At 43.7% G+C, this 119,115-nt stretch overlaps 2 protein-coding genes across 5 annotated transcripts; one reads left to right on the forward strand and one right to left on the reverse strand.

Moving 5' to 3' along the window:
- The first annotated feature begins 14,277 nt into the window (after positions 1-14,277).
- Positions 14,278-62,327, forward strand: RIC1 (RIC1 homolog, RAB6A GEF complex partner 1). Of its 2 annotated transcripts, none has more exons than XM_080987710.1 (26): positions 14,278-14,819; positions 23,003-23,110; positions 28,852-28,928; positions 34,596-34,703; positions 35,749-35,891; positions 36,093-36,226; positions 37,977-38,065; positions 40,507-40,595; positions 45,396-45,540; positions 46,371-46,419; positions 47,227-47,370; positions 47,660-47,863; positions 48,377-48,415; positions 48,624-48,734; positions 50,177-50,266; positions 50,769-50,929; positions 52,211-52,349; positions 53,669-53,785; positions 54,548-55,276; positions 56,252-56,410; positions 57,175-57,311; positions 57,566-57,852; positions 58,554-58,748; positions 59,313-59,490; positions 59,655-59,843; positions 60,345-62,327. In XM_080987710.1, exons 1-26 carry the CDS (start codon positions 14,679-14,681, stop codon positions 60,631-60,633), a joined length of 4,251 nt encoding a protein of 1,416 aa, XP_080843836.1. In that variant the 5' UTR covers positions 14,278-14,678; the 3' UTR covers positions 60,634-62,327. The 2 variants fall into 2 exon arrangements, with proteins under 2 accessions (XP_080843836.1, XP_080843835.1); XM_080987709.1 differs by having other exon boundaries at positions 14,279-14,819; positions 37,974-38,065.
- Positions 62,328-62,773: 446 nt separating this feature from the next.
- Positions 62,774-108,284, reverse strand: ERMP1 (endoplasmic reticulum metallopeptidase 1). Of its 3 annotated transcripts, none has more exons than XM_080987777.1 (16): positions 107,909-108,284; positions 98,354-98,655; positions 97,247-97,374; positions 93,242-93,347; positions 90,708-90,854; positions 89,337-89,429; positions 88,514-88,726; positions 85,925-86,142; positions 83,693-83,867; positions 80,694-80,884; positions 79,227-79,379; positions 77,570-77,772; positions 71,385-71,500; positions 69,384-69,550; positions 66,440-66,622; positions 62,774-63,273 (listed from the first exon to the last, which is right to left on the reverse strand). In XM_080987777.1, the coding sequence occupies exons 1-15, from the start codon at positions 108,244-108,246 to the stop codon at positions 66,458-66,460; spliced, it is 2,715 nt and encodes a 904-aa protein (XP_080843903.1). In that variant the 5' UTR covers positions 108,247-108,284; the 3' UTR covers positions 62,774-63,273; positions 66,440-66,457. The 3 variants fall into 3 exon arrangements, with proteins under 3 accessions (XP_080843903.1, XP_080843904.1, XP_080843902.1); XM_080987778.1 differs by having other exon boundaries at positions 62,774-62,925; positions 107,909-108,283; XM_080987776.1 differs by having other exon boundaries at positions 62,774-66,622; positions 107,909-108,283.
- Between the last annotated feature and the right edge of the window lie 10,831 nt (positions 108,285-119,115).

The following is a 119,115-nucleotide window of genomic DNA, read 5'->3' on the forward strand; positions in this document are numbered from 1 at the left end:
TGCGCATGCACAGAAGTGCTGAATCGCAACCCGTGCGTGCGCCGACGCAGGTTGCGAGGGCTGCGGGTTGCGAATGTGCATCCCGCACGGGTCACGTTTGCAACCTGAGCATCCATTGTACATGTTTACTCAGAAGTAAGAGCCACTGGGTTGTATTCAACGTAGCACTAGGTTCTGATAGTACAAGGATTTCTGCTTATGCAGAACTACCCCACCCCACTAGACCTCCTCAAATTGGTTTCACGGGTTTCCAATCCCCCCAAGCAGATTTGGGGAGGTCACACAGAGTATGCATGGGGAAGAGAGGAAGTCCCATTGTGCTGGAGGGAATCATTGTGCCAACAGTTGGCAGAATATTGCCTATTGTGTACAGGACTGGAGCCTAGGGCTGTGCGATATCTGGTTTTCAACATTGTTATATATCACCAGCTAAGCACTGTGATATACCAACATATCAGGTGTCTGAAATAAGGTTTCCCCCCGTATCGTGATTTTTGCCGGTGCCTGCTCTTGTGATTCGCTGCCCCCCTGCATGAGGCAGGAAAGAGCTGAGCCAGGAAAGTCAACAGGGTCTGCAGGAATCGAGAGAAGCATTGGCTGGCTTCACGGTTTTCCCCACATTGTGATTTTTGCACAGCAGATATACACACACCACGATTCGTGATATATCGTCCAAGATTATGAAACCGGTATCATGACTTCAAACCGGTTTTGGATGATATATCACCCAGCTCTAACACACATCATGATTCGCCATATATTGGCGAGGACAAAAATTATGAAACAGGTATCAAACCGGTTTGGATGATATATCACCCATCCTAATACCATCATGGCTAAGCCCTTATCCTTCACGAATTGTCTAACCCTCTTTTAAAGCCATCCAAGTTGGTAGCTATCATGACATCTCGTGGGAACAAATTCTAAGAGCCAAATCACATGTCTCAAGTCCTGGTGAACCCAATGAACCATGGGGGCTCATGACCCTCCCTGGCACTTTGTACAAGAGGCCAAATTCTTTGCCTCCTTGGATTAATATACAAGGGAGGAAAATAATTCCTCGCTTTCCCTTCCTCCCCTTCTCGTCAGTTTCTGGCCTGCAGCAATGATGATGAACAGCAACAGAAGCAGTTGGGGAGGTGAGGAAGGAGAGCTGAAGTTCTTCTCCACCAGCTCCCTCTCTGTTCCAGCTGTTCCTCCTTTGTAGGAGGGGGACACAGCTCTTGGGTCTCAGCAGCTGGAAGTATTTGCATGCCAACTCTCTAGGCTTCTGTTTCATCGGAGGCGTTTCTGAGTCTGTCATTTCTGCCTGAGCATGTGGATACAACCGTTCAACACAAGTTTCTTATGCACTTTCTGCTTCACCTAATCTCGCACAAGCGGACACTTCGAAGCACCCGTGGGAAGCATTTTCTGGCTTGGGACAGCACAGATGAAAGACAACAATAGCAGGAGAGGATTTTGAAAGCACACCAGGTTAAGGAATCCTAGTTTTCACCAGGCTGCACAACTTAAGGGTTGGGGTTCAGGGGACGGGGTTTGTAAAAATGTTACATGGAAGAAGAAAAAATACGAGAGAGAGAGAGAGACATTGCACACACTTTTGTAAATCAAGAAAATCTTTAAAATAAATAAATAAATAAATAAATAAATAAATAAATAATCTTACCAATTAATAATAATAATAATAATATTTATACCCCAGCCACTCTGGGCAGCTCCCAACAGAACACTAAAAACAGAATAAAACTTCAGACATTAAAAACTTCCCTAAACAGGGCTGCCTTCAGATGTCTTCTAAAAGTCAGATAGTTGCTTATTTCCTTGACATCTGATGGGAGGGTGCCACTACCGAGAAGGCCCTCTGCCTGGTTCCCTGTAACCTCGCTTCTCTCAGGGAGGGAACCACCAGAAGGCCCTCAGCGCTGGACCTCAGTGTCTGGGCTGAATGATGGGGGTGGAGACATGCCTTCAGGTATACTATGCCTAGGACGTTTGGAAACTTCAAAGGTCAGCTTTTATGAGCAGCTGCACAATGATCTGATGGCATCTTTTTCCAGCTATGAGAAGCATATTGTTGACAAGCAATGACTTCCCTGTCCTCTGTCCTCTGTACCTTTATTCAAAAGCCCAGGGGTTTTCCAAAAGGAACACCATGAACAACAAACTTAGTGACTCTAGCAATAATGCGCAACACAAAAATTAACCAAGGGTCTTTTTCAAAGGAACCACAGCCATCTGCTTAGCTTACACAATTATAAGGGCAATGAGGAACAGTAAACATTATTTATAGGGATTGGTTCCAGGCAGTTACACTTCCCTAATGTCAGGCTGTGTCTAACACGGATGTGCAATTACTCCTAAGGAGAGCCTTTCAATTGTCATATATCCACGTATATGTTTGAAGATACACTCAAGGGTCAATCCAAACACCTGGCCAGCAGCAAGAGGACTTGTTAGTCTCCACCACTTCTAGGCTGGTGAGGCAGAGAGGGCCTGGATCAGGCCCTGTGCCATCATGTGGCGGTAGCAAGGACAGCATGGCAGGTAGCAGATGCTGCGTCAGTCCAGCCCAGCCCAGCCCCCTCCTCTCCCCTGAAACCCCTCATTTTGGGGTTGTTCTGTTGGTGCTACCAGTAAGAATGGCACTGGCAGTAGCTTCTACCTGCCTTATGGACAGGCAAATTGGGAGGCCAGCAAGATGGTCATTTCCCCCTCATCCAAACTCCTCCAGCATGGCTCTGCCAGCTTTAAAAGCATATTTATGAATGATTTAGTGTAGATAAGTGGCAAGACGACCCTAAGCATTTGAAACATGTAAGAACCATTCCCCTACACCGGAGTGCTTTCGTAACACATCCCTTTGCAGTTGTCCCAACCTGCAAACTATATTGATTGTTGAATTGGCGGCTACATTGCTGCTATCTTCTTCTTCTTTGACGATCACACATAGCCGAGTAGGATTGTCTTCTATGAACATGGTCTTAACAGTGAGTCCGTAAGTGATTGTGGAGGCCAATTCTGGATCCGCACGTCCTTCCACAGTGGGGACATAGGTTTCCGGGCGGGAGTCGATCACGGTGAGGGTTTGCCAAACATGCCTTCCTCTTAGCACGCTTCTCCCTTTTGTCCTGAGTTTGAGCATCTTCACAGTCCATGAGACTGACTGCTATCTATACAAGCAGGTGGGTATCTCTTTCACAGGTATTGTGCATCAATGTTCTCAACTCCCTCCCCTCAGTTTGTGTTTCCCAGTGCAATTTCACTAGAAAAAGAGGTCCTGGAACTCACCATGAACACCTCCCTCATTCTCTTAGAATGGCAATGGCGTCCACTTGATAGATGCCAGAACTGAGTTCCATATAGTTAAAGGTATGGTTTTCCCAGTAGTGATGTATGGAAGTGAGAGCTGGACCATAAAGAAGGCTGATCACTGAAGAATTGATGCTTTTGAATTATGGCGTTGGAGGAGACTCTTGAGAATCCCATGGACTGCAAGAAGATCAAACCTATCAATTCTTAAGGAAATCAGCCCTGAGTGCTCACTGGAAGGACAGATCCTGAAGCTGAGGCTCCAATACTTTGGCCACCTCATGAGAACAGAAGACTCCCTGGAAAAGACCCTGATGTTAGGAAAGATGGAGGGCACAAGGAGAAGGAGACGACAGAGGATGAGATGGTTGGACAGTGTTCTCGAAGCTACCAGCATGAGTTTGACCAAACTTCGGGAGGCAGTGGAAGACAGGAATGCCTGGTGTGCTCTGGTTCATGGGTCACGAAGAGTCGGACACGACTAAACAACAACAACAAGAATTGAGTTCCGGTGAGTTCCAGCTGAAAAAAAATCCCTGGTGTTTCCACACCCCATTGCAGGCATGTGTGCATGTATTTATTTATTTACTTGTATGTACAAAATTGTATATATTTTTTTTAATGAGATATACGTTTTCCAGTCCACCAGACTCGTGTGTATGTCCTGCCTGACCTCTCCAGTAGGTCCACTGTCCCTGAGTTCTGGAAGCCTGAGGTTCATAGACTCACGGAAACCAATGGACCTCAGTTAGCCATGCCAATTAATTTTGCCGAGTCTACTCTGAGTAGGAGTAGCTACAACCATTTATCCCCTTTTCTCAATGAAAAGTCCCTTTTTGCTTTAAAAGGGAACTATATCAAAAGCCTAGTTCTTGGAGAAAGTGAACAATCTTTTTTGGAAGAAAAACCCAAACCCTAGACCAGCATATTGGGTTAAGGAACTAGATCCACCAGCGGAAGGATTTCTCATGCAACAGAACTTCACCCCCTCCCCTCCGCTTGCCTCCTAAATCTGTTCGAGGGGTTCCAAAGTCCCAGACCAGATTGCGGCGGCTCAGCAGGGGAGGAGAGCTGGGAAGCCCCTTTGTAAGCCTTGCTCCCACAGGAAGTTTTAGTTAAATATTGCTGCTATAAATATTGCTCCAATCTGGACTTGCGTCACCCTTCATTACTTCATCAAAACCCTGGATTCCTTTTAAGAAGCACCAGACATCTTACTAGGAAAACTCTTAGCATCAGAGAAGCTTGCAGCATTTGGGACTTTTCAATTTGGAGAAAATGTGAGTGATGGCATGATAGAAGTTTATAAATGTTGCCTTTTTGCATGGCATAATCAGATAGGAAAAGTCCTGTCCCATCCCCCCCTCCCCGGCAGGAGGGGCTGCCGGGGCAACGGCCCTGAGCACATATTTTAAGGGGACACTGCGCATTTGGCTCCACACGCCATCCTGCCAGCCCTTCGCTGCTTTGCAAGGCTGAGATCTGACCGGAATGATTCACCGAGCGAAATCACCAGATCCCAGCCTCACAAAGTGGCACAGGGCCAGCAGGGCAGCGTAAGAAGGACGCAACAACCACGCACCTTTCAATCCCAGCCTCACCCTTGCTTTGTGCGGCTGGGATCGAAGGCTGCGTGGCTGTTGTGTCCTCCGCACCCTGCCCGTGGGCGTCAGGGGGATTTGCCCGCCAAGGGCTGCCTTGGCTGGCCGGGGCCCCCCTGCGCAGTTGGGCAAGCGGCGCAGCGTGGCCCCACTTGGCTCCAGGGGGGTGCCCCGGTGGTGTCGGTGGCAAGGGCTGGTCTGGTGCGGTGGGCTTCATTCACCCTCCATGCCTGTCCCGGTGCTTACACGCACCTGTCCCGGGTGCCAGCAAACCACACTACACCACTGCTTCTCTCATAACACTGTAACTGAAGCTGAATGTTGGAAGATTCAGGCTAGATAAAAGGAAGTAGGTCTTCATGCAACACACCATTAGAACCAACTGGGGTGGCTTTAAAGGGGAATTGGACAAATTAATGGAGGGCCAGTGGCTACTAGTGTCATTGGTTCTGCTCTGCCACCACGTAATGCTTCTGAATGAGGCTGTAATGCTTCTGAATGCCAGCAGGTGGAAACCACAGGAGAAGAGTGCTCTTAATAATAATAATTTTTTTATTTTATTTATACCCTGCCCTTCCCAATTCAAAAACCAGGCTCAGGGCTGCTAACAATAAATTTAAAACACTTAATTATAAAAGCAGCATAAAATACAGTATAAAAACATGAATAACAATAAAAATCAAAAATCAATTTAGGAGAAATAAGCATTAGATAATCCCCAGGGCTAGCTGGCTGAATTGGTCCTACTTGGGCCGGCGAGGAGGCCAGGGGAGAATTAGCTGTGGGGTCTCAGAGCGGGTAATCTTCATAAAAGGGGAGGGGGAGGGAAGAGAAGGGAAGGGAAATAAAAGATCAGGCTGAATTCAAATTGAAGGCCAGGCGGAATAGCTCTGTCTTACAGGCCCAACGGAAGGAGGTTAAATCCTGAAGGGCCCTAGTCTCATGGGGCAGAGCATTCCACCAGGTCGGAGCCATCGCTAAGAAGGCCCTGGCCCTGGTAGAGGATAGTCTGACTTCCTTAGGGCCCGGGACCTCTAAACTATGGCTATTCATGGACCTTAAGGTCCTCTGCGGGGCATACCAGGAGAGGTGGTCCCGTAGATATGAGGGCTTGAATCCTGCTTGCTGGTTTCCCACAGGCCCTGTGAGGAGGAGGCTGGACTAGATGGGCCATTGACCTGACCCAGCAGGCTCTTCTTATATCCTTGCTTAAGGAGCATGGCATCAATCCAGCAAATAGATTTCCATCAAGTGGATTGTGGGAGACACCCTTCTCTCGCACATCTTTTCTCACGCCAATCGCTCTTGCCTTCCTCCCCATGCACCACGTGCTGCAAGATCACAAAGAAGCGTCCTTGTTAGCCGGACTGCGGTTCTCTTGAATTCTTTCCCATGGGAGAATGATCAAAGACAAGACGACGGAGACTGAATGATTCCAAGAATGGTATTTACATTTCCCAAGACTAAACCAAACAAAAACAGCATCGCTCAGAATGCCCCGGGTTTTAAAACTGTACAATATCTGATGGCTAGATTTGTAGGTGCCAGTGCTTGCAACCTAATCTTATGCCTTGTCCTTGAAGGACTCCCTCCCCCCACTCCCCAATTTTAATAAATTAAATATGTCCCTCTTTATCGATTTTCCAAATGCAGATAAACACTTGAGATGAGAAGATCTCAGAAGCAGGTAATTTTTATTCAACCAGATTTGTATGATGCACAGCTTCTAGATCAGGGGTCAGCAACCTTTTTCAGCCCTGGGCCAGTCCACCGTCCCTCAGACCATGTGGTGGGCCGGGACTATATGGGGGGGGGGGGATGAACAAATTCCTATGCCCCACAAATAACCCAGAGATGCATTTTAAATAAAAGGACACATTCTACTCATGTAAAAACACCAGGCAGGCCCCACAAATAACCCAGAGGTACGTTTTAAATAAAAGGACACATTCTACTCATGTAAAAATATGCTGATTCCCGGACCGTCCACGGGCTGGATTGAGAAGGCGATTGGGCCGGATCTGGCCCCCAGGCCTTAGGTTGCCTACCCCTGTTCTAGATACATACATGTCTGTGCTGATAGTCTGAAACAACGTCACAATGTAATACTGTCCAAAGGAAGAACTGTATGGGAGCGGCTGCTTCCCTAGTCCAGACGGCTGGGAGGTGGTCAGCTTTTGATGGGGTTACACTCCCTCTGAAAGAGCAGTCACCTAGCTTGGGTATACCTCTACAGCAATCACTGTTACTTGAGGTTCAAGTGGCCTTAGTGGCATGGAGTGCCTTCCATCAGCTTCGGCTGGTGGCCCAGCTGTGCCCCGCTCTGGACAGGGATAGCCTAATTCAGTAATCTATGATCTGGTAACCTCTAGGTTAGATTACTGCAACACGCAGGGCTGCCTCTGAAGACGGTTCAGAAACTTTAACTGGTGCAGAATTCAGCAGCCAGGTTGGTTACTGGGGTAAGACAGCTTGAACATATGACATCAATCCTGGTCTAACTGCACGGGCTTCCAGTTAGATTCCAGGCCCAATTCAGAGTGCTGTTTTTCACCTATAAAGCCTTAAATAGCTGATGATCACAATACTTTAAGGACTGCCTCTGCTCAAACGAACTGACCCAGACTCTGCAATCATCACCTGAGGCCCTTCTTTGTGTGCCTCCTCCATGAGAGGGCCAGAGGCTGACAACACGAGAACGGGGCCTTTTCTGTGGTGGCTCCCCATTTGTGGAATGCTCTCCCCAAGGAGGCTCATTTGGCATCTTCATTATGTATCTTTAGGTGCCAGGCAAAAACGTTTCTGTTCTCCCAGGCCTTCGGCTGATTAGCGTTCTATGTCCTTTTAAATGTTTTGGTTGTAGTTTTAGGTTGTGAACTTCACCGTGATCTTCAGAAGATTGGTGGTATACAAAATAAAATAACAATAACAACAACAATAATAAATATCCCTGGTAGCACAAGGATGGAAGACTGAAGAAATCCCAACTAAAGAATCATGGCAAGAAAAAATGATGGACTATGCAGAACTGGCAAAACTGACATATAAGCTACGGGACAAGGATAACTGTGACTTTAAGGATGAATTGGAACCCTTTACAAAGTATTTGAAGACCCAACAAAGCAAACTGGACTCCTTGGCAGGTTTTGAATAAACATTCACAATTTTTTTACTGATAATAATTAGCTAAACAGTTTGAAGATCTACACAACTCTGTAACATGCAGAAAATAGCGTTATTGGAGAAACCAAAGACTGGAACTGAGGGAAGTCAGGGGGTGGGGTAGGAGGATGGGTTCTGTGGGGGGGGGAGGAAAAATGGGGGGGGAATAAGGATATGTTTTTGGAAAATATGTTTTGTTATAACTTTTAATAAATAAATTTAATAATAATAATAATAATAATAATAATAATAATAATATCCCTTCCCCCTCTTCCCTACCATCCCTTTACCCTCATGTGTCATGTCTATAATCCCAAGGGCAAGGATTGTCCTTGCTACTGACTTCTGTAAATTTCTCTGGGAGTAATTTTGGCTAAGAATGAGTAGGGTTTACACTTTAAAATGCTTTAAATAAAGGATGGTGCCTGGGTGTCAAAACAAGGCTAAACTTTAAAAATGTGGCATTTGGGAGCCTCTCATTTCCCCCGTTTCACATGTGAACATTTCCCTGAAAGCCAGAATCTGGTATGGAAATTACATTTTTAGAAACAGCAAGAGCATTTTCCAATGCATCCCCCCCATCACTTTTCAAACTGCAAACACCCACTTTTTAATTTTTTTAAGTGGGTTTGTTGTGCTAGGGTGACAAAGCACTTTAATATACTTTCAATGTGCAAACCTAATGTTCTGGCATGGGCTTGAACTCCTTCTGCAGGGAGCCCTGGGATGTAAAAGCAAATATCCAACTGCTTTTTGAGTTAGCTGCAATGTCTGCTTTGAACCACATTTTATTCTCAAAAGTACATCAAGCTCTGTAGCTCCCACTTGTGTTTGTTTTTTAATTTACATTGAAGCACCACACATGTTTTAAAATACTGTGGTACCTTGGTTTACGAACTTAATCCGTTCCTGAAGTCTGTTCTTAAACCAAATCCATTCTTAAACCGAGGTGTGCTTTCCCTAATGAGGCCTCCCGCCGCTGGTGCCCTTCCACCATTTGGCTTCTGTTTGTAGACCGAGGTAAAGTTCGCAAACCAGAACATTACTTCCGGTTTTGCGGAGTTCGTAAACCAAATACAGTGGTACCTCGGGTTAGAGACGCTTCAGGTTACAGACGCTTCAGGTTACAAACTCCGCTAACCCAGAAATAGTACCTCAGGTTAAGAACTTTGCTTCAGGATGAGAACAGAAATTGTGCAGCAGCGGTGCAGCGGCAGCAGGAGGCCCCATTAGCTAAAGTGGTACCTCAGGTTAAGAACAGTTTCAGGTTAAGAACGGACTTCCAGAATGAATTAAGTTCTTAATCCAAGGTACCACTGTAGTTTGCAAACAGGACTGTTTTTAAACCGAGGTACCACTGTATACCTATAAATTTATTTATAGCAACTGATTCAGTCCACATAATTTCCCCTTGTTGCAAACTATTGCAGAAACTTTGAAATAAGGGTGTTTTGTGGGGTGGGGAATACTTGCAGTTTTTGATTGACAAATGCGGTCTCATTTTATAGATCCAGACTGACTAAAAATGACTGAGCAAATAAAATAAAATACTGTAGAACATTAAGATTCACTACAAGTGTTTATATCCAAAGTAAGGTCTGGGGTGCATGTTCAGGTGAAACTCAATTTGCTGTTTCCACAGCAGCAGCTTCTCTGAGCAAAGGGATTCTGCACCAGAAATATAAAAATTTACATCAGAATATGTAATGATCCTAATTTTATATACCTGTACGGCTCTCTAGGACATACTGACAATGGCTCTAGATAGATTTATCCATCAGTCTAATATTCTGCATGCCTCTTTACCTGGAGAAAAATACAGACTGTGTAACAGAAAAGTTTTGCAATGATGTTGTGGTTTTTACTCTTAGTAATAAAGATGCATTTGCCTGTGAAAAAATTAAGTGGCAAAACATCAGGGCAGATGCAGAAGAGAAAAAGTCTGCTATGACAAGTTTTCTGTTTCTGAGGATGCAAATAATTTTGTTGAATGAATTTGCCAAATAGATACAGTCCCACTAACTGCAATGGTTGGGCGCTCATTTACTTTTGTGCATTCTTCAGCCATGCGTGCAAATTTGTGGAATGTCACAAAATCTCATTTTCTCAACTCCCAAGTATTTCTGTTTTGCATGTTTCTAAACAGGCAGTCAGGTTTTCTGCTCATGGTGAGCATTTGCCAGTGTTCTTCAGAAAACGCAACCAACATCGGGGTTCAGAAGTGACAACCATTGGCTTCCAGTCTTCAGTGTGTGATATCTCCTGTTTAAAATAGAAAGTATGATGTGAAAGCCATGTTTGTTTCCATAAATTGTGTTTTTCTGAACTTGGCTTTGACAACGACAAGGCTTTCCGAATGCTAATACAATGGAGGCTTAGTGTTTTGCAACCTGTTCATGTGTAATTGGCCAATACTCACTTTAGTGACTGGTTTGGCAATCCAAGCTCTTTCAGTTTTACCATATGTAGCAATGGGAAGATTTCCTTCTTCGTAAGCTTTTTTGCAAGAGGCAGATTAGTGGCCACATTTTATAACTTCAATAAATAGGAAATTTGTATTGACAAGCATTGGAAACTACCTTTAGGGACTTGATAATGCTGTTTCTTTAGTAAATATTTATGCCTTGGGCTGTTTTGATGTAAATGCACCAGTTGAACCTGGTTAGTAAATACAGACTTTGCTCTTGCTCTACTCATCTTTGTTGGTTATTTTAAAGAAAGGTATGGATTGCTTTTTCTTTTCATTTCTGTTTGAATTGATGTGAACACATGAATTGTGTTTATCAAACACAAGGTTTACATAAGCATAATACAAAACACAGGGACGCGGGTGGCACTGTGGGTTAAACCACTGAGCCTCTTGGGCTTGCTGATCAGAAGGTCGGCGGTTCGAATCCCTGTGATGGGGTGAGCTCCCGTTGCTCAGTCCCTGCTCCTGTCATCTTAGCAGTTCGAAAGCACAAAGTGCAAGTAGATAAATAGGTACCACTCCAGCGGGAAGGTAAACAGCGTTTCCGTGCGCTGCTCTGGTTCGCCAGAAGCGGCTTAGTTATGCTGGCCACATGACCCAGAAGCTGTACGCAGGCTCCCTCGGCCAATAAAGCGAGATGAGCGCCACAACCCCAGAGTCATCCGCAACTGGACCTAATGGTCAGGGGTCCCTTTACCCTTTACTACAAAACACATGAACTCACAAAAGTTTAATTTCTAACATGAAAAAATGTCTTTAGATGCAGATATTGTCAAAGCTATTATGCTTCTGCGGGTACCTGTATTTGACTAGTTGTTAAGAATTTTCTTTATAGAACCAATTAACTAATAAATGAGCAATCATATTTCCATTAAAGGAGATCAAAGGTCGTGTGAGATGGACTTCGGACTGCAAGGGAGTTTTAAAAAATGTTCCTTAAGCTAAAAGCAAACAACAGGGCTACAGCTGCTCTTAAGCACGTATTAGTGTTTCAATTTCATTTCTAGTTCTCAATCAAGAATGAAACTGATTTCCCTCAAGAAAATGACCGTCAATGGTTTGTTTGGGAGAGAGAAGTGTTTACAGAGTCCTGAGTGTACATGTTGGGAATCCACTGGTCTCTAGTTCAGTATTACCTTAGCTTTCCCGCCCCGACCTGGCCACAGTGATCCATGCGACGGTCACCTTCAGGCTTGACTACTGTAATTTGCTCTACACGGGGCTGCCCTTGAAGCTGTCCCAGAAACTCCAGCAGGTGCAGAATGCAGCAGTGAGGCTCCTCACGAGGTCTCTGCCATGGGAGCATATTCACCCAGTGCTTTTCCAGCTGCACTGGCTCCCGGTGGAGTACAGGATCAGATTTAAGGTGCTGGTTTTGACCTTTAAAGCCCTTCACGGCCTAGAACCCTCATACCTACGGGACTGCCTCTCCCGGTATGCCCCACGGAGAGCCTCAAGGTCCATAAATAGCAACACCCTAGTGGTCCTGGGCCCTAAGGAAGTTAGATTAGCTTCAACCAGAGCCAGGGCCTTTTCAACACTGGCTCCGGCCTGGTGGAACGCTCTGCCTCATAAGACCAGGGCCCTGCAGGATCTGATTTCTTTCCGCAGGGCCTGTAAGACAGAGTTGTTCTGCCTGGCCTTTGGCTTGGAGCTAATTTGATTCCCTCCCCCTCTTTCTTTTTTCTTTTTCCTTTCTCCTCCTGTGATGAGGCTGCATTTTAATATTTTAATGTTTCAGTATTTTAATTGTTGTATTTTGATCTTGTTTTTAAGTTGTATTCATTCAACTTGTTTTTATTATTGCTTGTTAGCCGTCCTGAGCCTGGCCTTGGCTGGGGATGGCGGGGTATAAATAAAAATTATTATTATTATTATTATTATTATTATTATCACTTACATTTATGTTTTGAATTATGAAGATTTATATTTGCGATAAAAGAAGATACATACAGAGAGAAGATGGACAGAAGGGAAAGGGACATGTGTGGGAGACAGCTTAGAGTGGCACCGTATTTTTCGCTCTATAAGACGCACCGGACCACAAGACACACCTAGTTTTTAGATGGGGAGATCAAGAAAAAATATATTATATGCCGCGTCAGTCCCTTCTCCCTCCTTGTAGAAAAGTCCGCAAGAGCCGCGCGGAGCTTGTGTGTGGCTCTTAGGGGCTTTTCCTGCCTGCCTCCCCCCCTGCATTCGCTCCATAGAACGCACAGACTTTCCCCCTTAGTTTTTAAGAGGGAAAAAGTGCATCCTATGTAGCGAAAAATACGGTATTTCTCAAGGCGAGAGGCTGAGTAAGGTGGAAGCTATCCCAGGTGGGAGCTGCAAGGACTCTCTCTGTATGTGAATTGAAGATTAAGACGGAATGGTGATAGAAGGGGATAATACACACGCGCGCGCAATTTCCTTTCTTCTTCTTTCTTTTTCCTTTTATTGCCTCTGTTTTCTCTTTGTATTGTTTGTTCATATTAGATCTGTGTGGCTTGGTTTTTTAAATTTGAAAACCTTTCATTAAACTGATTGGAAAAAACGAAACTGCAGGTGCCCAATTCAATGCTACAGAAACTTCTGCGATATCAAGACTTAGCGAGGAGTTTCAAAATTGCATGTATTCAGCTTTTTCACATGAACCTGCACAGGTTCTAACCATCTGAGATCGGTGCAACAACGGAGATGAGAGCTCAGAAAAGGAAGAACCTATTTGTTTACAGAAAGTGGTTTTGTTGGACGTTATACTGGAGTGGATGAAATGAATAGATGGTGGACAATATATAGCGGACGGACGAAGAATCGGAAGTCCCTTATTTTCTGAATTTCATTTCTCTCTTTCTTTTAACCTCTTCCCTATTTCTTTTTCTTTACTTTTCTCTTTATTTATTCCTTTCTCTTTGTGTTTCTATTGCGTTTAGATCAAAGTCTTAATTTGGGCAAAAAATAAGGAAAAGATATTAATTTTTGTCTTCCTAATAAAACAGACCCTCCAAGTGTCCCTATTTTCCAGGTACAGTCCCGGATTTACAGAAGCCATCCCGGTTTCTGATATGATACCCGGAATGTCTTGCTTTTCCTATTTTCATCAAAGAAATGTTGGAGGGTATGGAGTTATGCAACCCCCGAGACAAGGAAAGAAGTAACTATATAACATTTAGAAGATATCTGAAGGCAGCTCTGTATAGGTAAGTTATTTAATGTTTAATGGGTGGCATATAAATAAATTTATTATTATTATTATTATTATTATTATTATTAAATAGGACGTCCCTATTTTCATGGGGAAAATGTTGAAGGCCATGATAAAAATTTATTAAAAAAAAGAAAAGAAATTATATGAACCGAATCCAGCTATCGACCTTCCTTTATGAATCCACCACCAGCGACCCTCCGCCTGCCCGCTCAGCCGCTCCGGGCAGAGACACGTCGCGTTTCCTCCACCGCTCAGAACAGGAAGCCAGGGGGCGCGCGCGTTCCAGCCCCAGCCATCCAGCGGCGCTCTCTCTCTCTATGGCCGCCTCGCGACTCCCCCGTAGACGCCACTTCCGGCTCCTCCCCTTCCCCGGCGCCTGAACCAATAGCGACGCCTTTAGTGTGTCTCCGCTTTCCCCTCCCCTCCCCCCCCCCCGCGCCCGCCCGCCCTCTCCTATGCCCAGCGGGGTTGCCGAGTCGTTCCGACGGAGGGCTGCCGACGCTTGTGCGCGTGCGCGTTCGCCTCTTCTCCCTCCCTCCCACCCGCCGGCATATTCCGGCGACCAGACGCCTTGACGCGGCTGAGGAGAAGAGATGGCGGCGCCGGCGGAGGGAGCCTTGGCGGGGAGAGCGAGCGAGGGCTCCCGAGGGGAGGCTGAGGCGACGCCGCGAGGGCTCCGTCCTGAGCTGTAACGGCCCTTTCCCCGCGACCCGGCCCAGCGGAGAGGAGGGAGCCCCTTCTTCCGAGCCGCCCCCCTCAGTCTCTTCCCAGCGCCCCTCAGGCGGGGATTATGCGCGGCTCCTCCTCCGCGGCTCCTCCGCAGGCCGCGCGGGGCAGAGTCTCCCTCGCCCGAGGAGGCCCATGAGGGGAAAGCTCCTGGCTCCGGCCTGCTAGTGCCTCGCCGAGACAGGCGGCTTCCTGCCTGCCTGCCTGCTCGCCAGCCATGTATTTCCTGAGCGGGTGGCCGAAGAGGCTGCTGTGCCCCGCCGAGGCCAGGGAGCCCCCGCTCCGCATCCAGGCCGACCCGCAGCGGACTCTGTTCGCCGTCTTGTCCCGCTCCCAGCTCGGCATCTGGTACAACAGGGTGAGTAGGACGAGACCCTCGCTGGGCCGTCGCCCGCTTCAATTATTATTATTATTATTATTATTATTATTATTATTATTACCTGGGCGGCTTCCAGCAGAATATAAAAACATAATAAAATGCAGCGGCGTAGCAACCCCCGCCGGCGCCTGGGGTTGGAGGTTTAAATAAGACAAACAACTGTCTGACTTTTAGAAGACATCTGAAGGCAGCCCTGTTTAGGGAAGTTTTTTGATGTTTGATGTTTGATGTGTTTTTAATATTCTGTTGGGAGCCGCCCAGAGTGTCTGGGGAAACCCAGCCAGATGGGTGGGGTATAACTAATATTTATTAATTATTATCATTATTATTTTAGATGCTTCAAAGTGGTCAAGCTCTTTTTAGGAGATGCCTAGGACTGCCTACCACAGGCTTCCTCAAACTCAGCCCTCCAGATGTTTTTGGCCTTCAACTCCCATGATCCTTAGCTAGCAGGAGCAGTGGTCAGGGATGATGGGAATTGTAGTCTCAAAACATCTGGAGGGCCGAGTTTGAGGAAGCCTGACCTACCAATTCCCATGCAGCTCCAATGCTCCCCACCCCCGGTGACACTCGGATGCCCTGCAGGCCCCCCCTCGTGGCAACCAGCATTCCCCCGTGGCGCCCAGTCCACCCCACCCCCCCATTGTAAAACGTCTAACATTGGAAACTTCCCGATCCAGGGCTGCCTTCAGGTGTCTTTTAAAAGTTGTGTAGTTCTTTATCTCCTTGACATGGGATGGGAGGGCGTTCCACATGGAGGGTGCATATGAAATATAACTGATAGACTTCTACAGGATGGGGTATTAGTGTGTGGAAACAGTCCAGATCCAAGAATCCCCAAGCATGCACCTCCAGATGGTGATGTCAGGCATAAGTGGTCAATAGCTAGGTGCAAAATGTGCCTGGCAAATTTTGAACACTGGTTTGACTGAGCTGAATGAGATCAGAGGGCTGTTGTTTTAATGGGTTTGACCCTAAGCTTAAAAGCCTGACTTCAAAAACCCTACACAGTCGGGTTTTTAATGTGTGACTTCGGTTAGAGCCTCTGTTCTTTGACATCAAATTTGGAAATGATTGGCCTACTTCACAGTTGTTTCATGTTAACTTGCCTTAGTAAAGGGAATGCCAGCAAGACTTATGGCGAATACATAGTATCATTGTGTTGTGCGGTCTTTTGAACGATCAGGGCAGGGTCCTCTAAATTCAGGGATGCCTCCCAATCGTTCTCCTCGCCTTCTTGCCTGCAGCCTTCAGATTGATTGATTTCCAGGGGCTCGTTACTTACATAAATAACTCTGAAAATATGAGAAAGTTGGGTTTGAATGATGCTCATTTATAGGGGCAGTGCCCCACAGTTTTGATTGTCTGGTTCTCTTGTAGGTTAATTAGTTGCTGAAGCTAAAGTCCCTATATTTTCAAATACTCATTTCAGTTTATCTATTTTTCAGTTCTATCTTCTGCTGTACTATAGCAATGATTCAGGTACATATAAATTAATATTTCCAATAATAATAATATGTTCACTAAACTTTTAAAAGAAACAGTGGATAACATTAAGTGCAGCCTATACCTACATTCTGACCCCAAATGATCATTGCTCTTTCATGATTTCTACACATATACAGTGTGAAAATCCACAAAGACCAATTTTGGTCATACACCTTAAGTCTGAATGTTCGGTTTTTACACAGGTTTCTATTCAGGAAGAGTCAAGTACCATTCATTAGATCTGGAAAAACATACTTTCTTTCAATTTTACACAGTGAGTCTGTACCTTTCAAGCACAGCTTGGCAATGACAGTTCTGCTGACAGTAGTTACCTACCAGCTTCTCCATATGGCAGGGAACTGGAACTGGAACTAACTGCTAATCTGATCAGCTCTGATCAGATTTAAGGTGGTTCAGTGATCATGGATGATGGAAGTTTTAACTGAACAATTTGGAGGGTCACAGGTTTTCTGTCTCTGCCATATGGTGTTCATGCTTTAGCAAAATGCTCTAGAGTTGAAATTTCAAAGGCTGCAGGGAAATGTGTTTCCCCCCTCTAGTCTAGACGTTGATAGGATACTAAAATCAAACTCCAATCTGTTGCTTTAAGTTGGTCAAAGCATCTTTTATCAATTTTAAAAATGGCAATAAAGGAAAGCAAGTTTCAGATGCTAGTGAATTGCTTAGCTTCTAGTTCAGCTGGTGCCTAATACCTATGACGCAATGTTTTACAGTGTCCCTTTGTCACCTGTGATGACTTCAAGTAGGTCGGCTTCAGTCTTTCTCTCTGTGTGATGTTGTCATATTTCAAAACCTTTAACACGTTTATGACCAAAGTCCTAATGCCAATAATTTGTGATAGTATTATTTACTTGGAACATAACTGCAAAGCTTTATTGTTCTCACTGCTCCATTAAAAAAAAGGATATTGTAGATCTGGAAAAGTGGCAGAAAGGAGCAATAAAAATGAAGATGATTAGATAACCTTTGTGACTTTTTAGTTTAATTAAAGATAGCTCTGGGGCCTCATGAGAGTTTATTAAAATTACAGCAAGGGGAGAGAGTTTCTCTTCCTGGCACAAATAATAGAACTTGGGGTAACCCAGTGAAGTTAGTTAACGGTAGGTTATGGATGGGCAAAAAGAAGTGCTCCTTCATTCCTGTTGTAAGTGCCGTATTTTTCGCTCTATAAGACGCACCAGACCACAAGACGCACCTAGTTTTTGGAGGAGGAAAACAAAAAAAAAAATATTCTGAATCTCAGAAGCCAGAACAGCAAGAGGGATCGCTACGCATTGAAAGCAGCAATCCCTCTTGCTGTTCTGGCTTCTGGGTTAGCTGCGCAGCCTGCATTCGCTCCATAAGACGCACACACATTTCCCCTTACTTTTTAGGAGGGGAAAAGTGAATCTTATAGAGCAAAAAATACGGTAATTGGAATTCACTGCCACAGCATGTAGTGATGGCCAGCAGCTTAGACGACTTTAAGTAGGTTAGGGTACAGTACTGTACACAATTAACCTGAGAATAAGTCCTGTTGAACGCAGTAGGATTTACTAATGGGTAAACAAGCTTACTATTATGTTGCAAAATGTTTCAGTGGTCTGTCAATATCTGTTAGTTATGACAGTTGAATGTGACTTCCATTCACATGCAGTGTATACACTTAATCCCCAAGTTTTGGGGGACAAACAGGCTTATAACTTCCAAAGTACAGTGGTACCTCAGGTTACATACGCTTCAGGTTACAGACTCCGCTAACCCAGAAATATTACCTTGGGTTAAGAACTTCGCTTCAGGATGAGAACAGAAATCGTGCGATGGCGGCGGCATGGCGGCAGCAGGAGGCCCCATTAGCTAAAGTGGTGCTTCAGGTTAAGAACAGTTTCAGGTTAAGAACAGACTCCCAGAACGAATTAAGTTCTACAGGTACCACTGTAGACAATTATTATGATGCTCTGTTGTGAGAGTCCGTATGTGCACAGGGATTGAGGGATACTGAGAGGGGAGAGTGCCTGTTTTAAACAATGGCAGATGTTTCAGTAGGGCAAAGTGACACAGAGAGAGAAATGACAGTTTGAGTGCAGCAAGAAAGGAATTTGGAAAGGTTATCTTGTGCTGGGTTTTTGGTGTTGTCTTTTGTGTTGTACCCATCTCTGCTATTTTTCCTTGTTAAAACTGGCTTGTTTGTTTGCAGTTGTTTAAAGACACCACTTTCCTCTCAGTTTCCCTCCCACTTTAACTTCTGTCGTTCTTTAAAATAGCAATTTCTCCCCTTTCTGCTTGTCTCCCTCCTCACTGTACTCAAACTTATTCTATTTCTGTTTCCTCATGTGAGAGAGATAAAGGATGTAGAGGCCTCAATTGTTCCTAAGTACCGTCACACAATGTATTTCACTCCTGGTACCATGTGTGCTGTCTTCAACATGAAGTTCCAAGTTCAGTGTAGTAATTTAGTACAGGTATTTCATCAACAGGCAAACACCTGTAGATATACAACATCCATCAACCAAAATAACCTCCTTTAACTGAACAAGCTACATTATGGGCTTGTTTTTAAGATTCTGTTCTCCTTAAAGGTACTGTGACATACATACATCATTACTGGATATGTATACAAAGGGGGTTACAGAATAGAGAGAAGCTATGGAAGTGGGGGCAATCTGTGGGCAGAGTTGAGAAGAGTAAGGAAGGGCTAGGAAAAAGGGGATGAATGTGAAAATGGAGGTGCAAAAGAGGTTGCTAAAAGGAGAGAGTAGGGGGCATGGAAATAGGGTTGAACGTGAAACCAGGGGCATTGAAAAGTCTGCAGAATAGGAGGCCATGGTGGCTTCATAATGGGATGGAGGGGTAAAGGGTGCTTTGTAGTTGCAACATGAGAGAGGAGGAAATTGCAGGAAGTTACCACAGGGTGCTTTATGTGCAAGGGAGGGGGATGCACAAAAAGAGGGAAAGGAAAAGTGGCTTCAAAAATGGGGTTGGGAGAGTGAAAAGTGATCTTAGTGGCATAGGAAAAAGTCTGGGTGGTTAATGTGGGGAAATGGCTGAGGGGGGTGGCAATGGAGCGAGCAGGGATGCAGTCCCTAGTAAAATGCATATACAGTGGTACCTCAGGTTACATATGCTTCAGGTTACATATGCTTCAGGTTACAGACTCCGCTAACCCAGAAATAGTGCTTCAGGTTAAGAACTTTGCTTCAGGATGAGAACAGAAATTGTGCTCCAACGGCGCGGCGGCAGCAGGAGGCCCCATTAGCTAAAGTGGTGCTTCAGGTTAAGAACAGTTTCAGGTTAAGTACGGACTTCCAGAACGAATTAAGTACTTAACATGAGGTACCACTGTACTCATAAAAATGTATGATTCTTCCCTGCATCCTATCATTTTACTTCACTAGTGGAAGAGTTCAAACTGGTCTTTAACTTCCAGTAAAGGAAAGAATAGACCAGGGACGTCCAACTCTCAAGAGACTGCAATCTACTCCAGGAATTAAAAACTGGTAGTGATCTACCCATTTGGGGGAGTAGGGGTTGGAACCAAATTTGTGGAGCTTTTTTAGGGGGGCAAGCCAAAGTTGTTGGGCTTTTTTTTTAGGGGGGGGGTCCTTAGTTCTGCTGCATTTTCGGAGGGCACAGCATAAATCGCTAACAAAACAATAAACAATAAAACGAAACTGCTGCTCTTGTCTCGCATCCAATATGGCGTTTAGGTGGGCCTTTGTCTACGGCGACGCTCCTGCTCTGTGCTCCCCTCCGGTCGGGCTGTTGTAGGAAAGCAGAGAACGGGTGCAATTAGCACTCTACCACCGCCCGATCGCATGGGTAGACCGGCATGGCCGGGGATTCGTGAAGCCTCCTGCCAGACTGAACCTGACACAGCCTGCTGGCAGGGGCTTCCAGGACACCAGCATATCAGGGCACCAGTGCTGGCAGCCGAGCAGCAACCGACTCTAGCCAGGTCACAGCAGCACGTGGGTGGGTGCTCCCCCCCCCCACAATCGACCAAGATCTACTGCTATCACCTGGTGAGCGACCTGTTGATCACGGTCGACGGGTTGGACATCCCTGGAATAGACAAACAGGACTGCAGTGGTCTCAAATCAGGAAGTTAATATTGCAAATTTCCTGTCTCCGTTTCATGGTTGTGGCAGCCCTGTTTTCTCAGTCCTTTCCCTCTCCTATCATCACAGCAGGTTGCGGTGAGCTTCTGCTAGATGATATTTTGATACCTGAATTTATTCTTCTAAACTCCACAGTAATACAGTGTGCTAGTGGCGCCTTTTTATTTTCTCTGACTTTTAGAACAGCTTTTTAGAGATGTTTTTTAGAGATGACTTTTTATAGCATTGAGGGTTCCACAGGGTCTCTTATTTGGAATTCTGACATTTAAAAATCTTTGCTGTTTGAAGATTTCTGCTGTATTTGATTTATTCTCAGTTGCCCAATATATGTTTATTATTTTTATGTAAGTATTTAAAGTGAAATTTTTATTTATTGTATGCAACCTCAAGAAATTGCTTATGGGCAGCATATAAGTATAATAAATCCACTATATATTTTGAAAAGTTGTTCATATGTTTGCTATGCATTTGGACAGCTTTAAAGATACTGTAACCAAATTCTGCATGATGGCTTCTGGGATAAAGGAGCAGGCTTTCATCTGTTTGGGTACAGTTGGACACCATATTGAATTATGATGCCAGACTGCACAGATTACTTTAATGGCTTTCAAAACTGCACTGATTTTTTGGTTTCCCAGAATTCCAGAGGAGGACTGGTTATGAGGCTGGTAGAAAATAATAAACAAGATTGAAACTGCAATAACATGTGCAAGTAATAGTTATCCTGATAATCAGGGCATTCAAATACTCTTAATTTCAGCTTTGAAGTGAATGTAAATTATGACTCCCTTCTCCTTGATTCATACTGTTACTTTAAATATGTTTGAAGCATAGCTGTGAGTTTTCTTTTACTTTTTATTTTTCTGTTGTGAATTGCGCTATGCACAGCTATGTGAGGATCAAAAGCTACAATGCTCCAGACTTGGATGAATCTCAGATATTGCAACATAAGTGTACATTTGAAGGAATCTTTATCATGCAAGTGTTACCTTGTGGTGATTTTGTCATTCTTACATGCAAATGAGCACCAGGTTTTAGAGCAGAATTAATGTTTGCCAGCAGTAGCTTCTCTTTTCATTTTAGCTCCTCTTAGGGGGCATGTCTGTGCTTGCGGGATATTAAAATTTGCTAGGTTTTAGTTTAGAGGACTGTAATGGGGAAAGTAGAAATTTGTTCAGTTGGGTTTGAAAAGAGTATTACTTTAGCAATTTGAAAACGACACTAATCCATATATTTCTTGAATGCTTTGGTATCAAGTTCTTGTCATGATACTCTTCATCTTGATTCAAACATCAATAGAGAAAGAAAAGCATGACCTTGGAATATGTATTATTTATTCACAAGGCTGCCTAACAATATGAGCCTGGTACATAACCTACAACACCCTCAAACTATTTTGGAAGGGCAGTTGAAAACCTATAGTGGGTATTCTTATGAGTACTTTATAGAGTTGGAGTTTAGTGGGCATGAGCTCAAACTGTTACCCGTCTACATTAAGAGTAAAATTCAAATATTGGGCACGCAGACTTTCCCTTTATCTTCCCACTCTCTCTCTCTCACACACACCCAGCAGATTTGGGATGCTTGTAAGGGGCTAAGAGGAGAAGAGAGGATGGGGAAGTCTGCTCGCAAGCACACATACACAATTATGATTTATTTATTACATGCCCTTCACCCTAAGATCACAGGGGAGGTAACAGCATTAAAACACAACACTTAAGATGGAACAGAGAGACAAACCTGAGTGTCATCTGCGTATTGACGATGCTTCACTCCAAATGTCTTGGTGACTGATCCTAGGAGCTTCATATCGATGTTAAATAGCAAGGGGAGCAAGATGGAAACCTGTGGGACACGACAGGAAAACTCCCATGGTGCTGAACAGTAGCTTCCCATGACTGCTTTCTGGAAATGATCCTGGAAGTAGAACAGTGCCCCAACCCCTACCTCCCTGAGATGCCTCAGAAGCATATTGTTGTCGACAGTATCAAAAGCCACTGTGAGATCAAAGAGAACAAGAAGGGTTGCCCTCCCCCTATCTCTCTTCTGATAAACGTCATCAACCAGAGAAACCAAGGCAATTTCAGTGCCATAACCAGATCTGAAGCCACACTAGAATCTGTCCAAGTAACCAGCTTCTGTCAAGCATCCCTGAAGCTGGACCACCACCACCTTCTCAAGCACCTTGTCCAGAAAGGAGATATTTGCCACTGGACAATAGTTATTTAACAGCTCTGGGTCCATCTCCTTCAAGGCAAATGGTATCTTCCCCCCTCCAAAGAAGCATTAATCATTTGGATTTAATCCTAAATTTTGAAGTTTTTGAAAAGTTGAAATCTTTTCCTGGCCTCAGTCCTTAATACTTTGCTGAAAAGTGGCTCGCTAAACATTTTTTTTTAAAAAGTGAATCAGTTAAATAATGTTTCTGTCTCCCAGAGACTTCCTATAGCTATTTTAGAGAATTGCATCTGTAAAAATATTCAATAAGCTTGGTTTTGTTTTAAAAGTTAGCTTTGAAATGTATGAGAATTTAACTGGATCTCCTTTTCCCCACAGCCCAGTGTGTTAATCGTAAGCTACAAAGAATCGTCAAAAGCAGCATTGCAATTTGGACCCTATGACCAAGCAGAGTGGAGGCCTGACAGCACCATGATAGCTGTTTCGGTGAGTACAGGAGCAGTTGTGGAGGTTTTTATGATATGGTGATTATGGTTTAATGTCCAAAGGAGTCCAGTATGCTTTAAAAAGAGAAATTATATTTACATGAATGCTAGTATTATCCTTTATTCGTAGTGAATACTATATGCTTTTGCATTACAGTAACGTACAATTTATATGTGCTGACTTAATGTTGCTAAGTGGAAACAGCTCTAGGGGATTTATTCACATTACCTTTTTCCTATTCATGTATTAAAAATGAATGTCGGAAACTAGGAAAACCCAGAGAATGATTGAGAAGACATTTAATGTATGACCAGGTGGACATGGCCCTACAGTTTCTGGTTATTTGCACCAGCAAGTATGGCAGTTGAAACCTACAAGAGTAAAATGAGCTGTTGTGTTTACAATGGCATATATCTCGTATTACCAGCTGCTTCTTACCAATGTGAGAAGGGAATGGTGATACAGAGAGCTTGGCTTAAATGTAAAACTGGTCTCTGCCCAAGAAATCTTTTGAGGAAGGTATGCATGTTGTAAAATGAGCATGTTTTGCTTGATAAGAATTTAAGTCCACCACATTCTAATCTTGAGCAGTTAGCAAATTGCTGTGCAAATTGGGCAGGAGAGCTAAATCTTGTAGTAAGTGGTGGGGGGGTGGGAAGTGCTGCATAAGCAGAACATGTGGTCTTTATTAACCAGTAGGGTAGAAATGAAAGGTAAGTGAGAGGTGGGAAGCTTTGATCTCATCGTTTAGGGAGTTTACTGCCCAAAACTGTCTTTTAAGACAGTCAAAGGCCAACAACATAGAGTAAGGACTGAGCCGTGACGTGGCGAAGTTTGCTGATGATACTCAGTTGTTCAGGGTTGTTAAAACAAAATGAGATTATGGAGTGCTCCAAAAGTACCTCTCCAAACTGACTGAATGAGTGGTAGAATAGCAAATTCAGTTCAGTGTAAACGCATGTGAAGTGATATATGTTGGGCAAAAAAATCTTAATTTCTTATATAAACTCATGGGATCTGAATTGACAGTGACTGACCCAGGAACAAGACCTTGGGGGTTGTAGTGGATAGCTCAGTGAAGCTGTTGACTCAGGATGCAGCAGCTCTGAAAAAGGGAGATTCCATGCTACATATTATTAGGAAAGAAATTGGAAATAAAGCTGTTGACAATTCAGTGCTGTTATACAAGTCTATATACATGGCATGGAGAAAGTGGCTAGAGAGAAGTTTTTCTTACATTCTTCTAGTTAGACTATGGAGTTCACTCCAACAAGAGGCAGTGATAGCTGCCAACGTGACTGGCTTTAAAAGAGGATTAGACAGATTCATGGAGTGAATCTTGTGGAGCCACAATGGTTGTGTTCTACCTCCATTGTCAGAGGCAGTATCCCTCTGAATACCAGTTGCCAGGAATCACAGGTGGGTTTGGTGCTGCTGTTCTCATGTTCTGCTTGCAAGTTTCCTCACAGACATATGGTTGGCCACTGTGAGAATAGTATGCTGGAGAAGAATCATAGAATTGTAGAATTGTAGAGCTGGAAGGGACCACGAGGGTCATCTAGTCCAGCCTACGGTGTCTTTTGCCCAACATGGGGATCAAACCACACCCTGAGATTAGACATCTTGAGATGGGCCATTGGCCTGATTCAGCAGGCTTTATTGTGTTTTTAAGGGTTGTTTGAGTTTTTAAATTACTATAATTATCTACTATAATTATGTGTCATTTTACTATTACCAGGAAACAATGCTGGTAATATGTGTGACAGTTCATGCTACCTTCAGCTGAGCTTTCCGTCAGCTAGGGTGAACCTGGTGTTGCTAACTCTGATTGAATCTTCCCTTCAGTGCCCTGATATTGGTAAAATAAACTGTCATAGTTATACTTAGATTTGCCCCATTGATTTCATTGTGATTTAAATTATTTATGATAAGTCTGATTGATTTCAGTTGGTCTTCCATAAGTAGGACTGAGTATGGAGCTGAGCGATATCTGGTTTTCAACATCATGATATATCACTAGCTAAATATCACGATATCACAATATATTTTTGCGTCAGTGGGGGGCCTTGCTGGGCCTCACCGCGGTTGCAGAGGGTCCTGCCATACCTCCCTGCAGCGGCAGAGGGTGCACCACACTTCCCCCAGTAGGAGAGGGCCTTGCTGGGCTTCCCCGTGGTGACAGAGAGTCCTACCATACCTCCCCATGACAGTGGAGGGTCCCACCGTACCTCCCCAAGGCAGCAGAGAGTGTGCCATGTTTTCCTGCAGCAGCCGAGGGCCTTGACAAGGCTTCCTGCGGCGGTGGAGGTCCTTAAAATGTAAGGAAGTAGTAGATTTAGTAAAAATATTAAATAAACTTCCCTATAATATATTTAATACTTTTTCAATTAATTTAAGAGTAGTTTAAGTGATTTACTAGCCAAGTTACATCTGCTTCCCCACACAGAGGTCTTAAGTGGAATCTGTGCATGCAGAAGACTGAGTTCAACTAAACTTACTTCTACTTCCCTGGGAGTATGCCTCATTGAATTCAGTAGGGCTTGCTTGTGAGTATACATGCCGGATTTATCGTACAGCCCTACACCACACCTACTTATTTACCGTATTTTTCGCTCTATAACACGCACCTGACCATAACACGCACGTAATTTTTAGAGGAGGAAAATCCGTAGGCATGCCACCCATAGGCATTCCCTCCATAACACGCACAGACATTTCCCCTTACTTTCTAGGAGGAAAAAAGTGAGTGTTATGGTGCAAAAAATACGGTATATGAAAAATTCAAATTCACAACCACTCCCTTCCGAACAATGTTGGTTAAAGATTTTCATGGTTTCTGTCTAGAACTTGGGAGTTGCAGAGCAATGTTTTAGGAAATCCATGTTTACCCATTTCTGAATTGCTAAATGCATAGCTTTCTTTTGTAGCTTGTGTTTGTAATGCACTGCATCTAGCTGCTGCCACCAGAAACTGCTCAGTTCCTGTGCTCAGTTCTGAAACACCAAGGGGGTTAGGTTTCCCTTCTAACAGATTCATTTTTACAGCAAAGTTAGCCTTATGACGGCCTAAACAAAACAACCCGTACTATCATTTGGAAGATTTGACTGAAGATGGATGTTTTAAATATGCAAAAGCTTCATACATACCATTGATGTTTTCAATTTGTTCAAGTATGTACTGGCCCTAAACAAGAATGTTCAAGGATTTCCTGCCCCAACCAGTTTATAAATAACTATTTTCACATAGGCCTTGTGCTTGCAGTACTGACATCTAAAGCGAATTTCTAAAAAAGGTAGACATGCTTACATTGTTCACTTTTTTACTTTGTGTAATTGTCCCTCTGTTCTTTGGTGACAAGACAGTGAACTTCTGCATGTTCACATAGTTCTGTTTTTAGCTTTGTGACTGTAAATTTCTTTTGGGAAGTTTTTCTCCTAAGCATTGTAAGTAACATTAAGCACTAACATCTCATGCTTATTAGAAAGGATAAAAATAAAAATCTAAGCCTGCAACTGTCAGGTTCTTCACAGGCTTTATTTAGAACCAAAGTTGGCCTTTAGTAAATTCCAAAGTACTGTTCCAATAATGGTTTTGAATAAATTGCTGGCAATAAGTGGTAATGAATATCCTTCAGAAACCACTTACAATTTGAAATCCTTGTGATAACTAAATAGACACTGAAACATAGTAAACAATGATATCTTTAAACATCCACTCTGCATGTACCATAAAGGGATGATATTAGCAGCACCAAAGCAAACTGCAAGCTTGAACATGTTGGTATCAATATTGTCTGATAACATGATCAGTTATAGTACCTTTGGGCCAGATTTTTTAAACCTTTTGATTGTCAAAACTGAGGTGTAACACTTGAGTAAACATTTTTGTCTATTGCTATTTGGCCTGTGGTTACTGTTCTTATAAAAGCACGGACTAGCTGCACTTAGATGTTATGCTGTTCATTTACCATGGCTAGGCAAATTAGTTAATGCATGCAACCCAAGCTCTATTCAGAGAGTACAGAGTTGTGATCTTATACATAAGGCATGAGCTGTGTAGTGGAACATGATAATGGGTTGTTAAACTATGCAGTGGTCAGCCTATTTGTCTTAAATACATTAAAACTAGCTCTTTTCCATCGTGCTTGAAAGACAAGACAGAGCCAGGTCACATGCTGAATAAATAATACGTGATCAGTGATCTACCTCTACCAAGAATGGAAGCTTTTGAACAATTTTTAGTGCTGTGCCACATAACAGCATATTGCAGTTTTCTAATCTTGAGGTTACAAAAGCATAAATGGCAGCTGATAATAGAAGCTTATTTGCCAGTTGGACTAACAAAAGTTTTTGGGGGGTCTTGTTTGAACTAGCTGGATTTTTTCCCTTGAAGCTCCAAGCTATTGCTAAAAGTTGCTTGGATCTGGCTCTGAAAGGGGGTTGAAATTGGGGAAACTTGAGGTGACAGACTCTGTTGTCTGAAGGACCTGTGACAGAACGCAAGCATGGCCTCCACTCTCAGTTTTAAGCTCTTCTCCTTGTTTCATACAGATGAATGAAGTGAGTATATTCAGTTTACTTGGATGGAACACGTTTAGATGAAATCTTTGTGAATTTTGCCAGTTGTGAAAGTTAGCTATTTGACTCAAATTCCACAGTGACTGGTGGCAACTCTAAAACTACCCAGTATCATTGAGTTGTGGAGCATTATTGAATTGTGATTGTGTAGCAAAATATAGCTATATTTTGTTTTTGAAGGCTGTGTGAACAGAAATGAACCTTGTAACGTTATCGACTAAGATTGAGGATGGAATTCAAGAAAGTTAATGTTAGAGTGAGAGTTCTACATAGTGTTTTTTCTGCTCTTTCTCCTGGCATAAGATACTGTCGCTGGTGTGTGCAAATTGTTTAAAGATGACCGAGCAGTAAAGGCAAGTTAGGAATAGATAGTGTTAACTTTCATTTTGTACGTACTTTGCACTTCAAGAAATATATTTCTCTTGGATTTTTACTAGTTTTGCTTCTAAAACCGAAGAAATGTGACTAGGTGGGACAGCTAAAGAAATAGGCTAGCAAGTGTATGGCCTCCTTCTGCTTCTGTATCCTTAATTGAAAAACAGGAAACCATGCCTGGAAAGAAATTTGAAACCTTCAATTTTTCTCCTTCAGCCTTGCCGCTTTGAGAAACATCCTCAGCCAGTATTAAAAGACTGAAATTGCAACAGTAGCTAAGATGAACTTTTTCCCTTGCATCCTGATCGCTAGCTAAGAAGCTTCTCTGGACCTAGGGTTGATTTCAGATCCTTAGCAAATATGTCTCAGTCATAAATGAACATATTTTCATTTCTTATTAATGTCACTTCATGAGATTTATCAAAGTACTTATATGGGCATTGTCACTTTGGAGAGCTCCCCTGCACCACAGGCATCTCCATTCAGAAGGGTCCTCAATCTCTGGAAGAGGCATTTTTGGGACTGCTGTGGGGTGGAAGGGAATCTGAAATCAGAGCTTCTGTCAGTCTCATCCTTGGGCTTCTCTTTAAATCACCATTATTATTTATAAGATTTTTATCCCATCCTTCCTCCCAGGGTGGCAAACAAAAATAAAATAGAAGGCAAAGATGTTAAAAACATGAAAAACCATAAAACATATCGAACACACAGTGTATTGAAATAGCTTGAAGTTCCTGTGAGAACTTTTATGTGTGTGCTTCTTTGATTTTTATATCTTACCTCTTTCAGACAGAAAATGGATACATCATGTTTTTTCATCTTCCGTTGGCAAGAGACAAGTATCTTTATGAGCCAGTTTATCCCAAGTAAGTCTTCCAATAAATGCTTCACTTCTTTACATTGTATATTGCTAAGAATCGCTTCAGACTTTCTCGTTGTAACATTTTTGTTTAAGAATTACATAAAGTAACCTATTCAGTGTTTTGGTTGATTGTTTAGAAAGGTCCTATGTAGAAACTGGTTTCCTAGAGTGTTCTTGCTGGCAATTACAGAATTGACATTAAGTGGAGGGGGGGTGTTGTTGACTTCTTCAGCTATAGTATTCTGCATTAGAGTAAAACCGAAAAATGAATAGTAGTTGATATTTGAAAGAAGCCAAGTGGCTCTGCTCCAGCTGCATAGTCTTCCTTCCATTTCAGAGTGGAACTTGGAAGATTGTCAGTGTTGGCCTTAAGCCCATGTTCAGTGTGAGCATAAAGAGCACTGTTCAGTTTTAATGTGGTGATGGAAAGCTGATTAAAATGTAAAAGAAGCCAAATAAAAATAGCACTAGAAATTAATGTTAGGCAAAAATGTTTTGAGTATGCCATGTGGAAATTCATAATTTTATTCAGGAAAATTCAGTAGGGACACATTTATACTGGTTATACTTCAGTTAAGTTGTTGTTAATAACTTAGAACCTAACTGTTATGAAATAAAACTGTGAAATAAATAATGAAATAAAACTGTGAACATACTGAGATGTTGCATGGTATGGGTCTCTTATTCGCTATAAGCAGGACTTTCCTCATGACTTCCTTTCCCCTTGACCTTCCTGATGCCCTTTTAGATGTCTAATTTGGACAGAAGTGCCGCAATTGCTGATGTGGCAACACAGATGAAACATTCCTTCCACTTTCTGTCACAGCATACATTCATAGATTAAAGGTCAAAGCAATCAATATATTGAAACAGGCTCACAAGGCTGTATGGCACATTTAAGCGCTTCACATGTTTGTGAGCACCTTGCTTGCATATGCCACATGCTTCTCTCACACTTGTAGCTGCCAAAGGAGGGAGAATGGAAATTGAGAGGTCCTGCTTCCTGGCCTGAATATTCAAGAACTGCCACTGCCTGGGGCTGAATTCTGGTCCACTTCCCTCCTAGTAAGATTATACAGGAAATAAAGCAGTTTTCAGGCAACTGCTAGAGAGCAATGCCATGGTATGGCTGGTGATTTCAGGCATTTAAGACTTTAAGTGTAATGTGTGGTTTTCTTTTGAGGAAGAATGAATTTTATCTGGGAAGGCAGATTAATGAATTGGATTTGTGGGGAGAAGAAGAACAGAGTGGAATGGGTTCTGAGGCTGGAGTGGGGGAAGAACAGGGCAGGAAAGAATTTTGGATCTCTGCTTTTCCTTGGTTGCATTCTGATTCCTCTTGGTTCAAGCCTAGTGATTCCAGAAGCACCTGAGGTTTCCACTCCTCCTGTCCTCCTAGGAGCTCTTGTCCCCTAGTAAGATTGTAATGATTGGACACCAGAGATTAAGAGTTCCACGGGGGGGGGGGGAAGCACTGGGACATCTGATCTCGGTGATCATGGGCAGGAGGCGGAGTTACTCTAAGACCAGACCATGTCATTACCAAGGAGGCAGGTTTAGTCGTTGTTTGAAGACTATCCCTGCTTCCGGGTCTGGCCTTGACCGGATGGATACTGGAATCAACAAGGGAAACCCACATGACCTGAAGGTGTTGCTGTGTAATGCCAGGTCAATGATGAATAAAACCACTGCCATCCACGACCTGATTGTGGATGGAGGATTTGATCTGGCATGCGTGACAGAGACCTGGTTGGAGGAAGCAGATGGGCCTTTCCATGCCGCTGCTTGCCCACCAGGTTTCTCTTACACACAGCAACCCAGGTCATGTGGGCGGGGAGGGGGGATTGCAGTGATTTTTAGGAAGTCATTAGTTTGCACCAGGCGTCCTACTGGGAAGATCCAGTTTTCTGAGTGCATGTTCTGGAAGTTGGGCAATAGGGGCAGTACAGGATTCCTTTTGGAGTACCGACCTCCCCGCTGCACCAAGGATTCCCTGTCCGAGCTGCTTCAGGTCGTGGTGGATTTTCTCCTGGAGACACCTAGTTTGGTTGTCCTAGGGAATTTTAACATCCATGCCGACACGACCTTACAAGGGGCTGCTTGGGACTTCGTGGAAAGCATGGCCTCCATGGGGCTGTCCCTGAATAAGTTTGGCCCAACTCATAGTCATGGACATGCCTTAGACCTGGTGTTCACCTCTAGTGACGTGGGTGATCTGACACTAAGTAAAAGTGAAACAAAAGAAGTGCCATGGTCAGATCACTTCCTGGTGCAACTGGACTTCTCCGCGACCCTTCCCCTCTGCAGGGAGGTGGGACCGATTTGGATGGTCCGCCCCCGCCACGTAATGGATCCAAATGGTTTCCAGAGAGTAGTAGGGGATGCTTTATCCCATGTTGATGGCCTTTCAGCTGATTCCCTGGTGGCCCGCTGGAATGCGGAGTTAACCAGGGCTATCGACTGTCTGACATTCAGAAGACATCTTAAGGCAGCCCTGTTCAGGGAAGTTTTTAATCTGTGATATTTTAGTGTATTTTTGGTTTCTATGGAAGCCGCCCAGAGTGGCTGGGGAAACCCAGCCAGATGGGTGGGCGGGGTACAAAATAATAATAATAATAATAATAATAATAATAATAATAATAATTATTAGAGGGGTTTAGGCATGGCCATGGGATTGAGTCTGCCTTGGTTGACCTTTAAAGAATGGGACAAGAGGCTTTTCTAGTGCTCCTCAGTTTCTCTGTGGCTTGTGATACCATTGCCCATAGTAATCTCCTGAGCTAGTTCCATAGATTAGGAATTGGGGGCACTGTGTTACAGTGTTTCTGGTTGTACCTATGGGACCAAATCCGAAGAGTAGCACTGGGAGAGTCCTTTCCATCCCCCTTGTGGTTGTGCAAGGCACTATTCTGTCCCCAGGGCTATTTAATACCTATATGGACATTAAGAGCTTTGAGGCAACATGCATAGGTATATTGCTGACACAGGTCAATTTCTCCATAATAAGTGAATCAGAAGAGGCTGTGTGGGCCCTGGAACCAATGCCTGGATTTGGTGGTGGGATGGATGAGGGAAAATAAGCTGCTCTTGAATCTTGACAGGGTGGAGGCACTGTGGATGAGTGGTTCCCATGTCCGAAAAATCAATTGCCTGCCCTTGATGGGGTTGCACTTCCCCCTGAAGGAGCAGCTATGCAGTTTGGAAGCTCTTTGACAGGTTTATATACTGCCTTTCCATCATCTAGATCTTCAAGACATCCTAAAAACATCTTCCAGTGATCATTCCTTTCCTACCTGCAGATATCTAAGTATTTTGCAGTGTTGGTTCTGTCTTACATTGTCACTGTTAAAATGAAACTGTATGATAAGTTCATATTGGGCAAGAATGTGTGATGATGCTGTGAGCTGAAAAGCGTATGACTACCTTAACTGACATGGACTGCATATTTTTTATTACTCTTCTGCTGTGCACCAAACTTGTTAAACCAAGCTTATCTAGTTCTTCTTTGAGATGAGGTCACACAGGCAAATTTGTTGAGGAGACCTTAGTGTACACGCCACAACAGGCTTTCTTGACTTCGGTCCTGATTTTGTTTAGGTTTTTTTGCCTTTGACTAGAATGCATTTTGCATGTTGCAGCATGTATGATGATTCTTTTTCTAATTTGGGGGCTGGGTGGAAGCAATGTGCTAAGATGGTACCGTTCTGACCCCTCTGAGTCTAGTATTATATATTTCTGGCTACACTGATACAAGAAGAGTGGTGAAACTGTGATCTTTCAGATGTTGCTAGAAAAAAAATTCCATTTATTTATAAAAATATTTACTGCTAAATCATACAAATATATCATTGCAGTTTACAGCATTAAAAAGATAAAAACCATACAATAAAAGTGTAAATGTCCCTGTCCTTTGGCCATGCTGCCTCGGGCTGATGGGAGACGTAGTCCAACAATATCGGTTGCAGGGGGCACTGGTTCTCCATTCCAGAAATATCCTCCTTAGCTTTATTATACAGTTATACCTTGGGTTACATACGCTTCAGGTTACATACGCTTCGGCAGCACAGCAGCAGCAGGAGGCCCCATTAGCTAAAGTGGTGCTTCAGGTTAAGAACAGTTTCAGGTTAAGAACAGACCTCCAGAACGAATTAAGTACTTAACCTAAGGTACCACTGTATTCCAGAGAACTCTGGGACCGGGGTAGCCTCCAGATGTTGTGGACCACACCTATTTTTATTCCCGTTGTTTAAAATTAACTGGTCGCTCATCACTTTTTGCAACTCAGGAGCACCCCCTTGCAACCCAGTGGAGATTTCCTGTTGCAAGGTTTGCTAGGGAGAGGCAGGGCAAGGTCCCTGACTTGAGGGAGCACAAAAGTTGAAAAGCAGTTATCATCTATTGAGCCTCTGGCCCTCCCCATGAGACCTTTTGATGTACTAAAGAGTGAATCTGACTCCATTGTGGTACTATTTGCATAAGCTGCAGAGCAGCCTTGGTCCTTCTGCCCCAAGCAGCTGATTTTTCAGCCCACTCTTCCCCTCCAAAGCAGCTTGTGTTTAAGCCAGCAGTGCTTTGCTCCTCTGTTAAAGAGGCACATTTTCAGAGAGGGGTGGATTAGGCCTTATTTCAGAAGAGAAGAGCTGAAAGAAGAGAAGGGGTGTGTATGGGAGTGTTTTTTAAGCAAACTGAGCTTTGCTTTGGGAGTTGGGGGTGAGAGAGGGAGGCTGGCAAATTTCAAGTTTACTTTGTTGTGGGCCTTCCTTCCTTATTTACATAATGAGACTCTGGAAGGCTGCTTTGGAGAGGTTTGAGAGTTCCTCTCTTCCACCAAACCCCCATTATTTAGGAGGGACCGCTCCTAGAACTACCGTATTTTGCGCCCCATAGGACGCACCGGCCCATAGGACGCACCTAGTTTTTTGGGGGGGAAATAAAGGGGAAAAAATTTAGTTCCCCCCCCAGGTGCGGGGCTGGAAGAACCAGGTCGGGGAACAGCAGGAAGGCGCGCTCCGCCTCCCCGCTGTCCCCCCGAGCTTGTGGGGCTGGCGATGGGGAGAAGTGCGCTGGTGCAGGCACCTCTGCGCAGCCATCGGGAGCCGGGCGGGACTTCGCGCCCCGCTCCCGATGGCTGCGCAGAGCTGCGCTGAGCCCGGGACTGCAGGCAGCTCTGCGCAACCATCGGGAGCTGGGCGGGACTTCGGAGCTGCGCGGCCATCGGAGCCCATCTCCCGAGGGTTGCGCAGAGCTTCCTGAAGCCTGGAGAGCGAGAGGGGTCAGTGCACCGACCCCTCTCGCTTTCCAGGCTTCAGCGAAAGCCTGCATTCGCCCCATAGGACACACACACATTTCCCCTTCATTTTTGGAGGGGAAAAAGTGCGTCCTATAGGGCGAAAAATACGGTATATTTCTACATTCCTGATCATTGTACCCACAGGATCACAGAGCCTTCAGTTCTTGTACACAACAGAACTTAGTTTAGATTGCTGTGGCAACTATCATTTTTGCTGTTTTTCTTCTTTTGATTGATTTAGTGCAAATAGTCCCTATTTCAAAATCCCTAGGTCCTACCACCATGTTTTTCTCCTAAAATATGAAATTTACAGTATTCTAATGTGCCACACTTTGATATATTTTTTGATTTCCGTGTTCTGGGTTTGTTTTTGTTTTAAAGAGGAAGCCCCCATATGAAAGGAACACCACACTATAAGGAAGAACAATGTGCCCCATCATTAAATCTAGAGAAGAAGCAAGTGTTGGATTTGCAAGCATCTATAACCAGGTATGGCAAATCATCATTTATGCAACACTTGAGGCCTTGAGAATATGGGACTGTGTGATGCTCTCAAAGAAAAATGGCCTAGGAGAATCTTGCGGTGATATACACAAGATACGTTATGAAATTGCACCAAACCATGCATGCACTCTCTTCCCCTCCTACTTTCAATTTTGGTTAACTACAGTCTGATCCAAGAACTCTTGTCAGCATTAAGTGTTTAGAATAATAAGCTCTAATTGAAGCTGGCTTGTTTTAAATTCAACATAAGTAGTATTAACCACAGTTTTCCAATCAGAATAGCATAACAAACCGTCCTAAAACCATACTCTTCATAGCCATGTGGGGTGGGATGGAGAGCACATAAGTCAGAGGCTCACGGCCACTCATTCTTGCTCATGCACATCATACTAAACCATGGTTTTGCATGACAAGTGAGGACAGCTGTGGAATATTTTGTTCTGCCATTAGATGAAGTTAGCTGTTGGATTATTACTGTACATTTTCTATGATTTAGCAAGCCCTCTGTTTTCTGATATTTATGCAAAAAGCCCATTCCCATGCTTTGGAAAAGTTGAGGGTACACCCTGCTCCTCTAGAAAGGAAAATTAGAATGAATTAAGAAATGATATTCAGGTTTTGTATGGCAATTGAAGGAGACTGATAGCATTGTTCAAAGACTTGCTCTTAGATACATTCAATATTAAATCAGTACCGAAAGGATCTTTGTTGTGGGGTCTTTTAAATAACACTTTAATAACTGTGTGCTCGTGAGGGTAAATGTGCAGGGGAGAAGGTTTGCCTCCTTTCCCCAAAGGTTCCCCATATTAGAGGAATGCTTGCTTTTCTTTTCAGATTTATCTGTGTAAAAAACAAACAATTTATCTGTCACTGTGGGTGAAGTTACTGTATTGGTAGAAATATTCTCATTAGGAAACTGGAAAAATCAATGAAAAAAATGTAATAAGCCTTGAAAAGTACTTCTCTGTTGAGTGAATGGACCTATTTCTTTCAGCCTCAGTGTCTGGGGAATGATGTGTCTTTCTTGTAGCTTACAGTCCATGCTGGAGGATCTCCTTGTTGCTACTATTGATGGTTTCCTGCATCTTATTCACTGGGATGGCATGATGAATGGAAGGAAAGCCATAAACCTCTGCACAGTCCCATTTTCAGTGGATCTGCATTCTTCTAGAGGTATTACTTCTCTGCCTGGGCGTAAACGGGAGGGAAACGCTTCACTAAAATGAAATCTACTTTTCTCGGTCCTTACAGCTGACATGAACATTTTCCCTATTCTGTAGCTGTGGATAGTACCACTTCTTGTGCTGATGAAAGAAAGAAATAGTTTGCGGTATGAAAATGGCCTTTTTGATCATTGATCTTGTTCACTACCAGGTTCATATTTGGGATTTGAAGATGTGCACATCAAAGACATGGAATACTGTGCTACTCTTGATGGGTTTGCTGTTGTCTTTAATGATGGCAGAGTTGGTTTCATTACACCAATGTCAAGTGGATTCACAGCAGAGGTATAATTTTCTAACATTTGATTAGTTACTTGTCTGCATTTTCCAGATTTAGCTAAATGTTTGCTGCCCTGCATTAGACTTTGTATTAATCAGCCACAGCTGAGAAATTATGAAACTTCATATGGTCGAAATGGTTTAGGAAATGCTGTATGAGGGTGTGTCCCGTCCCCCCCGAACATGCCATTGATGAAAATAAATGAGAGGAATCTTTGGGCAGAAAAAAATATTTCATGTATGACATTAAAATAAGTTTTTCCGGATGTACAGTTAAGACTATAATCTTACTACACGTAATTTCTAAAACTAATTCTGCATTATCTTCCTAAATTTGATTTATAGTTTTCCTCTCACATTTTGCATTATGTGAACTGATTATTTTCAAATCCTTTGTACATACTGTCCTTTTAAAGTAAAGCAGCATGCCTGTTAGCACCATACGGATTCAGTCCTGTATTGAACTAAACTGCCCTTTTACCGGTTACTTTAACTTGTTATTTGTTATGTTCCTTTTTTGTAAATCTTGCAGAATGGCTATGGGGTTCCTATTATCAGTGATGCCTGGCTGCATTTTGAAATGCAAATATGGAAACTATTTCAGCTGCTGACTTTTTATGCTAAATAATTCAGTCTATATATCTTTTGAAAGAGCTACACCGTCCAGTGGCATCTGGAAGGCCATAGGTTTCCCATGTCCATTAGATGCTGAACCCCCAGTGATCTGAATGCTCTTTGTCACTTACCGTATTTTTCGCTCTATAGGACGCACTTTTTCCCCTCCAAAAATTAAGGGGAAATGTGTGTGCGTCCTATAGAGCGAATGCAGGCTGTGCGGCTAAGCCCAAAGCCAGAACGGAGACAAAGCCTGAAGCCTTTGGAGCGCGGCAGGAACTTGCGCTGCGCTCCAAAGGCTTCATGGATCTTTGAGGCTGGCGGTGGGGGAAAGCAGCGCTTCCCCCCACTGCCAGCCCCACAACCTGGGGGGGGGTCCCCGACCTGGTCTTTGAGGCTGGCGGTGGGCTTCGGGTTGCCTTCACTGAAGCCTGGAGAGCGAGAGGGGTCAGTGCGCACCGACCCTTCTTGCTCTCCAGGCTTCCAAGGTAGCCCTCCAGAGCGCAGCAGGAACTCCCACTGCGCTCCGGAGGCTTTGGCTGAATGCACCTTGAACGCACCTTGTTTTAGAGGGGGAGAACAAGAAAAAAATTTTTTCCCCCTGTTCTCCCTCTCCTATGGACCGGTGCATCCTATAGAGCAAAAAATACAGTAATTTTCAAGTGTACAATATGCATAGCTTCAAAATGTAGCACATTGTGAGTGCATTCACATGACTGACCTGTTAAGCCAATGCATTTGCAACCTTCAGGCATCAGCCCACAACTGCTTTGCTCTTCCCTCCGTGCAGTTGGTGAAACTAGCCTGGAAACCACAGTTTCCCATTAAGTCTTAAGACAGGAAACTAAGGTTAATGGCCTCCAAGCCATGATCTGAAAGCTGTTGTTTAAAGTTGGCTTCCTGGTCGTGGTTTATGTAGAAGATGTTAACCATAGTTTCAAGTTCAGACAAAGCAGGATGCTATGGTTAAGTGTACCTTTCTAGCTGGTTTGCTTGCTCACACAAATAAAGGAGCAAAGCAGTAGGGATTGGGGCTGCATATAGGTACAGTTTATTGCAGATATGATTGCACAAACATGGCCTGTGGTCAAAACTGAACAGGTTTATGGGATAAAATCCTTTGTAATGTTTCTTGCAGCAGCTCCATGGCGTTTGGGCACAAGATGTTTTGGATGGAACCTGTGTGGCTGTAAATAACAAATACAGGTTGATGGCATTTGGATGCACAAAGTAAGTTGCATGTCTTCGTGTAGAATCTGAAAGGAATGAACTTGGTATCTCCTGTAGCCTATCTACTCTTAAATAAAGCTGTACTTACAGTTTCTGGATCCCTGGTTAAGAGGTGTCCTACAAAATGTTGTACTCTTCTTTAAAGAAAAGTACAAAATATGTTATATCTTGGGGAAACTATATCTTGAGACACATTCATGAAATGAAGCACTTAGGAAATTGCATGGCATACTGGAGAAATACTGAGCTTTCTGTTGTTTGCTATAGATAATCTTGCCGCCATAAGTAAATGCTTAACATTCTTTGCATAGTTCAGAATGTCTAAATATGCAAAAATATCAGATCTGGAAAATATTTCCCTTTTTAGTGCTGGCAATAGCTTCCTGTTTTTACCTGTTCACTTAGTAGAGTACTCTGCTTTGTCCAGATATATATATATATATATTTTAGGACTTTTCAAGTAAATGATTGTTTTGTCAGGAATATGCCTGTGCAATGCACATATATGTGGCTGTTCATGACATATGTCTGGTCTTCTTCCCACCAATATTCATTCTCTCTCCACGTTATCCTCCCTCACCCCTAATGTTGCTTCAGAATTAATTGATGCTGTACATTTCTGGGGCAGGCAGACACTTTTATTTCCCCAATTTTGATTATTGGAACATTTAACAGAGGGATATCATAAGCTACTTTCCACTAACTTTGAAAACTAAGGAACAAGTGGTTGCTGGAAATTCTTAGCCCTAATTATTAATAGTACTGTATGGTTTGACATCCTAAAACTTGAGTGGTAGAATGTTGGTTATTCGAAATACATACGTGAAACAGTCCCACTTTAGAAAGCTGAGGTGCTAACTCTTAGCTTGAATATATAAAAGTTATATTCTTTAAGGGATCTCTAAAACCCTAACTGAGCTGGTTGATGTTTTATTTGTGTTCCCAGGATGTGTACAGTCTAGATGTTCCTGTCATATAAGGTTTTTTTGTGTCACAGTTCAGTTTTGGGGATGGAACTGGATAGTGAACTTAAACAGCAATGTTGCTGTGTGTGTTCAAATGTAGGTTCAAAGCTATATTTCCTTAAAATCATTAAGGTGTTACACTACCTTACATACTAACCCTAAGTTAATATACACAGAGGAGTACACTCACACACATACATACCAAGGATCTGGGCTACAGATCTTGTAACAGGCAAAAAATAGGAAAAGGGTAAGGCCTGTAAACGTGTTGCCGTTATTGTATTTCTGCTGTTTAAGTCATCTTGGAATTGTAAACCATTTCCCAATTGGAATTGGTTTTCTCAGTTCTGCTGGATCTTCTCCTTTATTGGCTTCTCCACCCCGTACTGTATTGCCTTCTTGGCGAGGGAACCGTTTTTATAGTTGCAACAAAAGCTCTTTCCCATTGAATCTGCAATGCTAAGTGGTTTGAGAAAACTTAATTATTCTCTGCCAAGATCCAGGTTTGAATTGTCTCCGTAGAGCTTCTTGCAGCCAATGGCAAGCCGGCAGCATTGTGGAAGGCGGTTCCTGCTCTGCGCTGCACCAGTTTAGCACGGTGCATAGGAGCCGACTGAGCGGGTGGCGGGGATCCATGGGCTGGTTAAATGACCCCCATGGGCTGCTTGTGGCCCATGGGCCTTAGGTTGCCAACCCCTGATTTACCAGGTTGTCAAATGCACAGGTTGGACCTAGTGCTTTTGCTTATTAGGGTTACCAACCTATTGAAACCATGTTTTAAAGATACAAGATGCTCAGCAGTTGTGGCACTAGCACTTCCCTTTGTAGCTTGGGAGGTGATTATATAGAGATACTACTGAAGGCGATGGAAATGGCAAAGCAGTGTGAGAAATGCCTAGTGAATGAGTTGGTAAGAGCAGGCAGATGTAAACACTTCCCTGAAGAATAAACAGGATTTTGAAATGCGAAGGTCGACTATTGTTACACGCTGTTTCACTTGATTTATAAATATTGAGAAACCCAAAATAAATATACATACACTTAGTACACAGCCTTAAAATATCTTTCATTGCCTTTAAACCTGATTAGTGGGGCAAAACTGCATAGCAATTCATTCCTTCTAATATATTCACCAACTCCGTCTGAGAGGCTGTGGAAGTTCTCAAGGCTTTTCTTTTCCATTGAGCTTTCGGGTTAACAGTTTTATAGAATTGTTTTGTTTAATTCTGGCTCTTGGGGTGTATCAGTTTTAAGGTGCTACTGCTTTCTTTTGTATTTGGTTATTGCAGTTTAGTCACAGAGTTCAACAGAGTTGACTCCCAAGTAATTCTACGTAGGATTGCAACTTCTGTTTACAGTCTAACGCTGCGCACAAACTAACACAATGGATTTATTTTAAAATACTTACTTTCCTGGAAAATGTATTTTCCATGGAAAATACAGATTTCTAAATGCTGAAAAACTGCTCTTTTCCAGTGGTTCAGTGCAAGTTTATACAATTGATCATTCTACGGGGGCCATGCAGCTGTCTCATAAACTGGAGTTAACACCAAAACAATATCCTGGTAAGTCTGATCATGCCAAGATGGATACGGAATGTTAGTTTGTTTTTTAATATAGCCCATTGTTGGCCAGACTTGGCCCTCCAGCTGTTTTGGGACTACAACGCCCATCATCCCTAGCTAACGGGACCAGGGGTCAGGCCAGGAGTCAGGGATGATGGGAAATGTAGTCCCCAAACAGCTGGAGGACCAAGTTTGGCGATCCCTGATATAGCCCATTCTGATTCAATGTAGCAAGTCAGTCATTTGGCAAATGATGGCAAGTGGCAATAAGCCCACCTAGCAGTTTGAAAGCACGTCAAAGTGAAAGTAGATAAATAGGTACTGCTCCAGCGGGAAGGTAAACAGCATTTCCGTGCGCTGCTCTGGTTCGCCAGAAGCGGCTTAGTCATGCTGGCCACATGACCCGGAAGCTGTCTGCGGATAAACGCCGGCTCCCTCGGCCTATAGAGCGAGATGAGCGCCACAACCCCAGAGTCATCTGCGACTGGACCTAAAGGTCAGGGGTACCTTAACCTTTACCTTTAAAGGCAGCACTATATTTAAGTATGGGTTACCGGTAATTTTTAACCCATAGACAACTATGCTTTCTCTATTCCAATCACTTCTGAATTACTCCTTGTTAAAAACCTGCTTAATAATAATAATAATAATAATAATAATAATTTATTATTTATACCCCGCCCATCTGGCTGGGTTTCCCCAGCCACTCTGGGCGGCTTCCAAAAGAATATTAAAATACTGTGATACATCAAACATTAAAAGCTTCCCTAAACAGGGCTGCCTTCAGATGTCTTCTAAAAGTCTGGTAGTTGTTGTTCTCTTTGACATCTGGTGGGAGGGCGTTCCACAGGGAGGGTGCCACTACTGAGAAGGCCCTCTGCCTGGTTCCCTGTAACTTGGCTTCTCGCAGTGAGGGAACCGCCAGAAGGCCCTCGGTGCTGGACCTCAGTGTCCGGGTAGAACAATGGGGGTGGAGACGCTCCTTCAGGTATACTGGACCGAGGCCATTTAGGGCTTTAAAGGTCAGGACCAACACTTTGAATTGTGCTCGGAAACGTACTGGGAGCCAATGTAGGTCTTTCAAGATCGATGTTATATGGTCTCGGCGGCCGCTCCCAGTCACCAGTCTGGCTGCTGCATTCTGGATTGGTTGTAGTTTCCGGGTCACCTTCAAAGGTAGCCCCACGTAGAGCGCATTGCAGTAGTCCAAGTGGGAGATAACCAGAGCATGCACCACTCTGGCGAGCCAGTCTGCGGGCAGATAGGGTCTCAGCCTACGTACCAGATGGAGCTGGTACACAGCTGCCCTGGACACGGATTTAACCTGTGCCTCCCTGGACAGCTGTGAGTCCAAAATGACTCCCAGGCTGCGCACCTGGTTCTTCAGGGCACAGTTACCCCATTCAGGACCAGGGAATCCTCCACACCTGCCCGCCTCCTGTCCCCCAGAAACAGTACTTCTGTCTTGTCAGGATTCAATCTCAATCTGTTTGCCGCCATCCATCCTCCAACCGCCTCCAGACACTCACACAGGACCGTCACCGCCTTCACTGGTTCTGATTTGAAAGAGAGGTAGAGCTGGGTATCATCCGCATACTGATGAACACCCAGCCCAAATCCCCTGATGATCTCTCCCAGCGGCTGCATGTAGATGTTGAAAAGCATGGGGGAGAGGACAGAACCCTGAGGCACCCCACAAGTGAGAGCCCAGGGGTCTGAACACTCATCCCCCACCACCACTTTCTGAACAAGGCCCAGGAGGAAGGAGCGGAACCACTGTATGACAGTACCCCCAGCTCCCAGCCCCTCTAGACGGTCCAGAAGGATGTTATGGTCGATGGTATCAAACGCCGCTGAGAGATCCAGCAGAACTAGGAAACAGCTCTCGCCTTTGTCCCTAGCCCGCTGGAGATCATCAACCAGTGCGACCAAGGCAGTTTCAGTCCCGTGATGAGGCCTGAATCCCGACTGGAAGGGATCCAAATGGTCCGCTTCTTCCAGGCGTGCCTGGAGTTGTTCAGCAACCACTCGCTCAATCACCTTGCCCAAGAATGGAAGATTTTAGACTGGGCGATAGTTGGCCATCGTGGCCGCATCTAAAGATGGTTTTTTAAGAAGCGGTTTAATAACCGCCTCTTTCAGAGGGTCTGGGAAGGCTCCCTCACGGAGGGAAGCATTCACCACCCCACGAAGCCCATCGCCCAGCCCTTCCCGGCTAGCTTTTATAAGCCAAGCAGCCTGTCCACATCCTCGGAGGTAACAGATTGGAATTGATCCCACGCAATTTGACTAGACAGGACTCTAGCACTCTCCCGCCCTGGCCCTGCTCCCACGGTGGCGTCTACCTCTTCCCAAATCTGAGCGACTTTATCTGCAAAAAAACTTTGCAAAATCATTGCAGGAGATCATGTGGCCCGTACTGGGCCCCAATGTAGCAGGTGGTTCTGCTAAATAAGTCTTCTTCACTGTCGCTACCGCCACTTGGTAGGCTCGACATTGAGCTCTAACCTGTGTCCGGTCAGCTTCAGAATGGGTCATCCGCCACCGGCGCTCTAGCTGTCTCAACGATTGTTTGATTGCCCTCAGATCCGTGGAAAACCACGGGGCTGTCCGGGCTCCATGCAATCGGAGAGGGCGCTTCGGAGCCAAACAGTCAATAGCCCTGGTTAACTCCACATTCCAGCGGGCCACCAGGGAATCAGCTGGGGAAAGGCCATCAACATGGGATAAAGCATCCCCTACCACTCTCTGGAAACCATTTGGATCCATTAAGTGGCGGGGGCGGACCATCCGAATCGGTCCCACCTCCCTGCAGAGGGGAAGGGTTGCGGAGAAGTCAAGTTGCACCAGGAAGTGGTCTGACCATGGCACTTTTTTCGTTTCGCTTTTACTTAGTGTCAGATCACCAACATCCATGGAGGTAAACACCAGGTCCAAGGCATGTCCGCGGCTATGGGTTGGGCCAAACTTATTCAGGGACAGCCCCATGGAGGCCATGCTTTCCACGAAGTCCCGAGCGGCCCCTTGTAAGGTCGTGTCGGCATGGATATTAAAATCCCCTAGGACAACCAAACTAGGTGTCTCCAGGAGAACATCCGCCACGACCTGAAGCAGCTCGGGCAGGGAATGCTTGGTGCAGCAGGGAGGTCGGTACACCAAAAGGAATCCTGTACTGCCCCTATTGCCCAACTTCCAGAACATGCACTCAGAGAACTGAGAACTGGGTCTTCCCAATAGGACGCCTGGTGCAAACTAATAACTTCCTAAAAATCACTGCAACCCCCCCTCCCCGCCCACAAGGCCTGGGTTGCTGTGCGTAAGAGAAACCAGGTGGACAAGCAGCGGCAAGAACAGGCCCATCTGCTTCATCCAACCAAGTCTCTGTTACACATGCCAGGTCAAATCCTCCATCCATGATCAAGTCATGGATGGCAGTGGTCTTATAAATCATTGACCTGGCATTGCACAGCAGCACCTTCAGCTCATGTGGGTATCCCTTGCTGATTCTAGTATCCGTCCGGTCAGGACCAGACCCGGAGGCAGGGATAGTCCTCAGACAACGACTAAACCTGCCTCCTCTGTAATGACATGGTCTGGTCTTAGCGTAACTCCTCCTCCTACCCGTGATCACTGAGATCGGTTGTCCCAGCGCATCCCCCTCTGTGGAACATGCCCCAGCCATTTTGTTGGCTGGGACCCACTCCCCGGCAGCCCTGACCCCTCCCCTTAAGAACAAAATAAGACCTTAAAACAATAAAAACAAAAAAACCCAGAAAACAAAAAACTATACAAATAAAAAACTATAAAAATTACAAATCCATTAAAATCAAACAAATTCTCAACTAAACATCCATCCCACCCCCATCCCCATCCCCGCATATACAAAAAAAAAAAAAAAAAAAGGAAAAGGAAATTTTTAAAACATTTTAAAAAGAACTGCGCCCCTCCGGATCCCCCTGGGCCGCAGCAGCAGTGACAGCAACCGTCCTTGTGAGGCCTGTCAGGCCCCGCCCTAGGCCAGGTGGTGAGTGGCAGGAAGGAGCAGGGCCCTCAGACACTCACACAGGAGAGTCCTCCTGGGCAGCAGAGTGTAAGAGTCCTTGTGAGGCTTCAGGCCCCGCTCTGGGCCAGATGGTGAGTGGCAGGAAGGAGCAGGGCCCTCAGACACTCACACAGGAGACTCCTGTGTCTTTAGTTGTCTATACATTGCTGTTGAAAACCAGTGGAACATTGGTCTTTGCCTTAAAATACTGACGCTTACAATCTTGCCATAGAATTCTATAGAATCTCCCAGTTCTAGATTAGTAGTTCTGCATGCTGACCTCATTTCCTTCTACTATTTATAAAGCACAGGCACATAGAATTTGTGTTTTGGTGATTAAAATACGCACAGTGCAGCTACCTAGCACCAGTGTGTTTAGACCAAGTGTGTCATGTAAAGTTGGAAGTCTCATTTTGCTGTCTCATGTGCCTGGGCGACTGCTGTAAATTTCTGGTTGCAAAATTGACTTACTAACCTGAAAGGAATTGTGGCAGGGATCCAAAAAGCTAAGAGCCTGTGCGTGTCCTGTAAGAACTGGAATATGAAAGGCATGCATCTGCCACTCATCTTCTGAGTCCTCATACTGTTAGGGATTGGGAGGGAGATGGAGCTCTCTATGCGTAGCTGAACCTGATTCGACTGGATTGTGCCTTTTGAGTATCAATAATTTACCATAAATAGCCTTCTAAAAAATGATTAAAGAGCAAGTGCATAGCTTTCCATGATCTTACATTGTGGATTTTTCTGCTTTTCAATAGACATTTGGAATAAAACCGGAGCTGTTAAACTAATCAGATGGTCTCCCGATAGTTGTGTTGTTATGGTGACTTGGGAATGTGGAGGCCTCTCTTTATGGAGTGTATTTGGTGCCCAGCTGATCTGTACTCTAGGAGGAGACTTTGCGTAAGTATCTTTTAAGCAATGTTGTAACTGAGGAAGCTTAGCAAAATGGCCCGATGCATCTCCTGTTTAGCATTTTATTTATTGTGCATTGTTCTGTATTTTGTGCAACACTTCCATGACCATAGTCGTGTTGTTTCTAGTGGCTCAACAAACCATTTAAAATAGATTTTTGAATGGACCAGTAAAATGCTCATTACACTATATTGGGCTGCATTTGTTTTTATCAGAACAATCAGACACTTAAAAATATTATTAATGTTTTGGAATCAGACTTTGTCTCAGGCCACAAAAGCTTATTCTTTCTGAATCACACTACATTTCCCATAGATTCTTTTCCTACATCCCGTGTGTCTATCTGCCACCCCTCCTCTCATTTAATTTGCCCATTTTTAACCTCATCAGCACCTTCTTTTTAACTGATTGGAGCTTCTGAAAATGATCAGGTGTTTCCCACCTATAGTTGGAAAGTGTAGGTCTTGTAGGTTTCTGTGCTTTTTCTGCTTTCTGTGTTTTTACTGGGATGTACTTTGGGTTGCAGAAGTGCTCCCTGGTCGTCTGCATGCCCAATGCAATGACTAGAAAGTTCAATTTGGCATGTTGTAGTTATATTGTTTAAATATCAAAGAAAACGTTTGTAATTTGCTAAGGATCACTAGAATTGGGAGAGGGAAATTTTGATATTCTGAAAATAGAATTGGAGGTATGTACTTTCTCAAAGACAGGGCCTTTCCTTCAGTTTAATATATCTGGGTACAGAAAAAATCCCTTCTTGTTAACATGCATGCCACTTTAAAAAGCCTCGTTTGAATCTGTTTTGTTTTTATTTTAAGTAATCGGTCTGATGGTACCAAAAAAGACCCTCTGAAGATCAGCTCTATGGTAAGCACTGTTTGAGCATCTATCTGTGTCACATGCATGTGGCATGGTCAAATTTCATTTTAAGCACATCCCATATAAACCTACCTAGATTTAACCCATTGTATTCGACTAGCACTTTTTCTTGCTGTTTCAGTTTAGCAGTTTTCAGGATTATTTTTGCCACCCAGTTTAATCAAGGAATTGCATTCAACTCCATTGAGGCTTCCCCAAAATTATTTCTCTCTGGGTGAATCTTTCAGCTGTTGTCCCACTTGGCACCACCTTGCATTTCCTCTAGCAAAAGTAGCAGCAAACGTGGTCATATAGTTTCTAGTGCAGGCATAGGCAAACTCCGGCCCTCCAGATTTTTGGGGACTACAATTCCCATCATCCCTAGCTAACAGGACCAGTGGTCAGGGATGATGGGAATTGTAGTCCCAAACATCTGGAGGGCCGGAGTTTGCCTATGCCTGTTCTAGTGTGTGATCATGATGGGCAAGGCAAGTGCTATATAATATGGTTGGCGGGCCAACTTTTGTGCAGTGGTCTCATCTGCCATTCTGCTGGCATGACAAAAGCTTGTATGTGTCACCTCTTGGCCATTGGAAGGGGTCGGGAGGAGACCAGACAGTAACAAATGGGAAAGCATAAGGAACAGCAGAAGAAAGGGATTGTTGAGAAGGAGGAAGGCAACAAACCCATATTTTTGGACAGCCTTAAAATAGACCCCTGAATTATTGCATGGAAATTGCTACAAAATGTTTTCCCCTCCAGTATTTTCCCCCCAGTAGTTTTAAATAATTGATCGTTTTTATTTATTTATTTCAGAGTTGGGGAGCAGAAGGCTATCATCTATGGGTGATTGATGCAAATAGCTCTGGGATGGAGAGAGAGGGCAAAAATGAATCCCAGCATTTTGGTATCTTACAGTTTCAGTTCATCAAGAGTGCACTCACAGTTAACCCTTGCATAGTAAGTATGCATAAATCTTCTTGTTAATGTATTATACTTCTAAGTAACTTTTCGTGCATTTTTGGCCAAGTTTATTCTTGTTTTGACTACAGAACAAAAGTTTCCCCTGTTTCCCCTAGTAACACTACTATGCAAGAGTCACTCTTCAACTAAAGCCTTTCAAAAGTGAAAGTGATTCCATTTTAAAACAATTTTCTTTAGTAACTTAATCCATTTTAATTGGAATTTTATTGATTTCTCTTACTGTTCATTGTTTGCTGACTTGAAGCATTTATTCCTATATTCATAGAGCAACCAGGAGCAGGTCCTCCTTCAGGGAGAAGATCGCTTGTACTTGAACTGTGGCGATGCAATACAAGCTCAGAATCCTAGAAATTCTGCAACACACTCTGAACATAAAGCTGTCAGAGAAAGAGGCCATTTTTCAGATGGGAGCTTAGATTCTCAGGGTTTAAGCACTTTATTAGGGCATAGACATTGGCATGTTGTACAGGTAAGGTGCCTTGTTGGCATTGTTACTGTTTTCTTCGTCTCGTCATTTATTTATTTATTATATGCTTGTTGCAATGCAATAGGAGAGGATCAGGTGAAAACTAATGACTTTCCAAGATGAAAACATGAGCCGCTTAGCTGTGTTGGAATTTGAGCCTGAGTCTTGTATATCAAAATCCAACGTCCTATCCAGTGGTATCTATTGTTCTTTCAGAACAAAGAATCCTGATAATGATAAGTCTTATTTGCACAGTACCTTCCTAATTAAAAATGATTTTATGGCACTGGAAGAAAAATAAACTGCTAATCTTGTACATATAAATTGTCTTGCCTTGCTCTTGAATGGTACCTCCATGTGGCCATTGTTTCCAAAGCAAATTGCAATTAAGTTTTGCATTTGAGCCATGTAGGATTTTACAAGGTGAAAACTGAAAATAGCTGAAAGAAAAGCATGCTAAATGGTAGCATTTTTTTATTATGATTGTTAATTCTTTTTCCTCCTTCTCTTTTTAAGATACATAATACTTACTTAGAGATCAATTGGCCTATAAGGGTGAGTTGTTTTAAAATATTTATTTTGCAACTTTGGATTATATATAAATGCAAAGATTAAATTTAAAGGAATGATATAGCATGAGGAAATTTACATTAGCTGTCATTATAGAGGTGGGGGTAAAGAAGGCAAGTAGTGAACCAGTGTCTCATTGTTTCTATTAAGGCTCTAACAAAGTTTTATTTCTTTCCTTCCTTCCTGTGAACAGTTTTCAGCTATTGATAAGATGGGGCAGAATGTAGCTGTAGTTGGCAAGTTTGGTTTTGCACATTACTCTTTGCTTTCCAAAAAATGGAAACTGTTTGGAAACATTACCCAGGTGAGTAGTGGGTTTTTTAACATATGTGAAGAAATGCAACTGTTAGAAAAATGCTTTCCTAAATTCAAATAATTTTGAATAATTAGATTTTGTGAAATGTGAGGCATTCTGCATAATTTTGAACAGGGGTGTTGTGGGGAGTAAAGTGAGGAGGGAAAGAAACTTGAGCTCCTTGCAGAAGAAGGTGGGATATAAATGCAATAAATAAAATAAAATTTATGTTTCGAGGGAAAGAGGGTCTGCCTACCAAGAAACAGAGCTTTCCTATAGTGATTCCTAAAGGATCCAAACAGCAGAGCTGTTTGCAGGAGCACAAAACAGTTGCCTGTTACAATAGTGGTGGTGTTTTTATCTAGCAAAGAGGGGAGCTGTCAGAATAGATTTAGACTTCTCGCTGATAATATGTGATGCGAAAAGAAGATGCAGGCAGTTCATAGGGCCAAGATGCCTCGCAACTTGCTCTTGCTGTAACCTTAAATCAGCAGACAGTTCTGATGGAGTTCAGTTTGGAAGAGAGGTGCAGAGATGACTAAGGCAGGCACAGGGTGATCGCCTCTCCACTGGGAGCCAAAGCAAATGTGCACATGTTTACCAAAACCAGTCTTGTCTCTTTTGTCTATACAGTAGGGATATAGAGGTTTAACTTTGTATACTAAGTGGAGTGCATAAGAAAAGCAGAAGGAAAACTCTTCCTCGCCCCCGCCGCCTTGCTTACAATATTCTTCTGCTTTAAGCTCCTCCTCAGCTCAGTATGGATACCAGAAATGAGCTGGCGGGAATAAAACTGCTCAGAGCAGCAGGATGCAATCACATAAGGAGGGGGAGGTCTTTGCTCCCTGTTTTTCTGTGTTCTGTTAATTCCCCACCGCGACTTTCAAGCCAGATGAACACACCTGGTTTGACTCTTAACCAGGCAGCAGCATCACACATTCCGCATACTGTGGATGGAGTGGAATGCTGCCTGGTCATTGGTAGAGTTCATACTCTGTATACTAAAGGCCTCAGGTTCAGTCTGCAGCATCTGCAGTCAGAAGGATCTTATAGCAGTTGATGCGAAAGAGACCCTGGAGAGCTGCTGCCTTTCAGAGTAAACAATACTTGGCCAAATGGACAAAAAGTCTGATTAAACACAAGGCATTTTTTTTCTGTACGTGTTGCTACTTCTCTTTTTTTTATGTGAGCCATGTCCACACCGAACAACAACAGTATGTAGGATGCTGAAACAGTAAAGTGCTTAGTTGAGCCTTTGTGAACCTGATTTTTATTGCTTCATACAAATTTACAAATTATGTTCCTGTTGCAAACATACAAATTTACAAATTATGTTCCTGTTGCAAACACAAGTTTACAAATGCATTTAGCGTTTATGGATAAACTGGGGGAATGAAAGTTGTTGTTTTTAAGAAATGTTGTTTAATGCTTGCTTTTTTTTTAACTTTAAGGAACAAAACATGACTGTGACTGGTGGCTTAGCCTGGTGGAATGATTTTGTTGTTATTGCATGTTATAACTTAAGTGACCGCCAAGAAGAGGTAAGGCATGGGGTTTTTTAATTGACAATTTGCTAGTTGTTGTGCTTAATGCTACTGTCAGTCAGGGAAGGATGGTTTCATTACATCTACCAGTAGAATTCACTTAAGCTCTGAAAACTTAATTCCTGAAAATCGTATTATTTTTTACTTTTCTAAGGAAACTTTTCCTTTTAACTTCATGGTTCTTAAGTTTGTACTGAAAGTTTGTACTCTGAGTTACCTGTGCCATGTGCTTCTTACCTGGCCTGCCCCACCACTAATAGTAGAAGAATGGAGGTGGGGGATAAGTAATGGGTGCTTAGGGGGACATTTGCAGTCCCCCCCCCCGAAATGCCAATTCATAATAACGAGGCCATGGATTCTGTTGATGAACCTGTAGATCAAGAGCAGACTGCTTAACAAATTTCTCTTGCGGGTGGGTCTTGAGTATTCGTAAATTCATTTTCTGCTTAGACTCATTATCCAATTCATAATAGTGGGGTGCTTTTTTTCTATATTTCAGCTAAGGGTGTATTTGCGAACAGCCAATCTGGACAACGCGTTTGCCCATATCACCAAAGTGCAGGCAGAAACATTATTACTCAGTGTCTTTCGGGACATAGTAATTTTGTTTAGAGCAGACTGTTCTATTTGCCTTTATAGTATTAAAAGAAAACCTAATGGGTAAGTATATTATGTAAACAGTTATTTATAACCTTTTTTCCCATTGTTGCTTTTAGTTTGTGTTTGTGTGTAAGAGAAGGAGAGGGGTGGGCGGGTTAAAATTTAGTAACCCTTCCTGGAACATCTTGAAAAGCAGGCAGCTTTTTACAAGCTCAGTTGTATACTGTAGTTAGCACTGAGACAAAGAATATTTGTGTCCGTTTCTGCCATCATGCCCCATTCACCCGTGCAACTCCCTCAAGGACCAGATCCCAGGGAAGCAGACTTTAAATGTGACGTCTCATTTCCCCTTAGCATTAGCACCAAGAAAATTCACATGCCAAGCTAAAATTTTGTGTAGTTGCTACGTTTATAGCCTATTGTGGAGTTGTGGTTTGAGTGATAATTAAGCCACGAGGCTCATTGGGGTGACCTTGAGCCAGTCTCTCTCTCTCTCTTAACCTAAACTGCCACACAGGTTTGATGTGAGAATAAAACAAAAAGCCACATGTGCAGCCTTAAACTCCTTGAAAAAAAGGTGGGGCATAAATGTAATAAATAAGACTCTCCTCAATTTTATTTGCTGCTTGAATAAGACCCGGGGTGGAATTCAAGGCCTGCTCACACAATGGGGTTTCTCCCCTACTGCTTTCCCGAAATCTGTCCTGGGTTTTTCCTGAAACCTCCAGAGCAGATTTAGGGGGTGTTAGCAGGGGAGAAGTTCAGTAGATCTCATTCCATGCACACAACTGCTTAGTTGAATCCTGCCCATAGGGAACAGCTACCTAAAATATTTATAGATAGCATTGTTAATTATAGGAGCCTTTTTCATTATCTGATTAACAAACAGATAAATTAAGATATTGGAGGATCTCTGCAACAGTGATAGGGAACCTCAGGCCTGGAGGCCAAATGTGGCTTTCAGGACTCTTTCCCCCAAATCACACACACCTATCCCCAGGCTGCACCCCTCATTGACCCTGCTCCATTTCCTACGGAAGTGCCTTTGCCTAGTTGGAACATGCCCTTGAACTGTAATAATCCCTCTTACCTGGATGGAGGGGGAGCAAACGCATAAACCTCAGACTTTTGCACAGGTGGGATGTATTCAAAGGTAGTCTCTGGCCTCACCCACTGTTGCTTCCAGGTCCACCCACCACAAGCAAAGTGGCTCTTGGAAGGTTGCCCCTGGTGGAAGGTGGCTCTCAGTTCCCTATCCTGATCTTTAAGTTCAGCAGATGGCAGAAATTATTATTCTGTACGGCTAGGAGCGTTGTCACCATTTTTGCCTTTGCCTTTCAGTCCCAATCCTACTACCAGTATTCAGGTTCTTCAGGAGGTTTCTATGTCACGATATATCCCTCACCCTTTCCTTGTTGTGTCTGTTACTTTAACATCCGTGAGAACAGAGACTGGCATCAGCTTGAAAATGCCACAGCAGGTATGTACAGGTACAGTTTTTGAGGACTGCAGGGGAAATATACACTAACCCTGCTGTGTAAACTGCGACAGATTGGGGGCTGTTTCATCAGTGAGACAACTCTTGGTACAATGTTTAAGACATCGTTTGAAACTAAAACTGTCCAGAGAGATGCTTGAATTTTATTTACTACAGCAGCATGTGATTTCATGACCTTTAAGCAAAGTTTCAGCACCTGTCATTCTATGATTCTAAAGCCTACCACTCACTAAATCTGGCAAGGGGTATTTAAGTGCTGTAGGTAGGGAAATGCCTTGATCTGGGTGGGGAAGTGCAACCATTTCTGGGTAGAATCAGACAAAGCCCTCCCTGAAGGCTGTTAACAGTTTGGGAGTTCTTCTGGACTCAGCTCTGCTTGTGGAAGCATGAGTGGTGATGGCATCCAGGGGTGTGTTACCAGCTCAGGATGGTACACTAGTTGTGACCCTGCATAAGCAAAAGGCAGGTACTAGTGACATCCATGAGACATAAGCACAACTGCTTTTGGAGATAACTTGGAATTTTGCTTGTTAGGGTGGATGATCAGAGCTTATTACACTGTTTCTGTACCAGTTTAACTGGGCCCAATTTGAATGGCTGCTTTTAATCTTTAAAACATTGAACTGTTTGGGAGGCACGGTGTGTGTTCAGCGTCTCCCAAATGCCAAACGCTGGGCTAGCAAAGCTGCTTCTACGGGAATTTGGCTGTGCAGTCGTGTTCCCCACAGAATCAAAGGCCAGTTAGGAAGTGGCCAATAGGCACCTGAAAAGAGGGGGGGGGGCTGTTTCTTCTGATTTGGGGAGCTAACATTTGGCCCCTTCAATTAGACTGGAATCTGCAGAGCATAGCGATGGCAGAGACCCTTGCACTGCACTTCTCCAGCTGGCTTGGGGGCACTGCACAAGGGACTTTGACAGGTGGGCAGAAGAACCCACTTGTCTGTCACTTGGTGGTGTAATGTCAGAGTTGGCCCATGGGGTGGAAACAAATAAGGACCTGGCCCACTGGGCCAACCCCCCCCCCCCAAAACCACTGAGAGAGATTGTCAGAAGGGCTAACAGGGATGGGTGTCACCCAGGGGCTGATGACACTCAGCTCTGTTTTCACTTTTCATCTAATCCAGGTGAGCCAGTGAGGTCCTTCATGTCTGTGATCAGTGGTGGACTGGATGAGGATGAATAAACAAGTCTACATTAAGATTCTTTTATGATTATTGTGGTGTTAACCCATTCACATTTCAGGATGAAAGGGATAGATTCTGTAGAGGTGAAGGGAGTAATAGAGCTTTATCTTTTTTAAGGCCTGTGAAGCAGAGAGCATCATGTTAAACTTAGCAGGACAGTTAATTATGGTGCAGAGGGATCGATCTGGTCCACAGATAAGAGAGAAGGAGAGTAATCCCAACCAAAGGAAACTTGTGAGTTAACCTATGAGAATATCTTTTTCTAAAACAGTATAAAGAATATGCATTGTGAATGTGTAGCAGTGGTTTATAACACAGCATGAACCGTGTAGTTAAACCATCTAAGACTCTCTGAATGGATAACTCCGACTTTTGTATGTACTTGATTTCCAAACCATCTTTAAAAATTGCTTTGTGCACAGATTCTCACTGTAAACTGTTTCATTTTTTGTTTTTAAATAGCACATGTCTGCCTACCACAGCTACTTAAGGAGACTGACTCTGATTAATGTATATACAGTCACACATTCTTTTGTCACAAAACATAAATAATTGCGTGAAACACTCTGGTCTCTTTGCCAATGGAGGAAAAAGGGGGACTAAAATGAGCCTCTGGAATTCCTAGCAAATTGGACATTAGTTTTGTAGTACTTTACCAAACTGTGTTTTCACCTCTGTATACTTATAGCCATGTTATGTTACTATTGAAGATTAACAAGGTGAATAATGGAGAATGCTACCTTTCCAAGTTAGAACTGTGCTCTTGCTTGCTTTTTAAAAATAAAATAATACTATTAAGGGGTAACAAGAGAAATGTAAAAACTGTTTAGTTAAGGAGAGATCTGGGTGAACTAGTAATCTAATATTTACACATATTCACTACTAGATAGAAAATGAGGCTGGGAAAGGAATGGCTCACACCAGACTTTTAGAATAAACTTGTATGAAAAGGTGAAAAGAAAGTAGTTTTTAAAGGAATTGTGCTTTTGTTTTTAGCTGCCATTTTGTGCTCCAGTTGTTCTTGCCCAGTCTGTTGAAAATGTTTGGACTACATGCCGTTCTAACAAACAGAAACGACACTTACTGGAGGCTCTGTGGCTCAGCTGCGGTGGCTCAGGTATGAAAGTCTGGCTTCCTTTGTTTCCCAGGGACCACCGCAAACCGCATTCCTTTCTTTCAAGACGGATCATGTTGCCTTTCCATATTAACATTTACCCCTTGGCCGTCCTGTTTGAAGATGCCTTGGTTCTTGGTGCTGTGAATGACACTGTGCTCTATGACTGTTTATACACTCACAGCAGCGCCGCAGAACATGTAGAGGTTCTCTTCCCTTTCTGTATTGTCGAGAGAACATCTCAGATCTACCTCCATCACATTTTACGCCAGCTTTTGGTGAGGAACCTGGGCGAACAAGCCTTGCTTTTGGCTCACTCCTGCGCCACGTTACCGTACTTTCCTCACGTGCTCGAACTGATGCTGCACGAAGTGCTGGAAGAAGAAGCTACCTCGCGGGATCCCATTCCCGACCCTCTGCTTCCCACTGTGGCTAAATTCATCACAGAGTTCCCCCTCTTCCTGCAGACAGTTGTTCATTGTGCTAGGAAGACAGAATATGCCCTGTGGAATTATCTCTTTGCTGCTGTCGGGAACCCGAAAGACTTGTTTGAAGAGTGTTTGATGGCCCAGGACTTAGACACAGCTGCTTCTTACCTTATTATTCTACAGGTAAATGCATTCATTCGTTTTATTCCAAAGGGAGATGCTGCGAGCATGCTGCACAAAAGCGATGGGCCATTTTACTTGTTGTTGTTGTTGTATGCGTTATATCCATTTAAGTTCTATTCAGAGTATAGACCCATTGCAGTGAATGGAAGTAAGTCACGCCCATTTCAGAGGGTCTACTCACGAGTATGACTAGAGTTGAATTCAACAGAAACAACTAAAACAAAGCTTTCTGAGGTGGGAGGGGGAGGATATGAAATGAGTGGTATTTTTTTTAAGGGAACAAACATGATTAATGGCTCCCATGCATTCCTCAACTATGGAAGTTCCCATATGGAGGCATTGATCCTTACAGTAGTTGCCTCCAGGCCATCCTACTGACTCTTCTGTGATAGGACTGGGAGTGTTTAAATGGTGCTGTGGTGATTTAGATTCCCTGATAATTTTTATTAGTTTTCAATTACAATCCAATAATAGCCTCATTATAACAAAAGCAATTTATAATTCCATTACTAATACCAATCATTCAAATACCGAATTATATAATTTAGGTGGCCCCCCTCGCTTGCTAGAATTGATGGTTTGATTATTTCTTTATTTCTGCATTCCAAAATCTTAATTTCAATTACATTTGGGTCACAATAATAATCCCTTATACAACAACTGCAATATTAGTAACTTCTATTTGTGTTGACACATTAAATGATTTCTAAAACTACAAGTGAGGCACTGAAGCTATATCCTTGTTCTTCCTGTGTCACAATTATTCTGTCCTTGGTGTTTCTTCCTGTCCTTGTAAAATTAGATTTCCACAGTGAATGGAGGACATATGGTCCAAAGTGCATTTCCATCCACAATCCTCATTTTTTAAAAAAAGATTTCTTCCACAGGAGCTATTTCTTGAACCTTGTAAGAGAAATAATATACGAACTCTCACATCAGTGGCTCCCATCTAAAAGTGTTTTGTGTTGCCTCTAGAACATGGAAGTTCCAGCAGTTAGCAGGCAGCATGCCACTTTGCTATTCAATACCGCCTTGGAGCAGGGAAAGTGGGATCTCTGTCGTCACATGATCAGATTTCTGAAAGCCATTGGCTCTGGGGAGTCAGAGACACCTCCTCCTACACCAACAACTCAGGTTTGTTAGATGAACACGATAGATCAGTCATATATGTTACTGGGCAATTATCAAAGAGTAATTTAATATATACTTAATAGCAGAAAGAATGTGCTCCCTGTGACACTGAAGGGTATCATCTGTTCAATCTACAGCTGTACAGGGACGCAGGTGGCACTGTGGTCTAAACCACTGAGCCTCTTGGGCTTGCTGATCATAAGGTTGGCAGTTCGAATCCCCGCAATGGGGTGAGCTCCCGTTGCTCTGTCCCAACTCCTGGCAACCTAGCAGTTCGAAAGCACGCCAGTGCAAGTAGATAAATAGGTACCACTGTGGCGGGAAGGTAAACGGCGTTTCCGTGCGCTCTGGCTTCCGTCACGGTGTCCTGCTGCGCCAGTAGCGGTTTAGTCATACTGGCCACATGAATTGGAAAGCTGTCTGCGGACAAACGCCGGCTTCCTCGGCCTGAAAGCGAGATGAGCACCGCAACCCCATAGTCGCCTTTAACTGGACTTAACCATCCAAGGGTCCTTTACCTCCTTTTACCTTTACAGCTGTATAAGAGAACAAACCATATTATTTTAATATAGGCAAGTTACATTAAAATGAAATAAGGAAGTAATAACTTTATATGGCTTACATAGTTGTTGATCAAGAGATAATCAATAAATATTGTAAATTCTGATTTTTTTTAAAAAGATGTGTCTTCTCTTAGCTCTCAGGCCATGCCTCCTGTCCCACCCTGCTGTTGTATAATATTTTTCTTTATGCTTTCTTCCATGTAGGAACCTAGTTCAAGTGGTGGCTTTGAATTCTTCAGAAATCGCAGCATTAGTTTGTCCCAATCTGGAGAAAGCCTTCCTCCTGGCAAGTTTAACTTGCAGAAAACCTTGAGCATGCCCTCTGGTCCATCCGGCAAAAGGTAATGTGATACCAGAGGCTATAATCCTCATGATGGTAGAACGGAATGTACAAGGTCTCTTCCTAGTCTCTTGAGAACCTAAGAAGTCCATGCTGGATCAAACTCATGGGCCTCCTAGTATCCTATTCTCACAGTGAGAATAGTAGTCCAACATGGTCCTTGGAAGACATGGCATAGATCAGCAAAGAAGTATTGTGGAAACTAATCTCAAATTAACTGGGTTTTAGTCATGTGTCCTGATATTCTCTCCATAGGTGGAGTAAAGACAGCGACTGTGCCGAGAATATGTACATTGATATGATGTTATGGCGACACGCCCGGCGCCTCCTGGAAGAAATCAGGCTTAAGGACCTTGGTTGCTTTGCTGCCCAGCTGGGCTTTGAGCTGATAGGCTGGTTGTGTAAGGAGCGCACCAGAGCTGCCCGTGTAGAGGATTTTGTAACAGCTTTGAAGAAACTGCACAACGACTTTCTCTGGCCGTTTCCAATTATTCCAGTTTGTTCCATAAATTCTCCTCTCAAGAATGGAAAGTACAGGACAGGTACTGTGTCCTCAAGTGTGTTTTTTGTTTCCACAACTAGGAAGTAAAAGCAGCTTCTAGGCCTGACCAAAATCTGGAAGGAACAGAAGTGCAATTGCCTAGAGCTTCCTTATTCCTTCGTATTCCCAAGTTGGTTGCATTTGTGCTAAATCAAAAGTTGACCTCACTTTGCAGAGAGAGTTTCAGAGATCGGTTTGCATACAAGTTAGGTAAAGGTAAAGGGACCCCTGATGATTAGGTCCAGTCGTGGCCGACACTGGGGTTGCAGCGCTCATCTCGCTATACTGGCCGAGGGAGCCGGCGTACAGCTTCCGGGTCATGTGGCCAGCATGACTAAGCCGCTTCTGGCAAACCAGAGCAGTGCACGGAAACGCCGTTTACGTTCCCACCAGTGCGGTACCTATTTATCTACTTGCACTTTGATGTGCTTTTGAACTGCTAGGTTGGCAGGAGCTGGGACCGAGCAACAGGAGCTCACCCCGTCGTGCGGATTCGAACTGCCGACCTTCTGATCAGCAAGTCCTAGGCTCTGTGGTTTAACCCACAGCGCCACAATAGGCAATTTTAATTGTTTTGGTGTACACACACACACGTAACCTGTCTTAGATTCAAAGTCCTATAGTATCAATTAAGAATGAAATCTTGACACGTGTTTATTGGCTATCGGGAGCCATTGTTTATTAATGTGCTTTCTTTTCCAGTAATAGGTGAACAACTCTTAAAATCCCAGTCTGCCGACAGCTTTCTAAACATGGAAGTGGACAGTGGCATTCCAAACGTGCCACGAAGTCACAGCTGGCTCGGTGCCATCAGTTCCTCTCAAAGAGAGATGGATGCAGCATCTTCCCATGGTCCTCACATGCAGGAGGCATTTCTCTCCCCTTTGTTAAATAAAGGTATGTGAGTCCTTCATCCCCACAGTCGGCTTCCTTTGAGAATGCATTTAAGTTTCACATTTTCTCAAGGGAAAGGGGAGCAAGGAATACTTTGCACATCTCGCGGCTTCCTTCTGCTTTCTAGTCTTTCTCAGGAATTCTTAAAGAACAGAAGGAAATGGATTAAACAAAAACAGTGCTGGTAATAATGGATGGATCTAGGCTTAGAAATGCTTAGAGCATGACTGCCATAGTGTGCCGTGGAGAATTTCAGGGCATATTGTAGAATGTTCACTCATTTCACTTGGGGTATTAAACAGGCCTCACTAACAGTCTGTGTGAACTCTGAGCACACTTTTAAAACCTATTCAGTATTACGGGTGGAAATCAGCTGTGGTTGGCAAGTTTTATTTCAGAGAAGTTGTCTTAATTACTGATCTTATTGAAGGGAAAGCCAAGGCTTCCCTTTAACAGTTTGGAAACCACAGATCTCAAGGTTGCCATTCTGTTGGGTTCGCTATACAGACATGATCAGTACTGTACTAATTTTCTAAGTTCCGCATTAAAATGAAAGTGTTTCAACAGGTGATGAATGTAGCATTGGTTCAGCAACAGACCTGACGGAAACAAGCTCTATCGTGGACGGAGACTGGACGATGGTGGATGAGAACTTCTCAACACTGAGTTTAACACAATCCGAGCTGGAACATATCTCCTTGGAGCTGGCCAGTAAAGGGCCACATAAATCACAGGTTCAGCTGCGGTAAGTTAGGTTGGAATTTGTAGTAAAGGGGTGAGGAGTATTTGCTATGTCTCCTTGAAGCCAGTCTTAGCAGGTTGGGGTTAAAGAGCACAGCAGTCTTGCAGTGGTGTTAAAAAGTTTATTTTGCCTTACCCTGTTTGCTTCAACTTTTTGCTCTTCTGTAGGTATTTGCTTCATATTTTTATGGAAGCAGGATGTCTGGACTGGTGCGTTATTATAGGCCTTATTCTCCGGGAATCTTCAATAATCAGTCAAGTTTTTAGCCTAATGCAATCTTCAGAGGTTGATGGAGAGATGTTGCAGAACATAAAGATGGGATTGCAGGCAGTAGATAGATGGGCCTCTACAGACTGGTAAGTTTCATGAGCCTTATCCCCTCCCATTGTCTGCCAAATAAATCCCCATGCAGTTCAACATAGCATTGAAGTACACTGGTGATTAAAGGATGAATTTTTAATGTTGGACCTGTCTCAACCAGGAACTGTTCAGTGACCTCAATAATAGGCATGATATAAACGGTATGATATTAAAAACTAAACAGTAGTGTGAAAACAGGTTGTATCTATCCATAGAACAAGCAGGGTATGCATGTATATCTCAAATCACAGTGACTTGGGATATGGTGGGAGCACCTTCAGGGTAATAAGGGAAACTTGGGACACCATATGAGTAAATACAGGCTTTTACTGTTAAAAGTCTTTCCGCAGCCATTAATTTATGAGCAAAATGTTTTGAGTACGTTTAGTGCGAGGTACATCATGTTCTGAGCTTTAATGACCAGGAGAAGGTCAAAGCCTGAATTAGGAGTTTTAAGATAATTAACTGGAACGACTTTTCTCTTTTATGTCCTTTAGCCTTGGGTACAAGCCATTTTTAACCGTCCTCAAGCCCCAGCTCCAGAAACTGAGCGAGATAGCAGAGGAACAAGTGCAGCAAGAGGCCTTTCAGCCCGCAAACCTCTCGAGAGCAGCAGAACAAGCCAGCCCGAGGGCAGAAGAAAACAGAAGTTTAGCTGGCCACAGTGCCAGTCCTCAAACTGACCCTGGCAGTAGCACTATGACGCGGCACGATGAGGACATGATTGGAGAGGAGGAAGAGGAGGACCCACTCCCAGAAGGCAGTTATGACTGCACTGTGTCCTAACACTGCCTGAAAACTTTTGGCTGATCATATGAATAAGAGCACAGCATCATAGTAATGGCATTTAAGAACATTGCTTTTGGGGGGGAAAGTAATCAAAGCCTTCAACAGTTAAACTTTTCTTTTTTTAATGCTTTTTTGGTGTGTTTTTTTAAAAATGCATTAACTAGAGAACCTTCTTAAATCTGTGAAAACTTCCTAGTAAGCAGTCTTGGCTCTTTCATCTATAAACTTGGCTATGTGGAAAGCAAGAATATCGTATTTGTAGTTTTCATACCAAGATAATTTTATTTTGGAGATCTTGGTTTTTTCCGCCCTGCCCCCCCTCTTGTCCTCAAATATTTTCCTGTTGTTTTGGATAACTGATCATGCAGAAGGACATATATATCAGTGCACAAGTTGAGTTCCTTTGGGATGCAAGAAGAATGCAGCCTAATATCCGGAGGTTCTAAATTAAACTGGTCCCCTCTGGAAAACGAGACAATATTTAAGAGGAGTGTGTGTCTATAATGTTCAGCTTGCCTGGTTTTTGAACCCAAACTTTTAAAAAATCAACAATGAAGCTAACTAGGATAACAACTTCGTACGTTCTGCTTAGCTTGATTGCCGGAAACGATGGCTTGATGGAGCTAGGCTCTGTCTGTTTTATAGATTATGCTGTTTGATATCACTAGACTTTTTATATTAAATAATTGTAAAATACATTGTATGTTTTGTGAATATTCCTGTATATTCTGTTCATGCTTCTGGTGCTTGTATTGCAGTGAAGGGGAGCCGAGCCCTCTCTGTCTTGCATGCTTTGACCTTTAATTCCAGGAAAATTGAAGCATAGTTGCACTTCCATCAGGATGCAACAAGACCTTCACTGAACTCTTCCACGGCAGTAGAAACAGTTGCTAGGGACATCGTTTTGTTTCCGGACCTATTCAGATGTATCCTAAGCAGATTTTAAACAAATAACGGAAGGTTCTTATTTATTTCACTTGTACATTTTCTCTCTCAAGACTAGTTTTATGTAAATAGAACCACCTTATTGCTCTTAAGGCTGGCTAGTGACAGTGTACAGTGTATATACTTAAACTACCACCTTGCAAATATTTTATAATGCATATACTTGTAACTAATTGCAAATGTTTATTTTAACTTTCATACAACAATGTTAAGAGAAGCTGGCTGCAGCAGAGGCTCATGGTTGCTTTGAGGTACTTATTTTTCCCCCTTATCTGCTGCCCCCAATATGTATAATATTAAATACCTGTAACAGTATTAAAATTTAGGCATTGGTTGGTTTCTACTGTGCAATTGGGGTTACAGGGGAAAAAAGAGAAATGCAACACTTCTACTTTTTATACAAAAACTAACACTTATTTTTATAATGTCGGGTATAATGAATACTGATATGGACCAAAACCATTTTATTATGCAGAAGCATCACTGTCTGCCACAACCTCAGTTTGTTCATACATTTCTCTATATGAATTCTGAACTGGTAATGTGTTCTGAACATTCAGAAGGAGCATAGAAATACAGATTATAACTTTGTATATTTTTCCAGGGGACAAGGTCAAATTGTCTTTTAATGGATAAATGTAACTAGATAAGTTTTATTACTGTTGCTTAGACTTTGCCATTAGTACTGGTACATGTGCAATAACTTTCAAATAAATGACGAAGGGTGGAAATGAGGTAACAATCCATACTTCTTGTTAGTTTGACATGCTGCATTGTGTAACATTAAGGGAATAAGCATCGGCTTTTATTTTTTCCAGGTAGAAATATTTAATCTGTTTTTAATATGTAATGTCCACTCACTAAAGCCTCTCTTGCATTAAGAGGCATGCTGATGAGTACTGTGCCAACCCATCCCCTCCAGGGTTTTACCTTTAATTTTGCTCAATGCTTCGCCCAGGTTTCTGTTTGCTCCCTGCTGCTTATACCACTGACCTCAAGACTAGCCTGTCTTAGCAAGGTCATGCTACTAGAAGCCTGTGCAATGATTTATGCTAACACAAGGCGTCTTTTCCCTTCTCCTTCCATGGCCCCTGAAACTGGGAAGAAAACCTAAGAACGAATCTACTGGCTATACCCATCCTTGACTCTAGCTACAGAAGCACCTAAACAGATTAGACCAGAAAACAAAACCTTTTCATAAAATCAATTTATTTAGCATTGGTTATCTTTTACATGTTTCTTCCAACATCTGTAACCAGAGCCTGGTTCTCAAACAGAAGACAAAGGCAAGCAAATATGTACCGCTTTGGGCAGGAGGTGAGGGGCTCATAGATAGATTGCTTCCTTTAAAGAAAAGAAAGGATTCTTGTGTGGAAGATTAGCACAGCTGGAAAAAGGCAAAGCTAGGACCAATCTCCCTGGCAGGCACCCTCTCCAAAGGGGTGTTTCTGGGGTGGTAGAATACAACAGTCCTATGAGCTCCGTAAATGCAGTCTGAAGTGGTACACCCAAGCACACATTTAACAACTCATCAGCTATATTGTAACGTATATGACAAAAACCAGGCCTATAGTTAGGCTAGCTAGACAAAGCAAGGAGCAATAACTGCACGATTTTTGTTCCACACACACTCAATTTATCCTTGAGAACTTTTAAGCTGAAGAATGCCATACTGGGGATTTCAGTGCAATGCTAGAACAAGGGAAGACAAGATAGAATGATCAACAAGAAAATTCATGTGCTGAACAGTTAAGTACTTTTTTAAAAAGGCAGGAGTTCACAAAAAAGGCATCCCACTATTTCATTCTGCTACTTAATAAAATATACAACCTGAGTTAGGCAAAGTTTTTCTTTCAAGGAACAAAATGGTTATTACTTGCCCTGATGTTCCTAAGCATGCTCTGAGACATGTAGGTATTTTTCATTACTCCATATTTACATCATGCAGAGTCATTTTCAAACCATTATGTAAGTTTTGAGGCACAATGTAAATCAGTTGGGGGGGAAGGCTTGGTGAGTTGTGAATTTCTCCAATCTCAGTTTATTGGAGAACACACACTATGTGCAAAAGGTGCACTGAGATTTTAAACGCATGTTGCAAAAGCAGTACATTAAGATGCAGTACATTAAAGATCCGCAAGAGATTTAGGATAGATAAACACTATACTTTCGCGAGTAATTTTTTTTTTTTATGAATGGAAAATACTACATGCAAAACCAGTTGTTTTTAGTGCAAAGAGTTTGTGCACTTTTTAATATAACATATTAATGCAGGTCTGTAGCTACAACAATTAAGACAGTAATAATATAGGCAATTTGTTGGACTTTGCTTGAAATATTTGAGTTCTAAGTACAAAGCAGTGCTGTTACTTAGGACCAGCTGATGCATTTCACTAAACATTTCTCACAATAGAGCAGCCAAATATTTAGGTTCCCCACCCCTCTGTAACGGGGAGTATAACACGCCTTGTGTTCTGATATCACGGGATTCTCAATTTCCTTCCAATCACCATTCAGTGACTTAGAATGGAGAGAGGAAAATGCAGCCCACAATGTCATGACACAAGTTATACAAGAGGCTACAGAGAGCAAAGGAGAAGCTAAATGCACAGCTGTTAGTTTCAGGGCACACAGGCATCTAGGCTGGCGTTGACCTTAACGTTCAAATTATAATTATGCAACATTTTCCAAGACGTTAATAAGGTAATATTAACGCAATGCAGGATTACTGGCATTAAAAAAAAATGAGGCAAATGGAAATGTTGAGAAGTCATCTGAATGGAAAAAAACAAAAAATATTTGGACGGTAAAGCTGAAGAACCAGGGATTTCAAATAGCATCCTGATCTAATTATTTTTACTGGGAGGTAACTCCCTTAAACGGAACTTACTTCATGGTAGAATTGCAGTAAGCTAATTCTCATCTTGGCCTTTGCATATGGTTTTGTTCCTACCCCACCTGTGTGATTTGGCATCTTTGCAGCAGCACCACAAACCTGAGTCTTGAGGAGCTCAAAGAGGCAACATAGCCTTACAGCTTCCTACTATAGCTTAACTGGGAAATGGAAGTTTTCTGCCCACAACACTGATTTTCTTCCCATACTGTCAAGAGCAGGCATCCCATACCTCCAGATGTTTTGGGACTACAACTCCCATGATCCCTAGCTAGCAGGAGCTGTGGTCAGGGATGATGGGGATTCTAGTCCTAAAACATCTGGAGGGCCAAGTTTGGGGACACCTGCTCTAGAGAATAAGAATAGTATTTTATACAATTAAGTTCTCTGAACATTCTCGCATATGCCACTTTTACATGTCCTCCAGCAGAGAGACTGTCCAGCCTATGTTTTGCTGAAAATGTCATTTTTCCCCCTTCCTTCGCTATGCAAATGAAGCAGAAGAGGTAGGAAGGGGAAAGGGTTCTATATTGGTTGCCACTGGAAGTGCTTTCTATGATCTGACTAAAAACCTGCCCCCAAAAAACTGTTTGATGGGACCTGAACCTGCTGTCCGAAGTTATTACCGTGTGGATCCGAAAGAAATAATTTTCTTTTTTATATCACTTCATGTTTTGCTTATTTCACCTGCAAATGGCTTCTAATTTATGGCGGGCTGCTTTCAGCCTCCTCCTAGGCAAATTCTTCCCAACATGTTTCCTTTTGGAACACATTTCCTTCCCCCCGATGCACTAAAATATTTGGGCTTTGGAAGCTGAAGTAATTAATAGCAAAATCCCAAACATGAATAGCATTAATACTACACGTACCTATTCAAAAGCAAGTCCCATTGAGTTCAATAGAAACAGGGTAGAGCAATGTAATCTTAAGTGGAAGGAATTACAGATGAGCATACTGTGTTCAAAATCTCTCTGAACAAGAGTTTCCTCATTCCAACATATTTTAAAGGAGCACATTTTAAGCATGTGCAACTTGATTTCCTGCAAGCTTCTAATAACACAGTGGAAATGTGTAGTTTTTACTAACTTGCAAGGAAGCAACTAAAGAATAGGAACTGACCATTGACAATTTTAGCAACTGCTGAATAGTTGGTATTGCCAAGAATGAAAACCCAACATACAGATAAGACACCTGCATACAAAAGGCGAAAGTGGCTAGCTCAGTGCTTAGAAGTCCAAAGAGACAATAGCACTGTGCGCTTGCATCCGATACAGCCTGGCCTTCGTTCCACTTGATCCCCATAGAAAAGTGAGTGCATTTTGGGGTTGGTCCAACTTCTACTCAGAGACACTGCAGTCGAGCATCAGTACAATGCCCCAAAAGGGACATACAGAAGTTTTTAGAAAGAAAAACCGTAAAATCAGAGCAGGCAAGAATTAGCAATAGCCAAGGTCTCTGCGGTTAAGAATTTAAAGAGCTTTGATTATAGATGGTGTTCTAAATGGGCATCAATACTTTGGAATTGTAACGATCACTGGCGCTTCTTTTATCGTCCATGATGTACAGTCTTAAAAGTCTCCAACCCAAAGCCTTACTTTAGCCGATTAAGAACACAACGAATCAAAATGTTACTGGAAGGCAGAACTCGGGTTGTTTAAAGCCTGCGGAGGGTTTTACATTGTGCTTGGAATGCCTGCGCAAAGCCCCTTTTATTGCAAGATGCCCAGGATGGCAACTCTAAAACCACTTCCTAAAAGGCAGCTTTCAAGTAGGTGATATTTTGCATAAAAACCACAAAGGTTTCCTTCTCTCTCCCCATGCCCCCACCCCCTTTTACGTATTCAAGCTGCCATAGAAATACCTTTGTGGCTGAAGTATTTTACACAGTATTTTTTGTCAACAATACTCATTCTTCCCAACTCCTTATGAGCGAAAGCTGCATCCAATGTATGGGAAACAATTTACCTTTGTGTTATCTCTGGGTTAAAAGATAAATTGATCATAGGTGGAGACCCAGCCTGAGGTAAAAGTCCAGTTGGGAAATCTTTCAGCTAAGGCCTGCAACTGAGGAGAGTTGTGATCATCTTCAAATAAATACTGCGAAACCACAGAAAGGGTGACCATTCCTTTAGTGGGCTCTTCAGAAGCCTGAAAAAACAGCCAAGGCAAAGCCAGATTAAGCAAAGATTTGATCACTGTCATGCTAAATATGATTTCTAGAAACTTCTAAGTCCCCTATTATCATTGCACAATTACTGTATCTTTCACTCTATAAGACGCACCGGACCATAAGACGCACCTAGTTTTAGAGGAGAACAAGGAAAAAAATTCTCTCCCTCTCTGCGCAGCGCCTCTCTCCAGCAAAGCGGGGGGAGAAATGGAAGGGGCTCTGTTTCTCCTCCCGCTTTGCTGAAGGGGCGCTGCGCAGAGAGGGAAAGCTGAGAAGCACCTCTCCAGCCGAAGTCAGAACAGCAAGAGGGATCACTGCACAGCGAAAGCAGCGATCCCTCTTGCTGTTCTGGCTTCTGGGATAGCCGTGCCAAGCCATTTCAGGGCAGGGGGAACGTTCCTCCCGTTGCCCTGAAGAGGCTTCGCGTGGCTATCCCAGAAGCCAGAACAGCAAGAGGGATCTGTGCGCACCGATCCCTCTTCCTCTTCTGGCTTCAGCGATAGCTACGCAGCCTGCATTCGCTCCATAAGATGCACACACATTTCCCCTTACTTTTTAGGAGGGGAAAAGTGCATCTTATAGAGCAAAAAATACGGTATAGGTGGCGAAGGGTGTCAGATCCAGAAGACTCGGGGCCTGCAAACAGGACAGAAGCTTGCGTGCTCTTCACAGAGACTACAAAGAAGGGAAAATGATATTTAGCAGGCTGAAAGCTCACAAATGATACTGAAACCAATTTGACAACTAAGACACACGTTACGAGGAAGCATACTGAAATGGGAGCTAAGCAGCATATCCAACAAACAAATTATATGGAGGTGGAGCAATCTGTGCTCATTTTTGAAAAAGGCTCACAAAAAGCAAAAGTAGAAATGTTGGTTCATAGGAAAATTGTGGGTTTGACCTTTTAATACAATTAGAAACACTAGGCTTGTAATCACATGCACATTCTAGGATGGGCTGAAGTTTCCAAAGGCACCCTCTGATATACAGCAGATGTTTTTGCTGCTTGCTGCTGGCTAAAAAGGGAATCCAGTATGAAGAAACAGCCTATACAGAAGCCATTCTATGTCATGCAGGGATACAGAGGGAATTTTCTCCCTATTAAATATCAGACTAGGTAGAAAATTAAAAGTAAAACACACACACACAAAAAAACAGGTTAATAAATGAGGGACAAAACAGCTATGACTACACAGATTGTGCTAGAGGTATGAAAAGCACAAGTATGGGAATTATAAAGATAGAACTACCTAAATTATATAGAAATTTATTTATGTATACGACTACAACAGCAAGAACGCTACTTGCCCAAAAATGGAAAGAAAAAGAAGCCCCATCAAAGGGAGAATGGATACGAAAAGTTACGGAATATGCAGAAATGGCGAAACTTACTGGAAGAATAAGAAATCCAGATCACAAACTTTTTATAAAAGAATGGAAATGGTTTATTGAATATTTACGGATAAATTGTAAACAGATAAAAACACTGGCAGGGTTATTGTAATAACCTGTAGCTATATACGGGTATAAAAAATATATAAAGAAGATAAATAAATGAGCAAGTTAAGTTAATTTGGATATGCAGAAGATAGTAAAAATAAATTTAAGGAACCGCAGAAAGGGGGAAGTAAGTCAAGTTTTAAAATGTCAAAATGAATGTAAAATCAGTTATACAGTGGTACCCTGGTTCTGAAACGCCTTGGTACTCAAACAACTTGGAACCCAAACACTGCAAACCTGGAAGTAAGTGTTCCGGTTTGCGAACTTCTTTCCGAAGCCGAACATGCTCCATTTTGAGTGTTACACTTCCAATTTGAGTGCCACACTTCCATTCTTAGTGTTATGCTGAGGTCTATCTTTGCTATTTATTTTGCGGTTTTTGTTTTTGCAGCATTTTTTGTTTTATTTTTTGTGACTGTGTGGAACCCATTTCAGCTACTGATGGATTGACTGTGTGACTGCAGTACCTTGTTTATCGCTTTCATTTTATGGATCAATGGTCTCGTCAGTTAGTGAAATCCATGTTAAATTGCTGTTTTAGGGGTTGTTTCTAAAAGTCTGGAACAGATTAATCCGTTTTGCATTACTTTCTATGGGAAAGCGCGCCTTGGTTTTGGAACACTTTGGTTTTGGAATGGACTTCCGGAACGGGTTAAGTTTGAGCACCAAGGTACCACTGTATTTGAAAAGTATAAATAAAATTTAAAAGAAAGAAAAAGAAAGAAAAGCATCTCTACTTGTTACAAGAAATAGAAGAGCCATAATTTGGGATTTTACCATCAGGCCCAGTGTACAGATAATATCGGCTCTCTTCGCTATGGTCAGGAGATCAAACTGGGGGGCAAGGGCTCCCCTCTTCAAGCTGGCATCCTTGTGGGCAGGTGTGGGCGAGTGGGTGTTAATGATGATTTTAGAGGGGTTTGGGGAAGGCCATAAAAAAGCTCTACAGGTGACCCATGGGTGAGCCATCCCTGAAATAGATGGTCTGTCTATGAAGCACATTTGGAAGCAAACCTTTTAGGATGTGTGCAAAGGAGAAGAGTAGACTTACAAGCCAAGGGGCAGGAGGGAACTGAGTTCAAAAATGTACAGCATAAAAAGCCTGCATTTTCTTTACAAACACACACACACACACACACACACAGAGATGAACCATTGGTAACCGTGTTCCAAAAAAGCAAATCATTTTAACAGAGTTCTAAGAAGTACGATTGTATGTTTTTGATATAGCCTCACCTTCATTTCTATCCAGAAGCGCCATGGCGAGGCCTGGAGTCCATGTGTATAATATATAAAATAATCTCTGCCTACATTATTAGCAAGAGGAGTTCCATCTCCCAGAGACCACCTGGACAGTGTTGAACCTTCATGTGGCCGAAGAAACACTGACATGTGACTTGGACCTAAAGTAGACGGCAGACAGAGATTTCTACATGAGCACAGAATGAAGAACATAGGAACTTTTTCAGGTGTACCCAGAACTATCGTGAATTTCTTTTTTCTCCTGAATTTCTTTATGTCCCTTACTGCTTGCTTTAAGGCAAAAAAACGAAGCTGGATCAGCTAAAAAAGTCAGTCCAGTCCAGCATTCAATTTCCACAATGACCTGCCACATGCTTTGAGAAGTCCCCAAATAAGACTTGAACTCAATAGCTGCTCATGGTTCCTCAGCAGGAACCCATTCACCATGAAACTTAGCGTATGACTATACAACAAACTGTAAGGGACGGGTGGCGCTGTGGGTTAAACCACAGAGCCTAAGACTTGCTGATCAGAAGGTTGGCGGTTCGAATCCCCGCAACGGACGGGGTGAGCTCCCGTTGCTCGGTCCCTGCTCCTGCCAACCTAGCAGTTCGAAAGAACGTCAAAGTGCAAGTAGAAAAATAGGTACCGCTCCAGCGGGAAGGTAAACGGCATTTCCGTGCACTGCTCTGGTTCGCCAGAAGCAGCTTAGTCATGCTGGCCACATGACCCGGAAGCTGTACGCCGGCTCCCTCGGCCAATAAAGCGAGATGAGCGCCGCAACCCCAGAGTCGGCCACGACTGGACCTAATGGTCAGGGGTACCTTTACCTTTCCTTATACAACAAACTGGTTCGTTCAGCCAAAGGACAACTAGAAAGGTTGGTTGTATGAGTCTAGGATTCACACATCCAACTCTCTCCAAAGGTGCTCCAGTGCTAATCAGTAGCATATGTGGGGCCTGTGTTTTATTCAGGAAGTTGTGCATTCAAAGATGTTATGACCCATTATTGCCAGCGATGGAAGAGCGGCTGTTAAAACTAACAGACTTAGCTGAGAGGGCGAAGTCGACATGTTTAATCAGAGAAAAGTCATTGTAAACGTTTACTAAAGGTGGGAAATCTCTCACAGACTTTTTGCATGAAAAAGAAGAAGAAATAATGATGTTTGGATTTGAGGATTGAAGATAATGATTTATAGAAAGTGGCTTTATTAGGTGTTATACTTCAGCTATATAGTAAACAGACAAGGAATCAGAAGTCCTTTAGCTTCTTAACTTTTCTCTCTCTCTTTTCAATCTTTTTCTATTCCTTTTTCTCTATCTCTTCCCCTTCCTTCCTCTTCTTCTCTTTCTCTTTTTTGCCTTTAATGTTTTGGTTTTGGACAAAAATATATATCTGACAACAATCTTTGTATTCTTCTTTATAAACCCTAATATATTTATATAGAAAGCTGTGCACTGAGCTTCTGTTTGTACCTGTCTCATTCTTATCGCTTATTTGCCTTTAGTCTGCAAGCTGCTTTGAAGGCCTAAAAAGCAGCATATAAATTTAAACAAATCGCCAGAAGGTAGCGCTTTAGTTTCTTGCTGCAGAGATGACAAAGTCTTGTGGCACTGTAAGGACCACCTAATTTTCATATACTTTCAATAACTTTTCATATACAAGAGCCTATTACAGGCAGAAGCTCTCTCATGCATACTGCAACTGTGGCATGCAAAATTTCCTATATCTGGGAAACTGGACTGTTAGGGTCATAGATCATCTAGTCCTAACTTCCTGCAATGCAGGAATATGCAGCTGTCCATATGGGAACCAAACCTGCAACCTCTGTGTTATCAGCACCATGCTGACCTATCCAGGCTGCCAGTGACAGGGAATTGTTTGTCAGCAGCCTTCCTCTCAGTATTTTAGGACTAGCATTGCCACCTGCAGAAACCAGAACATCTCCCCAACGGTAAATAGCAAATAAAAATACAATAGCACACACAACTCACCAGTTATTTCAAAGGTGAACTTTGTAGAATCTGACGGCGTTCGCTCTTTGGAGAGAAGCTGAAAGTGAGCTGGTTTCTTGGGAGTGATGGCTGGAGCAGGAAGATACCAATTTTTCCTGCAAGAAGAGGTTGCGTTTAAGATTAATGTGACCCTCCAAAACGGCACTTCTAAAGTACTTTAAATTACTGCTCGGTATTGAATCTGTCCAACTTAAAGACTCTGCACAACACAACTGGTCATATCACAGCGTCAAACACGGATAGGTTTGAAAACTAAAGTTATGGCCTTACAGCCAGCCGCAAACACATAAAGTAAATCCAAATGACTATCTTTGTCATATAAAAAAACAAAAACAAACTTATAAAACCAAACGTGTTGGAATAAATCAACGTTTTGGTTGGCAGATGCCCAAAAGAAAAAAGAATTCTACTTTAAAAAATCCAAAGTTTTCCTAAAAGCTTATGGATTAATCCGTTTTGCATTACTTCCTATGGGAAAGCACGCCTTGGTTTTGGAACGCTTTTGTGATGGGACGATGAGCTGCTTGTGTGTAAAATCCTAGTCCCTCAGAGTTTGGTCAAGTTTGCAAACCTCTGTCTGTAACGGAGCCCCTTAAACATGGCTCCGTCAGTCGCTGGCAGATTCCGACAGTGGTTGCTTTCGGAATCGCTTCCAACATAAAAGCTCCTTAACGGAAACACGTCTTCTGGACTCTCTGCGTGACAGTTTCCGGCGAGGAGTGGGTGTCCCTACAGGAGGTCCTGAAACCTCCCCACTGTTTTCGCTGGAAGTGTCTCTGAGCCATCCCTCCAGCTCCCTTTCCCTCAGCTCAGCTCCTCTCCCCCTACTGGTTCCCTCTTCAGCTGCTGAGTCTCTCCCAACCTGTGTGAGCCCTTTCACTTCCCTTCCTTCCGATGGCAGTTCCCTGACATCCACCTCCCCTCCAGGGCCCCCTTCATCCCCTCTCGCCCCCTCCTCTACGGGCGGTGAGGAGGCAAAACCCCGGAATGAACTTCCTTCATCTTCCGATGTCCCGAACACTTCTCTCCACCTGTTGCGGTTCCTGGTCTCGAAGTACTCCTCCTCCTCAGAGTCCATCTCCCCTTCCCCTTCCGATTCCGAGAATCCTTCCAACTCCTCCTCCTCATCGGTGGTCCCAAAGTATTCCCTCCGGAACCTCTCCACAGGCTGAGGTTTCCTTGGGAACCTTTGATGGAACGTTTCTATCAATACCTCGTCATTGATATCTTCTGCCATTACCCAAGTGTTTTCTGACTCCGGTTCTCCTTCCCACGCTACCAAATACTCCACCTGATCCCCCTTCCACCTGGCGTCGAGGATTTTTGCCACATGGCTGCTGCATTCCCTTTCTTCTATGACCGGTCCCCGAGTGGCCATCCCTTCTCGTCCCCCCTCATACGGTGACAGTAACGACCTGTGAAATACTGGGTGCAGTTTCATGTGGTTGGGTAACCGGAGCCTGAAAGCCACTGGGTTGACCTGTTGAATGACCTCAAAGGGACCCAATCTCCTGGGTCTTAATTTCTTACAACCTCCTTTGAACGGCAACCCTTGGGTTGACAGCCACACCCTATCTCCCACCCTTATGGTTTCACCTTCCCTTCGGTTCTTGTCTGCCTGCCTCTTGTATTCTTCCTTCGCCCTTTCTAAGTTGAGTTGGAGCTGACGATGGATTGCTTCCATTTCTTCTACAAAATGCTCGGCTGCCGGGACACCCCATCTCTCCCCTTCTCCCCCTGGGAAAGCCCTGGGATGACACCCATAATTAGCCAAGAAGGGGCTCATCCCTGTGGACACATTCTCGGCATTGTTGTAGGCAAATTCCGCCAGCGCCAACTTTTCTACCCAGTCATTCTCTCTGTCATTGACATAACACCTCAGGTATTGCTGGAGGACCCCGTTTGCTCTTTCCGCCTGCCCGTTGGTTTCAGGGTGCCGGGCAGTCGAAAAGTTGACCTCCACCTGCAGTAAGCTCATGAGCTTCCTCCAGAACCTGGAAGTAAATTGTTTTCCTCGGTCTGAGACCACCCTCAATGGCACCCCGTGCAACCTAAAAATGTGTTCTACAAATAACTTCGCTGTCTCTTCCGCCGTGACTGCATGCGAGCAGGCTACAAAGTGGCACATCTTTGTTAGTAGGTCTACCACCACCATGATGGCTGTTTTCCCCTTGGACTTCGGCAGATCAGTCATAAAATCTATCGACACTGCCTCCCAAGGTCTTTCTGGGGTTGGTAAGGGTTCTAATAGCCCCGCCGGTGCCCGCCTCTCCCCTTTGGCTCGCTGGCATTGCTCACACCCTCTTACATACTCCCGTACATCTTCCCTCACCTTAGGCCACCAAAATTCCCTGGTGACCAACCACATGGTTTTGTGTTGTCCAAAATGCCCCGCCGTGGGGCTGTCGTGCAACTGCTTGAGTACCCTCCCCCTTAAGTCTCCTTCAGGGATATACAGTGCCCCTTTGTAATACAAAGCTCCATTTCTTTCCTCGAAACCCCCTGGTTCCTCTCCCTCACCCCTAAGACCTCTGAGCTTATTCTGGGCGTATTCATCATTCTCTGTTTCCTCTACCAGTTCTCTTTGTCCCACCAATGCCGCCCCACACACCCAGCGGTCCTCTGGAATGACATGTCTCTCTTCGGGTGCTCCCTCCCCCTCCAAATATTCAGGTTTGCGTGAGAGAGCGTCCGCCCTAATGTTCTCTGGGCCTGGCACGTAACAAATCTCAAAGTTAAATTTGGAGAACTCCTGGGCCCATCTCACTTGCCGTTGGTTGAGCACTCGTGCCGTCCTCCAATACTCTAGGTTCTTGTGGTCAGTGCACACTTGCACCTTATGTTGTGCGCCAATTAGCAGGTGCCTCCATCTCCGGAACGCCTCATGAATGGCTAGTAGTTCTCGGTCATACACCGTGTAGTTCCTCTCGGATTTGTTCAGCTTTCGCGAAAAAACGGCACACGGTCTCCACTCTGACTCCTCCTTCCCTGGCTGCAGAAGCACCGCCCCAATAGCTCTGTCTGATGCGTCAGTTTCCACTCTCATCGGTTTTTGTAAATCCACATGCAGGAGTTGTTGTTCCGAGGCGAAGGCCCTTTTTAGTTCCTCAAATGCTCGCTCCGCCTCCTCAGTCCAAACGAACTTCTTCTTACTGCTGAGACAGTCCGTAATGGGCGCCGTCAGGTGGGCAAAGTTTCGGATGAACTTACGATAGAAGTTCCCAAATCCTAGGAACCTCTGCACATCCTTCCTTGTTTTGGGTGTTTTCCATTCCAGCACCGCCTGGACCTTGCCGGGATCCATGGCCAATCCCTTGTCTGACAGGCGATACCCCAGGAATTCCACCTCCTTGGTATGAAACTGACACTTCTCCAGTTTCACCCACAGCTGGTTGGCTTGCAGCCTGCTCAACACTTCTCTGACGTCTCTCACATGCTGCTCCTCATTCTCAGAATACACCAACACGTCGTCTAAGAAGGCCACACAATTCTTGTAAAGCAAAGGCCCCAGGACGTGGTTCATAAACGATTGAAAGCACGCGGAGCCTCCTTGTAGGCCGAAGGGCATAACTAAATATTCAAATGCCCCCAAAGGGGTGAACATGGTGGTTTTCCATTCATCCCCCTTCCTTATTCGTATCAGGTTGTACGCCCCCCTTAGGTCCAGTTTAGTAAAAATCTTTCCCTTCCTGACCCTTGTCAAAATGTCGTCAATCCTGGGCATAGGGAAAGCCACTGGTTCTGACACTGCATTTAAGGCCCTGAAGTCACACACAAGCCTCGGCTTGTTCGTGTTTTTTTTATCCACAAAAAACACTGGGCTGCCCCCCACCGCCCTGGACTCTCTGATGAACCCTCTCTTCAGGTTCTTGTCAATGAACTCTCTTAGCTCCTGCATCTCTCTGTCTGACATGGCGTACAGCTTGCCTACAGGGAGCTGTGCCCCAGGGAGTAAATTGATTTGACAGTCAAAGGGTCTATGCGGGGGTAGTTGGTCAGCTTCCCTTTCGCTGAAGACGTCGCGGAGATCTGCGTATTGTCGTGGTACCTTCACGTTCTCCGTTACTTCAGTCCCTGCTAGGGTGGCTTGGGCCCCTGCCAAACCCTTTCCCTCTTTGCAGTGTTCTAAGCAATGTGCTGAACCAAAAGAAACCACTCTCTGATGCCAGCCCACCAGCGGATCATGTAACGCTAGCCAGCTCATCCCCAATATAATGGGAGCTCCTCCCAAGGTGGCCACATTAAACGCTATCAGTTCGGTGTGCCTTGCCACCTTCATTATCATTGGGACGGTCTGCAAGCTGACTTCTCCTCCCAACAGCTCCCTGCCATCGATCGTGGTCACCTGCAGGGGGTTGCTTAAAGGGATCGTCTGTATCTGGTGTTCAGCTGCAAACTCTTTGCTCATGAAATTGCAGGAGCTGCCTGAGTCCAACAGCGCCTTTATCTTTAGAGGGTGTCCGTTTGGCAGCTCTAGCGCCACTTCTATCACTAGGGCGGGTTTAGGAGGTTCTGGCGTGGGCACTTTCACTGCTCTTTGGCCTGGCTGCTGTGCCCCGACGGTGGCAGCCAGGCGTTGGCTTTTACTTGCTTCGGTATTTCTTCCTCTCTTCCCTCCACAGCTCCTACCATCCCTTGCCATTCCTTCCTCTGGGGGCAGACTCTGGCAAAGTGACCTGGCTGTTGGCAGAGATAGCATTTCCGGGCGCCTTTTCCCTCCTTCTTTCCCCCCTCACTGGGCTTTGAAACTGCGCGCGCGCGCGCTGTTCCGATTTCCATCGGCTCTGCCGGCGGGAAAGTTGGCTCTGGAATGTCTGGAATGCGGAACTCCTTCCAACGTTCCCCCTTCCCTTCCCGCCTCTCCAATGCTCTCGCCTCCTGGCGCGCTCCTATGGTCAGCGCTGATTTGGTCAGCTGGTCCATAGACTCCGCCCTGGGCGCCCGGGAAAGTTCGTCTTTCACAGCCGAAGAAAGCCCTTCTTCAAAGAGCATTTGAATGGGTTCCGCCGATAGATCCCACCCCAATTTATGGATCAACATGGTGAACTCAGTCCAGTACTCACGGACAGATCGGCTCCCCTGTTTGCAAGCCATTAACTGTCTGCGGACCACTCCCTGTTCAATATCGCTGGAAAACATCAGATCCATGGCGCGAAAGAACTTCATCGTGTCCTTTAGGACGTCACTATTCGCTGCCATCAGGGGTCTAACCCAGTCTCTCGCCCCCTTTTCAAGATGCCCAATCACGAAAGCCACTCGTGATTCCTCGTCAGGGAATTCATCAAACTGCAGATTGAGGGCATATTGCATCTCTGTCCGAAAGCCATGATAGTCTTTGGGCTCCCCCCCAAACTTCTGCACCAATCCTGGTACCTTTCTGACGAGCTGGGTGTCTTTCCCCTTTTTGTCTGCATCCTGAGCCCTCCTCTCCTCAAGCCTCGCCGTCTGCAGCGCTAGCTGGACCTCCAACACCCGGTACCTTTCTTCCAGGCTTGGACCCGCTCCAGCTCCTGCTTCTCCGGTTCCGGCTGGGTTGCTCATGATGCCTTCTCCTGCACAAACTGCTCACGGAGACTGTCGGAATGCTGTGATGGGACGATGAGCTGCTTGTGTGTAAAATCCTAGTCCCTCAGAGTTTGGTCAAGTTTGCAAACCTCTGTCTGTAACGGAGCCCCTTAAACATGGCTCCGTCAGTCGCTGGCAGATTCCGACAGTGGTTGCTTTCGGAATCGCTTCCAACATAAAAGCTCCTTAACGGAAACACGTCTTCTGGACTCTCTGCGTGACAGTTTCCGGCGAGGAGTGGGTGTCCCTACAGGAGGTCCTGAAACCTCCCCACTGTTTTCGCTGGAAGTGTCTCTGAGCCATCCCTCCAGCTCCCTTTCCCTCAGCTCAGCTCCTCTCCCCCTACTGGTTCCCTCTTCAGCTGCTGAGTCTCTCCCAACCTGTGTGAGCCCTTTCACTTCCCTTCCTTCCGATGGCAGTTCCCTGACAGCTTTGGTTTTGGAACTGACTTCCAGAACGGATTATGTTTGAGAACCAAGGGACCACTGTAAACCTAACCTAAATACCAGTTCACTGTCTGTTTGTTTTTAAAAGCATTACATCCGCTCTCAATCTTATTAAAACACTAAATAGTACATTGAGGAGACGATGTTACCAACTTGAATAAATAGTCCACGGGAAGGATCCAGGGAAATCCACAGAGAGGTGCGCCTTCCTCGCATTTGGTTCTAATGGAATCGTTGAGTTCAGGTATATGAGGAGTGATATGAGATATCCCGCCATAGTCGAGCCCATTAATCCATATTCCAGAATCACTTTTCGCCAACTGCCCATCCAGGTTATGAAATCTTCGACTCATGTGCTGGAAAAGTGACCCAAAAAGGCTCAGCATAAAATTTTGATTCCGGGTTATCTGTTCAGTGGACTTATTATGACAATCCACAAAGACCAGCCTTAAGGATTTGCACAAACCATACAGTTAAAGCACATGACTTCCCCCAGATAATCCTGGGAACTGTAGTTTGTTGAGGTTTCTGGGAATTGTAGCTCTTGTGCAGGGTAAACTGCCGTTTCCAGGATTCTCTAGGGACAGCTGTGTGCTTTACGTTTATGGTGTGTACACAGCCCATGGAGGCAACAATTTTGTGAGACGAGAGTTTACTTTCCATCTTCAAGGGAAAACCAGCTACCAACTTGGGTGGCGTCCAAAATATTTTGCAAGAGGGCATTACAGAATGCTCTGTGGGTCTGAATGTGAGCGAAAGGCCAGCTAAGAATGTACTTGGGAGTTTACCCAGAGACACTATGGAGCCCTATAGGTATATCAGAAACTACAACTAATCCGGAATGCAGCAGCTAGACTGGTGACTTGGAACGGCTGCCGAGACCATATAACACCAGTCCTGAAAGACCTACATTGGCTCCCGGTACATTTCTGAGCACAATTCCAAGTGTTGGTGCTGACCTTTAAAGCCCTAAATGGCCTCGGTCCAGTATACCTGAAGGAGCATCTCCACCTCCATCACTCCGAGGGCCTTCTGGCGGTTCCCTCACTGCGAGAAGTGAGGTTACAGGGAACCAGGCAGAGGGCCTTCTCAGTAGTGGCACCCGCCCTGTGGAACGCCCTCCCATCAGATGTCAAGGAAATAAGCAACTATCTGACTTTTAGAAGACATCCGAAGGCAGCCCTGTTTACGGAAGTTTTTAATGTTTGATGTTTTATCACTTTATTATTATTATTAACATTCTGTTGGGAGCCGGCCAGATGGGTGGGGTATAAATAATAATTATTATTACTCCAACGATTGAATTAAGACATACAAATCAACCTTCAGGGTTGACCTATAGCTCCAAAGAATTGTACTAGACTAGATGTCATGAGAACCTAAGTCTGAGACGTGTCAGTAAATACTTTCCCTTCGGGGATCAATGGGAACTTACTCAGACTCTAACGAGCAATAAATGTACATTTATCAACTTCTGAAGAATATATCAAGGAAGAAATTCCAACTTGTTCCCAAACAGAACCAAATGTTAGTTTCTAAACTCAAACTACTGCAGTTCAAACACAGAACTGCACAAAAAGTCATGGACGGCTATGATAAATACATAAAAGATTTAAAGGGTTGGAAGGTAAGTGTTTCACTACTACAGCATCATCCCAAGTTTCCTGTGTTTATCTCTGGTCCATTTCAGTGGCTACACAGAGCATTATGAGCCAACAGCTTCAAAGACTTGCTGAGTTTCACTCATTCACCACATCTTTCGTTAACAATTGCATGGATACGCCCTCTGCAGCATTAAAGGGTTCCTTACCTGAAGAAAGATTCGCTTTGGTCTGGGGTTTGCAAAATCTGAACTGAACGGGAAGAAGATTCCACTGCAAACCAGGACGAACATGATTGCAGAAACAGTTGCTAACGTTATTATTGACATCTTTGTACTTTTGGCAAGGTAGATGAATTTAAGCTGAAGAACAGGAGAAAAAACAAGGATAAGAATACTTCATCTATAAACACACATCCAGAAAAACCAACTAGTGAACCTGCAAGCTTTTGAAATTTAGGTTTATTTAGCCGCAAAGACTTCTCCCAAACACAACTCTGCGTGGCAAATCTGGATGAGGGCCAGTGATCTAACAAGGACCACATGGTTTAGGGGACAGGCAGATGGGAGAAAGGGATCTACCGGCAAATCTCTGGGCAAGTTAGAAAAAAAATCAGCTCCCAACTGTTTAAAAAAAAAAAAGGCTTTTCTCTCTAAATTAGGCCGCTCGAATGAACAAAGCTTGGGGGAAAACTAGGAGTGGTACTGTAAATGAACTACTGGGCACATGTGCAGAAATCATTCCTGTTTCTTAATTCTAAGGCTAGGAACCTGGTTCCATTCAATGGGCTTTGGGGTTCCAGGAGAAAGAAAATAAAAGAAATCTGGTCTGCCTATATCTGACTTATAAAGTATCATATTTAAGCAGAGATCTGAACCAGGGCCTTTCATACCTCTCCTTTAGTAAGGTCAGGAGGGAGCAAACTAGCATGGTATTTACTAGTGAGCAGAAAGAAACATTCTGAAAATATCAGCTTTTGTTAAAATATAAGAAAATGTTCCTGCTCCTTAAGGGCTGTGAAGATAGTATTGGTGATGACTGGTGAAATCTAAGATGCTAGAGGAGTTCTGTGCAGAATTTCCAGGGGTTGCAAGCTGGGGTTACGGTTCCCTCCCCTTCCACATAACTTAATGGGCACAATTCATTACGCTAATTCATCTACATAATTTGCATTTATTCCAGCAGAAACAGCAGATTTGCTGACCTCCCAGCGTCCCGCCGAGAAAAACAAAGTTCGTGAACGTGAGCAACCTGCTAACTTTTTTGTGTGTGTGGACATGTTAATTACTCTATTTCACAAGAGGGAAAACTTAAAAAGCAGCTAATTGAAGCATAGCCCATGGCAATTTGCAATTCACGCACAAGCTCTCGGGCCATACATGTTTCACAGCTTAAAACAGAAAGATGTTGAGAAAAATGGTCTCGGAAAATTCATGGTCACATGCGCAAAGAAGCCACATGTATTTGCATTTTTATTTTTTGAAAACACAAGAATTGTCACAGCATTTGTTTAACCTACAGATCAAAGGTTCTTAATGCTGGGACCCTATACACTACTTCTCTGCAGTAAGCAGCAATGAATATAACGAGACTTGCTTCCGAGAAAGCATGCCTAGGACTGCACTGTGAATCAGCTGAATTAGTAGAACACAAAGTATTTCTGAAAGCATTCTTACAAAGTAGGAAGACAGAAATATCGTCGCCAAAACGATAAAAGCAGCCACGACGACATCGGGTGGAATTTCTGAACCACTGCGTCCCAAGATGGGAATTAACATTTCAAATATAATCCAGTTGAGGTATAACGAATAGACATGTGGAATAAACATTCCAAGGAGGTAAACTGATAGAAATTTCATTGTGGCACCTGCATTGAGAGGGGGGGGGGGAGAAGAAGTTGCTGGCAATATAATAAAAATAATAATAAAATTTTATTTATATCCTACCCTCCCCAGCTGAAGACGGGCTCAGAGCGGCTAACAACAATAAAACTAACACAGCAGTCTAAAATCAATTCATTTTAAAATCAATTCAAAATCAAATTAATGGCAAACATTGGGCAACCATTCTGTGAAGTTTACCAAAGGAGGGGGTCAGACTGTGCCTTAATAATAATAAATTTTTATTTATTTTATATTTTATATAGAATTCTAGACCTTTCTTCAGATTTAATGTTCTTTCACCACTAACACCAGGGCTGCTGTGCAAGCATGGGCAAGCATGATGAATATGAAATTAAATATACAAAAGTCCACCCACAAAGCGTTCCCAGGAAATAGTCCGTTAAGCAAGCATTCACCCAACAAGTCCACAAATCCCACCGAGTTCCCTCCCCCTCCTGCCATAGTTTCTTCCTAAAATGGCTGAAGCCAACCAGCAAGAGAGACGAAGGAAAGACTGATCTGTCCAATCTCTCCTGCTCTCCGATTCATCCAGTCTTGCTCGCCGCCCCCCCCCCCAGTGATTTCGGTCCAAAAATGGCTGCCATCGGCCAGTGAAGAACACCAAGTAAGGAAACAGGCAAACTCTGGCTCTTTGGGTGTCTGAATCTGCGGAGTAGATTGTGAGGTTTGGGCATAATTACTTATGTCTGCCTAAGTGAATTTGCAGATAATTTGCACAACAAGTTGCACTAGCAGAAGCTTTTTGCAAAGCTGGTGGCATAACTGGTTGTGCGACCCATGCAACACGTTGCCGATTAATAGACATTATATATTAATTAATTAATTGATTATACATTCTTTATCAACCTTCTGAGAAAAATACAAAACATTAAACAAAGCCACAGAGACCTGCGAACTACCCAACCAACGATGAACTTATAATGTCTGGTTTCAATATATTTTTCAAATGCTTAACTCAGTCTTTTAGATAAGTTCATGAAGATACCAACAAAAGGTAAGCTCCATGTTATTCACAATATCGAGAGATGCTACTGGAGTTGTAGATAGATGTTAATGAAGTTGTAGACGAAGTTGTAGACGACAGGGTGCCAGCGTTTTGCACCTGTTTCGCCCTGGCAGTCCAAGTAATCAAGTGGCCGCTGTTTGCCCCCGATGGGGCCCTTTTGCTGGGGCTTGCAGGTAGCACACGCCCAAGGTAGTTTTCCGGGCTTCTGATCTCAAAGACTTGATACGTATATTGATATTCAATCTTATAGAGAATACTCTTTCTTGGCTTAAGCTTAAGAGACTGATTGGCTATCAATATTGTTGTTGTTGTTTAGTCTTTTAGTCGTGTCCGACTCTTCGTGACCCCATGGACCAGAGCACGCCAGACACTTCTGTCTTCCGCTGCCTCCTGCAGTTTGGTCAAACTCACGCTGGTAGCGTCGCGAACACTGTCCAACCATCTTGTCCTCTGTCGTCCCCTTCTCCTTGTGCCCTCCATCTTTCCCAACATCAGAGTCTTTTCCAGGGAGTCTTCTCTTCTCATGAGGTGGCCAAAGTACTGGAGCCTCAGCTTCTGGATCTGTCCTTCCAGTGAGCACTCAGGGCTGATTTCCTTCAGAATGGAGAGGTTTGATCTTCTTGCAGTCCATGGGACTCTCAAGAGTCTCCTCCAGCACCATAATTCAAAAGCATCAATTCTTTGGCAATCAGCCTACTTTATGGTCCAGCTCTCACTTTCATACATCACTACTGGGAAAACCATAGCTTTAACTATACGGACCTTTGTTGGCAAGGTGATGTCTCTGCTTTTTAAGATGCAAATATACTATCGTGCTATCTGCCAGTGCGAAACAGGCGCAAAACGCCAGCACCCTGTCGACAACTTCATTAACATCTACCGTCTACAACTTCATTGTAGGGGCAAGAGGTTGGCATGAAGGCAAGAGTCTGCAAGGTGGAGGAGCTCTGCTATGGCAGAGAGCCTGGGATCCACTGAGGTGAGGTGGTCCTCAGGCCCCTCAGCTCCCTCACATTTTCCACAGTAACAAAAGAGAGAGAGAGAGAGAGAGAGGAGAAAAGCAAGTCTCCTTCTCCATTTGCACCCTGGCCAGGGGCTCAAATCTCCACCTGGTTATGAAACTCACATGGTGACCTTGGACCAGAGAAAAACTTTTAGAAGTCTAACCTACCACGCACAGTGTTGTTGTGAAGATCACATGGAGAGGGGAAGAATGAATGAACGAATCTTTATTTGCGTCAGCCATTGGCCACAGCAATAAAACAACAATACGATATTCAAAGAATAGAAATAAAAAGTCAATTACATATAATACATTGTAGGGTTTTGAAGAATGAAGTCTGCCACCCCAAGCCTCTGCGGATATACATGTAAATATGCATGAAATTTTACTGTTTACTATTAGATTTGAATGGATTACTGAATATTGCTTTATTTGATATGTTGTTTATTTTAAAGTTATTGCGACTGTTTTATATTGCATCAGATTGTTGCTATTAATGTTTGATGTTTTATTTTGTTCTTGTATGCGTTGGAAGCCACCCAGAGTGGCTGGGGTATTATTATTATTATTATTATTATTATTATTATTATTATCATTACTATTACTATTCCCCAGCTGTGAACATTTCCACTAGAATTTCTGCCATAGAAAGTCATAATAATTTATATAGGAACACCCTAAAGTTCTTTGCAAATATTATCTTTTTGCAATCCTTACAAGAACTCTCAAAGGCAAGTCTCAGAGGTATCATCATCACCATACCTTTTTCTTTCAGTTCCTTATAGGTCATTAATTTTGTGAGCAGCGGAAACACAATCCATATTGCACTGACAAATGCTGAGGAATGTCCTAGGTAAGTAAGCAAAGCCAACATAATTGACCAAAAAACAACTGGAACATCAAAGAAGAGCTCTCCCAGGAACTGTTCGCTTGTATTCTGGGAAAACAAAACAAGCAGACAGAAAAGAGAGGCAAATTTAAATGTCTGTGCATTATGAAATGTAAGCAACAAATTTAAATGTCTGTGCATTAAGAAATGTAAGCAACAAATTTAAATGTCTGTGCATTATGAAATGTCAGCAACAAAAGTTCCAAGTTTCTTAAGAAGCAGACTGGCAGAGCAGTTCTGTGCATATTTGCTTAAAAGTCAAGCCCCACCATGTTCAAAGGAGCTTGTTCTCAGGTAAGCGGATAACCATCTCTGTGTTTTTCTTAATGTTTGTACTTAAACAGCCTAGAGAAATGTGCTATGTTACACAGGGCAGGATTCAACAGTCTCAAGTTCAAGGACGTCCAATTGCAAAACACTATTTTTTCTGACACACACTCAAAAAAATCTTTTTTGGGGGCTGGGCCAGGAGAACTCCCGGAACAGCATGTAAGGAGACGAAAGGGGGGGACTGTTCCACCTAGCAAGCCAAAATGCTTGTGCTAATGTAAAATTGAAAGAACATAATTAAGACTGCTGCCCCAGACACCACCAATATAAAGCTTGAATTCCTGAGCTAGGGGGATGAAGGGCACAGCCCATTTGTTGCAATTTATAACATCTTTATTTATTTTTGCACAATGCTTATTGCCAAAGTTGTTATTCTATGAACAGTAACTGGCTCTAATTCATTTAATACTTTACCCAACGCAGCCAGACTGGAACGGCATAATTAGATTTACTCCCCCACTTCAGAATGAATGGTGCCTAAAGCACAGAGCTTCTCCTGCCAACGCACTGCCTGCAGTTTCTCTCATACCCACCCACCCACAAGAGGCAGCATGCCAAACCTGGAGTTTTTGGATCAACAATTATTAGGCCAATTGCTGAATCTGTGTAAGAGGAGAGAGAAAGAAACTTGGCTCCCGAATCAAGCAACCTGGAGAAGAAAGCAGTCCAGTGCACAGCCGACAGAATTAAGCTATGAGTTTTGCATCTGTGGGACGCAGGTGGCGCTGTGGGTTAAACCACAGAGCCTAGGACTTGCCGATCAGAAGGTCGGCGGTTCGAATCCCTGCGATGGACGGGGTGAGCTCCCGTTGCTCGGTCCCTGCTCCTGCCAACCTAGCAGTTCGAAAGCACATCAAAGTGCAAGTAGATAAATAGGTACTGCTCCAGCGGGAAGGTAAATGGCGTTTCTGTGCGCTGCTCTGGTTCACCAGAAGCAGCTTATTCATGCTGGCCACATGACCCGGAAGCTGTACACCGGCTCCCTCGGCCAATATAGCGAGATGAGTGCCACAACCCCAGAGTCAGTCACGACTGGACCTAATGGTCAGGGGTCCCTTTACCTTTACCTTTGCATCTGTGCCCAATTTAAGGGAAGGGGCACAGCTCAGCAGGGCAGCAGATGCAGAATCTCCACTGAAAAGAAACAGATAGCAGGTGATGGGAACAACTACTGCCAAAGACCCCGCAGACCTGCTGCCAGTCGGTGGGAAATAATGGATTAGACGGACCATCAGACTAAGTCAGAATGAGGCAGTCTTGTGACTAAATCCAACACACAGTTAGGCAGGCTTAAATCCACTGGTTTCAATGGGATTTGTTGTTGTTCAGCCGTTTAGTCGTCCCCCCATGGACCAGAGCACGCCAGGCACTCCTGTCTTCCACTGCCTCCCGAAGTTTGGTCAAACTCATGTTTCAGTGGGATTAAGTTCGCCTAATTCTGTGCTGGATTTAGGCCTATACAGTGGTACCTCGGGTTAAGAACTTAATTCGTTCCGGAGGTCCGTTCTTAACCTGAAACTGTTCTTAACCTGAAGCACCACTTTAGCTAATGGGGCCTCCCGCTGCCACCATGCCGCCGCCGCACGATTTTTGTTCTCATCCTGAAGCAAACTTCTTAACCTGAGGTAATAGTTCTGGGTTAGCGGAGTCTGTAACCTGAAGCGACTGTAACCTGAAGCGTCTGTAAGCTGAGGTACCACTGTATGTTTATAATTAAAGGAAAACCAGAGAACTGCTATTATTTCAAGTCCTACATTTTTGCATGCCACACTTACTTTGTAATAGAATGTCTTGGCTAATGTATGCAAGAGAATTAGTCCAGCCACGGCTGCAGTTCCATACAGAAGAACAGAGGCATGGAAGTGGGTGTACCAGAAAAGGGAGCGTCCAAGGAGAGAGATAAACACGGCTATGATAAGGACGCCAATCAAGACAGCAAACCAACTGAGGACTGAGAAGCCAAAGGCGATGGCAAGTTCCTTCAGATAACTCACTGCAGGACGAGAAAGACATGAAGCCCAGATCAATACATTTCCTCTAGCTGGAACTGCCAAGGCTACAGGATCCAAACTAGGCACACCTAACCAAAGGAACAATGATACCTCTCTTTTCAGAACTGGGTGGTAAATGGCCAGGCCTCACCTTTTTGCTATTTATTCTCCAGAGAAGGAGAAAACAAACATGTCCCCTCTTCCATATTGTGGTATCAGTTTCATATTTTTTGACTTGGTAATATATTGCAAATCACGATGATGTGTGTGTATGCGTGTGTGCGCACGCGTTATGCAAAAACCTTGGGGACATGGGTGGCGCTGTGGTCTAATCCACTGAGCCTCTTGGGTTTGCCGATCGAAAGGTCGGTGGTTCGAATCCCCACGACAGGGTGAGCTCCCACTGATCTGTCCCAGCTTCTGCCAACCTATCAGTTCAAAAGCATACCAGTGCAAGTAGGTAAATAGGTACCACTGTGGCGGGAAGGTAAACGGCATTTCTGTGCACTCTGGTCTTTGTCGCGGTGCTCCATGCGCCAGAAGTGGTTTAGTCACGCTGCCCACATCGCCCGGAAAGCTGTCTGTGGACAAACGCCGGCTCCCACAGCCTGAAAGCGAGATGAACGCCGCAACCCCATAGTCGCCTTTGACTGGACTTAACCGTCCAGGGGGTCATTTACTTTTTTTTAAATGCCAAAACCACAATGCTACAGAGGGCAGGACCTGAACCAAAGGCTTCAAGTTATATGAAATGAGATTCCAACTCAACACCAGAAAGAACTTTCTGACAGTAATAGCTGTTTGACAGTGGAACAGACTCCCACAAGAGGTGATGGGCTCTCCTTCTTTGGAGGTTTTTAAGCAGAGACTGGATGGCCATCTGTCATGTATGATCTGTTAGAATTCCTGCTCCATGATTGCAGTCATAGGATTGTTGTCTATCACATGACGGTGTATGTTTTCATTCCACAGTGTGGGAAGTGATAGAGACAGGATGTTCGTGTCACTGTGTTCCTGTGAAATGGGACTATTGTCCTTTGTTCTCTCTCTTTGCTGTCTGATGCTAGAGAGAGGGGGAGCCATGTTGAAGTGCTCCGTGTGTGTTTATATGTAAATAAAGTAAATTAGCCAAAATGCTGAGTTGCTGAGGTCTGTCATGCGCATGATGTGCAAATTCTGTGGATCCCTAAGTGTGCCGGTGTCGGTTGGCATCGGTCGCTGTGATGTTTTGAAGCTCCCGAACGATCGACCAGGAGGGAGGGAACATGCCAGTCGGGCATGTGTCTCTGCCAGGACACCTGAGATTCCTGCACTGCAGGGGGTTGGACTAGATGACAATTGGGTCCCTTCCAACTCTACAATTGAATCGCAGCCAAGGTGTCTTGGTTTCCTTTTCAAATGAGGCCAACACACATCCGATGCTCTCTCTTTAGTGCATCCTCTCCACCTCCAGCAGTTTTAAACTTGTTGGCGCTTTCTTGGTAAAATGCGTTAAGCGCAGCAACAAAAACTAAAAGCCAGTTTGGGGTAGTGATTACAGCATCACCCTAGGAGATGGGAGTCCAGGGGGTTGAATCCCCACTCAGCCATGAAGCCTGCTGGGTGACCTTGAGATACGCACTGCCTCTTAGGACTCAGCTAAAGGTAAAGGTAAAGGTACCCCTGCCCGTACGGGCCAGTCTTGACAGACTCTAGGGTTGTGTGCTCATCTCACTCTATAGGCCGGGAGCCAGCGCTGTCCACAAACACTTCCGGGTCACGTGGCCAGCGTGACAAGCTGCATCTGGCGAGCCAGCACATCACACGGAAACACCGTTTACCTTCCCGCTAGTAAGCGGTCCCTATTTATCTACTTGCACCCGGGGGTGCTTTCGAACTGCTAGGTTGGCAGGCGCTGGGACCGAGCTACGGGAGCTCACCCCGTTGTGGGGATTCGAACCGCCGACCTTTCGATCGGCAAGTCCTAGGCGCTGAGGCTTTTACCCACAAAGCCACCCGCGTCCCCCCTAGGACTCAGCTATATGGCTGCAAATAAAATGTTTTAAGAGTGTTGTAAAGTGCAATATACAAATGTGACACTAGATGGTGATGGCGAGCTATGTCAAATTCCATACATTTCCCGAAACTTTTTTTAAAGAAACATTTTCACGACTTTTTTTTTTTAATGTGTCTAGATTCCACCTTAGTCTAACCTACCTCAAAAGATTGTTGCAAGGACAGAATAGAGGGGGGGGAGGTGGAGTGTATACGGGACCTTGAGCTCCTTGGGGGAAAGCTGGGAAATAAATAAAATGGTGAATAAAGACTTAAGAGAAAGCTATAATCATGCAAAGGGCCCGTTTGTCTGTTCATAAATGGAATTATAACCAGTACCTCTTTTTCTCAGTTGCAATGTTTTTCTCCCCAGATAAAGAAACGCAACGGCTGTAACGATATAGTTCATAATGGAGCCAACACGAGCTGGGTAGGACATAACGAACATGCCAAAGACGTCAAAGAAGACAACATTTCCATGTCGATATTCATGAGATTTGGCCAGTTTGTCCGACTCCGCTAAGTACTTTAGCACACCCAAAATATTGTCACCTTTGGGAAAAAATATGAGCATATATTTAGAATTCGTCTCTCTCCCCTCCCCACCCCCATACATTGTTTTCACATAAAATTCCACACATGGCATTACAAAACAAAATAGGAATTGGAACTTTATGATCAAAATGAAGTAAAAACAAAAAACAAAGTGACCCTATAACCAGACTTTATGCAGGCATTCTCAGTACTATAAGAACATTACAAATTGAAACTCTTAAACTGAAACTCTATATTTTCTCTAAAATGTAGAGAAAACTAAGGCAAAAAGGAAAAATAATTTTCCAACTGAAATTCAATGCCAAGAATGATAAAAGAAAGCAGATGAAGGTGTAACTGGGAGATAGCTAAAAGTATGTAAAATCAGGGTGTGAAATCTATAAATTGCCTTCACTGATTAAAGCATGCAATCCAAGTAGTGTAGGCCGCCCAATTCATAGAGCCAATACCCAGCCCAGGGGTATTTTGGATTTCCTTCCCCACAGGTTTGATTTCTTTGGAATACTAAAGCACGCCTGTGGTTTTGAGTTGTAACAACCAGCACGCAAAGCAATGTTTTGATTTACATTGCTATAAAATCCCTGAGAAACTCTTGAGTTTTACCAACCTGCTCTCTGAATAGAATCTGTCAGAATTCGGTCTGCAGTGTCGTACTTTGTGTGGTAGATGTAACCATTTTCAATGAAAGCCAGGTCTATCCCTGTTGATATAATTTAATGGTAATGTGATCAAACTAAAAAATAGCCAAGGTGTTATTTAACTAAACCAAATAACTTTCCACAAAACGAAATGAATTGCTTATATACCCATCTCTTTCCCCAAATGCAAATTTGCACGTTCACCTGTGACCTCTGGCCTCCCCCTTCATTTCTCCTGTGCCCGGCACAGAGATCAACAGGGGCTGCAGGAATCGAGAGAAGCCTTGGCTGGCTTCGCGGTTTTCCCTGCATTGTGATTTTTGCATAGCACACATGCACCATAATTTGCAATATATTGCCAGGTCAAAAATTAAGAAACTGATATCACGATACGGATGTCAAACCAGTTTTGACGATATAGCGATATACCTGAAGGAGTGTCTCCACCCCCATCGTTCTACCCGGACACTGAGGTCCAGCTCCGAGGGCCTTCTGGCAGTTCCCTCACTGTGAGAAGCAGAGCTACAGGGAACCAGGCAGAGGGCCTTCTTGCTAGTGGCCCCCGCCCTGTGGAACGCCCTCCTACCAGATGTCAAAGAGATAAACAACGGCCTGACATTTAGAAGACATCTGAAGGCAGCCCTGTTCAGGGAAGTTTTTAATGTGTGACATTTCAATGTATTTTTAATCTTTGTTGGAAGCCGCCCAGAGTGGCTGGGGAAACTCAGCCGGATGGGTGGGGTACAAATAATAAATTTATTATTATTATTATTATTATTATTATTATTATTATTATTATTAAATTGAAGGGGGAGCATTGACTGGATGGTTCCTCTGTCCAGCTCTGCCAGCCTCTGCCTGCAGTGAGGCACCAGTATTTCTGTCCCCCGTGGCAGAGCCACTAGTGCCAGAGTTGACCCCACTGTCATTATTTGACTGATGTCTCCCTGCCTTCCACCCTGGTTGGTGCGAGCAACAGGGTTCTGGATACAGCAGCAGCTCTGGCACAGAATCACACCTCACCACTGCCCTGAATGGGTCTGGATTGTCCTGGAACAGGATCAAGATTCTAAGTGCTTTCAAGTTGCAGTTTATTGCTGTTGCTTCGAAATCTGTGCACCCTGTGCCCCTTTGCCATTAGTTATATCGCCCCAGGAAAGAAATGCCTGAAATTCTTTCGAGCGCTGGACGGCTAAGCCTGCACCCTAACGCTCCAGATCACACGTTTCTGTTTGCACAGCTCACAGAAGAGAACCATCTTTTCTACCTTCTTTCTTTCGTTCTCCTGCACACACAAGGAAGCAGAAATAAAGGCCCAACCAAACGGTCAAGCAACATACCTGGAACGTTGCCGAAATCTCTGTAAATGCGGAAATCTGTTTCTGCGGGGATAATGCCACTCTGAAACACTTCCTGAGCCACGACACAACCAAAAGGGTGCTTTGCAGCAGAGATATATGCTTGCACCAGCCAGGGGTTTTCAGGTCCTGGAATAATTAGGAAACAATTGCAAAAATGAAGAATTGCCCGATTTTAAATTTGCACTCTGTATTTGATTTGTAGCTTGACCTATCCCAAAGACACAGGCTTGACTCATACAGCCACATTTATTTACCTGGACCTCTCAATCCCATATTGCTCAGTAGCATCTCCACCCCAATGTTCTGCTCCGAGGTCCTTCTGGCGGTTCCCTCACCGCGAGAAGTGAAGTTACAGGGAACCAGGCAGAGGGCCTTCTCGGTGGTGGCGCCTGCCCTGTGGAACGCCCTCCCATCAGATGCCAAGGAATTAACAAATATCTGACTTTTAGAAGACATCTGAAGGCAGCCCTGTTTAGAGAAGCTTTTAATGTTTAATGTTTTATCGTGTTTCTAATATTCTGTTGGGAGATGCCCAGAGTGGCTGGGGAAACCCAACCAGATGGGCGGGGTAGAAATAATAAATGGTGGTGGTGGTGATGATGATGACTATCCAGAGAAGGTCTTCAGAGGTCATAGCCAGGGGAATCTGGGTCAGGAAACATTTCCTTCGTGGACCTCCTTTACGTATCTTAATGTTGAAACCGTAAGGTGGGGATATTATGCAGAGCAAGAAACTGCGTCGATGACACCTGTGTTTTTAGTTCCAGCATAGCTGAAGGCAAATACAAATAGTCCCGAAATCTGGATTTACAGGAAGTAATTTGTGCTGGATCCAGAGACCTTTGACCTTGAGGAAGGGTTGAACAACGGCCACTTCCCATTGTAGCCCCTTTGTGCTTCCCCAAAAAATTCTGCTTCAGAGGGTTGGGAGACCATTGGGAACAGATGGAGATGGGAATTGCATAGAAGCTTCCACTGGATCTCAGCCTCTTCCATAAACATTTTATTTATTCATTTTTATTTTATTAAATATATATCCTCCCAAGGGAGCCCCAGGTCCTGCTATTTGAAGAAGGGGCTGAACTGAACCCAACCCCTTTAGCTGCAAACCCCCCCCCCATCAACTGTGAACTGTATCGATGCTCAAATTGTTTCCTTGTAATCCAAATTTCAGGGATATTTGCATTCATCTTTAACAATACTGGAACTAAAAACACAGGCAAAAGTACTTCTGAACGAACTACTTGCTCTTTTGTTTCGTTGCCTGATGGGAGCAATGTTTTGATACATTGACTATTTTCTCTCTCTCTCTCCATAAAAACCTTCCCCAGAGAGCTTTACAAGCTCAGCTGAAACAGTACGTAATAATAAAAATAAACAACAGTGTTCAGTCAGCAATCATACATCCATTCAAATAAACAAACAATAAAAACAATTCAATCAATATAAAGTAATCCAATAGCAGAGGACGAAAGATGAATGCATTTCTAGTGTCTAGAATTCTATTTGTGTCATTCTTTGAGTCAGTGTTTGCAAGAATAGCAATAAATATTAACATAGTGGAACACGGGCAAACTTCCCAAACCAAATTGCTACTGGTAAATATGCCTCCTACATTGTTCTTGTAATAATGCAGGAGAAGAGAATACTTGAAATTGCAGTTAAAGATACAGAGATTATTAGTGAGACTCAGAAAAAAGTTAAGCATGTGCAGAGGTTACTCTTTGATACTTAAACTTCTTGTAATCACCCCGAGGCAGAAGCATACACAAAACTGCAACTGCAGGTTTATCTACTATGTAGGAGTAGATTCCTTCTATAACAGAAAGGGGGAGGAGGGGATTTTTCAGGCCAAAAGCATACGAACTGAATAGAACTTGAAACTAACTCTATCAATGACCAGTGTTTAGACGGGTAAAGAAAAAGCGATTTATATGCGTTGTATTGCGAGATAATATTGTGCCACCAGGTGGCAACATGGAGTCCCGGTTTTTCTCTACCTGTTTTCCCTGTTTAAATTTACAACACTTTAAACCGAAACACTTCTTTGCCGCGTCTAGATCCAGCCTCGATTTCTGCCATTTTACACAGGCCTTATGTAAGAAATTCATTCACTTTTGCTGATCTTTCAAACATGTTCCCATTTAATACAGAAAATCTAGAGTTGCCAAACCAGTTTAAATGCTAGCTGGAACATCAAGGGGCTGAACGGTTTAATATTAACCTTATCTGAATATCAGATCAGATGACTTAAGAACAAGGATAACTAATTCAGTCAGCAATTATTCTGACTGTGGGGGAAAAACCTGATTTCCCCACCTTTAATCTTACACCTGTTTGCTTTCGCCAGAGCCACGATGAAAGTTCAACTATATGATAACCTTTTAAACATAACAACAATGGATTCTGCATCAGTTGTATTCGAGTAGAGTTTTGTTTTGGATTTGTTTGTTTTATTAAAAAAAAAGAAAGCATGATAGGGGATACATGATAGGGGATATTAAGCCTCTTACCTGTCTGAAACACAAGTTCTTTCCCTCCTACTCCAGCAGCCTCCAGATTAATAAATGCTCTAACTGATTTAGCCCAGGGGTGCTGAGTAATGAAGCCATGACTAGCCTTGATGAGAAGCAAAAACGCGAAACGTCAAACATGGCAAGACATTTGAATCAGCGTCTCATCACACAAAAGCAATTCTGGTTCTCACAAAACGTTAGGAGACAATGTTGTAAGGCAAGGAAATAACTTGTCGCAAGAGCACAGAACTAGTTAAACTGCAAAATGTCCGACGGGGCTTCTGTGCCTTCCGATTGGCTGCTGGAGCTTCCTTTTGAAGGCAGCAAGAGGGCTGGGGGGGGGGCATCAAATTTTGGCCTCGCATTGAAAACGCTTTAAGCGTTTTGAAAAATAGTTTGAATTTGCCATAAGCTCCCCATCGCCATCTAGTGTCACGTTTGTACAATGTGCACTTAACACACACTTAAAACGTTCTATTTGCAGCTGCATAGCTGGGTCCTAGGAATGCTCAAGCCTTTAAAGCACAACATCAATATCTGGATCCATTGCAATCTGCCTCAATTCAGCCTTGTTTGGGGACAGAAACTGCTTTGGTTGCCCTGGTTGGGTGGTCAATCCTGGGAACTGGACAGGAAACCTTTGTCTCTTTCAGTTCTGCTACAACTCTCAGCCACTTTGAATACCACTGAGCACAGTAGTCTTTTGGGACAGCTAAAGGGGACAGGTATAGGGACGCGGGTGGCGCTGTGGGTTAAACCACAGATCCTAGGACTTGCCGATGAGAAGGTTCGCGGTTCGAATCCCTGCTACGGGGTGAGCTCCCGTTGCTCGGTCCCTGCTCCTGCCCACCTAGCAGTCTGAAAGCACGTCAAAGTGCAAGTAGATAAATAGGTACCGCTCCGGCGGGAAGGTAAACGGCGTTTCCGTGCACTGCTCTGGTTTGTCAGAAGCGGCTTAGTCATGCTGGCCACATGACCCGGAAGCTGTACGCTGGCTCCCTCGGCCAATAAAGTGAGATGAGCGCCGCAACCCCAGAGTAGGCCACGACTGGACCTAATGGTCAGGGGTCCCTTTAGCTTTACTTTAAAGGGGACGGGTACTGGATACACAGTCAATGCATCAATTGATTGGCAGCTCTGATTACTCATGGAGGTTGGGTGTCAAAAAGGTGGCACTGGGAGACTTCCAGTACTTTTCCATGTACAGTGGTACCTCGGGTTACATACGCTTCAGGTTACAGACTCCGTTAACCCAGAAATATTGCTTCAGGTTAAGAACTTTGCTTCAGGATGAGAACAGATTCAGGTTAAGAACGGACCTCTGGAACGAATTAAGTACTTAACCCGAGGTACCACTGTATAAAACTATGTTTTTTCCTTTAAAATTCATGCAAAAAAGTTGGGGGTCGTCTTATACACGGGTAGTGCATAGGGTGGACGTTTGATTGGTTGCTGCAGAGGCTACTGATGTGTTATTGGTTGCTGCGTCAATGGGTGGTGCTGATGGGCTGATGCTCCAGCAGTTGGGCAGGCGATTGGCAGCTTCTGCGAGCAACGGGACAGACAGGAGGCGGATTTTGTGACACGTGCGGGTGAGCTATTTTCGGCAACCCCCCCTAAAAAAAGCTCAACAACCCTGGGTAATCCCCCCCATCTTCTTAAATTTGAGCCCCCCAAAATAGAGGGCGTCTTATAGATGGGGGCGTCTTACTAGACGGAAAAGTACAGTATTTACTTAAAGCATTTTATCCTACTCATCAGCCCAAAAGTCACCCACAGCGTACAGAAACAAGCAAAACAGTGCCTTCCCTCAAGATTGCAGTGCCATAGTGCTTGCAGCTTTTCAAGCTCTAAACCAGGCATGGAGGAGCCTGGGGGGGGGGTGGAAGGCAAGGATTGCCCAGAGTTCATGAGCTTTTTTTAGGGGGGAAAGGCCAATGTTGTTGAGATTGGGGGGGGGGGCAAAATTGTTGAGCTTTTTTTAGGGGAGAAAGGCCACAGTTGCAGAGCTTTTTTTAGGGGGATAAAGGCCAAAGGGACCCCTGACCATTAGGTCCAGTTGTGACCGACTCTGGGGTTGCGGCGCTCATCTCACTTTATTGGCCGAGGGAGCCGGCGTACAGCTTCCAGGTCATGTGGCCAGAATGACTAAGCTGCTTCTGGCGAACCAGAGCAGCACATGGAAACGCCATTTACCTTCCCGCCGGAGCGGTACCTATTTATCTACTTGCACTTTGACATGCTTTCGAACTGCTAGGTTGGCAGGAGCAGGGACCGAACAATGGGAGCTCACCCCGTCACGGGGATTCGAACCGCCGACCTTCTGATCGGCAAGTCCTAGGCTCTGTGGTTTAACCCACAGCGCCACCTGTGTCCCGAGCTTTTTTTATGGGGGCATTAATTGTTGAGCTTTTTTAAGGGGGGAAGGCCAAAGTTTTTCAACTTTTTTTTTTTTTTTTTAAGAATAATTTCTATTAAGTTTTCCATTTTAACAATTCAATCAAATCACATTAAATATTCCAAATTATACAAATACATATCATAAAGTCCAAATATTTTGCCAAATTATAAATTTTTGTTCGGGCTTCCCATGCTTCAAGGTTCTAATGCCTTGAGTTTCCAATAGTTCCTTCTTTAAAACTTCCTGCTGTTATCCTTCTTTCTTTCGTAGCCTCTGAGTTGTTTCCACAGGCGAGCTGAAGTGAACAATAATATGCTTCTGTGTGAACTTTGTATGACTCTCCTTTTTTTTTGTTTTTTTGCAGCTGGTAAGTCTTTTATTTGCAGTATGTCCTCACACGCTGGTATTTATGCCGATTCAATCCAAAAGTCCTTCTCTGGTTGCAGACGCCATCTTCTCTCAGTTCTGATGAAATAAAGTCTAGGCGTTTGCTCATTAATTTTCTCTGACAGGTTGCACCAAACATTAATCTTTCCAGGGGAGGTTTGCCAAATCGGGCTTGAAATACAGCTATAATAACAAAGTAAGAGCTCACCTCTCCCTATGAATATTAATCTCTGCAACTCAGTCTGTTTCACAATGGCGGATCCCGATTAAATAGCGTGTCACAGGAGAGTCTTTTATCTTCTTCCAAGTATTTCAAAGAGCAAAGGCTTTAGTTAATGTTATTATTTCCACACAGTTTATATTTCCCAATCTCCCAATGCTATAGGTAATGTAGACGGTTCTTCTGGGGGGGGGGGGTTGTTAGGTATTATTGTAGTAGAAAAAGAAAAACTTTTATCCCCCCTCCTTTCCGTTCCGTTCCACATACCAGTTTATTCTTTGATGTCATCTTTCTTCCTCCCGTCACTCTTGGCATCTCAGTGGCTGTAGTTGGCAGATTAATTACCCTTTCTTCACCCGAAGCATGTCCAAAATTCTTAAATCCAATTTTTTATCTTAAAGTTTTTCAACTTTTCTTGGGGGGGGGGGAGGCTAACAATTAACTGCAACGCTAACATGCGTGCAAAGCAGACTAAAAAAGATTGACCTTATGACGCTATGTAGGGACAGAGCGAGGAGGCAGGGGTCAGAAACATTCAAAATACTTTACTTTTCTTCCCGCGATCGATAAGGGTCCTGCAATCGCCCAAGAATCTACCTGTCGATTGCGGTCGACCGATTGGACATCACTGCTCTACACGAAACTGCTGGGAAAGGATTTGGGGTTTATGGTGCCAACAGTATGTAGAGGACACCAGAGCTACTGCAAAACATGGCAGCACCCAAAGTAAGCGGCTCTTGCATTTTCCCTTCCTCTGCTTCTTCTCCTGCCCCTCCTCTGAAAACTTTTTTAATGCATTGATGCTGCTAATGCCATCCTGTATTCTTTTCACTGACTGGCTTCAGGTGGGAGCCAATCTCACTGTTTTCATACACATTGTTGAGTCACTCTGAGGACCTTCAGATGCAAAATATAAACCAATACTATAAAGAAATGCAGTTGTTTTGTTTTCTGATTTTTCATTGATTTTATTGTTTCATAAATCCACGCTTACCTGCAAGACACTCTCTTCTGCACCATTAAACAGGAATATGACAGCATGCTGCAATGGTTTGGGTGATTTAGAAAGAGTGTGCAGTATCTCAAGCATCACAGAACAGCTGACTGCATCATCACTGGCCCCTTAAAATGAAAGTATACAGAGCGCAATCAATTTATGTGTATTGATGCACAACTGCTGCACAATTTTTTAAAACCTCATCTGAGTAAAACGCCTTAAAAAGGTTTCCTTTCAACCTTGTATTGTTACATGAAAACACCCTAAGAGGATTATGGAAACGAAACGAAGAATTTCCTCCCTCCTTGCCAATTGCGAGAGTTTGAAAGCGCTTGGCATAAAAACAGATGCAGTCCTTCCTTTCGTTAGCATTTCAAAAAGCAAAAGGAAAATGACTGTGTTCAAGCACAAAATTATCAAGAGAGTTCTGAGCCATGATGGCCTTTGACATTTTAATAGTTTTATAAAACTACTGAGGGTTTTTTAAAACAAACAAGCAAACAAACAAAAAACTACTGTGCAAAAATTTCATTACCCAGATTCAGAAAAGTTTGTGGGATAAGCCTTTGTAGGCAGGTTAAGTCTTGTTAACAAAATTACGTTCAGGTAAGAGGTTTTTTGCCTTTTATAAAATGTTAAGCTGGATAACCAGTAAATTACAACTAATTTTAAATCTGCAGAAAAAGTAAAAGTGTGGGGGGGGGGGGAATGTATACAAATTCACCCCATTAATATAAGCTTTTGAAAAGGAAAAATATTCTCAGCGTGCTGTGAAGCTGACGGTGTCTACAAAGAGCCCAACAACTAAGACTTACAAAGCATAAAAGGTAAAGGGACACTTGGCCGTTAGTCTCAGTGGTTTACACCACAGCACCACTTGCGTCCCTTTTACAAAGCATAAGCAACTTTAAATAGAATATTTAGGCCAGCTTAATAAATTGCATTTGTGGAGAATTCTTAGAAATTTCTCCACCAGAAACAGTGAATAGAAAGATCTGGGCCTTCGCTGGGGTGCACCTCTTAAAGAAAGGGGGAAACACAAATTTCCTGCGAAGTGGCAGCCCCCCTGCCCCCATTATACAATTTTTTTCTGATGTTACCTACCGACAGTATGTGGTACAGAGTCAAAGTGGCAGTTGGAGAGTACTGAATGCTCTGCTCCGGTCCTGGGTTCTAGCTTGACCACGACATTAGTAACGTTGTCATAGTAACTGGTAAAGCCTCCGAGAAAATCAATACTGAAGGTGCCTGTGGGCCTCTGTATATCGACAGAGATGGTATGGACATGACTGCTTTGAGTTTCAATAGCTTTAACTTGTTCCAAGAGGTAGTTGACTGTGAAGATTTCGTTTTCTGGACTTCCAACTGCTCTGGGCCCAATTGCAGTAATGTTTTCTAGGTAAGTCCTGTAGGAGACCATAACAGGGCATTAGATTAGAAGAATGTCTTAAAACTTACAAATGCATGTAAACTCAGCTGCAATAGAGCAGGCCATTGAAGAAGAAAGCTAGATCTGTTGGTGTGAACAATGACATAATTGCAAGAACAGTCCTTAAGCTATTAGGTAGGCAAACTAAGGCCCAGGGGCTGGATCCGGCCCAATCACCTTCTAAATACGGCCCGCGGACGGTCCGGGAATCAGCGTGTTTTTACATGAGTAGAATGTGTCCTTTTATTTAAAATGCATCTCTGGGTTATTTGTGGGGCATAATAATTCATTCTCTTTTTTTTCTTTCCAAAATATAGTCTGGCCCCCCACAAGGTCTGAGGGACAGTGGACCGGCCCCCTGCTGGAAAAGTTTGCTGACCCCTGACAGGGCAAATGGGGCTTAACGTTCCACTGACTACCAAAGGAGGAAAACAAAATGTCCGTTCAGCAGCTTAGTCTCCATGCACCACTGAAGACAGGCTAGAAATATGTTAAATAGCAGTACAAATATGGGCACGTTACTGATTGTAATACTTCAAAAGAACAAGAGGGGACATCTAGTGATGACCACCCACCCAAATGTGCAACAGATTCCTGCCTGAGCAAATAGGTCTTCCCTTTCTTCTTCGGCTGCCCCATAGCCTCCTGTGTCCCCACACCAGAATCTCCTCTGCCAACTCTATGGAGAAGATCTTGTGGCTGTAGGAGAGGTTGCTGGGGGAAGAAGAAGAAGAAGAAGAAGAAGAAGAAGAAGAAGAAGAAGAAGACATCCACTCACACAAAACTTGGATGTCACCCAATGTTTACAGTGATTATGCCCAGAGATTTTTTAAAAACCCATTCATATTTCATGAACACTGGAATCTGGCAATCTTCCGCCTATGTGGGGTTATTCTATTTATCCTCACACCAATGTGGACTACCTCAAGCCCACCCAGTGAGTTTCATACTTAACTGAGGATGTAACCTAGGTCCAACTCTGTGTTAAATATACCATATGTATCTTTCCATATACACAACACACCCTAATATAATAATAATAATAATAATAATAATTTATTATTTATACCCCGCCCATCTGGCTGAGTTTCCCCAGCCACTCTGGGCGGCTCCCAATCAAGTATTAAAAACAATACAGCGTTAAATATTAAAAACGTCCCTGAACAGGGCTGCCTACAGATGTCTTTTAAAGATAGGATAGCTATTTATTTCCTTCACATCTGAAGGGCGGGCGCCACTACCGAGAACGCCCTCTGTCTGGTTCCCTGTAACCTTACTTCTCGCAATGAGGGAACCGCCAGAAGGCCCTCGGCGCTGGATCTCAATGTCCGGGCTGAAGGATGGGGATGGAGACGTTCCTTCAGGTATACAGGACCAAGGCCGTTTAGGGCTTTAAAGGTCAGCACCAACACTTTGAATTGTGCTCGGAAACGTACTAACCATCTGATTTAATGCCCAGGGCATTATCTGAATATTAATCAAAAGTTTTTATTTTTATGTTTATTGGTCACTTTTTTGCCATAGCAACTCAAAAGTGTCTTAAAACATTTTAAGCAAAAAACATATACACATGCATAAATACATTAAAACTAACAATTTCTTTTTAAAACCAAAAATAATCTAACAGATAACACAAATGACACAGCAACCCTGTATGTGTATAGTCATTATCCGGGAGAGTTCCATTAGAATATAAATAATAATTTGCACTTCAGTTTCTCAGGTGTTTGCTTCAGATACTACCTATAACATACCTGCATATGTTTGATGGCTACACAAGGTCGTACACGCCAAACTGCAAAATATTTAACGCACTGCTTTTCCTTGAAAATTAAAGTTGCTTGAAACTAAGTCCTGCTGAAACCAGCAGGACTTAAAACTAGGGCAGTTTATGAGCATCGCTGCCAAAGGCTGCAATTCTATACATATGCATTTGGAAGTGTTATACTGAAATCAATATGACCCAGTTCTAAATAAATTGGTTTAGGTTTGAAGTGCAAAGGGAGATCTGTTGCTAAAAACTACAAAGAGCTGCATGTGTACGAAATAAAAGGGGAAAAGGAAGTTCCATAAAGCCTGATATCGAACAGGAGGAGATAAGAAAATAACAAACAGGAACTCCAAGGCTCACTTTACCTAAAACTTGATGAAAGAGGTGATGAACTTCCTCCTGGTAAATTTAAATAATGCAAGCACTAGAAAGTAGTTCCAATGCGTTCTTCTTAGCTCAGCTTTAAAACTCAATACAGTGGTACCTCGGGTTAAGTACTTAATTCGTTTCAGAGGTCCGTTCTTAACCTGAAACTGTTCTTAACCTGAAGCACCACTTTAGCTAATGGGGCCTCCTGCTGCCGCTGCGCCACCAGAGCACGATTTCTGTTCTCATCCTAAAGCAAAGTTCTTAACCCAAGGTAATATTTCTGGGTTAGCGGAGTCTGTAACCTGAAGCGTATGTAACCTGAAGCGTATGTAACCTGAGGTACCACTGTAATCAGGTTTCAAAAAGTCGCCCGAAATGTGAGCGTACACCTAGGAATCTGAAATATTTATTCGCAGTAACTTGCACAAGATTGGTTCAAGAGTACTGAAGCAACAAGTGACACAGACTTTCAGCACATGGTTCTCCTAAATTTGACTGAAGGAATGGAAACTGTTGGTGTTGGGGAGACGAGGAGGTGATAAGAATGTTTTAAAAGTTGTTTTTCTATACCATGTTCCTTACAGTTACACTCATTTCCATGGGTCCCACGCGAAAATGTTAACAGAAGCCTTGCTCCACCCTCTGCTTCTCAATGTGTATTGCATTGTTTTATGTACTGTGGCTTGCCGTTGTTTTATTGATTATAGTTTAGATATTACTGTAACTGTTGAGTGGATTTCTGTTTAACTTTTATACGTTGATATTATTATTTTATACTACTCTAATGATTGTTGAATGTTACTTTTTTGATGGAGGTTGCCTATTTTAAAGTTATGTTTTATTATCACATTTTTGTATTGCATTAGATTGTTATAAGATGTAGATTTTGTTTCTTCAGCTTGTAAACCGCCTTGAGTATTGTAAGATAGAAATACAAATTAAAAAATGAAAATGAAATGAATGACAGAACCCTTAAATACAAATTGGGACACTTTCCCTTGTTTATACTAATACTGAATTGTTACAGAAAAGCAGCCTTTGTAAACCACTTGGAGGTTTCTTCTATAACCAAGAAATAATATAAGTTTTTATGAAGTAAATAAATAAATAAATAAATAAATAAATAAATAAAAGCCAGTTCAGCTGAAACTCTGTCTACACTCCAGAACTATGTGTCTATATTTTGGATTTGCTCTGAACAAGGAAACTACCGAAGTTTAAGCTAAATACCTTCTAAAACAGAAACAAGGCACTGGATTGGACAGCAACAGTTCAGGGTTATTATTTTTTTTAAAAAAAGAATAAATTATAAGTTGTGTACCCTTATCTCTCAATTTGATCCTTTTACAAGGTTTTGTATGTTTTGTGCTATTTTACACATTGCTCGTTATCTTACTGTTGTTTAGTAATTCTTTATTGTAGCAGTTAAGTGTAAACTGTAAGCTGTTAAGTGTAAACTGCTGGTATTTAACATTTGATATAAGTTGTTTATTTTATAGTTATGCGTTCATTATGATTTTTTTTGTACTGGATTAGATTGTGATCACGTGCGTGATCTTTACTGTCTGTTTTATTGTTTTTTTTCAGCTTGTAATCTGCCTTGGGAATAGAAATATACACTAACCATTGCCTCCTCCCATCATTATCCCCTTGGCTCTCAGTCTTGTTTTTTATTTCTGATTAATTACGAGCCTTGTGGTAACACAAGCCAGTTTTTATCCCAGAACAGCTTTTTCTATTTTTGGAGGCTGATTAGTAGGTTATAAAAGGAACTACCCACAAACTACCCACAGTGGCTAATAACAATGTGATTTTTGCCTCACTCTATTTCAACTATGATCAACATGAATGGGCTCAAAATACCCCAAGTAAAACTTATTTACCTGCACTGTCAGAGTCTGAAACCAGCCAAGCGCAGGCAAATTGTCCAACTGACTTATCGGCCACTTGCGACCAAGTGAAGATCTCCACCATTTGGAGTTGCATGCCTGGGAACCATAGGAACCACAGGATCTGGACCGTTTTCACACACTAATACCCCACCATGGAGAATTCTATCCGCTATACAGTGGTACCTCAGGTTAAGTACTTAATTCGTTCCGGAGGTCCGTACTTAACCTGAAACTGTTCTTAACCTGAAGCACCACCTTAGATAATGGGGCCTCCTGCTGCTGCCGCACCGCTGGAGCACGATTTCTGTTCTCATCCTGAAGCAAAGTTCTTAACCTGAAGCACTATTTCTGGGTTAGCGGAGTCTGTAACCTGAAGCGAATGTAACCTGAAGTGTATGTAACCCGAGGTACCACTGTATTTTATCCGCACAATTGGAATGAACTTTGGGAACCAAAACACTTTTTCTGTGCAGCCTGAGAAGGAGACTGAATGACGTTACAGCCAACTGTTGTAGCTTGGCTTCGCTCGCCCCGTTCCACTGCCCTGCTCACCATTGTGAAGAATATTCCTACATTACGAATGGTCCGTGTCACCAGGAAGAAAAAGAGGTCGGAATAAGCTAATATATATGTGGACAGTCCTTGGATCAAGTGACTTTTCTTCTTGGAGTTCTCTTAAGTTCTTAACCTAGCTCAAGGTCTTCTGAGCTAGCCAGATGTCTAACTGATAATCAATCACAGTCAGGCCATCATTTGAAAAATAAGACTTTACAGCCGTCTTGTCCCAAAATGGCAAACAAACATTTCATTTTGGAGACTGCAACCTTGGTTTAAGGAGCCATTTGGCCCCAGCTTACATATCTGAGTTTCTAACACTGTCTGCACAGATATGCACCTGCTATCTAAGATCTTCTGAATGTGGAAGGAGAGGTTCTAGCAGAAATATGCCCCCAAGTTGTCCTACTCAGAAGCGTTTGCTAGGATGACTAACCAGCCGGAAGAAATACAGCCTGACTAGTTGTTGTTTTTTTGCCAAAGGGGAAGTAGTGAAAGGCTCTTGTACGGCTTCTTTTCCTCTCCAAATAGTGGCGCACAAGATCCTGTCTGCTCCCTTCTCAATTCCTCCACACACGCAAGACTCATGCTACTTCTGCAAAACTCCCAAACTAAGCGAGATACAGTGGTACCTCGAGTTATGTACTTAATTCGTTCCGGAGGTCCATTCTTAATCTGAAACTGTTCTTAACCTGAAGCACCATTTTAGCTAATGAGGCCTCCCACTGCTGCCGCACCGCCAGAGCACGATTTCTGTTCTCATCCTGAAGCAAAGTTCTTAATCTGAGGTAATATTTCTGGGTTAGTGGAGTCTGTAACCTGAAGCGTCTGTAACCCGAGGTACCACTGTACAGCCCGCTTCATCCCAAATCTTCTGGGTAGTCAGTGATCACCCCTCAGATATTACACATTGTATTTATAACATACCTTTTGACTCCAATAAAGTAGTACCTCCGGTTGCGGAAGGGATCCGTTCCGGAGCTCCGGTCGGATCCCGAGGTTGTCAAAACCGAAGGTGCCTGTTCTGCACATGCGCACAGTAGAGCGCTTCTGCGCATGCGGGAAACCCGGAAAAATACTTCCAGGTTTGCCGCATACGTGTCCGAAGGATACGTAACCAGAGGTGCGCATAAGTAGAGGTACCACTGTAGTGGTATACAACGCTTCATCAAATTAAATGCACTACAAGGAATAAAATGAAAACCATAAAACCAGTAAACATTAGCAGCATCTTAAAACAATAAATATAATAAAATAATAAAGCAGCCGGTCACTAGACCAGCCACTTCCACAGGAAGGCAGGAGAAGGCGGGGAGCTACATCCTAAGCAGACATCTGAAAGCTGTAGGCAACCACAGGTCTAATGGGAGGGAGCTTAACATACAGGGGGCCATAGCAGAGAAGGCCTTGCTTGCTCCATGCTGTTATACAGCAAACAGCCCCTGATGGAGGCAAAAGGAAGGCCTCTTCCATTGATCTTAAGGCGTGGGTTAGCAGGTAGCAAGAGATGCAGTGGAATTTATCTTCTGCTGTGGTTGTCCACTAACCTCATACATCCTAGCCCTGGTGTTGGGAGCGTTCAGACCCCTAGGCGCTCACTTGTGGGGTGCCTCAGGGATCCGTCCTCTCTGCCATGCTTTTTAACATCTATATGAAGCCGCTGGGAGAGATCATACAGGGTTTGGGCTGGGTGTTCATCAGTATGCGGATGATACCCAGCTCTACCTCTCCTTTAAATTGGAACCAGTGAAGGCAGTGAACGTCTTGTATGTGTGTCTGGAGGCAGCTGGAAGACGGATGGTGGCTAACAGAATGGAGGCTGAATACTGACAAGACAGAAGTACTGTTTTGAAATGATATTTATTAAGCATTTTAAAGTTAGGAAAAAAAACAAAGAAACAAAGAAGGAAAAAAACAAGGGAAAAGCAAACAGCAGTCAAACCATACAAATCAATAAAAATAATTAAAAAAAAACAAAGACAAAACACATCAAAATCCAAAAAACAAAAGTAAACCACAAACAATTAAAAACAGATCCAATATTCCCAAATCCTTGTCATTGCCTTATTTCATTGACCTCCTCAAACCTCCCTTTTTTGTATTCCAGTTAATAATTATAACAGCAAATCCTTCCCATTTTTCATAATATTCTGTCATTAAATTACCTTAATCTATTTTAACCTTATCTTACTATAAAAGACCCTAAAACTTAAAACTTAAATCTTATTTATACCAATTTCTCATAACCATAACATATTCTTGCATAGTTCTTTTTAACATTTCTGCTAAAGCCAAATAGTTTCATTCCAACATTTTTCTAATACTCATTAATTTTACAAAACAATCCTAAATAGAATTTTTTAAAAAAAACTTTCTTCCAATCTTCCTCCAACATCTCTTCCTCCTGGTCCCGGGTTTTGTCAGTCCTTTCTGTCTCATCCATTTAGCTCATTAACCTGGTAATCTTATGTCCGAGGCCCTTAAGTCTCTTCCATGTCCCTTCCGCAGATCTTCTTCATATTTATACCTGTACTTTACTTTGTCTCCTGGTCCTTTCACTCATGGAAACTCCAACTTGACAGTATTTTTGTCCCTTCTCGACAGATCAGCCCCTTTTCCATAATCCACACTGAACTCCATGTGGTATTTAAAAGCATGTTTCAAAGTCCCTCCAAAGTTGAGGACCCCCACAACCCCAAACTCCTCACGGCCCATTGCCAGACTTGGAAAGTCAAGACATCCCTGCAGAAGTACTGTTTTGGGGCAACTGATCCTGGGTGTGAATGGGGTAACTGTGCCCCTGAAGGACCAGGTGTGCAGCCTGGGAATCATTTTGGACTCACAGCTGTCCATAGAAGCACAGGTCAATTCTGAGTCCAAGGCAGCTGTCTACCAGCTCCATCTGGTATGCCCACAGACTGTCTCGCCAGAGTGGTGCATGCCCTGGTTATCTCCCACTTGGACTACTGCAATGCGTTCTTTGTGGGGCTACCTTTGAAGGTGACTCAGAAACTACAACTAATCCAGAATGCGGCAGCTAGACTGGTGACTTGGAGCGGCCGCCGAGACCATATAACACCAGTCCTAAAGGATCTACACTGGCTCCCAGTATGTTCCTGAGCACAATTCAAAGTGTTGGTGCTGACCTTTAAAGCCCTAAACAGCCTTGGTCAAGTATACCTGAAGGAGCATCTCCACCCCCATCGTTCAGCCCAGACAATGAGGTCCAGCTCTGAAGGCCTTCTGGCAGTTCCCTCACTGTGAGAAGCAAAGTTACAGGAAACCAGGCAGAGGGTCTTCTTGTCGGTGGCACCTCCCTGTGAAACGCCCTCTCATCAGATGTCAAGGAAATAAAAAACTATTTGACTTTCAGAAGACATCTGAAGGCAGCCTTGTATTGGGAGGTTTTTAATGTTTGATTATTTATTATGTTTTAACATATGTTTGGAAGCTGTTCAGAGTGGCTTGGGAAACCCAGCCAGACGGACGGGATATAAATAATAAAATTACTGTTATTACAGAAATCATTTCTGGGGCTTTGCCACAGTTCAATTAAACCACAGAGATTCTGAAAACACGAATGCTCCCTGTTCGTTCCTACCTACACATTAAAGGCACCTTAATAGCTAAAAAAGACATACTGTATTTTTCCATGTATAACACGCCCCCATGTACACAGGCCCAGCAGCTATCCTTTATTGCTAGCTACTACAATCAAAAAGGACATAGGGAACACAATGACACAACGTTTGAAACTCCTACCTAGATCAGATTCAAAGTACATCAGGGTACATCAGTACATTAATCCAGGAGGAGGGCATAGGAGACAACACCCCGGGGCCAGACACTGTATGGAACCCATAGCCCTGGGCACCCATGGGCGTGGGGCCAAGTTGGCCCTCCCAGAGGAGAACATTCCACCTCTCTCTCCATGGGCAGAGCCAATGTTTTTGTTGGGGAGGGGGACAACCAAAGCTTTTTTTAGGGGATCCTCCAAAGTTGTTGAGGACATGGGGGGGGGCTTCTGCTGGGAGGCGGGGGACACAGGACCTCAGATCATTGTGTACTTTCAATGCTTTTCAATAGCATTGTGGCTCCGTCTTCCCCGCTCCCCGGCGACGCCCATGTCTCCCTCTCCCAGCGATGCAGGTGCGCAGCGAGGACAGGGGAAGGGACCACGGGTGTAGCTAGGATTCACGTTCGAGGGGGCGGGCAGGCTTTACGTTGGAGTGGGGGCCAGAACCTCAGAAAGTTATGTACCGTATTTTTTGCTCTATAAGGCTCACTTTTTCCCTCCAAAAAAGTAAGGGGAAATGTGTGTGCGTCTTATGGAGTGAATGCAGGGAGCGCAGCTATCCCAGAAGCCAGAACAGCAAGAGGGATTGCTGCTTTCACTGCGCAGCGATCCCTCTTGCTGTTCTGGCTTCTGAGATTCAGAATATTTTTTTTCATTTTTTCCTCCTCCAAAAACTAGGTTCGTCTTGTGGTCTGGTGTGTCTTATAGAGCGAAAAATACGGTACTTGATTTTTGGAGGGGGATCTGTCTCTGGACCCTTCCCACCCACGCACCCCACTCTTGGCCACGGAAGAAGGGACCTGGGACCCGGCAAGCGCGCGCAAGAGCCGCCGCTACCTGCGGTTACCTGGCGCGCGGGGCGCTGAAATCCTCACCGGGGCGGCGCTCCGCCGGCTGCACCAGCCTCCGCAGGGAGAGGTGCGCGATCCCGCGCAGCGCCAGCAAGTAGAGCAGCAGCAGCAGGGCCGTGCGCGCCTCCGGCAGCAGCGGGAGGCCCCTCGCTCCTCCTCCTCCCCGGCTGCCCGCCGGCTTCTTCCCGTCCAGTCCGTCGGGCTCCTGGTCCGGGCGCCACGGCGGCTGCTGCTGCTGGTTTGGGCGAGGGTGCTGCTGCTGCTGCTGCTGCTGCTGAGCAGGATGCGTGCGGAGGCGCCTCACGGCACCCACGGCGGCCGAGCTGCGCTCCATGGTGGAGACCCCGGGTGCCTGGCTTTGGCTTGCAGCAGCAGCAGTATGGCAACGGCGGGAGGGCTAAAAGCGCCCGGCCGGGGCCAACCCACCTTGCTTTCGCGAGCGGGAGGCGGGCTCAGGAGTCCCTTCGCAAGGTAGCCTGGGCAGGAAATGTCAGACGGCGCTCCTCCTTCTCCTTCTCTTGGTCCCGCCCGCCACCCCGCCAGGGTCAAGCGCGGTGACTTTGCGCGAGGGCGCCTTTGCGCACTCCTTGGTCCTCGCCCACGCTCCTTCTTGGCACAAGTCGTGCGCAGAGCCGGACCTGGAAAGGTCCCTAGAGACGGGCAAACTGGGGTGCTCCCCCCACCAACCTCCGGGGAAAAGCAAAATATGCGTCTGGAGGAAGCCAGTGAGGTGGGAGGATGCAAATAATAACATGATATTGGTGGCGATGCAGTTCAAAAAAGCAAGCCGCGTTGCTGGTGTTTTGTTTTTTTGCGAGGACGCAAAACTTGCATGCAGGGCGAGATGTGCACGCGTGCATTGTGCCCTGTGTGCAACACACTACCAGGGCTCTTCTTCCTGGCGTTATTTTGATCTGCTGTCGGTGGGGCGCCCCCTGGTTTAGGTGGGGATAAGTCATAAAGAGAACGGGGAAATGAAAGAAGAGTGTGAAGGAGAGGAAGTCGAACGAAGTTCTTGTTTCTGCCACGATTTCTCCTTCAGCGCTTCTTTCGAAAGATCAAGTGTCAAATTCTTTCCAATTTTTTTAAAAAATCTTTTTTGTGCCCTTGGTTTTCCAGTGCCCTCAGTGTGTGCTTGGTCTTCCTACTGAGTAGCTCATAGCTCAGCAGTGTGTCTGCATCACCCATAGAGGCAGGGAAGGGGTCTACCGTGACAAATTTGATGTGACTGTGCCCCATTACTGTTCTCAAACACCAGAAAAAACTCCTGGAACAGCTGAAGTGATGATAAAGTCAGTGAGCATGTGTAGTTATTTTTCTCTTCCCTGCTAAAAAGCTACCACTTTTTCCACACTTTGACTGTACACAGGATTTCCAGTCAGGCAGGATAAATTACTTTTTTTAAAAAAAAGGTGCTTAAATCCTCAGTTTTATTTCTGTTTTTATACTGCTTTGTTTTATTATGTATTATTATGAGTTGGGGGTGCCAGGGTTTGGGAGTGTCAGATTTCCCTAATTTCCTGGGTCTAATAGGTGGATTTAGCCAAGTGTTAAGATACAGGCTAAGCCATTGAACTAACTTCCCATATTCAGGAAATCACCTGGTAAATCAGTCATTAACCAAAGGCAAAGGAAAGTCAGAGAGATGGCTTTCTGTGCCGTGTGGAAAATGGAAGGTACCCCTCCCTCAGCTCTGAGATAGCAGAGTTGAGTTTAGGATTGCAGTGGTGGTGATGTGACCTAGGGGTAAGAGGTTGCAGTTTGTTAAATGCAGCAAGCTGGAGAGGGAGAGAGCACAATGGTGGATTCATGTTTGAATCCAAGGCTTCTGTGGCTATGGGAGAAGCAAGACCCTCTTGGGGTGTTAATTCTGTGAACCCCTCCAACGTAGGCTCAGGTTGTATACATGTTAAATAAACCATATATCATAAAGACACCACAGTCTCCGCAGTGCCTCATTTCCATGGACCTTAGGTATGGAACCCCTGGATTCTCAGACTGCTCAGAGATTGGAGCGGTGTGTGACACTATTTTATTTGCAAGCTGCCCTGAAAAAAATATAATCAAAGGGCAGCATATAAATTCCTAAAACGAACAGGAGAATGAATTAAACTAATTTTAATTGCTCCATTGCCTGTTGTCTTTGTCCATGGAGTTTTCTTGGCAGGGATACTGGAGTGGCTTGCCGGTTCCTCCAGGTGGATCACATTTGGTCAAAACTCTCCACTATGACCTGTCCATCTTGGGTGCCCCGCTCGGCATAGGTCATAGCTTCTCTGAGTTATTCAAGCCCCTTCGCCACGGCAAGGCAGTGATCCATGAAGGGGTTTGAATTATGGTGCTGGAGGAGACTCTTGAGAGTCCCATGGACTGCAAGAAGATCAAACCTACCCATTCTGAAGGAAATCAGAGTGCTCACTGGAAGGACAGATCCTGAAGCTGAGGCGCCAAGACTTTGGCCACCTCATGAGAAGAGAAGACTCCCTGGAAAAGACCCTGATGTTGGGAAAGATTGAGGGCACAAGGAGAAGGGGACGACAGAGGACGAGATGGTTGGACAGTGTTCTTGAAGCTACCAGCATGAGTTTGACTAAACTGCAGGAGGCAGTGGAAGACAGAAGTGCCTGGCGTGCTCTGGTCCATGGAGTCACGAAGAGTCAGACACGACTAAACAACAACAACAATTGCTCCATTCTAAACAGTTAAAATAATCACCGTATTTTTTGCTCTATAAGACTCACTTTTTCCCTCCTAAAAAGTAAGGGGAAATGTTTGTGCGTCTTATGGAGCGAATGCAGGCTGCACAGCTATCCCAGAAGCCAGAACAGCAAGAGAGATTGCTGCTTCTGCTGCGCAGAGATCCCTCTTGCTGTTCTGGCTTCTGAGATTCAGAATATATTTTTTCTTGTTTTCCTCCTCCAAAAACTAGGTGCATCTTGTGGTCTGGTGCGTCTTATAGAGCAAAAAATACGGTAGCAACCAAGTGTTAGTCAGGGAGTCAGAGCTTCAGGGAGGTAGATGTAACAGACCCAATCCTCACTGTTTGAAAGGAAGCATTTTCCACATTTCTGTACCACAAAGTTCTGAGAAATGAGGCACACATGTATTTCTGAGGAGAAATAATTGTGCTCATTCTTCTAATATTTTATCTGAGCTGTGCCAAAGCAGTGGGAAGGACGAGGGGGTCAAACTAAAAGCCGCCTGCAACATTACGTGTTATGAAATCCTTCCCTTCGCAACGTTTTTAAGATCAGAGAAACTGCAGGTAAGCCTATCCAAGCAACATTTATTATTCTAAGAAGAGTAGGCCTAGAGCCAATCTTCCCAGGGCAATATGTTACAGAGGCTCCACTGGCGGAGGGTGTGGTCCGCCCTGGGTGTTATCCCTGAGGGGGCTGACATCACCACCACCCTCTGGGACGCTTGCCCTACCCCCGTGGGCAGCTCTTCCCACCCATGGGTGTGCAGCATGTTGTTTAATAGTGTAGCCATTCTCATATTGCACCACCAGTTGCGAATTTCAAAACTTTCGCTTCATGGGGCAGAATTGGGTCAACATGGATGCTTCTGAAATTGCAGGGTGATGGTCAGCAGGGAAGATGAAGTGTGGCTGGAGGGTCTTCTGCTTTCTGTGCCTTAGAATCTCTACATTCTAGTCATTTTTCTCCTGTCAGGGCTGCATGTGTAGAAGTAAGCTGGCTAGTTAGAAGTAGTTTTCAAGAGAAAACCATGAGCAGAGGGAAATCACTTCTCCAGTTTTCCATCCACCAGTGTCAGGTGTGCGTGCAGGAGCCAGGCCCTGTGACCAGTAGGACTTTGCAGGACTGGGGACTTCCTAAGTTTGTTCTGAAGAGGCAAGGCGCAGCCTCACAGGTGAGGCCGATTGGTAACTCACAGCACCTGGTGGCAACAGCCAGGAAGGGATATAAGGTCAGCATTTCCCTTCGGCTCTTTGCCACAGCAACACCCTTCCTGCCTTTGGCTTCTTGCTTCCTGATCCTTGAACCTCGGGCTTCTTGACTCCCTGCTTCTTGATCCTCGGACCCCTGACTTCTTGACTCCTTGCTTCTTCATCCTGGACCCTTGACTCCTTGCTTCCTGACCCTCAGACCCTTGGCTTCCTGGCTTCTGGACCCCCCTTCCTGCTCCACCCCACCATCTTGCCCCCGGTCCTGACGTCCCCTGCCGGGACTCTGATCGCCTGTGAACCAGATCGTGACAACCAGACTGTGCTTTAAATCTTCCCCACTTATATGACGGAATATTATAAAATTTATAAGGATTTGGCATGATGCACTATTTGCTCTATTCAAACTTTAAAAGGGGGGGGAGAGAACCAACACGGGTATAGGGAGACTGCTTTTAGCCCTGCTCCTGAGGCTATATGACCAGCGGTGGTACATCCCGGGTTGTGGAGGGTACAGGAAGTGCCCTCCAGCTGCTGCCCCTACCAAAGCATCACTTACCTACGTTGCACCGTGGCAGGTTCTGGTGAAATCTTCAACCTGTTTCAGTAGCATAGCGTGGGTTGCCCCGGGCGCGAAATTGTTAGGGGCCCAAAATTCCAACACCCAGTTGCCTTGATGCAGCAAACCAGGAAGTGACCTCTCCAGACAACAAAACAACTTTTTCTTATCTCTGTGGCTGCGATCTCCTGGGTGACACATGTAGTGATCAGGTGGGATTGCTATGAGGAATTATAATAAATATAGAGTAAGCCATCTGTGTCAGCAATGAAAGCATTGCATTGACTGGGTTTAAACTATTTTGATATGATTCTTGATCAATCCATACCTCTGCATCCCTGTTCCATTTCTCTTTCTTCACAAGTCACATACACAGCCAGGCAGGCATCCTGGGTCATCAAAGATAGTGGGTAGCTTCTTTTGATGTAGCTTTTCTGATATGTTAATCTTAGGCTGTTAATCTTAGTGCCAGGAAACAGGTTTCACATAAAGGTGATAATGATCGCTGTCCTCCTGGCCATCCTTCTTATCATGTATATCGCTTGTTTTTCACCTCTGGGGTTGCCAAATGCTCTCCTTTGTAATAGTTCTGTTCTTTGTTTACTCCAGAAATATGTGTGCTTAATTAGTTTTGGGAGTTTAACTTTGTTCCCTGGTGGGGTTTGTGGAAATGCTCAGAAGAAATCTGATAAAAAGTTCTTTTGTGAATAAAACGACCCTGGGCTGAGGGGTAGAGGCAGAGAGAGAGACGATTATACGCACCCTTCCCAGAGTCTTCCTGGTTCAAGCCTCTGTGTGTATTCTTATTAATCAGAGTTCAATCCTTCCTTTACTTTGAGAACGCCTCAAGTGGTGCCCCGTGTGAGGCAAACTTAAAAAGGAAACTGTGTGAGGCTTTTAAAAAAACCTCAGTGTGTGAGGCAAAGCTAAAATGAAACCTCAACAAAAGGAAACCCCCAGGATTGGACTCCCCTCGGAGCTAGCAACCTGCTATCCCTCAGTCGTGGTGGATCATCTCCTGCAAAACGATTCCCGGACTTAGTATCTCATTCGCTCGGAACGAGCCCCAAAGACGCGCGTCTATTACCCTTCAGGTGAGATCATGGGAAGCAAGCTTTCACATGGGCAGGAAAAGCATAGGAATAATTTGTTATTTTTGCTAGCTCAGGCAGGGCATGATAAGCATTTAGCACCCCTAGTAGAAAAATTGTTGTTAGAGATTGCTAGACTGTGCCCCTGGTTTCCAGAGGGGGGTGCTTATGACATTAAGAAATGGAATGAGCTGGGAGATGCACTCCATAGACATCCTGAGGCATCTGTACAAATCTTGCACACCTGGCAATTGTGTAGAGACGCAGTTGGAAAGCTTTCTAACCCTTTACTGCAGCCACCAGTTGTCTCTGTGAATGCTCCCACATTGTTGCAACCCCTAGCTGCCTTTAAAAATACCATAATATTGTTCCCTCCATCTCAGCCTCTAGATTTCCAGCCTCTCTCCTCTGAGGTCATGCGAAAGGTAATTCCATTGGCACCTTCCTTTGCCAAAAATTTGCCTGGGTCAAATGTAAATTCCATGCCACCTTTGGTGGACCAATGCCCACAAGGGGTTCAGACCACAGTGCAAAAATTGACTATTCCAAATATGGCAGAAGGAAGCAGTGAAGAAAAAACAGCTGACACCTTACCATTATTATCAGTCTGTCCTGTTGTTTAGAATGCACAGGAACAGAGAGCCCATGAATCATTGCCCTTTGCAGTTTTTAAACAATTGAAGCGAAGTGTGACAGAAAATGGCTTGATAGGCTAAGAGCAGCCAGTACTTTAATTGCAAACCTTGAGGCCTCTGAAGTTTCAGTGAAATAATTGGCTTATGAAAATGAAAATGCTGATTGCAAGACTGCTCTTAAAGCGATGTACCAGAAGCCAGAAACAGAGATTGCTCAAATGATTAAGCCTTGCCAGAATATTGACACTGAGACTCACAAATCTGCCCTCCTAGCAGCAGCTTTCTCTTCTTCAGTTCATCCTGCTAAAGACAGCCAATGCCAAGATGGGTGGCCTTCCAGCCTGGGTCTAAATGGGAGAACAAAGACTGTTGTGCCAGCTGATTGTCAGTTTTTTACTGAAGCTAAATCAGCAGAGCCAGCTATTGCTTCTAACACAGTTGCTTTTAACACACAGTCTCCTGTGACAGATTGGGAGGAGACTCTTGAGAGTCCCATGGACTGCAAGAAGATCAAACCTATCCATTCTGAAGGAAATCAGCCCTGAGTGCTCACTGGAAGGACAGATCCTGAAGCTGAGGCTCCAATACTTTGGCCACCGCATGAGAAGAGAAGACTCCCTGAAAAAGACTCTGATGTTGGGAAAGATTAAGGGCACAAGGAGAAGGGGGCGACAGAGGATGAGATGGTTGGACAGTGTTCTCGAAGCTACCAGCATGAGTTTGACCAAACTGCAGGAGGCAGTGGAAGACAGGAGTGCCTGGCGTGCTCTGGTCCATGGGGTCACAAAGAGTCAGACACGACTAAACAACTAAACAACAACATATATATATATATCTATATATGGGACGCGGGTGGCGCTGTGGGTAAAACCTCAGTGCCTAGGACTTGCCGATCGTATGGTCGGCGGTTCGAATCCCCGCAGCGGGGTGAGCTCCTGTCGTTCGGTCCCAGCTCCTGCCCACCTAGCAGTTTGAAAGCACCCCTAAGTGCAATTAGATAAATAGGTATCGCTTTATAGCGGGAAGGTAAACGGCATTTCCGTGCGCTGCGCTGGTGCTGGCTCGCCAGAGCAGCTTCGTCACGCTGGCCACGTGACCCGGAAGTGTCTTCGGACAGTGCTGGCTCCCGGCCTCTTAAGCGAGATGAGCATGCAACCCCAGAGTCGGTCACGACTGCTCCATACGGGCAGGGGTACCTTTACATATATATATACATATATACACACACACACACACACACACACATATATATATATATATATATATATATATATATGTAGTATATAGTTTAAGACCCTTCTTCCAGACCCTTCTAGGATCTTTCCCTTCACCTCATGGAAATAATCTGGGTTGCCCTGCCTAGCAAACCTCTAACCAACCGGCTAATCCTTCATTCAGCCATTACAAAGCCCTATCTGTCAGTTTACCTGTTGGGTTCTGTCTTTTAACTCCCCGCTCCCTCCCCATCCCAGCAGGATACCCAGGGGGAATCACTCAAAGTCCATCTGTCACAGCCTCTTCCCTTCCTTTAATGCCCAAGTAGGGTTACTGCTACATCTACTTGTACCAGAGCTTTTCTTCAGTGGGAGATAAAGGAAACAATATTGTGATTACATTATAATTATTCTATCAACATGCGTGGTCCTGTTGTGGGTTTCCTATAAGATGATGATAGGACGACACACACAAAAAGAAAAAAATATATAGAAGAAGCTGTGCTATTGTCACTGCTAACGTTGAGCCCCATAACCAATAAATTTGTAGAACTGGTTTTGTGCAGCAATACTATTAACGACAGTTTTTAAGCTTTAATCCTATGCACATTTGCCAGGAGGTAAACCCAACCGAACATAGTAGGACTTGCTTTTAAGTAAACATGCATAAGATTGCATTGTAAATATTGCATACTTTTATCTGTAGTACGTTGGTGATGCTTTAAGTCAGGAGTTTGTGCTAGAAGGGCACTCTTAATTTATGCTTACTGTTTCTCTGCTTTCTAGTCATACAGAAGACTTAAAATTTACTTATTCTTCTTCTTATTGTTATTATAATTACTACCCTGCCCATCTGAGTGGGTTGCCCCAACCAAGCGTTCTAGACAGTGAAGTCCACGTATTCAGCTGAATTCTATCATTATCTTGTTGGTTTTATTTCGTATGCCTCATTTCTCTGCCATGATGTGTTGCAAAAGCTGGATCAAAAACATAGAGAGAACGGATTACTGGTTGTATTTAAAAGAAGGAATTTGAATTCCTTGCTACAGCAATAATAATAGTTCTAAGCCCTTACGTAGCATCCTCTCCCCCTCTGCCACCCTGCTTAAATGTTTGACGGATAAATGTTGCTTTTCATGCACAGGGCTAAATAAATATTTGAATTAAGGAATTTCTTTAAAGGCAGTTGGCGCATAAGGCTTTATTTATTTATCAAATTTACACCCTACTTTTCTCCCTCCCGTTAGAGCAAGATCAGACTAAAAAAAGGAAGGGATGGGAGAAGTCCCCATCTTAAAACCTGATTTAGCATAAATCTTGAAGATTGAGGGACCCCTAAAGGCTTTTGCCAGTGTTTGGAAGTCTCTCCCCCCCCCCCATCAAGAACATAGCAAGACTGTCCTTAAATGGAAGGGAAGAAATTGCACCTTCTTCCATTTTAGCTGCACAATCTGCAATTGTGAATTCATAGTAAAGAGTGATATGGGGCTTGTTTCAGAGACATTTATTTGTGGTTATCTATTAATGAATTTATGTTGGTCACACTAAACGTCTTTCAACAGTTTCCAATAAACATTACAATATGTTTGACACTCGCCCATGAAACATTCTGTATATTGCTGAAGATGGATTTTAAAAATAAAAATAAATTCATACTTTTAGAGAAGACAATTGTTTGAGAGAAAACAAGTTGCACATAAATTCTTGAGGTTGGTCACATCTTTTAAAACACAATAAAGAAAAATTCATCTACCTGTGACATACTTTTCTTGATTATTTTTGTAGGGAAGATTATGTCAGTACAGTGGTACCTCGGGTTACATACGCTTCAGGTTACAGACTCCGCTAACCCAGAAATAGTGCTTCAGGTTAAGAACTTTGCTTCAGGATGAGAACAGAAATCGTGCTCTGGCGGCATGGCAGCAGCGGGAGGCCCCATTAGCTAAAGTGGTGCTTCAGGTTAAGAACAGTTTCAGGTTAAGTACGGACCTCCGGAACGAATTAAGTACTTAACCTGAGGTACCACTGTATAATTTTTGGAGTTTTGGGGTATAGTAATGGAAGTTCAAATAATATCAGCTGAAGCACAAAATATGTAAAGAAGCTTATGAGTGTTACATTTCTCTCTACAGAATTACCCTACATCCATTATGCCCTCATAATGTTCCTTAATCTAGTCTCCTACTTGTCCAAAGCAAAGGTTAGCATCCTTGGGACTCACAAAGGGAATATTACGCTATTAGCATTGAAAAGAGCTTGGCAGTAATATAATGCAAAGGCTAAAATGTGTTTGGGACAAATGTGTATCCATTGGAACCATTTATCAGACATGAATTCCTTAAGGAAGTAATTGTCTTACTTTAAATAACATCTCTGCATTAAGCACAGACAAGATGGTAAAGTTGACATGTTACAGGAGCTCCCTCTAGAGAGGAAAATTTAAAAAATAACATGTTTTGTTTCATCTGAAAACTAACCATACTACAAACAACTGAAGGCTCACAATCAAATATAAGGAAAGGGAAGAACTATTTGAAAGGAAAGGGAATAAATGCTGTTTTAAATGTGCATTTCATATTCTACTTCCTTTAGTAATGTTTTCCTTTGAAATGTTTAAGTTCATTTTGTTGTTAACTTTGCTCCATTAAATGTGCATTTTGTAGTTGACCTCCTTTGTAATGCGTTATTTGTCATCTTTAAGATAGGGTTGCCATATTTAAAGAAGTAAAAGTTGACCTTTGCGGGGGGTGGGGAGTTTCAAAAACCTGGACATTTTGGCGATTTCCTCAAATTCCCCCCTGAAAATCTGGACATTTGGCAACCCTACTTTAAGGTATTTTAGTTTATAGTTGACTTTCTTCAGTAACGTTTTATTCCAGATTGTTTCATTCGACATTTTAACGTGTTGTAAACTGTTTTTGAGATTTTTCTTTTCCTTAAAAATATAAAGCTGTATAGGAATGAAGGACAAAATGAACCCTCTCCTATTTCATGAACAGGAGCTGGCTAGAGCCGGATTTAGGTTTGATGAGGCCCTAAGCTACTGAAGGTAAGGGGGCCCTTTATATGTCCAGCTGTCCTTTGTCAACAACAAATTGTCCCTGTTTTTTGTGTTGAATATATGCTATATGGTAACTTATGGACCTAATAGGTATCTAAAGCCATTTGCACATAGCAAATATGTATTTTATCAAAGTAATTGTTGAACTCAAATACAATTAAGAAGAAATATATTAATAGTGAAATACAATTAAGAAGTATATTAATAGTGAAATAATTATTCAGCTCTAACTTAAAATGATTTTTTATTCATAACAAACTTACTAATGCAAACACATTGGCATTTGGCAATAACAAAAGTTTAGAAACACAATTTACAAAGACGCATAATCTAGTCTTTAGAAACTTGCTATAACATGAAATAATAATAGCAAACCAGTGATAATGGCAGGGCCTATTACTTACATCATAGGAGCCTACACAAAACCAAACACTGTTGCTGTATGTAGGTTTTATTTTATTTGTTTTTTATCTTATATTTTGGAAATGTACATCCAGGTATTTTTCTTTTAATTTTTTTTTGGGGGGGGGGGGCTAAGCTATAGCTTGTTTAGCTTATACATAAATCCGGCACTGGAGCTGACTGAGCGAGTAGTGGACTCGCAAGAGTTCAGATACACAGAGATTCCAAAGACAGATGGGAGATCAGGTCTACCTTTTTATTTTTTTAAAGGTACAAACTTACAGCAGAGGTCCAAAGGCTCCCTCCTCGCCCCAGCTCACAGCATTCGGTGGAA

The sequence above is a fragment of the Podarcis pityusensis genome (genome assembly GCF_964106645.2).
Source record: "Podarcis pityusensis genome assembly, chromosome: 17".
Taxonomy (NCBI): domain Eukaryota; kingdom Metazoa; phylum Chordata; class Lepidosauria; order Squamata; family Lacertidae; genus Podarcis; species Podarcis pityusensis.

Coding starts and splice junctions, on each gene's coding strand:
- ERMP1 (XM_080987777.1), bottom strand. CDS start 108,246: ATGGAGCGCAGCTCGGCCGCCGTGGGTGCCGTGAGGCGCCTCCGCACG. Junction 93,348..97,246: donor CAGAAGAGAGTGTCTTGCAG/GTAAGCGTGGAT, acceptor CTTCTCATCAAG/GCTAGTCATGGCTTCATTAC. Junction 66,623..69,383: donor GCTTCTGGATAGAAATGAAG/GTGAGGCTATAT, acceptor CTGTTTTTTCAG/GCTTCTGAAGAGCCCACTAA.
- RIC1 (XM_080987709.1), top strand. CDS start 14,679: ATGTATTTCCTGAGCGGGTGGCCGAAGAGGCTGCTGTGCCCCGCCGAG. Junction 48,416..48,623: donor AGATCAATTGGCCTATAAGG/GTGAGTTGTTTT, acceptor TCCTGTGAACAG/TTTTCAGCTATTGATAAGAT. Junction 50,930..52,210: donor ATTAAAAGAAAACCTAATGG/GTAAGTATATTA, acceptor TTTGCCTTTCAG/TCCCAATCCTACTACCAGTA.